This window comes from Macaca mulatta, chromosome 4, assembly GCF_049350105.2.
Source record: "Macaca mulatta isolate MMU2019108-1 chromosome 4, T2T-MMU8v2.0, whole genome shotgun sequence".
NCBI classification, from domain to species: Eukaryota; Metazoa; Chordata; class Mammalia; order Primates; family Cercopithecidae; genus Macaca; species Macaca mulatta.
Window position 1 is genome coordinate 149,936,476 of NC_133409.1, and position 142,258 is coordinate 150,078,733.

A 142,258-nucleotide genomic window follows, 5' to 3' on the forward strand; every position below is an offset into this window, starting at 1 on the left:
CCCGGCTAGTTTTTTGTATTTTTTTAGTAGAGACGGGGTTTCACCGTATTAGCCAGGATGGTCGATCTCCTGACCTCGTGATCCGCCCGTCTCAGCCTCCCAAAGTGCTGGGATTACAGGCTTGAGCCACCGTGCCCGGCCGAACAAATTTCTTTTAATGAACAGAGCATATGAGACCAATCTGACATCATCAAACATCCCAACATAAACATAATGAGATTCACAGAAGAAAAAAAACAAGAGAAGGGAGCAGAAGGAATATTTGAAAAAGTAATAGTCAAACCATTCAAAACTTGATGAAAAATATTAATGAGACATCCAACATGCTGAAAGAATTCCAAGTAGGAAAGAAAGGAGATCCACACTGAGACACATCATCATCAAACTGCTAAAATTCAAAGACAAAGAGAAAATCTTGACAGTAGCAAGAGAGAAGAGTTTCAACATGGGCAGGGGATCCTCAATAAAATTAAGAGCTTATTTATCATCAGGAACTGTGGAGGCCACAAAGCAGTCGAATGACGTATTTAAAAAGCTAAAAGCAAAAAGAGATATCATCGAATAATTCTGTACCCATCAAAATATTCCTTCAAAAATGAAAGACAAATTAAGACATATCCAAATAAACAAAAACTAAGATGCTAGAAGACTTGACCTGTAATACACGCAACCGGGTCTCTTTCAGGCTGAACTGAAAGGACACGCAACAGTAACTTACATTCATATGAAGAAATAAAAAACACTGATAAAAGTAATCACATAAGTAAATATAAGGCATACGTATGAATGTAGCTGGGCCTGGTGGCTCACGCCTGTAATCCCAGTACTTTGAGAGGCCGAGGCAGGTGGATCACACGAGGCCAGCAGTTCTAGACCAGTCTGGTCAACATGGTGAAACCCTGTCTCTACTAAAAATACAAAAATTAGCTGGGCATGGTGGCTCATGCCTGTAATCCCAGATATTCAGGAGACTGAGGCAGGAGAATTGCTTGAACCCGAGAGGCGTAGGTTACAGTGAGCCGAGATCATGCCACTGCACTCCAGCCTGGGTGACAGAGTGAGACTCTGTCTCAAAAAAAAAAAAAAAAGTATGTATGTATTCTTGTTTGTGGTTCGTTTTTTCATATCTGATTTAAAAAGCAACTACATAAAGTAATAATTACAAATCTAAGAAAGCAGAGTTATTATATACCTAATAAATACATTAATAGGCATATAATACATGAAGATATAATTTGCCATAATAACTACATAAAGGAGTACTGAGGATATATAGGAGCAAAATTGTATATATTATTGAGATTATATTGGTATTAATCCAATCTATATGATTATATATTAAGATGTTAATTGTAATCCCCAGTGAAATTAGTAAGAATGTAACTAAAAATTATATAGTAATATGAACAGAAAAGAATCAAAATGGCACACTAGGCCAGGCACGGTGGCTCATGTTTGTAATCCCAGCACTTTGGGAGGCCGAGGCGGGTGGATCACCTGAGGTCAGGAATTCAAGGCCAGCCTGGCCAACATAGTGAAACCCAGTCTCTACTAAAAAAAAATACAAAAAATTAGCTGGACGTGGTGGCAGGCACCTGTAATCCCAGCTACTCGGGAGGCTGAGGCAGGAGAATCACTTGAATCCGGGAAGCAGAGGTTGCAGTGAGCCGAGATTGTGCCATTGCACTCCAGCCTGGGCAACAAGAATGAAACTCTGTCCAAAAAAAAAAAAACACACACACACGCACATACTAGGAAATATCAGTTTTACACAATGAAGGCATAAGTGAAAGAATTGAGGGGAAAAATAAGATGAATTTTAAAAAGCAAAATGACAGAGTAAATTCTTGTTTATCGGTAATTACATTAAATGTAGAGAGAGTAAAATCTCTATTAAAAGACAGAAATTGGCAGAAAGAATTAAAAGAAAGCATGATCCAATTACGTATTTTCAATGAGACTCACTTTAGAGTCACAGACACAAAATAATATCACACAAAATATACTTTAAGACAAAAAATGTTAGTAGAGATGAGGAAGGGCATTGTATAGTGAAAAAGTTTCAATCTATCAAGAATATATAAGATTTATCTCTCTATTTATCCCCCCCAAAATACATAAAGGAGAAACTGACAGACTTGAATGGAGAAATAAACCGTTCAAGAATAATAATTGGAGATTTCAATACCTACTGTCTATATTGCATAGAACAACTAAACATAATATTGACAAAGAAATAGAAGACTTAGACAACAGGATAAACCAGTTGGACATAACAATTATCTATAGAACACTCAACAACAGCAAAATGCACATTCTTCACAAGTGCCCATGGAACACTTTGAAGAATGAGTCATATGTCAGGACACAGAATAATTCTTACTAAAACCATACACTAAAAACTAAAACCATACACATTATATTCTCCAACCATAATAAAATGAATTAGAAATCAATACCAGAAGGAAATTTGTAATAATAACATATATGTGGAAATTAGAAAACACACTCTTGAATAATCCCTGGGTCAAAGAAGGAATCACAAAGGAAATTATAAAATACTTTGAGATAAATAAAATGAAAATAGAAAATACCAAAACTTATTGGATACAGTGAAAGCAGAGCTGAGAGGGCTATTTATAGCTGTAAACATCTACATTTTAAAAGAAAAAAATGTACCATACCTTACACCTTAAGATACTGAGAATTAAAAGATCAAACATAAAATAAGCATAAAGATACAAATAGATTGGAGTAAAAATTAATAAAACTGAGAGTAGAAAAGCAATAGAGGATATCAATTAAACCAGAAGCTAGATTTCTGAAAATATCAGCAAGAATGACATTTAGCTAAAATGAGAGAGAAGGCTCAAAATACTAAAATCAGGAAAGAAAGAAGAGACATTACTAAAGACTTGATAGAAATAAAAAGGAACATGAGAAATACTAAGAACAATTATATGCTGAAAAATTAGGCAAACTCAATGAAATAGACAAATTCCTAAAAACAAACCACCAAACGGACTCAAGAAGAAATAGAAAATCTGAATATATCTATAATAAAGAGTTTGTTTTAGTGAATTAAAAAAAAAAAAACTCCAACAAAGAAAATTCTGACCCAGATGGTTCACTGGTGAATTCCACCAAACAATTACAGAAAAATTAATACCATACTTTCTAAACTCAAAAGGAGGAAACACTTCCTAATTCATTCTATGAGGCCAGTCCTACTCTGATATCAAAGCCAGAGAACGATAACTTGAGAAAGGAACTACGAAGTAATATCCTTTATGAATATGGATACAAAAATCTTTAACAAAATGCTAGAAAACTAAATCCAACAGTATGTTAAAAGGATTATACACAGTGGCCAAGTTGGATTTATCAGAAATGCAACATTGGTTCAACATATAAAAATCAATTAATGTAATACACAGATAAAATAAAATATAGGAAAAATACATACCAATTATCTCAATTGATGTGAGAAATATCTGACAAAATCCAACATTTTTTCCTGTTTTGCAAAACAATGAACACACTAGGAATGGGAGAATGCATACTCAATCTGTGAATTTAATATTGTATTTAATATTGAAAGTCTTAAATCTTTCTAAGTTCAGAAACAAAAAACATGTTAATTCTCAGCCGGGCACAGTGGCTCACGCCTATAACTTCAGCACTTTGGGAGGCTGAGGTGAGAGGATCACCTGAGGTCAGGTGTTCTAGGCCAGCCTGGCCAACATGTGAAACCCTGTCTCCACTAAAAATACAAAAATTAGCCAAATGTGTGCCTATAATCCCAGCTACTAGGGAGGCTGAGGCCAGAAAATCACTTGAACCTGGGAGGCAGAAGTTGCAGTGAGCCGAGATCTTGCCATTGCACTCCAGCCTGGGTGACAAGAGCAAGATTCCGTCTCAAAAAAAAAAAAAGTGTTAATTCTCATCACTTATAGTCAGCATTTTACTGGAGGTTATTCTCAGAAAAATTAGGCAACAAAATTAATAAAATACCTCCATCTAGGAAGTACAACTATTTTTATCTGCAGATGATATGTTAAATATAGAAAATCCTAAAGAACACACACCCACACGCATGCACACACAGACATACATGCACACACACACACTTAAAGCTAATAAGTTTAACAAAGTTGCAGAATATAAGATCAAGACACAAAAGTTAGGTACATTTCTACACACTAGCATTGAAAAATGAATGTAAAAGTGAAGTAAGGAAGATGTTCCATTTACACTACCACCAAAATAATAAAACATTTACGAATAAACATAACTGAGGGTGACTTTGGACTGTTTGTTCTTTTCTTTTTTTTTTTTTTTTTTTTTTTTTTGAGACACAGTCACACTCTGTCGCCCAGGCTGGAGTACAGTGGCACTGTGTCGGCTCACTGCAACCTCCACCTCCCAGGTTCAAGCAATTCTGCCTCAGCCTCCCAAGTAGCTGGGATTACAGGCGCACATCACCATGCCTGGCAATTTTTCTATTTTTAGTAGAAACGGAGTTTCACCATGTTGGTCAGGCTGGTCTCAAACTGCTGACCACGTGATCTGCCCGCCTCAGCCTCCCAAAGTGCTGAGATTATAGGCTTAAGTCACCACGCCTGGCCTGTTCTTCTTTTTCTAGTTCCTTGAGGTGTAATGTTAGGTTGTTTATTTCAGATCTTTCTCTTTTTTGGATGTAGGTGGCTTCTGCTATAAAATTCTCCTTTAGAGCTGCTTTTACTAAATTCCATAATTTTTGGTATGCAGTGTTTCCATTTTCATTTGGCTCAAAATGATTTTTATTTCTCTTTTAATTTCATTTTGACCCATTCATTATTCAGAGCATCTTATTTAATTTTCACATATTTGTGATTTTTCCAAAATTCCTCCTGTTATTTTCAGTTTCATTCCATTATGTTCAGAAAAATATTTGATATAATTTCAATCTTCTTAAATTTGTTAAAGATTTGTTTTGTGGCCTAACATATTATTTATCATAGAGAATGTTTCATGTGCTTTGAGAACAATGCAGCTACTGGATGAAATGCTCTGTATATGTCTAAGGTTCACTTAGTCTAATGTATGTCAAATCGAGGGTTTCCCTACTTATTTTATGTCTGGATGATCTCTACATTGTTGAAAATGAAGAATTGAAGTCCACCAATATTATCATATTGCAATCTATCTCACTTTTTTGATTAATATTTACTTCACATATTTAGGTATTCTGATGTTGGGTACATATATATTTACAATTAATATTTGCTCTTTATTAGCTGACCCCTTTATCCTTATATGATGACCTTCTTTTTCTCTTTTTATAGTCTTTAAAAATCTATTTTTTCTGACATAAATATAGCCACATTTGCTCTCTTTTAGTTATACTTTTCATGGAATCTCTTTTCCATTCCTTCACTCTCAAGCCTATGTGTGTCCTGAAGGCTCAAGTGGGTCTACTGTAGACAACATATTGTTGGATCTTGTTTTTTCTTTTTTTCAAAATCATTCAGCCACTCTGTGTCTTTTAATTGGAGAAATCTATTTATACTTAAAGTAATTATTTATATATAAGAACTTATTGACATATTGTTAAGTTTTTTACTGATTTGTAGTTCTTTTGTTCCTTTCTTATAATCTTGTGTCTTCCTTTGTAATTAGTAGTATTTGTTAGTGGTTTGCTTTCATTTCTTTCTTTATCTTTTGTGCATCTGCTGGAAATTTTTTTCTTTGTGGTTACCATGAGGCTTACAAAAATTATTTTATAGTTATAATACCCTAATTTAAGCTATAATGCCTTAACTACAATACAGTACAAAGACTCTACACTTTTGCTTTTCACACACATATACAGTTTATGATATTGATATCTTTATATGATGTATCTGCAAACCAATTACTATAGCCATAGTTATTTTAAATACATTTGTTTTTTTAACTTTTGTAAGAGTGATTATACACCACCTTTACAATATTAGAGTATTCTGAATGTGGTTATATATGTACATTTACCATTGGGTTTTATATTTTTTCTTTTTTTTTTTTTTTTTTTTTTGAGACGTAGTCTCACTCTGTCACCCACGATGGCGTGCATTGGTAAGATCTTGGCTCACTGCAAGCTCTGCCTCCCAGGTTCACATCATTCTCCTGCCTCAGCCTCCCGAGTAGCTGGGACTACAGGCCTGGCTAATTTTTTTGTATTTTTAGTAGAGACGGGGTTTCACCATGTTAGCCAGGATGGTCTCAATCTCCTGACCTCATGATCCGCTCGCCTCTGCCTCACTTATTCTATTTTTATGTTGTTACTTATTGTCCTTTTGTTTCAACTCCAAGAATTCCCTTTAGCATTTCTTGCAAAGCTGGTCTCATGGCGATGAAATCCCTCAACTTTTGTCCTCACATGTCTTTATCTCTCCTTCATTTGTCATAGATAGCTTTGTCAAGTATAGTATTCATGGTTGGTATTTCTTTTTCTTTTAGTACTTTAAATCTGTAACCCCACTCCCTCTTGACTTGCAAGGTTTTCGTTGAGAACTCTGGTATTGGAGATCTCTTATATGTGATGTTTCTTTCAGAATTCTCTTTTTGTGTTTGACCTTTGACAATCTGATTATAGTATGTCTTGGAGTATGTCTTTTTTGAATTGAACTTGCTTGGAGTGCTTTGATCATCTTCAATCTGGATGTCCATATCCCTCTCAAGATTTGGGAAATTTTCAGATAATATTCCATTGATTAAGCTTACTGCCCCTTCCTCTTTCTCTTCTTCTGGTACTTCCATAATTCATATATTTGTATGTTTGATGGTGTTCCATAAGTATGCATAAAACACTCATGGAAAAATAATCTCAAAATTTTTGAGTGGAGCAACCTAAAACTAGAAGGCATCACTTTCCTCTTCAAGTGACTGACTTCTTAACCTAGAAATCACCACCACAGGATGCATATAAGACTGAAACAAAATGTGGCTTTGTGAATATAGTGTGGGCTTTGGAGTCAGAAACTCTGCCATTTATTGGCTGGGTAACTTCTAGTGTCTCTCTCCATCTCAAAGAATTTCATTGTACAGTTTATTAGGGATTAAACAAGTTTGTACTTATAAGGTACTCACTATAGAACTCTGTAGTCAATAGATACTCAATATAAGGTGTTTATTACTCTCTTTGTTCTCCACAGTGGCTTATGACATCCCATTTACTGGCTCACTCTTCCTAGCACCACAGACCTCTGGACTGGATTTCTTCTTGCTATCTAACTCCAACAACTTGGCTTCTTTTGTTCACCTTCGTTTGTTTCAAGGCTCTTTTTTTAACTTTTAGTTCTAAGGGTACATGTAATTGCTTGTTATATGGGTAAATTGTGTGTTGTGGGGGTTTGGTGTACAGATTCTTTAGTCACCTGGGTAATAAGCATAGTACCTAAGAGATATTTTTTCTCCCTCCTCTTAGCCTCCATCCTCAAGTGGGCCCCAGTGTCTGTTCCCCTCTTAGTGCCCATGTGTTCTTGTTGTTTAGCTCCTACTTATAAGCGAGAACATATGGTATTTGATCTTCTGTTCCTGCTTTAGTTTGCTTAGAATAGTGGTCTCCAGCTCCATCCATGTTGCTGCAGAGGACATGATCTCATTCTTTTTTATGGTTGTGTAGTATTTCATGGTGTATATGTACCACTTTTTCTTTATCTGGTCTGCCTGTTTTTAAATATAGACATTCTTCTCATTTTTAATTATCAAACATTTATAAAGTGACTATTCTGTGGAAGGTTCTCTGCCTCAAGAGTTACAAAGATTAGGCCGGGGGGAGTGGCTCACACCTGTAATCCCAGCACTTTGGGAGGCTGAGGCGGGTGGATCACCTGAGGTCTGGAGTTCGGCACCGGCCTGACCAACAGGGAGAAACCCTATCTCTACTAAAAATACAAAATTAGCCAGGTGTGGTGACACATGCCTGTAATCCCAGCTACTTGGGAGGCTGAGGCAGGAGAATCTATTAAACTCGGGAGGCAGAGGTTGCAGTGAGCTGAGACGGCACCATGCACCCCAGCCTGGGCAACAAGAGTGAAGCTCTGTCTCAAAAAAAAAAAAAGTTACAAAGATTAATGATACAGAATCTCTGGCCTTAAAAATCTCTGAAAAACTAGAAATAATTCTAAAGCCCACATAGAGTGAGTTCCCTTCCAGTATTCTATACAAGTTCAAGGTCCTCCAAAGTATTCCTCAATCTTCCTAGCCTTTTGATCCTCCTCTGCCTTTTCTCCTGCCTCGCTGATGTTCTAAGTCTCTGTTATGACACAGATTCCAGAACCTTCACAGGCCATACTCCCATCATTTGCTTAGGTCTGATCAATCTGCTCCACACAATTTCTCAGTGATCCTCTGCATCTCTGCCTACAAGGGCCTCCCTGACACCCAAGTTCATATTGCTCAGAAACAGTGAACTTGAGTTTTTCGTTTTATCTTGATCTCTCTCTGACAAAGAAATCCAAATGATGCGAGACCTGCTGAAGACAATACATGGAAAATGACAGTCTTGGGTATGGACTAACTCCCTCTTTGAGGCTTTCTTGACTCTAATGGTTCAGGAGTCTCCTCTTAGGGACTTAGGGACTTTAACACGACTGCTTTATCATCCTTGCCTACTTCCTTTTCAAATTCAGTATTTTTTCTTTCAGTCTTATTGATTCCTCTGGAAGCCTGGGGGAAACAATCCACAGTTAACTAAGCTGTAGGCTGATCATGCTGGTTTCTCCTTTGGTTTCTAGAGGTTAAACTGAACAAAGAAAATAACCATCCTCCATAGCACTAGCAAAATTCCTTAGCCCATTATCTCACTTCCTGTAGTATGGTCACTCTATAATCTACCTCAACTCAGAAATAATGATTTCCTCTCATTTTCACTATTAATGGGGGGGACCATCTTCTAACTGCCCTATAGACGGGGCATTTCAGACACTAAAGGAAGAAAGGGAGTATACAGTAGTACTGAGTACACCACCTAGTTATCCTTCCCTTCCTGATGAGTTATTTAAAACTAGAAAAAAAAAGTTCACGTAATAGAGGCCATATTGAGTACTCGCTGTTCATTTTAGTGGTACATTAGAAGAAAATCTTCAAAAGTTGATTTGGCAGGAGAATTTTCTCACAGGACCAAATACCTAGAAGACTCAGTAGACAAATGCCTAATCTGCCCTGATTGGAGGTGTGTTATTACATCTTGAGATGGATTCACCTATTGTTTGTTTGAAGTAGTCTTAATGTGGGTATAATCTACTTTCTTAGTCTTTCAGAGTTCAATATTCTTCAGAGTTTTTACTTTCACAGGGAGATTTATGGTTGGTGTTTTCTTCTTTCCTTTCTCTCTCTCTCTCTCTCTCTCTTTCTCTCTCTTCTTTTTTTCTCCCCCGAGATCCTTCATAGCCACTGCCCTTTATAACCATATGATACTAAGATTTTTCTTTCCTACGACTGCAAGACTCTATCTTACATCAATTGAATGCAAATCAATGACACAAAAACAAACACAAGTTAAGCAATCCCTGCATGTTTTATCCTACCAACCACAATAACAAACCTCGCAAATATCCATCTTATCATGAGGAGGTTGGCAAGTGATGACTGAAAGGTTTTTCTGTGATAAGAAATTTCTGTCCTTTGCTGTGGCTTTCATTAATAAAACCATTTTCAGTCAGCATCCTTTAGTCAGGGTGCTGAAAGTTTTTTGATCACTCACTCATAAAAATGTTTTGTGTATACATTTCCTATGCAAGTATATTTATAAATGTTATGAATTCATAGCTATATATATATATAGCTATATATACACATATATACATATCTAGCTATATATATACACACATATCTAGCTATATATATATAAACACATATACAGCTATATATATACACACATATATAGCTATATATATACAGAAAATCTTGCAACTTTAAAGGTATGAGTTAAAATTACACAGAAAATAGAAGTTCTAATATTTTCCCCATACCGCAGTGGATAGCTTCGTAGACCACTGATTCCCTTTCACATTCTTCCTGCCTGGGGAGTAAAGGGTTCAACTGAGGAGGAAATCTGTCAGATTGTTGACTCTACACCAAGGGTACACAGCATCTGAGGTTCTTAGTATATGACCAAAGAACCAATGTAAGAGCTAAAAATGGGCAGGGGCAGGAATGTGAGGACAGCAATATGAGGCAAATAAATGAATTAAGGAGTTGAAGCAGCAGAAAGGGGAAAGAAAAAAAGTCTATCTGGTGGATAGTAAGAGGTGATCAGAAGTTGTTTCTGGTAATTTCCTGGTCTAAATAAGCATGTTTACAGGTGAGTTTTTTGTTTTCAGAAATAACTTTGGCTGTCATCCTGACTCTCCTGGGACTTGCCATCCTGGCTATTTTGTTAACAAGATGGGCACGACATAAGCAAAGTGGTGAGTAATGATGAGTCAAAATGAAGATTTCCTGTGAAAACCACAGAGGGAGGGATGCCAAGATTCAGTCTGAGTTCATCTCTACTTATCAAACAGCTAGAGACTTTGCCAATATTCTGGGAATCTGTTTCAATACTTGAGTCAAAGAATCTCTGACCTATTAGTGATTCTCCCTGCACTTTTAACTCCCAAAGTTTACATTATCAAAAATGTCAAACAAAATATCACAGATAGGCTGGGCGTGGTGGCTCAGGCCTGTAATCCCAGCACTTTGGGAGGCCGAGGTGGGTGGATCACAAGGTCAGGAGTTCGAGACCAGCCTGACCAACATGGTGATATCCCGTCACTACTAAAAATACAAAAATCAGCTGAGCATGGTGGGGGGCAACTGTAATCCCAGCTGCTTGGGAGACTGAGGCAGGAGAATTGTTTGAACCCAGGAGGTGGAGGTTGCAGTGAGCTGAGATCACACCACTGCACTCCAGCCTGGGTGACAGGGCAAGACTCCGTCTCAAAAAAAAAAAAAAAAAAAAAAAAAAATCATAGATAGAGTTTAGCAAAAGTAATAAGAATACACTAAAAGAAAATTACCTGAGCTCCAAGGGAAATTACCTGAGTTTAAAAAATAAATAAATAAAAGTGAGAAGACAGTAAGTTGGTAAACACCAATATCTAGTATTATATAATAAGAATTGGAGACTTTCAGTGACTTAATTTGGGGAGATGATAAGAAGAGACAAATACAGAGTAGTACTTGTCAATGAAACAGAGATGGAGCTCATAAAAGCTAAGACCTATTTCTATGCCACAAGGTCCCTCTTTCCTGGATTGTTCTGTTTCTCTCTCACAACTTTCTAATTAGCTATATTCCCTCCCTGTTTCCCACCCTCAATGCCTGTGAGTCCTCAAAGCATAAGTATTGTGAAAACACAGATAAAAACAGGGCTGATGGGAGATGTGGAAAATGGGTGAGAACAATAATGCATTATATCAGGAGGACCACCTTGGGAGACAAGAAGCACAGCTCAGAGTAACGAGAGTTGGATCAGAGGAAGAACACTTCTCACAAGTAACTAATAAAAACATTTTGCCTAATTCTTCCACAGAAATGTATGTCTGCAGATACAGTTCAGAACAAAGTAAGTACTTATACTCATGAGAAAAAGAAATACAGTAAGTATTTTTAGAATTTTCACAAGTCAAGAATGAAATCTGTCTTGTTTACAGTTGTGTTTCTGGAACCTTGCATAGTGCACCACTGCATGAACTGAACTGCTTCTAAGTGACTGGGAGAAATCTACCAGAGGTTTCTGAGCAGTACTGAATGCCAAACTGGAGTTGGGGAGAATTAATTAATACTGGGTAGGCCCGCATAATTCTGAGGCCCTCTTCAGATGTTTCCTGTGGTCTGAGAGCAACAACAGAGATACTAACCCATGGAAATAGCAAACTCCTCAGGCACTGAAGCAGATGGTTCAGTAAAAAGCCTAAATCTATTCGTGAAGAGGGTCTTAGTAAGGTGGCTGGACAGAAAAATCTAATGTATCCTAGAATAACGAGAGTGAACACAGTGAAGGTAATTATGATTGAGAAGAGTACCAACTTCAGGATGTGAAGAAGACTTTCCATGGAAAGGTCTGGAGAGATGCCAAAGTTGCTAAGAAAGATAGCACAGGATTGGTATAAGGCAAAAAATAGGAGACTAGCTGCTGAAGTATCAAGAGGTAAAAGAAACTTTGAAATTCCTTCTGACTATCATTTAGCTTGGCTAATATTATAAAACTAATGATTGGCACAGTCACTTAACATCATCAGTTCCTGCAACTTATGCACAATTCCTAGTTCCTGCAAAGTAAATTAATTCACATCATTATTCTCCATTAGGAGTTCATGTTTACATTAGTTCTCAGAGTCTTAAATAAAGCCTCATAAGAAGAAAAATCATGTGCTCTCCCTTTTTTCCTAGGTGCTAGACTTCTGGACTATGAGGATGGTAGAGGTAAATAGATTAGGAACTACTAGAGCGTTAATGAAGGAATACACTCTTTAGAGAGTGAATCAATTCATCTCCCTTTGAGCATGATTTGTTGAGTCAGCATATCTTTCATTGTTATAATATCCAAATGCTTATCACTCCTCTCTCTCTCTCTGTCTCAAGAAAAATTGTGCATTTTTCTCAGAAAAGGTAAATAATTCTCCTTCTTAAGACCATCAGAAGAATTCATTCCTATCTTCTGTTTACCCCCAACATATTAGAAAGGTTAAGGAACCTCTCTGAAACAATTTCCTGGATGTTTAAAATGTGGATAAAATGAATATGAAATGGAATAGTATATGTGAAAATACACTTTGAAAGGCATACAGTGTAAGAGTTAAAAAAAAAAAGCTTATTCCCATTTAAGAAGACGAAATTTATGCTCAAAAGATTGAGACTTACTCAAGTTCACCTAGCTGAGGAAGGAGCTGGATATCAAATTCAGGTTTTGAAATGTGATAGTTATGAGAAGAGAGCAATGTCTTGTCTACTTTTTTGAGGGAACACACCAGTACCACTAATTTCAATGTACCATGGCTATCCCTAACCCTCACGTCCCAACACTCAATGTTCTCTTTCAATATCCACTCTCTAGGGTTGCCTATAGATGTTCCCTCAGCTCTCTTTCTTTGTCTCTCTCTATCTCTCTTTCTCTCTCTCTTTCCTTCCCTCTTACTCTCTCTCTGACCAGTCCTATCTCCAGAACTCAACAAGTACCACTAGAGCTACCTCTCATTCTTGTTGGAAGCCACTAAAGTTGTCCACACCAGGGCCACCAGCTACACCAGAACTATAAGGTTATGAGATTGTGGGTGTGGAAATAATTACACACACACACACACACACACACACACACACACAACAAGCATATAGATCCCGGAGAGTTGAGGAAAGAAAAGAGAAAGTAACTCAGTTACTTCGCTTGCTGTCCATGCCCCACACTTGAACTCTTGGTCCATCCTTCTCCTTCTTACCTCTATGATTCATCTATCACGAACAAGAGTGAGGAGCAAAGTGCCATGGCATTCCCTGTTTATTTTCTGAAATGGAACCTAAAGAAAATGGGAATATCTGGAAAACTAGCAAATCTTTTACTAGTTGGATTGAGACTAATGTTAAACGTTTTTTGTTTGTTTGAGACGGAGTCTCACACTGTCGCCCGCGATCTCGGCTCACTGCAAGCTCCACCTCCCGGGTTCACACCATTCTCCTGCCTCAGCCTCCCCGGTAGGTGGGACTACAGGCGCCCGCCACCGTGCCCGACTAAATTTTTTGTATTTTTAGTAGAGACGGGGTTTCACCGTGTTAGCCAGGATGGTCTCCATCTCCTGACGTTGTGATCCGCCCGCCTTGGCCCCGCAAAGTGCTGGGATTACAGGCGTGAGCCACCGCGCCCGGCCAAGTCCCAATTCTTTCAAGGAGGGGAAATTTTGGAGCTGAAGAGTGCAATGACTAAACTAAAAAAAAAAGAGAATAGAGAGCTTCCAAGATAATGGATCAAGTACAAGAAAGAATAAGAGAAGTCAAAGACCAATCATTTAAAATTATCTGGTCAGAGTACAAAAAAAAAAACACAAAGAAATGAAAAAATATGTACAGGATTTATGGGACAGCATCAAGGAAGCTAACTTTTGCATTATTGGAGTCTCGGAGGAAAAGAGAAATAAAATAGAATAAATGCTTATTTAAGGCATAATTGCTAGAAACTTTCCAAATCTGTAAAGAGATATAGACATCTCGATACATGAAACTCAAAACTCTCCAATCGTATTTAACCCAAAGAAGTCTTCTCCAAGACATTATGTCAAATTGTCAATAATCAAAGTTAAAGAGAGAATCTTGAAAAAAGCATATCACATTTAAAGGTACATCAAAAGGATATTAGCACTTCTACACAGACATTTTCTAGGCCAGTACATAGTGGGATGATATATTCAATTTGCTGAAAGAAAAAAACTGCCAACCAGTAACTCTTTACCCGTAAAGCTGTTTTTCAGATATGAGAAAGAGATAGTCCTTATCAGACAAACAAAAGCTGAGGGAGTTTATCACCAATAGATCTGCCTTACAAGAAATGCTAGAGAATGTTCTTCAAGCTGAAATGAAAGGCCAATAAATTAGTAAAATGAAAACATATCCAAGTATAAAATTCACTGGTAAGGTAAATATACAGTCAATTCAGAATATTATAATACTGTAATGATAGTGTATAAATCACTTTTAATGCTAATATAAAAGTTAAAAGATAAAAATATTAAAAATATATCATTTGTTAATGGATATACAATTATTTTAAATGTAAAATTTTGACACTGAGAATGTAAAAAGTAGGGAGAATAATATGTAGAGTTTTTGTATGCAGTCTATTTTAAGTTATTATTAGCTTAAAATAGACTGTTGAAACCATGTTTTATGTAAGCCTATGGTAACCACAAACCAAAAACCTATACTAGATACACAAAACAGAAAGATATTAAAGCATACTACTACAGAAAATAAGCAAATCACAAAGAAAGGAAGAAAGGATATACAAAACAGCCAGAAAACAACCAAGCAAATAGCTATATTGAGTCCTTAACTATCAATAATTACTTGAACGTAAATGGATTAAATTTCCTAATGAAAAGACATAGAGTAGCTAAATGCATTTAAAAACAAGCTGCAACTATATATGCTGCCTATAGCAGACACACTCCAGCTCTAAGGATACACACAGAATGAAAGTAAAGGGATGAAAAAAAGATGCCCCATACAAATGGAAAACAAAAGAGGGTAGGGGTGGCTATACTTATATCAGGCAAAATAGACTTTTAGTCAAAAATTATAACAAGAGACAAGAAGGTCATTATATAATTATAAAGGGGCCAATTCATCAAGAGGATATAAAAATTTTAAGTACATATGCACATAATGTCAGAGCACCTAAATATATAAAGCAAATATTAACATAACTGAAGGGAGAAATAGACAGCAATATAATAATAGTAGTGGACTTCAGTAACCCATTATCAACAATGAATAGATCATCCACACAGAAAATTAATAAGAGAGAAAATAAAGTTACCAAGAATACACAATAGGGAAAGGATAAATGTTATTGGGAAAACTGGATATCTATATGCAAAAAAAAGAAAGAAATTGGCCCTTATCACATACTATACACAAAGATCAATTCAAAATGGAATAAAGACTCTAATGTAAGACTTGACACCGTAAAACTCCTATAATAAAACAGGGAAAAGTTCCATGACATTGGTCTTTGCAAGTTTTTTTATATGACACCAAAAACACAGTAACAAAAGCAAAACTAAGTGATATCTCATCAAACAAAATTGTTTCTGAACAACAAAGGAAACAATCAACAAAATGAAATCCAACTCACAGAATGGGAGGAAATATTTGCAAACCATATATCTGAATAAGTGGTTAATATTTGTCTTAATCTGTTTCAGTTGCTTACAGCAATATCTGAAACTGGGTAATTTATAAAGAAAAGAAATTAGGCCGGGCGCAGTGGCTCCCGCCTGTAATCCCAGCACTTTGGGAGGCCGAGACGGGCGGATCACAAGGTCAGGAGATCGAGACCATCCTGGCTAACACGATGAAACCCCGTGTCTACTAAACATTCAAAAAATTAGCCGGGCGTGGTGGTGGGCGCCTGTAGTCCCAGCTACTCGGGAAGCTGAGGCAGGAGAATGGCCTGAACCCGGGAGGCGGAGCTTGCGGTGAGCCGAGATTGCGCCACTGCACTCCAGCCTGGGCGACAGAGCAAGACTCCGTCTCAAAACAAAAAAAGAAAAGAAAAGAAATGTATGATTATTTCTTACAGTTATGGAGGATGGAAAGTCCAAGGCTGAGGGGGCGCATGTGGTGAGAGCCTTCTTGCTGGTGGGGACTGTCTGCAGATTCCTGAAGTAGTACAGGGCATAACATGGCAAGGTGGCTAACATGCTATGATTAGGTCTTTCCTCTTCTTATGAAGCCACCAGTTCCACTTGCGTGACAACTCATTAATCCATTAGTGGATTAATCCATTTATGTGGGTAGAACCCTCATGATATAATCACCTCTTTAAGGCCTCACTTCTCAATGCTGTCACATTGAGGATTAAGTTTCAACATGAGTTTTGGAGGGGACATTCAAACCACAGCAATATCCAAAATATATAGGGAACTCATACAACTCAAAAGCAAGATACAACTCAAAATACAGCTCAAACAAACTGATTTTAAAATGGACTAAGGACCTAAATACAGGTTGGTTCACTGCACAAAGGGTTAAGGGAATTGAAATCCCCAGCAGTGTCTCTGGGGTGGGGCTGCATTCACCTGGAGGAAGGAACACCTTTTCCTAATATGCACCAAAGCAACCTGTAGGCTACTGGAGGCCTTGGACAGCCAGGGAGGGAGGGATTTTGGGGGAAGGATTTTGGGGTAGTTCATTTTTGTGTGGTTGACAGAGTTGACAGCAAGCAAAGTGACTCAGTTACTTTCTCTTTTCTTTCCTCAACTCTCCGGGATCTATATACTTGGGGGGGGGGGGTGTGATTATTTCCACATCCACAATCTCATAACCTTATAGTTCTGGTGTAGCTGGTGGGCGTAGTGTGGACAACTTTAGTGGCTTCCAATAAGAATGAGAGGTAGCTCTAGTGGTACTTGTTGAGTTCTGGAGATAGGACTGGTCAGAGAGAGAGAAAGAGGGAATTACCTCAGGTAATCCACCCACTTTGGCCTCCCAAAGTGCTGGGATTACAGGCGTGAAACACCGTTTTTAAAATCCCCATAGAACCATGAGAAACAAGTAACATTATTATAAAACAGAGAATGTGTTTTGTACTTGATTCCCACCAGAATGACTACTAAGTATGGAAGGAGAGCACTCATTTTCAGAAAAGAAGCTGAAAAAAAATACCGTTGTCTTTACATTTCTAAGTAGATCTTTAACTATACTTTAGTGAAATATCAAATGATATTATGATTCAACATAATTTAAATCAATTACAAAGTATCAATATTACTATTTGCTTTTACACTTTCATGAAAACAACAGTGATAACATGACTAGTTTTTCATGTAATTTGCTTTGTCTCTAGATTTCTTAGAAAGTCTGTTTCCATGACATCACTAAGAAACAGGTCTTAGTTCATAGGATGCACATTCAATTGCAATCAATATACACATTTGTATTCATTATAATTTGCCATATTGTCGTTGAACTTGAATTCTCAATCAGCTGAGTAAATATTTTACCATTCCTTCTTTTATTTGACCTCAACTTACCTTATAACTATATTCCTTTGTTTTAATGTTTGCATGCATAGTTTGTTATTTCTTCTCACTACATGTATTTACCTTAATTAATCTTTGCCTGGTTTTTTATGTCATTAAACTTACAAATTCAGCCTTGAGGAGATTTTGTCTCCAGTTTCCTGCCTAACTGGGTATTTGAGGGTGTTGATTGGGTAATTCTCTGTAGTGATACCAAAACTACAGGAATAGAATATCCAAATTGATTTTTCTTTCTTTCGTTTGTGTTTTCAGAGGGATCCAAAAGAGACTACAGTACGTATTATATTGTTTCTCAACAAAAATGTGCTTCCCATTAGTAACATTTCCCTAGATTGTAAACGCTTTGGAGGAAAGAGAAATCCTGTCATATGTCAAGTCATGTGAATACTAAGCAATAGATAAAGTTTTCTAGTGCTGGTTTAGAGTGATCTGGCTGGGAGAAAAGGAAAACAATAGAAGAAGTGATGAGCAAGAGAAAAGGAAAGTAATAAAGATAAAAGGGAGAGAGAGAAGAAAATAGAGAGGGAAAAAAGGGAGGGAGGAATTAGGGCAGTAGGAATGGCATCTGCCTACTAAAAATTAAACCCATTTGTAGAGATGGAAAGCATATGCAGTAGCTGGTGGGAGTGGCCATCAGTACCCATCACCAGATCAGTGATGACTCCCAGGGCCTAGGCTTTAACTCCTGAGAAGGGGGTAACAGCAACTGAAGCTGATATGCAAAGATTAGGGATCCAAATTCTCATGATTCACTTCATGTTTTCTGTGTGTGTATTTTAGCACCATCAACCAACTCTCTAGGTAAGTGCTTTGTGGTTTTCTTTCAATTCTACTGTCATCTGGTTTGCAAGCCATATTGTTTCTGTATTTGTTCTCTTTTAAGAAAGATTTTAAAATTAAGTATAAAAATAATTAACACTTGTATATCCACACCTTACATGTGACAAATTGATAATATTCTTGTTATATTTCTCAACTTATTATAGACATATTCCACTCCCTTCTTCCCAAAGGCTTATTAATATACTTTAAATATTTAAGTCTATTTACATATATTTATAGTCTCTACCTATCACTGAACAAAATGTAGTATTATTTTTTAGATGTTTAATTTTACAAAAAATGGCATCTGTCTGATAGTATCATTGTGGTTTGCATTTTTCTCTCAAAATGTAATTTTGAAATCCAAGTTATACACTTTGTTGAACAATATTCCACCCTATGAATATACAATATTTTTCTATTATTTTCTCCTACCGATGCATTCTCAATGTTTCCAGTTTCTGCTATCACAAATAATGCTGCAAAGATAGTCCTTAAGTAGATGGAAAAGAGTTTATCCAGGGTACATACCCCGAAGTAGGATTAGTGATCACATTGTATATGAGCATTTATGTAATTTATGCATAGTTTAAATTTTACTAGCTATTAATGAATTAAGCCCCTTGGTAGCTACATAGAGGCATACAGAAATAAATAAAAGTTTCCAATTTCTCTGCATTAGTAACAATCCCAGATTTTGTCATATTTTTCTATTATTGGCACTTGAATACATGCACAATTTTTTAAATCTGCATTCCCTGCTCACTCCTGAAATTGAGTATCTTCTCATAGGCTTACTAGCTAGTTAGGTTTCACCCTATATAAATTGCTTGTTCATTTACTTTACTCATTTATCTATCAGTTATTGTTCTGTAGTAATTCTTTATTATTATTAAAGATCAACTTTTATATGTTACGTTAAATATTTGCAATTATCTCCTCCAATTCTATCTCTTAGCTTTAAATTTTTATGGTGTCTCTTGACTTTTAGAAGGCCTCCACTCACTCTCCCCCAACACCACACAATTTATTGTAATAAAATTTGTCAATCTCTTGTTTTCTTTTAGAGTTTCTGCTTTTTTGTTTGTTTGGCCTTACCTCGGTATCACAAAGATTTTGTCTAATACTTTCTCTTAATAGTTCTTAAATTTCCCTTTCTGCATATAGGCCTTTAATCCAAATGGGGTTTTGTTAATTGTTTTTTGGTTTTGGTGAGTGATTTCAGAAATAATACAGGTGAGATCTAATTTTCCGCTCATCTGGAAAACCAACTAGATGGATTTCTTCTCATCTTGTTCCAGCTAGATTTATTGACTGGTGTGTTCTTTCTCTGCTGATTTGTAATGCCATCTTCATCTTATATATTTGGTTTTTCCATGAATTCTACTTTCTGTTCCAGTGATCTTTTGTCTTTTACTGAACCAATACTACATTGCTTTCACTACTAAAACTGTAAAACATTTATTATTTAAAAATAGCACATTATCTTTGTTTTTTTTTCAGAAATGTGTTCAGAAATGTGTTCTTCGACCTTTTCTCTTACACAAGAATTTTATAATTTCTCAAGATCCATAAGAGTCATATTAGGATTTCACTGAAATTTCATTGAGTCGGTAGATAAATTTGTAAAATCAGTTCTTTCCATGCATTAACATGGTTGCCTACTATTCAAATTTTCTCATATACCCTTCAATAATGTAATATAATTTTCTTCAGAAAGGTTTTGCATATCTTTTGTTGGATTAATTCTTATACAAATACTTGTTTTTTGTTTCTGATGTGAATACTATCTCTCTATGTGGATTTTACAAATAATTATTGTTGGAATATAAGTTATATGCTGTATATCTGAGAGTAGATTTTGTATCTAGCCACCCTGCTGTGCTCTTAGAGTTCTAATAACTTTTAGATTCTCTTGAATTCTATATGTAAAACATCATGTCAACTGCAAAATCTGATAATCTTGAGTTTCCTTTTCCAATTCTTAAAACCATTTTCTTGTCATAGCTTGGGCTATGTACATCTATGGGTAAAATTCCTTCTCTTTACTTTTGCTTTATTTTTGTTCCTTTTTCTAGCTTGCTATATGAAACTCTTAATTAATTTCCAGACTTTCTTATCTTCTTTTTTTATTTTATTTTTATATGGGATACTTTACAAATTTGCATGCCATCCTTATACACGGGCCACACTAACCTCTGCATCATTCCAATTTTAGGATATATGCTGACAAAGCACACGCTCTTATTTTCTAATATAAATATCTAAGTAACTTCTAAATGCTGCTGAAACTCATGTCCTCATATCCACTCATATCCTCATGACTATTTTTTGACTTAAATTCTACACTGTCTGATATAAACATTGTTCTAACAACTTTGTTTTAATTAGTATTTTCCTATTATACATATTTTTCATCCTTTTATTTTGAATCTTAAGAGTTTGTTTTTGTCTTGTGTCTTTTTTAAATGGCATATTGCTTGACTTTGTTCATATTAACAATGTAAAATTTTCCATTCCCTAATAGATGAATGTAACTCACTTTATATTGTGAATTTTTATATGTTTATCTAAATGTTTCCTTTTTTTTTTTTTTTTTTTTTTGAGATGGAGTCTCGCTCTGTCACCCAGGCTGGTGTGCAGTGGTGCAATCTCAGCTCACTGCAACCTCCGCCTCCCGGGTTCAAGCAATTCTTCAAGCAAGCCTCAGTCTCCCGAGTACCTGGGACTATAGGCGCCCACCACCATGCCCAGCTAATTTTTGTATTTTTAGTAGAGACGGGGTTTCACCATATTGACCAGGCTGGTGTCGAACTCCTGACCTTGTGATCCCCCTGCCTTGGCCTCCCAAAGTGCTGGGATTACAGGTATGAGCCACCGCGCCCAGCCAATGTCTCCAATTTATATTGTGTTTTCCACTTACAGTACTATGCTTTGTTCTTTCATTTTTAAATCTTCTTTCCTACCTTCTGCTGGTATATTAGATTTCCTTTACAAATAAGCCTGGATGACTTTCATATCACTTCTAACAACATTAGATTGACTAGAACTCAATCATATAGCCACACCTAACTACAAGGGAATTTTGGGGAAATAGTCTAACCATGTTGTATTAGTTTTCTATAGCTGCTCTAACAAATTACCACAAACTTAATGGCTAAAACAACACAAATTTATTATCTATCAATTCCATAGTTTATAAATCTGTCATATATGTCTCACTGGACAACAATCAGGTTGTCAGCTAGACTGTATTCTTTCTGGATGTTCTAGGAACAAATCTGTTTCCCTGCTTTTTCAGCTTCTAGAGGCTGACCAGATTCCTTGGTTCATGGCTCCCTTCTTCTGTCTTCAAAGTGAACAAAAATAAATCAAGTCCTCACATCACATCATTCTTCCCTTCCTCCATCGTAATACCTCTTTCTCTTTCTATCTTTCTCTCTTCTGTCTCCTGCTTCCACTCTTAAAAATCTTTGTGATTATATTGGGCCCACTCAGATATACCAAGATCATCACCCTACTTTAAGGTGAGCTGATTAGCAACTTTAACTTCATCTGCAATATTAATTCCCTTTTCCCATGTAACCTAACACATTAAACAGGAAGATAATCCCAGGTTCTTACAATGCATGAGGCCTGTGGCCTTGATTTCTGCTGGTGATCAGGTGTTTAAGACTCAGTCCTCCAATAAGATATCACATGGGTGGTGAAACTTCTCATTCATTACCAAGAATATGGGTTCCTTCTTGATATATTTTTCTTGAATATATTACTTCTCTTTTTAGTTTTCAAGTTCAGTTCTACTTTATAGACTTTAAAAACTACCGTGTTCAGAGTAGTCACTTAAAGGAGAGGATGAAATATCCCCCTCTATAGCAAGCACCCTTTCAGTAAGCCCTGAGGTTCTAAATACTTTCACTACTTTGACTCTAGCTTCTAATATTATTTAAAAACTTCCTGATTTGGTCTCTTGCTATTCTTCATCTCCATAGGGCACAAGTGAATTTTGGAAAGTGGAAACCCCTGTTGAAGCAGTTAGGTGGTAATTGTTTGGTGTAACAAAAAATATTTTTGAACAAAGGTGAAAAAAAGAAAATTAAGGGAGAGAGGAAGAGGTAGAAGAAAGGTAGAGAAGGAAAGAACAAAGCAGCAGAATCACCAATGAAAGAAGACTTATAGGGACAGAAAAATGTCCATAGATTGAGAAGCTAGCAATCTCCAAAAATATTTTTATTCTGTTACTCACCAAAATTGAAAGACAGGTTGCATAGATCTTGTAGTCCCACCTTACCACAAAAGTATTGCAGTCCATATGTAGATATCCAGCTGCTCACCACATTGCATTGCAATTGATAACAGGAAATGAGTTGTGACTCATTTCTATCCTCTTTCCCACAACTTTTCTGCAATATAGTGTCTACGGCATCTAAGTTCTCCCTGGGACAAACAGAACTCATTCTTGTTTTGATGTGTTTTATTTTAGCACTGTCTCGATCAAGTATTGGTAAGTTCCTTTACTTTTCTTTAATTCTGCTGACATTTAGCCCCCTTTAATCAAGAGGATATCTTCCTAAACTTCCCAGACTTCTTCACTGAAGCACAGCAGAAGTTTGAACTTCACGTTTATCCAATTTCTTTGTTCTCCATAACCAGACACCTCAATAATCAGTCAAAAGTAAATGCAAGTTTCTAGTGGTTTATTATGATGACACGAAGAGAGCAATTTCCAAACCTGAAGTGTTGGAAAAACAGAGTAAATAAAGAAGGATGAGAGCAAGAAGTTAGTAAGAAAAATAAGGTGAGGATGAAGATAATATAGAATGAGGGATAAATGATATTAGCTGTGTCCTCAGAATTTCAAAGCTTTGCATGGCTAGCCAGAAAGAACAGCCTTCCCTGAGGCATCCCCAAGTCAGGCTGGCAGCAATGGAAGAGATGGCTAATTCCCTATCTCCCTGAGCTGCAACTGACACTAAGGGTTTGGTGCTCCCAGGTGTTCTTGGTTCCGATACTCATCCCTGCCCTGTCCCCTGCAAAAAAAAAAAAAGAAAGAAAGAAATGGATAGTTTTTGAGCCAGACAACCACATGAATTTTTTGTTTGTATTTATTTTTAGGAGAGCAAGGGGGAAATTTTCATATTTCCAAATTCTAAGTCTCTTTGGTGTGTCACAGAACTAAAGAACATTCCCTAACCCTGCTGAGCTCTTGTCCCTCACCTCCTTTTCCTTCCCCATCATTGAGCGTTTTGTCTAAAATTAATGAGACCTTCAAAGAATGAGACGTCCACTGATTAAAGAATAAAGAGAGGATTAAAATGGTTTTAGCTGGCAATCATAGTTTCAGCAAAACAGTAATAGTTTCATTAACTTAGGAATAGGAGGGAAGAAGAGAGAGGTTTGTGAAGAGACCAGGGAATGGGAGTAGGGGACAAGGAGAGGGTTGTAATTAAAGTGGGTCGTGTTCCTTGACTATTTACAGATATTACACATGAGGAAAAAATGAAGTTTAAAGATATTATTTAACTTGACCAAAGGCATAAAGCTAGTAAAAGAGTAAAACTGAGGTTCTAAACACTGGCCTTTGGACTCCAAGTCCTGAGCTTGTCCAGCTACCCCCAGGACATCATTAAATATATTTACTCTTCCAATCCAAAGTATTCTTTGGAAACAAAATGTTTGTTCCAAGGAATTTAGAAAATTATGCATATGTTAAAAATATATTACTTCAATTTTTAAAATGTAATTTGAAAATCTTAAAATGTAAATTAATATAAAATATCAGAATTAGTGTGCTAATCCAATACTGTGCCATAACCTTATCCCATGAATAAGGCTGTTTTGTTGTATATATAACTGTTAACAAGTGCCCTTAGAAAGCTATTAAGCTCAATATTTTATTACTTTTATGATTAAAACATGTTTTATCTAGTTTTGGTTTGTTTTCATCTAACATACAGAAAGGGTAAAATATTTGGGGGTTGAAACATGCTAAACAATAAACTCAAATCTTCAATTCATCCAGCAAAATCTGCAGAGGACCCATGTGAGACAGGCTTGCCATAAAAACCCTCCAAAGGGGAAATTTAGAGCATTGCAGCTGCTCTGCCTAAGACAATATAAGTACTGCCAATATAACAATATAAGTATTTCATAGACAGCATAGATTCTAGTGAGGTAAGACAGAAAATAAACACGTAAGCAAACAAATACAATAATTTCCCTTTCTAGATTAATTCCTACTATGATTATTAGACTATCACAGTACATTCTACAGAGAAAACAAATTAAGATAATATGATACAGCAAGACCAAGAAGTGAGGGCCTTTAGCTAGGAGACGGAAAGAAATTTCCCTGAGGAGATATTTGAACTGACACTGAATGGTGAAAAGGTGGCAGCCACAGGAGGATCTTAGGGAAGAGTATCTCAGGCAGAAAGAACACCAAGTTCCTGAGAGGGGAAGAAGAGTAGCTTGTATGAGAGACTGCTGAAAGCCAGTTGTGAATGATGGTGGAGGAGTCTGAAAGGCAGGGAGAGGCCAGATCACAAAAAGTCTTTTAGAAGAAAATATGGAGAACACTTCTGAGCACCACAATAAGCCATTGTTTTCATCAGGGAAGGGATAAAGCCACATTTATGCTGTAAAAAGGCAACCCTGTCTTCTGGTAGAGAATGAAATGGGAGAGAATGACCATCATATTTATTTATGATAGCAACAAGGAGAGAGGTACAGAGTAAAGTCTCATATTGCTTCAAAGACAACAGGGGTTTCTACTGGAGAAGATATTGTTTGGAAACAGCAATGGGGAGCAAAAATGACATTTACCTACATTCAGGCATGTATATGGGTATGGACTTTTTCTAAACAAACAAACAAAAAACCAGACGTCACAGCCTCAACAACAGAGTGAGACCCTGTCTCTACAATGAATAAAAAATTAGCCAACTTGATGGTCCCAGCTACTTGGAAGGTTGAAGTGGGAGGATCACTTGAGCCAAAGAGGTCAAGGCTACAGTGAGCTGTGATTGCACCACTGCACTCCAGCCTGGGTGACAGAGTGAGATCCTGTCTCAAAAAAAAAAAAAAAAAAAAAAAAAATCACTAAGAGGGCTGTAAGAGACATGGTTTTTTAAAAATGTTATCATTTTTAATTGACAAAAATGTATATATTTATGGTATACAACATAATGTGTTGATATATGTATACACTGTAGAATGACTAAATCAAGCTGTTAACATATCCATTTCCTCACACACTTTTTGTGGAGAGAACTCTTAAAATCCACACTCTTAGCAAATGTCAAGTATAACATATTATTAACTATAATCACCATGTTGTACAAAAGATCTCCTGAATGTATTGCTCCTATCTAACTGAAACTTTGTGTCCTTTGAGCAACATCTGAGATACAGTTTTTTTGTTGTTGTTGTTGTTTTTGTTTGTTTTTTTTGAGATAGAATCTCACTCTGTTGCCCAGACTGGAGTGCAGGGCACAGTCTCAGCTCCCTGCAACTCCACCTCCCTGCAACTCCACCTCCCGGGTTCAAGCAATTCTTGTGCCTTAGCCACCCAAGTAGCTGGGATTACAGGCGTGTGCCACCATGTCCGGCTAGTTTTTTTATTTTTAGTAGAGACAGGGTTTTGCCATCTTGCCCAGGCTGGTCTTGAACTCCTGGCCTCAAGTGATTTGCCCTCCCCAGCTTCCCAAATTGCTGGGGTTACAGGCATGAGACACCGCACCCAGCCTTGAGATACAGTATTTTAAAGGACAGTCAGGCATATTAAAGCAAGATGGTGAAGAAAACGTTTGGTGAAGTTCAAGATATAGGAAAATTTGCTGATACGAATTTCTGACAGCATGGTGTGTTTTAGAGAGTAAGGAGAGGTGGAAGGAATGTCCAATTAGGAATTTAAAAAAGCATTATGATAATAAGCATCCTTAAGATGAGGATTATCTTCAGATGGTGAGTAAATTAAATGAGGATGTGACCCATTTGGGGATTAATCTCAAAGGATGATGAGTAATTAGTTACATAGAGTATTTAGCTGAAAGATGCATAGGGCCACCAGGAAGCTATTCATCCCTGAAGCTCAAGATGATATGTGGTCCTAAAGAATGGATGAGGCCCTCTTGAGAGATAATTCTCATAGGCAATTCACTGGACTGTGGTAACTTGAGAAAGGGCCTCTCAAACCAGGACCTCAAAGGACTTGATCCTATTATTTCTTTGAAAATCTTGAACTAGCATAGTGCCCAAGATAGAGGAGGCTGCGGTCCATTACCCGTACATGTATAAACAGATAAGGACTGCAATCTGAAATGATGATATAATAATATGTGTTGAGCATTATGCTCCAGGCTCTGTCCTAAACACTTCTTCATAATAATCCTAGGAAGTAGATATTATTATAAATTCTATTTTTAAAATGAATAAACTTAGGCATAAAAAAAAAAAAAAACAGGCAGAGTAACACAGCTAGTAAGTAGGGGAACCAGGATTCAAATCCAAGCATTCTAGTAGTTGATGGCCCATTGTACTTAATGAGACCTAATCAAGGGTCCCCTTTCTAAAATGATTTCGGTGAGAATTATATACTTTGTAAACCAATTAACTCAGACTGATGTGGATTTTTATTATTATTCCTCAGTGCCAACTCCAGGATCATATTTCAGTTTATTTTCTATTTCTAATTTAGGAAAGAGAAATGAGAGCAAGCAGATAATAAGAAGGAAGTACATAGGGAAACTAAGGAAAGTTTAATCAAGCCTAAGGTCCTCCACCTCCTCAAAGCAAGTAGAGGAAAAAGAAAAAAAAAAAAAAACTAAGGGCCAAGCATGGTGGCTTACACCTGTAATCCCAGCATTTTGGGAGGCTGAAGTAGGAGGATCCTGGAGGCCAGGAACTCAAGACCTGCCTGGACAACACAGTGAGGCTCTGTCTCTTCAAAACAATTCAAAGAATTAGTAGGGCATGGTGGCATGCCTGTAGTCCTAGCTACACAGAGGCTGAGATGGGAAGATCACTTGAGCCCAGTAGTGAGAGGTTACAGTGAGCTATGACAGAACCACTGAACTTCAACCTGGGCAACAGAGTGAAACCCTGTCCCAGAAAAAAAAAAAAAAAAAAAAAAGACTAAGGTCTTCCAAGTTTTCTTAAGAGTTTCAACCTTTACAAAGGCTGAGAAGAAAAGGAAAAGGGAATCACCTTCTCTGCTCATCGTCAGTCCTACATGTCATTCTGGGCCTTGGCCACACCACCAAAGTACAAGATGCCTAAACAATCCATGAAAAAAATCACACTACAGCTGGCATAGAGGATCTGATACCCCCTGGGGAAGGTAGTGTGAGGGATGTTTTTTCTGATCTTCTTTTCAAAGGGGGATTAACGCTGATGCTTTTGAGGAATTGATGTGCCCTTAGAGATGTGGGTATTTAACACAGTTTACAAGGGAATTGAGCAAGTTCTTGGTTGTTTCAGTACCATAAACCCTTATTTGTCTAGGGACCTCGTCCTTCTTATTTGCCTCTTTCTAGGCAGGCCCTATTTCTAGAAAGTCAGCCTTTTTTGCTTCTCCAACCAAAACGTACCCTAAGGCTAAAAGACCCAAGAACACAGGGCTTTAGTTTGTGAATGTAGCCTTATTGAATCATAAAAGTTGAGCAGAAGAAAAATTAAACCCTGTCATAGATCAGTTAAATGCAGTTCCAAAAGATGGTGAGAATTATCAAACTTTGCATAGTCATTTAACAGTCAATATAAGACAAATAAGACTAATATCCAGACTTTCTCCACTGAATATAGTGAGGGTTCATTCTATGGTAGCTTGTACAAATTACTATCAAAGTTAATATCATTAAAACTTCTACAAGCTTTGCCCTAGAATTTAGGTTATTTTACAAGAGGAACATTTTAGAGATGAACAAAAACAACAGAAAAAAACTGTTGGGGAGGGAAGATGGTCAGTATGTTAAAGAAAAAAAATTTTAAAGGAATATTCCAGAAAGAAGAGAAAATTGTAAAGAATATGAAGGAAAACGTGCTGAACTTAAAGTGAAGAAAACTGGAGGCTAAAACTGCCTTTAATTTTTTGCATACTCAGGCACAGCCCTTCTCTTTCTCAATCTCGGTGTTCTTTTCTTATAAAACTAGAACCTTTGTAATATTGCCTTTCTTTGGTTCTTGAGGCTATCACATTAGGGAAAAAAGACTCTCCAAACTGAAAAGATGAAAGAAAAAGGGAGGGAGAAACGGAAAAGACAGGAGAAAGGTGGTGAATGAAATCAGAATATTGGAAATATAGTTAATCTGAATATTCCCCTGTAACTTTCACCCCTGCATAGTGTCTAAGGGGGAAAAGACATGGGACCACCTGCAAGTGTGACCACTTTATGAGCCTACCTACAGGGGAATGGAAAGTCTAATAACCTAAGGGAGGACCTATTTCCAGGAAGACTCTTGGGAAATTGATGGATTATTGAAACTTTAGACTGACTTGAATAATTGTTATTGTTCTTTAGCTTCAACTCAAGGATCCATGAGTAAGTTTATCTTTTTGTTTCAAAATCTAGTGTTGTTGGGCTCCTACACAAGGCAGAGGACTTTTCCCTGTCTTAACTATTTTCTGTTTCCTACTATGTCAGTGTAACAGGGCTTAAGACTCATGATTCTCCACCTTGTCCTTCATTAGCCATCTTAACTGGATCATGCCCACCTTTATCACCTTTCCCCCTCTCTAAGACAATGAGATCTCCCACTTGCTTAAGCAAATTCCTTCATTCTTGCCTTTGACCACATCCTCTCACTCCCTTATTTCTTCAGAAGTCATTGCTTCTCTCTTCTACACCTTTAAATATTTTCCTTCCTTTAACTGCCTCTCCTTAAGGTATAGAACAGGTTTGATTTTCTTCCATCTTAAACAGATCCTAACTACGTCCTTCTCTAATCGCAGCCTACCTTCAAGGGAGGAAATTATGCTGTACACTCTGACTGTGGGCTTAGAAAAAAGTTACTGCTCACTTCTTATCTGAACTATACACTATTTCTCCATGAATTGAAAGTAATATAAGACCTACTAAAAATCACTTTTAAAATAAATTTGCTTGTTAATTATTTTCAATTTACAGAGGACTATTGCCTAGAAGTTCAGCATGCAGACCCTAGAGCCAGGCTAACTAGAGTTGTATCCCGGTTCCCTACTTACTATTTGTTTGAACATAGGCAAGTTATTTAATCTCTCATTAAAATGTCAAGTCAGTTATATAACTAATTTCAACAACTAGTTGAAAATTAATCAAATAAAAGAACAGAGAAGACGCTGGGTACTGTGGCTCACGCCTGTAATCATGACACTTTAGGAGGCTGAGGCGGGTGGATCACCTGAGGTGAGGAGTTCGAGACCAGCCTGGCTAACATGGTGAAACCTCATCTCTACCAAAAATACAAAATTAGTTGGGCATGGTGGTATGTGCCTATAATCCCAGCTACTAGGGAGGCTGAGGCAGGAGAATCACTTGAACCCTGGAAGGGGAGGTTGCAGTGAGCTGGGATCGCACCACTACACTCCAGCCTGGGTGACAGAGTGAGACTCCATCTCAAAATAAAAGAACAGAGAAGTGAGGGAAGCTGAAAAAATTGAATGGAGAAGAGAGGAAAACCAAAGAGGTAAAATTTAAATAAACCTTCTGGAACTGATTTCAATTGGTTGTCAAAAAAAAAAATGAACACATTTTCTAAATGAAGGGAAGACTGTGACAGGAATGAGGAGCAGAGAAGTGAGGAAATCGGGAAAAAATCCAAAACAGATAACTCTGGCTGGACAGATTCTTTTTCTGATCTATGTGCTTTTCCTACAAAATTTTTCATATTGACTTTTACTTTTGTGGTTGCATATTAGGGTCACATTTCCTACTAGCAAAGTTGTTTCTTTGCTAGTTCAAAGACGGAATTAAATATATCATATTTCATTATTTTTTTCTAAAAGGCATCAAAACTTTCAGATGCTTCACAGTCTGAACAAGTTTATTACTCACAGGTTTTAATTAAATGTGACCCAACCAATACCTATCCTTAAAATAATGAAAAGAAAGGGATTCACTTGCCCTATCCCGACTCAGGCCACAACCCATATGATGCTGATCTCAAACTGCACTGTTGCTGAAGTATAGATGGTGCTCACTTAAATCATCTCTTCTTATCTGAAAATACAGCTCCCAAATTAGCCCACAGTAGCCCAGTGCCACCTGTAGATGTGTTTTGTTTGGCCAGCACGGCATTGTATTAAACTTTGAATTTGAATGCCTCTGAGTAGGGCGTGGACTTTTCACCATCTCTATCCCTTATAACTCTAGCAGATTCACAATCATGAGACCTGCTGGACCCCTTAATGCAAGTGAGTTTGTGATCCCCACAAAGATAATGAGGAATTCTGTCTGGTATGGAAAATGTGGTACTCTCTAAACAAACTAACTTGGATGTTCCCATTAGGAAGAATATCCACAGAGACAGTGTCCTTAATCCAAAACACATAATATTCAGTATTTTGGCAGGATATGTACATCCTAAGTTTTTTTATCTGCTTCTTTGCTCTGTAAGGCAACAAGTAAATGCCTTTTACTGTCCCACTTATTGGTCTTCAGCTGGGAAACGCCACAAAATACCCAGTTCAAGAATTTCTCTTCTTGGCCCAGTACGGAGGCTCATGCCTGTAATCCCAGCACTTTGGGAGGCCGAGGTGGGGTGATCACTTGAGGCCAGGAGTTTCAGACCAGCCTGGTCAACATGGCGAAACCTCATCTCCAATAAAAATACAAAACTTAGCTGGGCGTGGTGGCGCATGCCTGTAATTCCAGCTAATCAGGAGGCTGAGGCACAAGAATGCCTTGAACTCAGGAGGCGAAGGTTGCAGTGAGCCGAGATTGTGCCACTGCACTCCAGCCTGGGTGACAAAGACTGTCTCAAAAAAAAAAAAAAAAAAAAAGAAGAGAAAAGAAAAGAAAAGAAAAATTCCTTTCTCCTCATTATTCCATATTACTTTAGGTCAGGAATGGAATATATATGACCTGTGTTACATTTCTGCTCATGCCTTTGCCTATGGCAGACATCAATAATTGATCATGATTCTCTTACCTGCTCAGCCCACATGTATCCTAAAATTCTTCTCATCTCCAGATAGTCATTACTAATTGATCAAAATTAAATATGCATAACTCAAGTATAATTGTCACTCCTAACATAGGTTAATATCTTAAATCTTAAAAATCTTAAGTATAGAAAACTGTCCTTTTAAAATTATCCTTATTTGGTGGTGGAAGTGGCTTCACCTTCTCAAGAAACTGACAGTTCAGTGATTAATGGCCTAAAATACCACATAGAAAAACAGACATCTCTTTCCAAATGCTGAGGGTAGATCCTGTTGTTTCTGGGGAAAGCTACCATTTCCCTCCCAAAACAGCAATGTAACAAATAAGCGAAAAATAATTATACACAAAGAAGGAAACACATTATTCAATTCTTTTAAGATAAAAAATTGCAAAATTTTCAACATCTTAAAATATGATTGGTTATTTCTCAAGACAGAAACAAGAGAGATTAAAATGACATAATTAAGGTACTAAGGTACACAAGAAGATAGGGTTATTTTAAAGATTAAAATAACACAAATTAATAAATCAAAAATAAAAACACAATTAAGTGCACATTATAATGCTCTGCTGTCAGGACTCAGAACTTTTCAAATGACAGTCAGAAATAAAAGGAAAAAATAAAGCAGAAAAAAAGTAAAATAAAGTAGCTTACTACTTTGCCAAAGTATTTCATTCGTTTATAGTTACTGAATATTTCTTTCCATAACATTTCTAATACAACTTTTCAGCTTTCCTTTCTGTTATTACTCCTGATTTTTCACTGCAACTTCACAATATAAGTAAGATGGGGGACACCACTTCTGTTTTAGAGATGAGAAAATTAATGTTCAAAACATTTAGTGACTTGCCCAAAATCACAGAGCTAAAGAATAGCAAAACTGGGACTCAGGTCTTTAACCTCAAGACTGTTTGTACCACACCTGGGGAGGAGGAGGAGGGAATGGGATTATCTATCTCCATGCCTTCTGAAAGTCTAAATCTAATTTAGTCTAAAGTCTAATCTAAATCATATCTAATAATATACTTTTCAATTTTTATTATAGGTAGTATAAAATGTTTAAAAACAATTGAAGAACCTCTCTGTAAGTTTCCCATATACACAACTCAGTCCTTTTTTTACTGACTCCTAATAATTGTACAAATTTATGGGATATATGTGATATTTTGATACATGCATACCAAGTGTAATGATTTGGATGTTCTACAATGTGCCTGCTACCAGAGGAATGGGGAGGGTGGTGAGAAGGCACATAAAGGTGGAGGAAAGGAGAAAAACTTGCAATTTTACTGTTCTCTCTTTCTTTTACCAGTATGAGGAATTTGAGGCTGATTTCAAGATCCTATAAGTGACTGATTAATTTTTTCATTTAGCAAAGGGGAAATTCTTATAATAAAAACTAGATTAATTAATGAAATTGTGAAAAAGATTCTGGGGCCAGGGAAAATTATCTATAATCTTTAGAAGGATTTGACAGCAGGAAGATAATGAAAATTAAGAATAATAACTGCAGGAAGTATGATTTTCACAGTCTCCTAAGGAAAAAAGGAAAATGCTTACTTACCTTCTTGCTGCCTTTCCATGTAAATCAAATATGTAGTAAATGCTTGATCTGAAACTCCCTGAGATAAACACCCTTGAGTCATGCTGTCTCTAAACTCACCTTTTTTGTTTGTATTTTAGCCAGAACTGCAGGAGCCATTAGTAAGTTGCTTTTCTGCCCTTTAATTCTCATGTGCTTTGCTCTACTAAACTGTTAGAATATGTAAGACATTCATATTTCTAGGTGTTTTTGTTTCTTTCACAAATTGTTCATTCTTTTCCCCTTCTTTATTCTCTATTCTTATCTTAATAAACTGTGGTGCCTCTGTAAGAAAGTACTATTACCTTTAACTTTTCCAAACTCTTGAGATTCAACAGCAAAGAGAAAAGAGTGAAAAACAAAAAATGGTCAAGTGAAAAGAAGAAAGATTCCCCTGTGAGAAAACTCAGTAACACTCAGAGCAAGAGGCTTGATGGTGGCCATTCTACTTAAGACCCACCAAGAAAATTTCAGTGACATGCAGTGAGTCCCAGCTCACTGACCAAGGATCCCAGACTGTCACTGATGTTTGTGTGGGATGTATATCCCCTGCTATGAACAAAGAATAAATCTGAAAGAAGTATCCAGATAGAATTTTAAATGAAACTGTAGCATACACCTCTGGAAGAAGCATTGGTTGGGAATAGAAAATAAGGGATAAGTGAGAGGAAATTGGTTTAAAAAGGAAAAAAATAATGGTAAATGGAAACAATGACTTTTATATGATCTGAGATTTTACCCGCCCTTTATGACCTTGATGCTTAAAGTGAATCCAAGGACCTGCATCAACATCACCTTGGAGTTTTAGAGATGCAGAGTCTGAGCCTGTTGCCCACCCCTGACCTACTAAGTCAGACTTTGCATTTTAGTAAGATGCCCAGGTGATTTGCGTGCATACCAAAGTTTAAGAACCATTGCTCTACAGGATTTTAATTCTCTGCCCCGAGAGAGGAAATAAAAAGATGAATGCACTTGGTCCAAATTTAACCAGCTTTTCCAGCCCTGGCCAATTTCCCACACCAAGAGTGATCTTAAAGTCAAAGACAAGAAAGATGAAACTCATCAGGGTTTAATTCACTTTCTAACACATTTCCATCCTTCAATTTTGAGGATGTTCAGAGCTTGAGACCCTGACGCAGCACTAACTCTGAAGGAAAGAGGAAAAAAGTGATTTGAGAATTAAAGCTCATGGTATATCACATCCTGTGTCTACTCCTCTTGGAGTATTTATACAAATGAAACATTATTAAAATAATCAAGTCAAACTTTGAGAGCAAATACTGGGTAGGTATCATAAAAGCACGTATTAGGCCAAGCACAGTGGCTCATACACGTAATCCCAGCACTTTGGGAGGCCAAGGTGAGAGGATCACTTATAGCCTGCGAGGTGCATGAGGTGTAGAGAGGTGTGGTGGGGTGTGTGCGTGTGTGTGTGTGTGTGTGTGTATGTGGTCATAAATAAGAAGACTGTTACTGCATTATTAACAAGTATGTGGGTCTAGTGTCTCAATTCCTTTGCCCACTACTCATACCTATAAATGTCTTAAGTCAACCTAGCAGTTTCTATTCCCTCTTATATGGCAGGCCAAGTTACTCTGTTGAATATGGGCCAAAATCACTACAGAGACAGAAATTCCCACTGTCTCCTTCAGAAGATGAGGCTATAGATTCTAGCTAAGCAAGTTCAAATTAGCCAGCTGGAAGACAGGCAATGGCCTGTGTAATCTACTGAGCTACAAGCAGGACACCCATCGGGAAAGGGGAAGGAACGCTGCCTGACCAAATGTGCATCCCTACAGTTCCAGCTGGCAGATTCCAGCAGTAACCGGGGTCCTCCAAGATGAAGAAGGAAGCATTTGTAAACTTTATTTGTTCCTCCACGGAAGTGGAAATTTTGCTCCTGGTGTCTACATTTGTGATGTTTTCCCAGAAAGAATTTTAATGCAAACAGTATTTTCTCATTAGTTCTATTTTGTTTTTTCCATATTTTAGCTGGAACTATTAGACCTATAAGTGAGTTCCTTTTCTGTTTCCTCTAACATTCTTTGGCCTTCTGTGGGATATGGGGTCCTCTCCACATCCTAACTGTTACCATTTCTACCCCTACAGGATTTCTCACTCATACTTCTTAATTGTATTCAAATCTTCTGACACCTTCTGATGCCCAAGCCATCAGACACAATATCCTGAATTGTTACTGAATTTAGGATAAGGGAAAGCCACATAATTCATGTTTAAAATTGTATTTTATTTTAATTATTTATATTTATTATTTTTTAGTTACCTAAATTTCTCATTTAAGATGGATGTTGAATGATTTAAACTGGTAGGAAGGTTATGCGGCTTCCAGGCTAAGATTATCTGCAGTCCCACAGGAGTTGTTCTCCTCTGGTTGAATTGTTTCATAGTTTATTTAGAAACAATACCGGTAACATGAAAATTCTGTTAATGTCAAACCACACTTTCCTCCTTTTTGTATTTCAGTGCAATTCACAGCCCCTATTCGTAAGTATCAAGTTTGTTTTTCCACTGTGGTCCCTTTGATATCTGACCTACGAGGTCTTGGGGCCTGATCTGCTCTGCATTTTTCTAAACAATTTCAACTTTTATTTTAGATTCAGGTGGTGCATATGCAGGTTTGCTAATGGGTATATTGTGTGATGCTGAGGTTTAGGGGTGACATGCTTTCTTAACACTGTCTTTCTCAATTCCCCTAGCATTCCTGTTACATAGTTTGCAAAGAGGCCATCCACGAAGTGTTAAGAAATCTCACAGGCTAACATTTAAAAATATAAACCAAAACAGCCCTCTTAGTAATAGTCATAATGATCCATCAGCAACAGAAGGTACATCTTTCAAATAAACCATGTCTCTAAGGAAACTGGGGACAAGGGGCAAGAAAATGTAAGAAAAATAGAGGCATAACAGATTAATATGGAGTGAATCTTTTCCAACCCTCTGAAGATTTCCAACCATCACTGAAAGCAGGAGGAGGCCTCCATCCCTGTAGGTCCCTTATATTGTGCAACAGGGAGCCTGCCTGAGGCTCGCCATACAAGCAACTCTTGATCTTCCCGTTTCTATTTATGATACTCCCTAGGGCGAGTGTTAGGCAATGGGAATTTCCTTCACAGTGGTGAAGCATACGGATATCTTTTTCTTTCTCCCTCTCTCTCTCTCTGTCGCAGCTGGAGCTACAGGACCTATCAGTAAGTTTGCTGTCTGATTCTCCACAGTGAGCATTTTACTTTCCTGCAGTATCTTAGGGATCGCTACCTGGTTTCCATGTTGGGATTTCAAGGGTTTGGAGTTCACATTTTCTTCAACCTCTTATTTTTCTTCGACCTAGCATTTCAGTAAGTCATGATTAGCTCTGTAAACGTACACTTCACCAATAAAAACAAACTACAAAGTGGAGGATGAACCCTTGCAGATTTTCAATGGCTCCTCACCATCACACAAGGGATTTTTAGATGAGGAGGCCCTTATATGTACTAGCTTGCCATAGCAAGAAAGTCACCATTTCTACTACTCAGCTGCAGCTGAAGTTGACATTAGTGATTCAGATTCCTACTGGGAAAAGTATATAAATGAAAGTACATAAATAAAAAGTATATATAAAATATATATATAGCTACTGATTTCTTTTCTCTTTTTTCTTTAGAGCTGTCTCACAAAACCATTGGTAAGTCATCTGATTCTCAATTATAATACCTTTTGGTACTTTACTTAGAACATCAATCTATTTTTAATTCAACTATTCATGCCCAAGGACTCAAGGATCAAGTCCTTCTGCCACCTCATAATTTCACCCAGTGCTCCTTCAGGTTGGACTCATCCAGGTTTTGCAATAAAAATATATTAACTATGAAGCTGAAACGCAAAGTGAAAAATATCCCACTAGAGATGGTCCTAAGCTGTTTCCACTTCAGCATATAATCTAGCTCTGTAGAGCCAATATTTAATAAAGATTTAGAACCCAGCACCTAAACTTCCTGATTTTCTTTCCATGCAAATGATTTTTCCATTATTAGATAATCTTCACTATGTAAAATAATGCAAATTTTAAGTTTTCTTTCTTTTTTTGGTGGGGGGGGGCGGACAGAGTCTAGCTCTGTGGCCCAGGCTGGAGTGCAGTGGCGTGATCTCTGCTCGCTGCAAGCTCTGCCTCCCGTGTTCAGGTCATTCTCCTGTCTCAGCCTCCTGAGTAGCTGGGACTACCGGTGCCTGTCACCAAGCCCGGCTAATTTTTTTGTATTTTTAGCAGAGATGGGGTTTCACTGTGTTAGCCAGGATGATCTCGATCTCCTGACCTCGTGATCCGCCCGCCTTGGCCTCCGAAAGTGTTGGGATTACAGGCTTGAGCCACCGCGCCCGGCCTTTCTTTCCTTTCTAATTGCCCTGAAAAGTTCTCTCCAGAAGAGTTAGGCTCTATTTTCAGCAACTTTTAGCAACGTAGTCACATTCTTTGAGTGATCCCTATAGTGTCTTACTACTGTTTTTCTAACACTCGTGTACATTACTTTGTTGCATCTAAACAACATCAAATGGCAGTAGGTAAGGCAGTTATTATCCTCATATTTAGAAATGAGGAAACTGAGGGCCAGGAGTCATTTCTCAAAAAAATAAGAGGATGGGTTAGTTAATAAAATTAAGACTAAAGTTTTACTAACTCTTCATTCTTTCCACTATCTTTCCATTTTTGGGTGTTATAACAGGTTATTAACAGTGAATAAAATGAACTTCTAATGTTGAGATTAAAAGGTAGTAAAGGCCTAGAGGAGATAAAGTGAGAGAATGAGTAACACAAATAGTAACAGATAAAGAATGAAGATGCAGGTTAGAGAGAGATAAATAGGAGAAAATTTAAAAAGAAAAAAGTAGGAAGAAAATTGGAAGGAGAAAGAGTAAGTGAATTGGCACATAAGAGAATAAAGAAGAGAAATGAATATGTTGAGAAAGAGAATAAAAATAAAGGTACAAGAAGTCATAAATTGAAACTGGAAATGAGAAGAAAATATAGAAAAACCGAAGAAACAAAATACATTTTGAAGTGATCACCTATCCAAGGATTTAGTAACTTATGTCAAGAGGGCAGGTTTCCTAAGAGTTCTACTTCAGAATCAAAGATACATATTTGTAGATACAGACAAAGCAACTATTAGCATAATATCTAAACGTATAACTGGTCTACTGCTCATAGCCAAGGGTATCCAGATCTGGAAGCGCCACCTTCTAGGTGTTTTACACAGGAAAAAAAAAATCAGAGTTAAAAGTTCGGGGATTGTTGATCAAAACTTGAATGTTTCTCATCCTGAGTGACACTGAAGTGAAGGATTATTAACTGCTATGCCCACTGGGTCTTTAGCAGGATATGGTCTTTTCAGATTCAACTAACCTTGCAGACTTACAAGATTACCATAGCTCTCATCTGGCACCAGTCTACTCAGTAGGACCTAAGGCAGGACGCACAGCTTGCCAGCAAGGGCATTATCAGCTATCCCTCTGCTGTGGGAGCAGTACTCGCCATGATCTATGCAGCTGTCCACATAGCCACCTAGGACTTATTCTGCTTGGCCTTCTGTTAGATGAATTGGGAGCTGACCTGGCTTAGAAACCCCACAGGTCTACCAGGAACTAAAATCTCCTATAAGAACCCCATACACATTACCTGCAGGGATCCCGTAAGGAATATGACCAAATACATGGGTCACTGCACTCAGGGAAGCCCAAAGTTATAGCTTCTTAATACATATTTACAGTTCTCCCAGTTCAGATGCAGTCTGACATCAAGGATCATTCTTATGCAAGCAGTGTTGCTAAATAACATAACAGGCTTTCGGCCAGGCGCGGTAATCCCAGCACTTTGGGAGGCCAAGACCAGCGAATCACAAGGTCAGAAGTTTAAGATCAGCCTGGCCAATATAGTGAAATCCCATCTCTACTTAAAAAATACACAAAAATTAGCTGGGTGTGGTGTCGTGTGCCTACAGTCCCAGCTACCCAGGAGGCTAAGGTAGGAGAATCACTTGAACCCAGGGGGTAGAGGTTGTAGGGAGCCAAGATCATGCCACTGCACTCCAGCCTGGGCAACAGAGTGAGACTCCGTCTCAAAAAAATAAATAAATAAATATAACAGGCTTTCGATATTTATCAGGTCATCAAGTGATCAGAGCTAGAAAACCAACTGAAGGTCAAATTCTCATTAAAAACTGAAAGTTTTGGCCAGGCATGGGCTCACACCTGTAATCCCTGCACTTTGGGAGGCTAAGGCAGGAGGATCACTTGAGACCAGGAGTTCCAGACTAGCCTGAGCAACAACAGAGCAAGACCCCATCTCTACAAAAAAAATTCTTTTTAATTAGCCAGGCATAGTGGCATGCAGCTGTAGTCCTAGCTACTCAGGAGGCTGAGGTGGGAAGGTCACTTGAGCCCAGGAGGTGGAGACTATAGTGAGCTATAATAGCACCACTGCACTCCAGCCTGGGTGACAGAGTGAGACCTTGTCTCAAAAAAAAAAAAAAAAAAAAAAAAAAAAAAACCAGAAGGTTTTGTTGACTCTTTGCTCACAGACTCTAAAGCTAATCAAAGCAGCAGTCACTGCTCTATCACTCTCCAATAAGCTGGAAGCTGTGCGAAGAGGAAACTGGATTCTTACCTCCTATTCTAATGTCTACCTCTGGAACATATTAGTTGATCAGAAATAAAGATTTTAGTGAAAGAACAGTCCCTTGGGAAAGAAATATTTTCTACTCCTACTGACAGGAAGTGTTTCACCTTTCCCTCCTAGCAATAATATTAATACCTAATAACGAAGTTTCACCTTTCCCTAGTATCTCTTAGGTTGGCAAGAATCCTACAAAAACCTTCACCTTGGGCTGAAATACTGCAGTAAATGCTAAATATCCTTTTTCCTTTTTTCTATAGTTAACATAGTTGGATTAATTCTCCCTAATGATCTCATAACTGATACCACTTCTTCTCCCCTGCTCTACCTCTCAAAGCCTCACTTCCAGGATAAAATTAGTGAAAAATATACTCCCCAGTCAAATAACCATACTAATATGCCAATTTCAACTTCTTTTTAGTGCAAACTCCAAGACCTATTGGTAAGCTGCCTGTATATATCAACTTATCTCTGTTGGCTTCTTACTATGTCTGAAGGAGACTGGCCCCAACTGTTTAAGTATCTGGGTTAAAGAATCTAAAAATCGTATGTCTTAGACTTTCATTTCCCCATATCCTAACTGTTAGGTTTTGGAGGGAAGGCAAGGGTTAAAGAAAGACACAGAGAGAGTGGTGGCTCTACAGCAAATGCAGGCTTTATGTCCAGCATAAGACCTACAGAAGTGGGGAACTAGCCTAATGCCAGTGTCCACCGCTGCTTACAGGCTGGGGATACTTATAGGTATGGGTGGGAGGGGTCTGGGTAGTATGGCTTGCTGCCCAGCAGGATATTGATAAGATGTTCCCATGATGAGGGGGTTCTGGTCCTTGTTCCTGCAGAATGTGGTGTTCCTTGCACTTTCTCCCAGCAGAATATGATAGGGAGGTTTCTTTAGGTGGCCCTTTGTCCACCTTGTAGTCAGGTGGTTAGGCAGAATGTTTCTCACAGCCTGAACCCCCGTGGAATGTTTCACTTTGACCAAGGTCTTCAAAATAGCTGGAGGCTTACAAAATGGTGCAGTTTGGATTAACACTAACATCTCTCTAGGCAACCAATTATATTTTAGCAAATGGAAATTCCATTACCTTAAAATTCATAACAGACAGGCATTGTTCTAATAATGATTATAGTGGCTTGTCAATAATCATTAGAATAGCTTCCTAAGGCAAAGGTGTAATCGAATCTGGAAAAGAATATAAGAAATGAACAAGAATATAAAAGAAAGATAGCTGAGAGTGAAACAGAGTGATGTGAGGAAAAAAGACTGGGGGAATATCGGGAAAGGAATACAATTAAGGATCTCACCTCTAACACCTATAATGAAAAGCAAGAATGAAGTGGTTATGCTAACTAAAACAGGGTTAATAATCTCCTAGAAGAAGATCTGGTTCTTATGGAGAGGCTACAGTACAGCAGTAGTGCAATGAAAAATATTTAATCCTGAATAATGAGATTTAGTAATTCCTGAGAAAATCATTTTCACTGCTTGCCTTGGGAAAACAGCACTAATAGAGGTGTTTTTGGGCCAGGCGCAGTGGCTTACACCTGTAAGCCCCGCACTTCGGGAGGCCAAGGTGGGCGGATCACTTGAGGTCAAGAGTTCAAGACCAGCCTGGCCAACATGGCAAAACCCCATCTCTACTAAAAATACAAAAAATAGCCAGGCATGGTGGCGGGCACCCGTCATCCCTGCTACTCAGGAGGCTGAGGCACGAGAATCACTTGAACCCAGAAGGTGGAGGTTGTAGTGAGCCAAGATCACCCCACCGCACTCCAGCCTGGGCGACAGAGTGAGACTCTGTCTCAAAAAATATAAGTGTGTGTGTGTGTGTGTGTGTGTGTATGTGTGTTTAATTTGTTTGTTTCTATTTTTTAGTACAATATCCTGGACCCAATGGTAAGTACCTTATCTATCCTTCTCCCTCCAGGTTCCTTGATCTTCTACAGTGTCTAGAGGGCCTGTTCCCTGTCTGAAATGCCCTAGATGTGTCTTACTGCCATAAGAGCAGTTGTTTTATGCATGTTTTTATGCTTCCTGGTTGCAACCTACTGAGAATTCTCCAGGGCTATTTTTTTTTAAAGAAAAAGAGTAAGAAAATTTCCCCAGAAATAGTCATAATGTCTTCTATAACAATACAGAAGAATTTTCTAAAGTAGCAGAGAGAGAATAATAAGGGCAGCTTTCCAGTTCTGAAGTGCTTTGTAGTTTCTAAAGGGCCTACTCAAAGATAATGGAGACTATGAGGAGGAAATGAGAAAAGAAAATCAAATTTTAAGAATAAATACAAAAGGGAGAAAATACAATAAAATTTTACAGGAAATACTATTCTGGGTCTAGTCTAACCTGAGTTCTCCGGTCTTCTCTCCAAAGGCCTTTCTCTTTCCTCATGTCCTATCCTGCTCTCTATCTCCAAACACCTTTCAGCCCCACCACACGTGCGCGCATGCGCAAACACACACGACAGAGAGGAAAAGAAAGGACAGAGCACCTCGTGGAACACGAAATGACAGTAATTGGGCTGTAATTACAGGAACTGGCAGAAGCATCACATATGGAAAAGAACAAAGTGAAAGTCCATATTGTGACGAACTAGGGAGAAACAGGTGTTAAAATATAGGGAATCAAACCAACCCCAGGACATGGGAAATTCTGAGTCTAGAAATAAAGGGATAGCATTAGAAAGTTTAAGTCAAGCAGGAAGGATTATCAGAAGGCAAGTCACATATATTCAAACAAACATTCCTTCATCTAGCTGATCTCCTAGCATGTATCAGATACTAAGCTGAGCACTGAGGATAAAGTCATGAATAAGGAAGAGAGAGATTTGGTTGGTCTCTGGTGCCATGGAGTTTACAGTCCTATAAGATCACTTGGGAAAACAAACCCAAAATGTGTAGAGGGCAGGCAGCATCCCACACAATCATACTATGACCATTAAAACTGGATATTTACTGCCCTAAATTCTGGTTCTAACTATCCTTTTTGTGCATGAATAAGAGCCATTTGTTATTGACTATTCCCCTGAATCAAGACTGATTTCCTCAGTACTCACAGATATTGCCAAGACTTATAGCCTTGGAAGTTCTCATAATTATTACTCAGAGGATAAACATAAGCCAGCCCACCTCAGAGGATCTCACTGGGGCTAAAGGAAGGGTCATATGTGGTCCAAAGTTCCCTAATAGCCACCATGTGCCAGAGAATCTACATGGATACATGAATTCCCTTTCCCTTTTCTCCCCTGCCTGACTCCCTCTCTCCTATGTGTAAACACTTTAAAAATATGATAGTGTATAAATGAAAATTATATTGCTATTTTATTCCTTCCTAGCTTTTCCCTAAGTTATAAGTGATTTGGAGAAAGTGCAAAATGAATTGATTAAAATTTAAATGACTTTAACAAAAATTAGTGGTTCCCAACAGCCCTAGTAAAGAGAGTAGGAAGAAAACTTTTCAAGTCAATTGAAAGGTTATTACTGGGTAGAATATTCACTATTTGGGTAATGGGTACACTAAAAGCCCAGACTTCACCACTTTGCCATATATGCACATAAGAAATCTGTAGTTGTACCTCTTAAATATAATTAATTAATTAAAAGGTTAGGTAAAAAAGAGTGACTAAAGAAAATGAGGTCGGGGCCGGGCACAGTGGCTCATGCCTGTAATCCCAGCACTTTGGGAGCCCGAGGCAACTGTATCATGAGGTCAGGAGTTTGAGACCCGCCTGACCAACGTGGTGAAACCCTGTCTCTACTAAAAATACAAAAATTTGGCCAGGCACAGTGACTCACTCCTGTAATCCTAGCACTTTGGGAGGCCGAGGAAGGTGGATCACTTGGGGTCAGAAGTTCAAGACCAGCCTGGTCAACATGATGAAATTTCATCTCTACTAAAAACACAAAAATTGGCCGGGAGTGGTGTCGCACGCCTGTAATCCCAGCTTCTCAGGAGGCTGAGGAAGGAGAATCACTTGAACTCAGGAGGTGGAGGTTACAGTAGGCCGAGATGGTGTCACTGCACTCCAGCCTGGGCAACAGAGTAAGACTCTGTCTCAAAAAAAAAAAAAGATGCTGGGCGCAGTGGCTCACGCCTGTAATCCCAGCACTTTGGGAGGCCCCATGGGCCAGATCACTTACAAGACCAGCCTAGCCAACATGATGAAACTGTGTCTCTATTAAAAATATAAAACTTAGGCCGGGCGCAGTGGCTCACGCCTGTAATACCAGCAGTTTGGGAGGCCAAGGCGGGCAGATCACGAGGTCAGGAGATCGAGACCATCCTGGCTAACATGGTGAAACCCCATCTCTACTAAAAATACAAAAAATAAAAATAAAAACTTAGCCAGTTGTGGTGGCGGGTGCCTGTAGTCCTAGCTACTCGGGAGCCTGAGGCAGGAAAATGGCATGAACCCAGGAGGCAGAGCTTGCAGTGAGCCGAGATCATGCCACTGCACTCCAGCCTGGGTGACAGAGCAAGACTCTGTCTCAAAAAAAAAAAACAAACTACAAAAATTAGCCAGACTTGGCGGCAGGCACCTGTAATTGCTTGAACCCGGAAGGCAGAGGCTGTAATGAGGCAAGGCCATGCCACTGCACTCCAGCCTGGGTAACAGAGCAAGATTCTGCCTCAAAAAGAAAGAAAGAAAATAAACGAAAAAGAAAAGGAGACTGACAAAAGTACATAGAAGTACAAGTTTAAGACATTATGAACCTCTAGAAGTGTTTCAAGCATTTACTGTCGCTGAGTGAAATGAGAAGGAAGAATAAAGCCTCACTTTATCACTTTATAACTAATCTCCTGCCTCAGACCAGCAGAAACAGGTCTGAGGCTACAAAGCACAAAATAAGGCACGTAAGACTGGACATGCACTGAGCTGTCAGATTTTAGCGCCCCCCATATCCTCTCTGCAGTTACCCTGTTTAAGCCTATCAAGGGAGAACTGAATTCACTTGGTTCTACACATGTTGATTTCTCCACTGTGTGTTCCTTCTGTTTCTTACCACCAGCTGAAACTTCAGTAATGACTGGTTAAGTTCCATGCCTATTATAGGGCCTAGCATACTTTTCCTCTCTGTTCATTTCTGTCTTGTGTGTGTAGAAACTCATATTCCTTCATCTCTTTTGCTTATTCCACTATTTAGCTGCTGCTCCACCCCTAAAAGGAAATGAATAAAGGAGAATACCAAACCCACTGATCAACCCAAAATAGAGAGATATACTTCAGAAACTACCCTAAGTTTATAGTGACTTGTCAACAAGGGAAGGGAAGGATACTTGTATGAATAAATGAAGCTTTCACAGAATGGCAGAAATAGGGAGGAGAAAGGTAAAGGCAGCACAGTTTAAAGAAATTACCAGTCCCCTGCAGGATTTCCAGCAGTAACCACTCACTGCAAAAAGGGAAGAGATAAATCATCTCCCTTTCCTACAGCCTCCTATACTAAGCAGAAGGCAGAATCCCCACAAGGCATGATGGCAGATATATTCCCCAGCACAGAGCTCTATGCCCCTGCCCTAAGAAGGATGTTTCTTCCATTGCCATTTCTGATATTTCCTTTCAGGAAAGTAGTACAAAAACTAGCTCCTCTTTCAGCAGCCTGTACACATTGATTTATCTCTTTGTTTTTCAGCTATTGGATCTTCTTGTGAGTTTGACTATTTCCCTTCATGATTGAAACTCAATTGTCTCCAGTAGTGTCTAACATATCTTAAGCCAAAATGTATGCATTCACATTGTGATATGATAAACTTCCAATTTCCTTGGTCCCTTATTTTTCCATTACTCAAAACACAAATACATTATTTTTTTTTTCAGCATCACAATCAGACTATTGCATTTAGCAATCAACAGCATGGGTGCAAAAAAAAAATAAATCCACATCAAAACCCTTTGTTGGATTGCTTTACACTTTCCACAGAACGGAAACTAAAATAACCTGTTATACAATTAATCACAAATACAGTCCTTGAGTTTTTTGCCCACACACATGAGTATTTGTCTAAAATATATCTTCTTTGTACCAGCTAGACCCTGTCACCATTGTGCTTGGCTGAGTTCACAAATCTGTTGTAACCTATAGCTTCCCTGTCACTTCTCTGGCTCTCCTCTCCTACTAAGCTTTGTTTCCTAATTAAAATCTTCTGCCACTGCCATAGCTACTGCTGCTACTGGAACCACCATAACCACTTTGGCTTCATGGTTTTGCAAAGTATTGGCATCCACCACCATAGGGGCCAGAGCTTCTGCCTCCAAAGTTTCCTCCCTTTGCGGGTCCAAAATTTGAAGGCTGATTGTTGTAATTGCCAAAATCATTGTAGCTTCCACCACCTCCAAAATTGCTTCCATCATTACCAAATCCATTATATCCATCCCCACTGCCACCATATCCACCACCACCATGGCTGCCATCAAATCCACCACGACCACTAAAGATTCCTCCATGACCAAAGCTGTCATTCCCACCAAAACCACCTCCACAACCACCACCAAAGTTTCCAGAACCACTTCGACCTCTTTGGCTGGATGGAGCACTAGCCATCTCTTGCTTTGACAGGGCTTTTCTAACTTCACAGTTGTGGCTATTCATAGTATGGTATTTCTGAATGACAGTCTTATCCATGGAGTCATAGTCATCAAAGGTTACAAAGGCAAAGCCCCTTTTCTTGCCACCACCGCAGTCAGTCATGATTTCAATCACTTCAATTTTTCCAAACTGTTCAAAATCATCTCTTAGTTGATGCTCTTCAGTGTCTTCTTTAATGCCACCAACAAACATCTTTATCACAGTTAAGTGGGCACCTGGTCTTTGAGAATCTTCTCTTGTGACAGTTCTCTTTGGTTCCACAACTCTTCCATCCACCTTGTATGGCCTTGCATTCATGGCTGCATCTACCTCCTCCACAGTGGCATATGTGACAAACCCAAAGTCCCTGGAGCGATTGGTGTTTGGATCTCTCATGACCACACAGTCCAGGAGTATTCCTCATTGCTCAAAATGGCTCCTCAGGCTCTCATCAGTTGTTTCAAAGCTCAATCCTCCAATGAAGAGCTTCCTCAGCTGTTCTGGCTCTTTAGGAGACTCTGACTTAGACAAGACGGCTGGGAGAAGAGAGACTTTAACGATGCTTCTTCCATAGCGTCCATGGGCAGAAAGGCATAAATACATTATTAATAAGTTTCTAGAACATTCACTGACCTGCATAAAAAATAAACAGATAAAAATGTTTCTACATGACTCTAAAGAATGTTAATTAGGAATTTCCCATGCAGAAGGAAAAAAAAAATGAGAGGAAAATGATATAGATCCGTTTCTGCTTTCTAGATAAGTCATCTATACAGGCAATTAGTCAGTTATTTGTTTCTCTGTGGTGCACTTATCAAAGTCCACTGATGCCTATTGGAACTTGAGATGCAACATGGAACTTGAAGTTCTATTTTCTCAGCCTTTTGTTTTCCCATTGTCCAGAATTCAACCAGCTGATAATTAGTTTTCTGGAAATTTCTAGTGCCTTTGATTTAAAAAACAAAAACAAAAACAGTTCAAGCAAGTATATCACTAGTAAATTTGCCAATAGAAAAAAAAATGAGTAGGAAAAGAAAATAAACAAGAAGGGGGTAACAAAAAATATCTTTGCTTGTTTTTCAGTCAGATCGCATCCTCACACAATCAGTAAGTCTATGTGTTCATTTAATTCTCCCCTTTACGACTCAGTTGGTCTCTAGTGGAGCCCGAGCGTCTTTATCTGACCATATTAGGATACAAAGGGCTTGAGATACATCTTGGCCCCTTGCTGTCTCATTATCAAAACCTCTCTAGATTATTAATGATGTACTGGAAAGTTTTAAGACTACCAATTTACAATCCCCTGCAGGATTTCAAGCAGTTATCGTCACTGCAAAAAGGGAAGAGATAAGTCAGAGCAGAGAAAAAAATTTTACAAAATTTCAAAGCCCATCAACAAGAGACTATCTTACCAAACACCACATGTTCTCACTCATAGGCGGGAACTGAACAATGAGATCACTTGGACACAGGAAGGGGAACATCACACTCTGGGGCCTATTGTGGGGAGGTGGAAGAGGGGAGGGATAGCATTAGGAGATATACCTAATGTAAATGATGAGTTAATGGGTGCAGCACACCAACATGGCACATGTATACATATGTAACAAACCTGCACGTTGTGCACATGTACCCTAGAACTTAAAGTATAATAAATAAAAAAAAAAAGAGAGAGAGAGAGAGAGACTATCTTAAAAAGGGAAAAAATGGTAGGAGAGAAAGGAGTAGATAAGAAGTTTCTATAACCCTTTTTCATTTGACCCTCCTGCTGAATCTGGTCTCTTTTTCCACACTTAAATTCCAAAACATCTAAGAAAATTTTGTATCATCTTTTAGAGACTTTAGAGGATTTAAGCCTAAACTTTAAATAACAACTTTAAAAAATTATAGGGCATTTCCTCCATGTTTTGCTTTCACGTGACACATCATTCTCTCACCTTTTAAATAACTCTATGGAAAAAATCAAACTTACTATTTTATTAAAAAATAAAGAGCAGGGAAGAAAGTTTATCAGCAGGTCAAAATGTTATATTACAAGAGACTTAACAAATTGAAAGGCAATTTGAGCAAAGGGGAAAGCAAAAGGAGATAATTTTCTCTGGTCTATTTACAAGCTGGATTCATTTCACCCGCTATCAGTAAGTCCATGTTTTCAGCACTGTAGGATTCTAGAATCTCTCCTTTCCCTGGTACGGCTGAGATTTCCGGGTTTGGGGTGCATACTACTTTAACCATTTACCTTCCCATCATCAACATTCCATGAAGTTACTGATGATTTTCTGAAAGTTCACATTGTGCTGATTCATATTAAAAGTAAATGAATACCAAAGGGAAAGTTTTCCCTATTGTTATAATGACCTAGCAAGAAGAAACTCTCTACATAGAAAGGAAAATATCATGGAGAAAAAACAGTTGCTAAGATACCTCTGTTTTTCAGCTGGTCCACCTTCAGCACCCTGCGGTAAGTTCAATTTCTTTTTCTACTGTTTTCTGTTGTTGTTCTTGTTCCCTGCAAGGCTTAGAGACCTGTCTCTACCCTGCTCATTTCTAACTGTGTGTGCAGCTGCCTGACTCAAAGCTTCCAGTTTCCTCTGCCTTCTGCTCATCCAGCTTCTCCCTGAGAAGGAAGTTATATTTACATAGTTTCAAACATATATTTACTTTGTATCTCCTCTAGAACTATTTAAGTGCTTTAATTACATTATCTCATTTAATCCTCAGAATAATTCCACTAACCCCTTTGTAAGAGATAAGAAACTGAGCCAAATACTTAATCAAGAATACTTAGTCATAGAATCATAATTCGGACCCAGAACGGTGTCCAAGATTCTCCCCTACACAAATATACCTCCCTAGAGGGAATCTTGTTTCCTTCAAAGAAATCTTCACTGATATCTAATTTGGTTTTTAGGTCCGCCCGTGGCACCCATAAGTAAGTATAACATCTCTTTTTCTTCTTTGGTTCTCTATGGTCCCCTTCATTTCACTTCTGTCAAAGTGATTTGAGTTTCCCATTCTTCTCTTGCTTCCTTATTACCCTGCTTGCCCTATAATTTTTTTAAAACACTAATTAAAAGCGGGAGTAAGCTAGCATTCATCAACAATAAACTGAACAATACTATGAAATAACAAGTAGGAGGAATTTTCAGGGCGGTGGAGAGAGAAAGAGAGAAAGAGAGATGAAATCCAAAATGATGTCTAAATGGAGAGAAACCTTCAGTGTTCTTTCAAACATTATAGTGCAAGGATCCAGTGGTCTTTTCCCAACACTATGTCCAAAGCTATTCAGGTCCAATAAATGAAGAGGGCCTTTAAGGAAACTCTACCTTTGATTTCATCATTACATCATCACTGTTAAATCTTACATCTAGTTTTGCATTATAAAACTAATCTAAAACCAAATGATCTATAGGGTGGTTTGGAATACCTCCTTCATTACTCACCCAAGTCCTCCCCTCACAGACTCCAGCAAAATATATTAGATAATACTATGTGTTTTCTATTTGAGAAAAATTAAGTGGATTTTTGTTTGCTTATTTTTCAGTAATTTCGCAGAGAACCGCAAGTAGGTACCTTTACCTCGCAGCTGGTCATATGTGGAGACTTATCTTAGATGTTTCTATTTCTAAATGCCTCATATTTCTCATATTCATTTGCTTCTACATAACCCAAAGTCTTCAAGATTAGGACTGCAAGTCAGCCTTTTTGATTCGTAACTGTAGTATTTCCCATTATAAACTCAGCTTCCAAGGTAACACATATGAACAGTGACTCAATATTTAAACCAGATCAAGCACTGACAATGATGATATTTAATATAGAATTCATGAAACCACCTTTCACACTATGTCTTAGTTTTCCAAAATGCAAATCTGGTTCTCATATCTCAGTTACAAATGATTTAAGCAAACCCAACATCGCTCGGATTCCTCAACCTGAAATTATATCACATTAATATTAAAACCCAAAGTTCCTGTCAAGGTTAAACACGCAGATGCCAAAAGAGCCCAGGCAGGTCAGTAAATGAGCGAGATGAGGTGCGTCTCCTGGGAACTGTGTAAAACTGGGAGGACACATATAGTCTGAAGAGGGTAGCTGTTGCCCTGCTCCAGCCAACCTCGTCATGCAAGAATTCACATCCAGAGTTGTCAAAGCATCTCACTTAATCCAGAGAGTAGGTAAAATTTTCCAAGCTTTAAACATGACAGACATCTGGGTTACTCTAACAGATTGCAAACATACTTATATACTCCCCTCTAGTTCCATCTAAACACATTCTGGATATAGTTTTCATAATAACATTTTACTCATTTCAATAATGTTAGGACAAAGGCATTGGTATTTGAGAGAGGAGAATCAGAGCTATTCACACGGAAGTAGCCAGTGTCTCTCCAAAGTCCTCATCCACACATCTTTCTGAAGTCTGAGCAAAGAGGCTGATTGGCTAAGTATTCTCACTGCACAGATGAAAATACAGAGACAGTGGCTCCGACCCAGGGATGAGGCTGCAAAATCCATATGCCCATGTTTGGGCATAGACCCTATAATTGGGTACAGGGACCAAGGCCCACCTGAGGTCAGGAGAAGGGATTATTGGTCTCACAGCTAGAAATTACAAGCCAAAATCCAAATAGAATGCATAGTGTCCTTTTCAGAGAAGTCATCAGAGAGTATGGGCAGGAAAAAGATGTAAAAATCCAAGACCCAATAGATATATAGGGTCTTGGATCCTATATATCATCCTAGTAGAGAGGATGAAAAAAAGCATGCCAAAGTAACTAGGGATTATACCACCTGCTTTTTGGATAGCTAAGTGTTGGCTGGCCAATCCCATTACTGGGTATAGACTCAAAGGAATATAAACCATTCTATCATAAAGACACATGCATGGTTATGTTAAACACAGAACTATTCACAATAGCAAATACATGGAATCAACCTAAATGCCCATCAATGGTAGACTGAATAAAGAAAATGTGATACATATACACCATGGAATACTATGTAGCCAAAAAAAGAATGAGATCATGTCCTTTGCCGGAATATGGATGGAGCTAGAGGCCATTACCCTTAGCAAACTAATGCAGGAACAGAAAACCAGATACCGCATGTTCTTATTTATAAATGGGAGCTAAATGATGAGAACACATGGACACACAGAGGGGAAAAATAGACACGGGCCTGTCAGAGGGTGGAGGGTGGGAGCGGGAGAGGATCAGGAAAAAATAACTAGATTTAACATGTTGGTAGCAAAATAATCTGTACAACAAACCCCCACGACACAAGTTTACCTAAATAACAAACTTGCACAGGTAGTCGTGAATTTAAAATAAACATTTAAAAAGTGTTACCTGGCAATATCTTTAAATGAAAAATATACAGCCAAGCTTAAGCATAAGAAAGGTGGGTAAGAATGATTTCCAAGGAGCAGAAATTGAATATAGGAACACATTGTAAGAAGAAGCTAAAGTTAAGCTCTTGATGGGAATAGTGAGGGGATGAAAAAATAGAGGTGGCAGCTTTGCCTCAGGAGCAAAGGTAGGGTTTCAACATCTGCTCCCAAATGACAGCAAAAGCCTCAAGATCCAACATGCGGAAAACTGAAATTAGGCCCCTCTGAGTAAAGCCAGTAGCAAAAAATATACTGCCTCCCCATGCAGAGAAGCCAAAATATCTTCACCCATCTGCCCCAAGTATGAAAACAGAGCCACCCACACAGGTCCAGAGTTAGATCTGTCCAGGGTGCAGAGCCCTGCTGGAGGTGTGCTACCCATGCAGTGTGCATAATATTCCGAGTCAATACAACTGAGATCTGGTTCAGTGACAGTGTACCCAGGAAGTTAGGAAGATAGCCAGCAAGAAGAGATCCACAATCCAGGGTATTTATATCATAGAATATCCATGAAAGCTAGCCCCCAAGGAATAAGTAACCACTAAAAGTTATGAAATCTATGAGGAAATCCAGCACCATGTGAGTGATACCTCACAAGCCCCCAACAAATTGGAGAATTCCAACCCAGAGAAATAGAACTAGAGCAATCTGAAGAAGACTAAAATAAGAAACCTAACAGCATTGAACAAGTCAAACACTAAAAGAAAAAAAGGAAAAAGTCTTCAAAGATATTAATGCATTTAATAAATATATGTATTCAACAAATATATATTGGCCTATTCTAGGCCAGGCATTATCCTAAGCACTGGAAATATAGCCATGAGCAAGACAAAGTCCTTGCATTTAAGGAGTTTATATGTTGAGATAAAACAGGCAAATAACGGCAAGTAAACATACAGTAAATGTCAGGCAGATAAATTCATGGAGAAAAATAAGAAGAGTAACAGACTAAAGAAAGATGGTACAGAAGGGGGACTGTGCTTCAGGCAAAAGGAACAAGTACAACATGCACAGGCCTGCTATGGGGATGCAAAACAGCCAGCCAGGCTAGAAAGAAGGAGGCAGAGGTAGGGCCAGAGTGACAAGAGCCAGATTATGTCGGGCCCTGCAGTCCTTAATCAAAATTGCAGATTTCATTCTAGGTGTCATGACAAGCAACTGAAGGGCTGGAACAGGGTAATGATAGGGTCTACTTTATAATTTTAAAAGATCATTCTGTTATTGTGGAGGATTAACTGGGGTGAGAGTGAGGGCTCAAGAGAGCAAGCAGGAAGACCAGTTAAGAGGCCTGAAACTAAAGGTGAGAGTGGCAAGGAGAAGAGTGATCAGAGTAGAAGTGGGAAGAAGGTCTTCAGATTTTATTTATTTTGAGGGCAAAGCCAACAGGGCCTGCTATTCAACTGAATGTGATTTTAAGGGAAAAAGAAGACACCAAGGGTTACTCCTAGATTTGGGGTCTAAGTAACTTGACGAATGAGACTATTTGTTGATTTTGGTAGCGTGGAAGAAGAGCAGATTTATAGCATGCTATTGTGAGTTCAGTTTTGCATATGTTAGGTTTTAGATGCCTGGGACATTTAGGACTAATTAATTAGTCTGACCTTAGCGGGCTTCAAGCATGTTTTCTGGCAAATATCTCCTCTCTGTCCCTTAACGATGTCTTAGAACCCATAATTTTATCTTTGTTATCTTTGTAAATAACAGCTTTATTGAGATGACATTCACATATGACACAATTCACTCATTTAAAGTGTGGAATTCAGTGCTTTTTAGTATATTCACAGGGTTGTGCAACCATCACCAGAATCAATTTTAGAACATTCTCATCACCCCCCAGAAAAAACTCTGTTTAGCAATCACTTCCCACTATCCCCCAACCCAAAACCCTCTCCACACCATGGCCCCAGGCAACAACTAATCTTCTTTCTGTCTCTATAGATTCAGCTGTTCTGGACATTTCATATAAATAGAATCAAACAGTAGGAGGTCTTTTGTGACTGGCTTCTTCCATTTAGCATAAGGTTTAACAGGTTCATCCCCATGGTAACATGCAGCAGTAATTCAGTTCTTTTTGTGGCCAAATAATATTTCATTATATCTTTGGTTGGCCTTTTTTAGCTTTTCCTTTATTTACTTGTAGGAAATATTATGCTAAATAGTATCAACTTGCTTTCTTTATTTTTATTTAAGTTTTAAGTTCAGGGGTACATGTGCAGTTTTGTTATATAGGTAAACTTGTGTCATGCAGGTTTGTTGTACAGATTATTTCATCATCCAGGTATTAAGCCTAGAATGCATTAGTTATTTTTCCTGACCATCTCCCTCCTCTCACCCTTCAACCTTCAATAAGCCCCAGTGCCTGTTGTTTCCTTCTGTGTCTATGTGTTCTCATCATTTATCTCCCATTTGTAAGTGAGAACATGTGGTATTTCGTTTTCTCTTCCTGCATTAGTTTGCTAAGGATAACACCCTCCAGCTCCATCCATGTTCCTGCAAAGGACATGATCTTGTTCTTTTTTATGGCTGCATGGTATTATATTGTGTATACGTACATTTTCTTTATCCGGTCTATCGTTGATGGGCATTTTATTATTATACTTTAAGTTCTAGGGTGTATGTGCACAACGTGCAAGTTTGTTACATATGTAAACATGTGCTATGTTGGTGTGCTGCACTCATTAACTCATCATTTACATTAGGTATATCTCCTAATGCTATTCCCCCCCGCCGCAATAGGCCCTGGTGTGTGATGTTCCCCTTCCTGTGCCCAAGTGATGTCATTGTTCAATTCCCACCTATGAGTGAGAACATGTGGTGTTTGATTTTCTGTTCTTGCAATATTTGCTGAGAATGATGGTTTCCAGCTGCATCCATGTCCCTACAAAGGACACGAACTCATCCTTTTTTATGGCTGCATAGTATTCCATGGTGTATATGTGCCACATTTTCTTAATCCAGTCTGTCACTGATGGACATTTAGGTTGATTCCAAGTCTTTGCTATTGTGAATAGTGCCACAATAAACATACGTGTGCATGTGTCTTTATAACGGCATGAATTATAATCCTTTGGGTATATCCCTAGTAATGGGATGGCTGGGTCAAATGGTATTTCTAGTTCTAGATCCTTGAGGAATCACCACATTGTTTTCCGCAATGGTTGAACTAGCATTTAGGTTGATTCCATGTTGTCGTTACTGTGAATAGTGCTGCAATAAACACACGTGTGTTTCTTTATGATAGGACAATTTTTATTACTTTGGGCATATACCCAGTAATGGGATTGCTGGGTCGAATGGTAATTCTGCTCTGGGGTCTTTGAGGAATTGCCACACTGTTTCCCACAATGGTTGAACTAATTTACGTTGCCACCAACAATGTAAAATTGTTCCTTTTTCTCCACAGCCTCCCAGTATCTGCTATTTTCTGACATTTTGATAATGGCCATTCTGCCTGGTGTGAGATGGTATCTCATTGTGTTTTGACTTGCATTTCTCTAATAATCAGTGATGTTGAGCTTTTCTTCATATGTTTGTTAGCTGCATGTATGTCTTCTTTTGAAAAGTGTCTATTCCCTTTTTTTGCCAACTTTTTAATGGGGTTGTTTTTGTCTTGTAAATTTGTTTAAGTTCCTTACAAGCGCTAGATATTAGACCTTTGCCAGATGCATAGTTTGCAAAAATTTTCTCCCATTCTGTAGGTTGCCTGTTTACTCTGTTGACAGTTTCTTTTGCTGGCAGAAGCTCTTTAGTTCAATTAGATCCCATTTGTCAATTTTTGCTTTTGTTACAATTGCTTTTGTTGTCTTCATTATGAAATCTTTGCCCATTCCTATGTCCAGAATGATATTGCCTAGGTTTGTATAGCTTTGGGTTTTACACTTAAATCTTTAAACCATTGGCCGGGCGCGGTGGCTCAAGCCTGTAATCCCAGCACTTTGGGAGGCCGAGGCAGGGCGGATCACAAGGTCAGGAGATCGAGACCACAGTGAAACCCCGTCTCTACTAAAAATACAAAAAATTAGCCGGGCGCGGTGGCGGGCGCCTGTAGTCCTAGCTACTCAGGAGGCTGAGGCAGGAGAATGGCGTGAACCCAGGAGGCGGAGCTTGCAGTGAGCCGAGATCGCGCCACTGCACTCCAGCCTGGGCAACAGAGTGAGACTCCGTCTCAAAAAAAAAAAAAAAAAATCTTTAAACCATCGAGTTAATTTTCATATGTGGTATAAAGAAGGAGTCCAGCTTCAATCTTCTGTATATGGCTGGCCAGTTACCCTAGCATCATTTATTGAATAAGAAGCCCTTTCCCTGTTGCTTGTTCTTGCCAGCTTTGCCAAAGATCAGATAGTTGTAGTCATGTGGCCTTATTTCTGGGCTCTCTGTTCTGTTGCATTGATCTATGTGTCTGTTTCCTACCAGTGTCATACTATTTTGCTTAATGTAGCCTGGTAGCATACCATAATTTTCTAGTAATGATAAGTTATTAAAAACACTCAGGCCAAGCCCTCTTAAAACCCTCTCCTCTCCTAGTGGCCAGTCTCAGGCATACTGACTCAGAATAGGGAGGAGAAATGCAATGTGCTTCCCCTTCCTGCCTGCTCTCCCTGTTATAATTCCCACTGTGTTGAGGTTGAGAGAATGGATTTGGGGCATGCAATCTCCTTCCTCTGTCAGTTGCAGATTTTTTTCTCTGAGAACCTGTGACTGACTGTGCTTTGATGTTATCTAGGGCAGACACCCAAATGTCTTGCAGAGATACATATTTGAGTTCTTTGGAGGAACCTACAAAAACTTGACCAAGTTCTGAGATTCCACTGCCCAGTCCCTGATATGGTGGTACTGACTCTAGTCTTGCCTATTCCAGAGCCCCTCAGCTCCCTCCCCAGCAATATACTTCATAGCCCGTACTGCAGAGATGTCCTTACCAAGTAGGCCACCCACTTGAGTGACATACTAGCAAGAGGACTCAAGCCAGGATGTATTTTGCACTGCCCAGTGAACCCTCAGGAAGCTCAAGCATCCTTGTCACAGAACAAGGACACTCTGCACTACTGTCTCTCTCCAATTTTCCTTCTATTCAGATAGGCACAAAACAAATCAACAAATCTACTATTCAACTAGGAGATGGGTTGCCACACTTCCTTTCTCACAGATATCCCCAATCACTGTAAGCAAATCTCAAAGTGCTTCTCATTTTGCCTTCAGAAAAAGAAAGCACAATTCCTTCCTCCCCTACAACATCATTCCTTTGTTAACTACTCACAACTCCAAAGACTCTTAAATCTCCTACCCTTTACAGTTGTTTGCTTACATTGGCTTGGAAAAAGGGTGATACTTGAGATAGGAGAGCTAATTTGGCCATCATCTGTAAAGGCCGGTGAGCAGCACCTCTGCACTGCACAGCTTCAAGAATCTTTTCCCTTTGAATTATGGAGTTGGCAATGCTGCAATCCCTCCTGAGGGCTGTCTCACCTCAGTTTGCTGAGGAGAGAAATGGGAAGTTATAGCCTCCTTTTCCACAGCTTTGTGATCCTACTTGTCCATTTGGGAATAATAAGAAAAGTCCCACTTGACATTCTGCCCCTCATCCAAGCATATACTCTGTATTCAAAAGCAATTAAATGCCGGGCGCGGTGGCTCAAGCCTGTAATCCCAGCACTTTGGGAGGCCGAGACGGGCGGATCACAAGGTCAGGAGATCGAGACCATCCTGGCTAACACGGCGAAACCCCGTCTCTACTAAAAACACAAAAAATTAGCCGGGCGAGGTGGCGGCGCCTGTTGTCCCAGCTACTCGGGAGGCTGAGGCAGGAGAATGGCGGGAACCCGGGAGGCGGAGCTTGCAGTGAGCTGAGATCTGGCCACTGCACTCCAGCCTGGGCGACAGAGCGAGACTCCGTCTCAAAAAAAAAAAAAAAAAGCAATTAAATAATTGAGTCTGAAGATTTAGGGAGAGATTGGGTGGGAAATAAATTAGACAGTAATCAGCATATAGATAATATTTAAGAATACTGGACTAAATTAGATAACCAAAGATGTATGTAAAAATGAAGGGGTAAGGATTAATCAGTTTTAGAAGTTTAGAATAAGGGAAAAATCTAACTAAGCATATAGAAAAGGGGTGAACAGGGAGAAAGGAGAACTAGTAAAGGTGGGGTCTCACAGAACTCAAGAGAAGATGTATTTCAATATGGAAAGAATAAACAACAGCATCAAAAACAGCCAAGCATTAAATTTTTGGAGTAAGAATTGATAATGATTTTTGCAAAGATATCTGAGGAAAATTTCCCTGCCCATTTAAGGATTTTAGTGGCTTGAAGTTGTTATTTCCTTGATGTCTTGCTTTCACATGACCCATCATTATCTCAATTTTTAAATAATTATATGGTGTATTAGTCCATTCTTAGGCTGCTATGAAGAAATATCTGAGACTGGGTAATTTATTAAGAAAAGAGGCCTAATTGACTCACAGTTCCACATGGCTGGGGAGACCTCAGGAAACTCACAATCATGGTGGAAGGCACCTCTCCACAGGGCGGCAGGAGAGAGAATGAGTGCAAGCAGGGAAAATGCCAGACTCTTATAAAACCATCAGATTTCGTGAGACTCACTCATTATCATGGGAACAGCATGAAGGAAGCCACCCCAGTGATTCAATTACCTCCACCTGGTCCCACCCTTGACATGTGGGGTTTATGGGGATTACAATTCAAGGTGAGATTTGGGTGATGACACAGAGCCAACTCACATCATATGGAAAAAACAAAACTTTACTATTTAATTAAAAAATAAAGAGCAGAGGGGAAAGTTTCTCAGTAGTTTAAAATGCAGCATTATGAGGGAAATGACAAATTGAAAAACAATTTGAACAAGCAAGTAAAGAAAAAGATAATTTTCTCTCTTTTATTCACCAGCTGGATCCATTCCACTTGCCATCAGTAAGTCCATATTTTCACAACTGTGGGGTCCTAAAATCTCTCCTTTCCCTGTAAGTGTTAAGATTTCTGTGGTTGGGGTGCATACTTTTCTAACACTTTAACCTTTCCGTCATCAAAATTCCATGAAGTTATTAGTGATTTTTTGAAAGTTCACATTCTGCTGATTCATATTAAAAGTAAATGAATACGAAAGGGAAAGTTTTCCCTATTGTTTTAATGACCTACCAAGAAGAAACTCTCTACATAGAAAGGAAAATATCATGGAAGAAAAACTGGTTCCTAAGATACCTCTTTGTTTTTCAGCTGGTCCATCTTCAACACCAACACCCCGCCGTAAGTTCAGTTTCTTTTTCTACTGTTTTCTGTTGTTGTTCTTGTTCTATACAAAGCTTAGAGACCTGTCCCTATACTGCTCACTTCTTTTTTTTTTTTTTTTTTTTTTTTTTTTTTTTTTTTTTTTTGAGATGGAGTCTCCCCTTTTGCCCAGGCTGGAGTGCAGTGGCATGATCTTCACTCACTTGCAAGCTCCACCTCTGGGGTTCATGCCATTCTCCTGCCTCAGCCTCCCGAGTAGCTGGGACTACAGGGGCCTGCCACCACGCCTGGCTAATTTTTTTGTATTTTTAGTAGAGTATTTTCGCCGGGATGGTCTCGATCTCCTGACCTTGTGATCCGCCCGCCTCGGCCTCCCAAAGTGCTAGGATTACAGGCGTGAGCCACCGCGCCCGGCCTACCCTGCTCATTTGCCTCTGTGTGCAGCTACCTGACTCAAAGCTCCCAGTTTCCTCTGCCCTCTGCTTATCTAGTTTCTCCCTGAGAAGGAAGCTTACGTTTAGGTGATTTCAAACACATATTTACTTTGCACCTCCTATAGAATTATGTAGGTGCTTTAATTACATTACCCCATTTAATCCTTAGAATCACTCCACTAACCGCTTTGTAAGAGATAAGAAACTGACCCAAATACTTACCCAAGAATGCATGGTCATAAAGAATTGGAGCTGTTAACAGAGAATTAGCCATTGTCACCCAGAGCTGTGTGACTACCAAGATTCTCCCCTACACAAATATCTCTCCCTAGAAGGAAACTTGTTCCTTTCAAACAAATCTTCACTGATATCTCATTGTTTTAGGTCAGCTGGCAGCACCTATAAGTAAGTACTATGTGTCTTTTTCTACTTGGTTCTTTTTGGTCCTCTTCACTTCACTTCCGTCAAAGTGATTTGCGGTTCCCATTCTTCCCTTGCTTCCTTATTACCCTATATGGTCTATATTACAGAGATATGGTCTATATTACTTCTTAAATACTAATTAAAAGAGGACTAAGCTATGATTCATCAATAGTAAACTGAATAATATTATGAAATAACAGGTAGGCGGAATTATTGAGAGATGAAATCCATAATGAAGTTTAAATGGAGAGAGGCTTTCAGTGTTCTCTCAAACATTATAATGCTATTCAAAGGAAACAGAAAGATACAGCAGTCTTTACCTGAGACTAGACCCAAAGCTGTCAGGTCCAGTAAATGAAGAGGGCCTTTAAGGAAACCCTACCTTTGACTTCGTTACATCATCACTGCTTAATATTACATCTAGTTTGGCATTGTAAAACTAATCTAAAACTAATCTATAGGGTGGTTTGGAATGCTTCCTTCTTTGCCCACACAAGTCCTCCCCTCAGAGACTCCAACAAAATATGTTACATAGTACTATGTTTTTCCATTTAAGAAAAATTAAATGGATTTCTTTTTGCTTATTTTTTAGTAATCTCGCGGAGAACTGCAAGTAAGTTCTTTATTTTTCAGCCAGTCATATGTGGAGATTTATCTTAGATGTTTCTACTTCTAAGTATCTAAAAGATTGAGACTCATCTAAATATCCAAAAGATTGAGACTCATATTTCTCATATTCATTTGCTTCTACATTACCCAAAGTCCTCCAGATTAGGACTGCAAGACAACCTTTTTGATTCATAACTGTAATATTTCCCATTATTTTAGTTGTTTTGTTTTGTTTTGTTTTGAGATAGAGTCTCACCTGTCACCCAGGCTGGAGTGCAGTGGTACCATCTCGGCTCACTGCAACCTCCACCTGCTGGGTCCAAGTGATTCTCCTGCCTGAGCCTCCCAAGTGGCTGGCAACACAGGTGCAAGCCACCATGCCCAGCTAATTATTGTATTTTTAGTAGAGACAGAGTTTCCTCATTTGGCCAGGCTGTTCTCGAACTCCTGACCTCAAGTGATCCACCCACCTCAGCATCTCAAAGTGCTGGGTTTACAGGTATGAGCCACCACGCCCAGCTCCACTATTTTAGTTATAAACTCAACCTCCAAGGTAACACATACCAACAGTGACTCAATATTTAAACCAGATCAAGCACTGACAATGATGATATTTAATATAGAATTCGTGAAACCGTCTTTCACACTATGTCCTAGTCTTCCAAAATGCAAATCTGGTTCTCATATCTCAGTTACAAATTATTTAAGCAAACTCAATGCCAGCTGAGATTCCTCAGCCTCAAATTAAATCACATTAATATTAAAACCCAAAGTTCCTGTCAAGGTTAAAAACACAGATACCAAAAGAGCCCAGGCAGGTCAGTAAATGAGCGAGATGAGGTGAGTCTCCTGGGAACTGTGTAAAACTGGGAGGACATGCATAGTCTGAAGAAGGTAGCTGCTGCCCAGCTCCAGCCAACCTCTTCATGCAAGAATTCACATCTAGAGTTGTCAAAGCATCTCACTTAATCCAGAGAGTAGGTAAAATTTTCCAATTTTTAAACATGAAAGACATCTATGTTATTCTAACAGATTGCAAACATGCTTATATATCCTCCTCCAGTTCCTTCTAAACACACTCTGGATATAGTTTTCATAACAACAACATTTTACTAATTTCAATAATGTTAGGACAAAGGCATTGGTATTTGAGTGAAGAGAATTGGAACTGTCAGCAAAGAATTATTAGTGAGTGTCTCTCCAAAATCCCCATCTACACACCTTTCTGAAGCCTGAGCAAACAGGCTGATCAGCTAAGTATTGTCACTGCACAGATGAAAATACATACTCAGTGGCTGAGACCCAGGAATGAAGCTGGAAATTCCAGATGTCTATGTTTGCACATGGGCCCTATAATTGGGAACAGAGACCAAGGCCCACCAAAGTTCAGGAGAAGGGATTACTGGTCTCACAGCTAGAAATTACAAGCCAGAATCCAAACTAAACGCATAATGTCCTTTTCAGAGGAGTCATCAAAGAGGATGGGCAGGGAAATAATGTAAAAATCCAAGACCCAAGGGGTAGGGAGAAAGAAAAAAGGAATGCCAAAGTAACTAGGGGTTATAACACCTCATTTTGGGCTGGCTAAGTCTTGGCTAGAAATATTTTTAAATGAAAAATACACAGCCATACCTACGCATAAAGAAGGAGGATAAGAGTGATTTCCAAGGAGCAGAAATTGAATATAGGAACACATATAAACAAAGGAAAGCTAAAGTTAAGCTCTTGGGAGGAATGGTGAGGGGATGAGGAAACAGAGGTAGCAGCTCAGGAGCAAAGGGAGGGTTTCAACACCTGCTCCAGGATGGTGGACAAAGCCTCAAGATACAACATGTAGAAAACTGGAATTACACCACTCGGAGTAAAGCCAGGAGCAGAAAGTACACTACCTCCCCATGAAGAGAAGTCAAAATACCCCAAGCATGAAAACAGAGCCACCCACACAGGTCCAGAGTTAGATCTGTCCAGGGTGCAGAGCCCTGCTGGAGGTGTGCTACCCATGCAGTGTGCATGATATTCCGAGTCAATACAACTGAGATCTGGTTCAGTGACAGTGTACCCAGGAAGTTAGGATGATAGCCAGCAAGAAGAGATCCACAATCTAGGGTATTTATATCATAGAATATCCATGAAAGCTAGCCCCCAAGGAATAAGTAACTACTAAAAGTTATGAAATCTATGAGGAAATCCAGCACCATGTGAGTGATATCTCACAAGCCCCCAACAAATTGGAGAATTCCAACCCAGAGAAATAGAACTAGAGCAATCTGAAAAAGACTAAAATAAGAAACCTAACAGCATTGAACAAGTCAAACACTAAAAGAAAAAAAAGAAAAAGTCTTCAAAGATATTAATGCATTTAATAAATATATGTATTCAACAAATATATATTGGCCTATTCTAGGCCAGGCATTATCCTAAGCACTGGAAATATAGCCATGAGCAAGACAAAGTTCTTGCACTTAAGGAGTTTATATGTTGAGATAAAACAGGCAAATAACGGCAAGTAAACATACAGTAAATGTCAGGCAGATAAATTCATGTAGACAAATAGGAAGAGTAACAGACTAAAGAAATATGGTATAGAAGAGGGACTGTGCTTCAGGCAAAAGGAACAAGTACAACATGCACAGGCCTGCTATGGGGATGCAAAACAGCCAGCCAGGCTAGAAAGAAGGAGGCAGAGGTAGGGCCAGAGTGACAAGAGCCAGATTATGTCGGGCCCTGCAGTTCTTAATCAAAATTGCAGGTTTCATTCTAGGTGTCATGAGAAGCAACTGAAGGGCTGGAACAGGGTAATGATAGGGTCTACTTTATAATTTTAAAAGATCACTCTGTTATTGTGGAGGATTAACTGGGGTGAGAGTGAGGGCTCAAGAGAGGAAGCAGGAAGACCAGTTAAGAGGCCTGAAACTAAAGGTGAGTGTGGCAAGGAGAAGAGTGATCAGAGTGGAAGTGGGAAGAAAGTCTTCAGATTTTATTTATTTGGCAGGAAAAGGAAACAGGGCCTGCTGTTCAATTGAATGTGATTTTAAGGGAAAAAGAAGACACCAAGGGTTACTCCTAGATTTGGAGTCTAAGTAACTTGACGAATGAGACTATTTGTTGATTTCGGTAGCATGGAAGAAGAGCAGATTTATAGCGTGCTATTGTGAGTTCAGTTTTGCATATGTTAGGTTCTAGATGCCTGGGACATTTAGGACTCATTAATTAAATAATCTGACCTTAGCAGGCTTCAAGCATGTTCTCTGCTATATATCTCCTTCCTGTCACTTAGTGATGTCTTAGAACCCATAATTTTCTAGTTATGCTAAATTATTTAAAATGCTCAAGTCTCAGGCACACTGACTCACAATAGGGAGGAGAAATACAACGTTCTTCCCCTTCCTGCCCACTCTCCTTGTTGCTATAATTCCCACTGTTCTCATAATTACCACTGTTGAGGCTGAGAGGATGGATTTGGGGCATGCAATCTCCTTCCTCTGTTAGTTGTAGGTTCTTTCCTCTGAGAACCTGAGACTGGCTTTCCTTTGGTGTCATCTAGAGCAGACACCCAAATGTCTTGCAGAATGCATATTTGAGTTCTCTGGAGGAACCTACAAGAACTCGACCAGCTCTGAGGTTCCACTGCATAGTCCCTGATGTGGGAGTACTGACTCTAGTCTTGCCTATTCCAGAGCCCCTCAGCTCCCTCTCCAGCAATATACTTCATAGCCCGTACTGTAGAGATGCCCTTACCAAGTAGGTCACCCACTTGAGAGACATACTAGCAAGAGGACTCAAGCCGGGATGTATTTTGCACTGCTCAATGAACCCTCAGGAAGCTCAAGCATCCTTGCCACAGAACAAGGACACTACTGTCTCTCTCCAATTTTATTTTCCTTCTACTCAGATAGGCACAAAACAAATCAACAAATCCACTATTTCACCAGGAGATGGGTTGCCACACATCCTTTCTCACAGATACCCCCAATCACTGTAAGCAAATCTCAAAGTGCTTCCCATTTGCCTTCAGAAAAAGAAAGCACAATTCCTTCCTCCCCTACAACATCATTCCTTTGTTAACTACTCACAACTCCGAAGACTCTTAAATCTCCTACCCTTTACAGTTGTTTGCTTACGTTGGCTTGGAAAAAGGGTGACACTTGAGATAGGAGAGCTAATTTGGCCATCATCTGTCAAGGCCGGCGAGCAGCACTTCTGCAGTGCACAGCCTCAGGAATCCTTTCCCTTTGAATTATGGAGTTGACAATGCTGCAATCCCTCCTGAGGGCTTGTCTCACCCCAGTTTGCTGAGGAGGGGAATGCGAAGTTATAGCCTCTTTTTCCTCAGCTTTGTGATCCTACTTGTCAATTTGGGGGTAACAAGAAAAATCCCACTAAACATTCTGTTCCCCATCCAAGCATATTAAAAGGCAATTAAATATTTGAGTCTGAAGATTTAGGGAGAGATTGGGTGGGAAATAAATTAGACAGTAATCAGCATATAGATAACATTTAAGACCATTGGACTAAATATGATAACCAAAGGTATATGTGAAAATGAAGGGGTAAGGATTAATCAGTTTTAGAAGTTTAGAATAAGAGAAAAATCTAACTGAGCATATAGAGAAGTTGTGAGCAGGGAGATAGAAGGAGAACCAGCAAAGGAGGGGGAGTCTCACAGCACTCAAGAGAAGACAGTATTTCAATATGGAAAGAATGAACAGTATCAAAAACAGCTAAACAATAAATTTTTGGAGTAAGAACTGACAAGGAATTTTGCAAAATGAATGTCATGAGTAACCTTGATAACACAGGAGGGAAGAAAATAGAGGAGGTGAAGAAGATAGTAAAATTTTAAACGGTAAGGCAGCTGATAGGGCATATGGCAGCTAGTATAGCATGAAAAGGCCACAAAAGGCTGGAGTTCTGATAGATTGTGATTTACCTATTGGGGGATAAAAGAAAGACTATCCTTTCTAAAAAGATAAAAAAAGAAATGTATATATATTATATATATATATAAAATATATACGTATTTGAGAGATAGTTTGAAGAACAGGCAGATTTTAAAAAGAACCAAGCTGAAATCTTGAAAATAAAAAAGCTATTAAAATTGAAACAATTGTTAGATAATATATAAATGCTAATATAACTATATGTAAATAATATTTAAATATTATTAATCACAGTTTTAAAAAGTAAACTGGAAAACAGAACTAAAGAAATCTCAGTTCAAAATAGTACATGGAAGATATTGAAAATCTCAGTTCAAAATAGTACACAGAAGATATTAAAAATATGAAAAAGAAGAGGCGTAAATAGAATAAGGTAAAGTGTAATAGGAATTTGATAAGAGAGAATTAAAAGAATAAATGTCAAGTAATATTTTTAAACATAATAATTAATAATATTCCAGAAGAAAAGAGACATAAGTCCTCAGATCAAAATGGTCTACTCAAAGCTGAAATTAGATAACTTTAAAACACACAGACAGATACACACACACACACACACACACACACACACACACACTTACATGTGCCAAAACCCAATGTAGTAAACTGACAAACAGACATTAAAAAGCAAATCATAAAGACAACCAGAGAAGCAGATCACCTGCAAAAAATCATGTTAACACTAGACATCTCATTAGTAATATGTGCCAGAATACAACAGAACAAGAATGAGATCCAAACAAGAATGAGATCCTATCGTTTGCAACAACCTGGATGGAAATGAAGGTCATTATGTTAAGTGAAATAAGACAGGCATAGAAAGACAAACTTCGCATGTCCATACTCATCTGTGGGAACTAAAAATTAAAACATTGAACTCATGGAGATAGACAGTAGAATGATGGTTACCAGAGCCTAGGGAGGGTAGTCAAGAGAGAGGAAAATTGAGAATGGTTAATAGATACAAAAATAGTTAGATAGAATGGATAAGATCTAATATTTGATAGCACAACAGGGTGATTATAGTCAAAAGAAATTTATTGTACATTTTAAAACAACTAAAAGAATATAATTGCAATGTTTGTAACACAAAGAAATGATAAATGCTTAAGGCGATATTCAATTAACCCTGATGTGATTACTACAAATTATTACACATTGTATGAGTGTACCAAAATATTTCATGTGCCCACTTGCACCTACTATGTACCCATAAAAATTAAAAATAAAAAAAAATTTTAAATAATACAACAGAACAATATCATCAGAAGACCGAAGGAAAATTACTATAAACCCATATGATAACAATCAGCCAAATTATCATTTATGAGTAAGAATGAAATGAAGTCATTTTCATATATTCAAGAGCATAGAAACTCATTAAACACAGGTCCCCAGTGAAAGAATTATCAAAGGGACATACTTCAGGGAGTTTACTTTTGAGTAAAAACTCAAAAAGAAGTTAGAACCAAGAAACATATGTAAGAAAACAAATCAACAAAACCTGATAGTAAATCTAAAATGTTGACTATAAAGAAGAAAAAGAGAAGGAAGAGAAGGAGAAGGAAAAGAAGCAGAAAGAGGCTGAGCACAGTGGCTCACGCCTACAAGCCCTGCACTTTGGGAGGCCAAGGCAGGTGGATTGCTTGAGCACGGGAGTTGGAGACCAAGCTGGGCACCATGGCGAAATCCTGTCTCTACAAAAAATACAAACATCAGCTGAGTGTGGTGGTGTATGCCTGTAGTCCCAGCTACTCAGTAGGCTGAGGTGGGAGGATTGCTCGAGCCTGGGAGGTCAAAGCAGCAGTGAGCCGTGATCATGCCACTGCACTCCAGTCTAGGTGCAAGACCCTGTCTGAAAAAAAAAAAAAAATGCAGGAAGAAAAGAAGGGGAAGGAGAGAGTGAAGGAGAAATATATTAGTGTACTTTAAAATGAGTAGACCTAAAGCATTAGAAGAAAAACCTTAGAGACAAGGCTAATGATTATGAACTAAGGTTATTTGACAAAAGGTCAGATGTACTGATTAACTTTTCATCTTATTAAATATATACATTTGAATATTTAGGGCAAAAATAAAAGACAACTATTAATATAATAGAAATGTGACATACACTTTCTGAACCCATAGGGAAAATAAAAATAAGAAAGAACACTATATTAATCCACAAGAAAGCAAGAAAAAAGAAAAAGAGAAAGCAAATAAAAAGCAAATTTTTTTAAAATAAGGGTCAAAAAAGTAAATATGTCACTTAACACAATATTATACAATAGTAGATTAAACTCACAGATTAAAAGCTAGAAACGCTCACATGTAATTAAAAGAGTTAAACTTTTTAAATGTTTTTATTTTCCTGTAAAAAAAAATAAGAAAAATAACTAAACTCTATTAAGAAATATACCTAAAACAAGGTGACACACAGAAAAATTTAATGAAGGAATTTTAAAACATACCAGGCAATTGGCCGGGTGCAGTGGCTCACACCTGTAATTCCAGCACTTTGGGAGACCAATGCAGGTAGATCACTTGAGGTCAGAAGTTCAAGACCAGCCTGGCCAACATGGTGAAACCCCTCTCTACTAAAAATACAAAATTAGCCAGGCGTGATGGCACATGTCTGTCATCCCAGCTACTTGGGAGGCTGAAGCCGGAGAGTCACTTGAACCTAGGAGGCAGAGGTTGCGGTGAGCCGAGATTGCACCATTGCACTCCAGCCTGAGTGACAAGAGCGAAATTCTGTCTCAAAAAAAAAAAAAGGCAATTAACAACAAAACAAAACTTGATATAATTGTGCAAATATCAGATAAAATATAAGTGAAAGCTGTGAGCTTATAGCATAGCTTTCTAAATACATAAAACAAAAACTGACAAAATAACAAAGATATCTATAACTAAATAAAGATATTTCAATATTTCTCTCATAAAATAAATAAAACAGACAAAAATTAGTAAGGCTAGAGAGGCTTTGACATATTTTAGAAAGCTTTATCTAGTGATGTACACTGAACATTCCACCAAGCAAGCATAGATGGAAAAGTTATTAATTTGACCACCAATTCCTTCAACTAGAGCAAGCCTCAACTAATTTCAAAGTACACTTCTACATAACAGAAATCACATTTTCTGAGCGCAAGGCAACAAAAGAGAAATAACAAAAAATATTAACATATACATATTTAGAAACAAAAAAGCATACATCCAAGTAATCCACAGGTTACAAACAACATTGTGAGAGAAATTACCAAACATATAGAAATAAATGAGTATAAAATCATTACTTAAAGCACTTAGGATATAGCCAAAATATCATTTAGAGAGAAATTATTAGGGTAAATGGTTTTAATAGAAAGTATTCATTAATAAAGACAGATGAACTAAACATGAGCTCAAGATGATTTAAAAAAGGAAAAATCTCAAAAGTAGGAAATAATAATAAAAATATCCTACTTTTATTAGGCAAAAATTAATGAAATTAAAAGTATTTAAAAATAATCAACAAAACAATTTTGATTTTTTTAAACAAAATTAAATAAAGAAAAGGAAAAGCACTAACAACACAAGGAACAAATAGAAATGTAGGGAGACAGCAAAATTTCCTCAAAATCATAAGAAAAAGCACTAAAAAAATGCAAATACTACAAAATGAACACTTTGTTAGCCTAGCCAAATCATCCATTTTGCCTGAGCATTTGACACTACTCATGACAGTCAGAAAAACCTTGTATCATGAGATAAACTGAGAATGGCAGCAGGTGAAAAAAGAAGGAAAGAAAACCAGAAGGAAGCCAGAGAGAGAAGGAGGGAGGGACAGACAACAAGCCTTATATGTTCTTAAATTTAATAATAGCTTCATTTAGCACTGGAACCTAAAATAAAGGCTTAAGTTCATATGCTTTACATTGCTGGCTTCCTAATGGAAACAATTTTAGTGCCGATTTTTACAATATTGATACATATAAATCTAAGTAACCAAACCCAGTTTTGACTGCTTGCAGCTGAAAAGCCAGACATGAGAGACAAGGGTTGTTGGGATGAAAAGCAGATTGAATTGGAAAGTCAGCAAACAGAGAAGATGGAGAACCAGCATTCTAAAGTACCATCCATCTAATGTCTTTCAGGCTGGCTGGAGGGTTTCTATGGGAGGCAGGATATGGGGAAACTATGCGCAGGAGTTAGAATCAAGAGATGACTGAGGAACACAGAGATCTGGGTGCCAGCAAGAGTCAGAGGAGGCTGGGAATGTCTTTGTCCTTGGTCAGGTCACAATGCTCCCATAAATCTTTAACAAAACATAATTAGTGTTTACATAATTCCCCCTTAGTCGCACAGTTAGTTTCAAAAATTACATGACTGCTGTTTCTGCATTTTATCTCAGTGTTCTAAAATTGTCCCAGCCTACATGCAGGAATGGGTAAAGGTCCCTTAAACAAAAAAAGAGTTCATGTTAGTTATTTTGCTGTTTCACTGTCATAAAAATGTGTTGTGACCCTTGCCAATATATAATCATGATGGAGAATTATTTTTCCACCAATGAGAATAATCAGCAAACTAACTAACTTTATAGATTATGCCCCTTAAACTCCTGCTATGTCTCTGATTAAGTGAGCCAGTTCTTCTGAAGACAGGACTTGCTTGCAAGCACTGCCACTTAAAAAAGAAAAAAATGTTTCTCAGTTCCAATTTGCCTCCAGTTTTTATTGACAATACAGATCTTTAAAAAAACATATGACCTGGCCAGGCGCCGTGGCTCATGCCTGTAATTTACCCAGCGCTTTGGGAGGCCGAGGCAGGCAGATCACCTGAGGTCAGGAGTTTGAGACCAGCCTGGCCAACATGGCAAAATCCCGTCTCTACTAAAAATACAAAAATTAGCTGGATGGCACACACCTGTAATCCCAACTACTTGGGAGGCTGAGGTAGGAGAATCGGACTGCTTTTCTTCATGGCCCAATAACGAGATGCAGATGAACTGGGAAAGAAGACAGTTTTTATTTATGTAACTGGGTACAGAGAGAAGGCCTAGAAATGTTTGCCAGACCAACTCAAAATTACAAAGTTTTCTAGAGCCAATATACCTTCTAAGCTACATGTCTACATGTAAGTGTGCATTCGTCTAAAGACATAAGTGATTAACTTCTTCTAATCTATGACTAAGAAGTGAGTCCTGAAGACCTTCCTCTGGAGCTTCAGTAAATTTACTTAATCTAAATGGGTCCAGGTGCTGGGGTGATTACCCTTATCTTGTCTCCTGCTAAATCATGGAGGTTTATGGAGTTCCTTCAGACCACCAATAAACTTGTTTGTGGAGGCCTGGGGATTTTCTTCAGACCCCCCAATAAACTTGTTTTAATCCTAAACGGGTCCTGTTAAGAATTCCTTCGTAATCTTGTCATGCTTCAAGGCCCAGGAAAGGCCTAGGCAAACTCTTGGTGGGCTTGTTACATTCCAGCCTGGCTCTATCAGCTTTTAATATTTAACTTAACCCCTCAGTCAGTGCTGAAACTGTTGTTATGGAGGCCTGTGTTAGTGAGACCTGCCCTGCCACAGTAAGGCAAGGAATAAGTAAACTTAGTAATAGAAATCTAGAAGAAGAATATAATGAACCGTGAAGAATAGAACAGATATTTTGAAACTAGAGACTGAAATAGGAAAAAAAGTAAAAGAGGCAAAACTTAAAATAAGTATTACTAACTCTTGAAGAGTTTTAAATTCTCATAAAAACTGAAAAGAAAAAGAAAAGGTGCTAAACTCAACTATATTTTTCGCACTCTAAAGATATTCACCATGAAAGATGTAGGACTATAGAAGAGGATCGGATAATGTAAGCTCTTAGGATTTCTTGTTTGTCGTTATAATATCCTTGCTCTGCCCTATTCTAATACCTCTGGGAAATGTGCTAGTAAGAACCTTTGTCTCCATGTCCAAAGAAAATCACATTATTTTTTGTTGGTATTTTAGCAAAGGGTGTGTCTTAGTCCATTCAGGCTGCTATAACAGAATACAATAAACTGATAAACAACAAACATTTATTTCTCACTGTCTAGAGGCCGGGAATTCTGAGATCGAAGTGCTAGCTGATTTTGTTCCTGGTGAGGGAGGTTTTCCTGGCCTACAGACGTTGCCTTGTTGTGTCCTCACATGTCAGAAACAACCTCTCTCATGTCTCTTCTTAAAAGGGCGCTACTCCCAATCATGAGGACGCTACCTTCATAACCTAATTACCTCCCAAAGGCGCCACCTCAAATGCCATCACATTAGAGATTAGGGCTTCAACATACAGATTTAAGGGGGACATAAACATTCAGTCATAGCAAGATGTAAGCCTAACATATAAATTCCTTTTCTTTTAATTCTACTGCTCTTCAGTATCCTAAAATATCTGAAGGGTTTCTTCTAACATATGTTATTTCCCAAGCCAGCTTTAAAATTCTGATTAAATTTGAGATTATCAGAAAGAAAAAACACAGAAAAATTATCATTACAAACATTTTAAAACATAATTACAAATAAACTTTCTGTACTGTAAAAAAAAAAATACAGTGAGAGCTGGTATAATGGTAGAGATTTGAAAGGAAGATAAAATATTTTTTAAAAAAAAGACGATGAAGAGATAACGTAAATTAGTAACCTTTAACTATTAACCAGTCTCCTGAAAGAATGTGACCTAGATTAAGAATGTTTAAAAAAATATTTTATTTCATTAGGAAAAAGTGGCCTTCACTCACATAACCCATCATACGGGCCATTCAAAATGGCCTGGATATTTAAGTTATTAAAGTGGAGTTAAAATTGACTTAATAAGAGATAGCATATTCCTAGAAGATTTAATGTTTCCCAAAGGTCTATTTTCTGGTGTTCCAAGTGGATTTTCAATAGGAACTCAGTACATAATTTTTTTAAAAGTAATTTATTTTATTTTTAGCAAATGGTCCAATAGCAACCAGTAAGCTCCTACTGTCTTTCTCAGTCTCCTCTGGTCTCTGGTAGCATCTCGATTCCTTTATTTGTACTGACACTTTTTTGTTTTTGGTTTCTATTTTGGTTTAGTTTGGGTCTTTCTTTCTTTCTTTTGTTCGTTCGCTTGTTCTTTCTTCTTCCTTTCTTTCTGTCTTTCTGTCTTTTAAATAAATAAAAGGCCCACAGAAACAAGAAACCACATAGAAAGGACCGAAAACAAGTTGTTCTTCTGGTTAGAGAGTTAAGTTGCAAAAGAGAAGCAAGAAGAAATAATGCTGGCAAAATATGCTGGGAAGACCACGGGAAAAATACACTAAGAAGTTTATATCACAATCTGAAGTCACAGGGGTCACAAAACAAAACTCCAAAAGATAAAAGGTAGAAATAATAAAAATGAGAAGACGTAGCAAATGGGAGCCGAAGAAGGGACAGACTGCAAAATGCAAACAAAGAAAACACTAAAATAGAATTCAAGATAAAAAGGAAAGATTGATCTTCGTCTTTTCCTCCATAAAGTTTATTATATCTAAACTTGGACCACTACTGCTGCAGAGATTAAGCCTTTTTTGACTTCCCTTCCTTGAAAGAATTGGGACTTGCCTCTCATAACAATCAGGCAAATCACATGAATTTATTTTGTGTAGGTCTAAATACACCAATTTTTTTTAAAGATTACCAAAGTACATTAAAAACATGACCTAACTATATCCTATCTACAAGAAAGTCACTTCAAATTTAACAATAAAAGTTTTAAAAAATGAAAAATAAATGCCATGAAACATTAATTTTTTCAAAGAAAAATGGCAGAAGTGGCTACATTAATATCAGGTAAAGTGGACCTGAATGCAAAGAAATTTACCAGGGATGAAAGAGGGACATTATATCATGATAAAAATATCAATGCATCAAGAAGACATAGAAATCCTATATATGTATGCACCAAACAACAGTGCTTCGAAACACACTGGAAAAAAAAAAACACCTACTAGAACTGAAGAGAAACAGAAAACCCCACAACTACAGTTGGAAAGTTTAATGCCTCATTCTCAGCAATTGCTAGAACTACTAGATGGAACATGAAATAGGTGAGAGAATTAGCCAGGCAATATCTGAGGGGGTACTATTTCAGAGAAGACAAAAAGTAAACCACCCTAGGGTAGGAACATTTCCAGACTATATGAGGAAAAGCAAGAAAGCAAGAACCATATAGCTGGAACAGAATGAAAAGTGACATAAAAGAAGCTATAAGAGATATTTGGAGGGACAGATCTTCCAGGGCCACCTTTGAAAGCCAGTGTTGTGATTTTGACTTTTGTTAAATCAAGATGGAGAACCATTGGTGGATCTTAAGCCAGAGTCTTGCTGACACTTTAAAAGGGTCCCGCTAACTGCTCTACTAGGAATTGACTGGGAGGCAAGGGTGAAAGCAGAGAGCTCAATTAGAGAGACAACAATAAGTTGGACCACAGTGAGAGTCATAAAGGTGGTAAAAAGTGTCAGGTTCTTCTAACACACTAAGGGATCTGTTGTCTCATCATATTTGTATTCTGCTAGAAGTCGTTATGGTACTCTAGAAAAAAGAACTAGGAAATTGGGAGTGGGAAAGAACTGTATTTCTGTTCAAAAGTGTTACCATTAACCTATTTTCTTGTTTTGATTTTCAGGAATACCTCAAGTTCACACTAGTAAGTTTCTAATGTATTTTTAGTACATTAGTTTCTTGTAGGGCTGGGGTGAGCAAATCTTTTCTATAAATATTTTTAATGTTTTGTGTTTGTTTTTGTTTGTTGGGTTTTTGTGGTTTTTTGGTTTGTTTGTTGTTTTTGGCTTTGTTTTGTTTTGAGACAGGGTCTTGCTCTGTCACCTACCCTGGAGTGCGGTAGTGTGATCATAGCTCACTACAACCTCCTCTCCTGGGCTCAAGCAATTGTCCTGCCTCAGCCTCCTGAGTAGCTGGGACTACAGATGTGTACCACCATGCTTGGCTAACTTTTTTTTACTTTTTGTAGAAACTGAGTCTTGCTGTGTTCCTAGGCTGGTCTCAAAGTCCTGGCCTCAAACAATCCTCCTGCCTTAGCCTTCTAAAGTGCTGGGATTACAGGCATAAGCCACCATGCCCAGCCAAATATTTTAAATTTTATAAGCCATAAAGTCTCTGTCACAACTACTCAACTCTGCTGTTGTAGCACAAAAACAGTCATAGACAATATATAAAAGAATGAGCATGGATATGTCCCAATAAAATACTATTTTAGACACTGAGATTTGAATTTCATACAATTTTCATGTGCCACAAAATATTATTATTATTTCAACTATTTAAATATGTAAAATCCATTCTTACCTCACAGGACTTGCAAAAATAGCCAACATACTAGATTTATTCCATGGGCTATATTTTGCCAACTCCCACTCTATGGTTTAAATACCCTAACTCCACATATTTACCTCTGGTAAACAATCCTGGTATTATGCTTCTTACAATGTCATGCTTTCTTACTATTTTGTGCTTTTTTTTTTAAAGACAGAGTTTCACTCACCCAGGTTAGAGTGCCCTGGTATGATCATGGCCCACTGCAGCCTTGACTTCCTAAGCAATCCTCCCACCTCAGCTTTCTGAGCAGCTGGGACTACAGGCACATGCCACCATACCTAGCTAATTATTTTCTATTTTTTTGCAGAGACGGGGGTCTCACTATGTTGCCCAGGCTGGTCTTGAACTCCTAGGCTCAAGCCGTCCGCTTGCCTCACAGCCTTCCAAAGTGCTGGGATTACAGGCATGAGCCACTGTGCCAGCCTATTTTGTGCTTTCTATGTAGGTTTATCAAATAACATCAACAAAAAATATATACCTATATTTCAGTACTTGGTAAAACTCTACCTTAAATATTTCACACCAGGCCAGGCATGGTGGCTTACACCTGTAATCCCAGTACTTTGGGAAGCCAAGGCAGGTGGATCACTTGAGCGCAGGGTTCCAGACCAGCCTGGGCAACATGGTGAAACTCTGTCTCTACAAAAAAAATATTTAAAAATTAGCCGGGTGTGGTAGCATTCACCTGTAGTCCCAGCTACTCAGGAGGCTGAAACTGGAGGATCGCTTGAGCCCCGGAAGTGGAAGCTGCAGTGAGCCATGTTCGTGCCACTGCACTGTAGCCTGGAAGACTGAGACCCTGTCTCAAAAAAATATATTTTAAAAAAAACTAGTATCAAACAATGTCAAAAAATAATGTTAGCACACATCTTCTAAGCAAGACCATTATATGTCCTATATTTTATAAATTGTAATCTTGACATTCTAGACAAAATTGCTAATGGTCAATAATAAGTAAAGGTGATTTAAAGTAGCTTATCACAAGGTCTTTGTAAACTACACTAGGCAAAGAGAAGGGGGAGGGGAAATGAAGTTTCTTTACATTTAAATAAATGAAATTTAGTTGTTAATGACGCAGATGATCCCACTCAATGCAGAAGTTTAGGGACTGGGAAAACAGGAAAGCCCAGTACCTACTGATGTGTTTGCCTTTGTCTCTTTCAGTGGACAGTTCTGGAAAAATCAGTAAGTTTGGATCATTTCCTTGCCTTACCTATTTCTATGCCTAGGACCTTTACATTCTTTTTCCCAAATGTTCTTGTATTACAAATTCTTCTACCTTAGAGCAGTCAAAATTTCTTCAATGAGTCATTTCCTCATATTTCAGTTTTAATTCTTCTTATCTATTTTCCTTTTGTAACAAAATATAATGGCCTTGTGTTTAATTCTAGTTATTTACTACCAAAGATTTTTGGTAGCATATATTCCCAGATAATCTATCACAACAGAGCCTAGTTCCTCTGTACTATAATCTGGCAACAAATAATTTTTAATAAAAAATAAAATCCTCTAAGATTGACAAAAAGAATATGTGTCAGGATGAGAGGTGATTTTGGTAATTGACCAACAATACACATTTTTCAAACTGACCAGAACAGTGAGCAAAAAACTGTTTTGCAGAAGACATGTGAAAGACTTATGAAAGAACAAAGAAAGGAAGGAAATGCAATAGTTTGAATTTCAGTAGAATTGATATTACCTACCCAAGATTTCAAATCCCTATATTAACTAAATGGCATCCTAAAGACAATCCTCTGTGTGGAGTGGGATGTGGAGCATTGGCCAGCAACACTCCTGAGGATGAAACAGAGAGTTTTATGCTCCCTCCAAGTCCTGTTTCTAAATTCACCTAGGAAGGATACTATTGGAAGGTGGGTTCTTCTTGAGTTAGAAAATCCCCACTGATCTTTCTTTTGTGTTTTGTTTTTAGCACTGACTCCTGTGGGTAAGTTCCATATCTCTTCTCAACTCTGATATTTTACATTGCTTATTATAATTCTTTTGTGACCTGTCTGTTTCTACTCCCAAAATAGAGACCTGTGCTTCTAAGGCTAATTTGAATGTTCCTATCTTCCAGAAACTTCCAAGGTTTTTTCCCCCCACTTTCTTTTTGAGACAGGATCTCTCTGTGTTGCCCATGTTGATCTTGAACTCCTGAGCTCAAGTGATCCTCCTGCCTCGGCCTCCCAAAGTGCTGGGATTGCAGGTGTGAGCAACTGTGCCAGGCCCCAAGTTTTTAAAGAACTACTTTTTAAGAGATTGCTGTAGAAGAGATGAAGTTCATATGAAAGGGTGCCACAATTTCTGTCCATCTTCTAGGCTGTGAAAAAGAATCTCCTCCCTGATTCTCAGCAAAACATAATGAAAGGAAGATTGGTTTCTGAATTCCATTAGTTCTTTGCTGGGAATTTTGAACTCTTTTTTAGTTATAGGTGAAGTCCCTCTGAATCATATTAATAGGGGAAAAAAAACTAGTTAAAAACAAAATCCCATCTACTTTCTGTTGCCTTCTAAATAACTTTACCTTTGAAAGACAGTAGGTATTGAGTATTGACTATGTATTGTACACTGTGCTAGGCACTTACAAAAGTAGCATCTCTTATTCTTACCATATCCCTGCCTGGTAGCTATTATTATTCCCCATTTTACAGATTAGGAAACTAACTCAGATATTTACCCAAGGTTAAAGACTTGGTAAACATTGGTGTCAGGATTTAAACCCAGGATGTCCTATCTCCAAAATACACACCCTTCCCATACTAACACATTGCCTCCTACACTGAATCATAAATGCATTTTTTGTGATTAGTCAGGAAACTTGATGGAATGTTTGTAAATACAAATATACATCTACAGAAAAGCTGGATAATTAAATGTATACAAAAGGATCCTTTTAAAAATAGAAGACCACATTTAAATCAATGTTTGACTTTTTTAACTGTTTTCTGGATTCAGATTTCTCTCTATTGGGATTATTTAATATATGGCTCAGCTCTTCAAGCAAGGAAACCATACAAAACAAAGCAGAATAACAACTTTTAATTCTGTAAATATATGATCAAAAGAAGCAAATAAGACTTAAACCTAGTGAGACACGTTTCAAGCATTTCAAACATTCCAAACACTGACACGAACACAAAATACGTCCTTATATTTAATCATATTTAAGCCTCATTCTTCTTTCTCAGTTCACACTAGAAAGAGAGTGGGTTTGGAGGGAGAGGAAGGCAGAGAGATGAAGTTGAAAGGGGCAATTAATGTCTTTTTTTTTTTTTTTTTTTACAAATTTCATTCTTGTCGCCAGGCTGGAGTGCAATGGCACGATCTTGGCTCACTGCAACCTCCGCCTCATGGGTTCAAGTGATTCCACTGCCTCAGTCTCCCAAGTAGCTGGGGTTACAGGCGTGTGCCACTATGCCTGGCTAATTTTGTATTTTTAATAGAGACAGGGTTTCACCGTGTTGGTCAGGCTCGTCTCGAACTCCTGACCTCAGGTGATCCACCTGCCTCGGCCTCCCAAAGTGCTGGGATTACAGGCGCAAGCCACCGTGCCCAGCCAGGGAAATTAATTTCTTTTGACTCATGGTACAAGAAACAGTAGGCATTCAGAATAATCATAATGTGTCAACATCCCTCAAATGCTCTCCGCACATAGAAAAAGTGATAGGACTATGATCTTGTGAGTTTCTCTTACCAAAAAAAAGAAAAAAAAAAAAGGAAAAGGTGGGCTCTGACGATTGATGTTATATGTCAACTTGACTCAGAAGAACCCTGACTAATACAAGGGCTCTGAGAAGGGATCACAGGCCAAGTCTCTTCCCAGAGGTAATAAATTTTTAATGAATACTAATTTTTTAAGTTGCCAGAGAAAAATCCATTTAATCTTTTTAAAAAAATTTTTGTAAAAGATATATTCTTATTGATATAATCTTTCAAACACATGCTTCCCAATTGATTTTTTTTTTCTATTTCTTTTAAAAAATAGAGATGGGGGTCTCACTGTGTTGCCCAGGCTGGCCTCGAACTCCCGGCCTCAAGTGATCCTCCCATTTCAGCCTCCCAAAGTGCTGGGATTACAGGTGTGAGCCACTGCATCTGGCCCCAATTGATATTTTTAGAAAAAAAGAGGTTAAGGTTTAATTCAGTGTTCAAAGAAAGGTTTAAGACAGATTAAACCAACAAACATCATCATCTCAGCAAACTGAGTCTCTTATTTCTCACTTCCTCATTCAACTAATAAGTATATGATATTTTAAAATGTAATTCATAGCCTGAGAACTATAATGATTCATCCCTCTGATACTGAAGAGATCTTTTACGGTCTAGATCCAATTATGCTCTCCCTGCCAACCACTGGATTAAAAACCTAAGATCAGTTTCCTAATAAAGCCCACATTCTATTTTCTACATTAAGTATCATTTAGATAGAATTGTTAATGTGATAGCTATTTCATGATATCTTTTAGCTTTAACAAAAATTAATCCAATTTAAAAATTGTAATAATTACTTTTTAATCAGCTTGAATGTATTATGATGATCCCCAAAGTCTTGCTTAAATCTTTTGATTGTATTAAAATTTTGTAGTATGGGCTACTGCCTGCAATAAATGTACTTGCAGCCAGGGCTTCCAAGTCTTTATATCATGAAGATTTACACTGTAAGTGTAGGATGATTATGAGGTCCAAGAGAAGGAAAACATGTATGAACTATCTTGAAATCTGGGAGAAGGAAGAAAAGAACTTAGAATGTGGTGGAATAATGATTTGTGGCTTACTTTTGCAATGCAAACTTGAAATAAAAGTGAACCTCACTTTATGGGATAGCTGGATTCCTCAAAAATAAATCCTGTAAATCTAATCTATGTTAATTAAATACAAGATTTAAAAGATGACAGCAAATATATTAAAATAAGGGTATGAAGATTCTATTAGAAGTAACTAGAGATATTTTTCAGTGTAGTGGGAGAAAGAACAATTTTTTTTTAATTCTGTGAAATTAGGAAAGGTGCAGCTAGAATAAACACTGGGTGCTTCAGGAAATCCTATAATACTTAATTTTGGTTTACAAAACCTATATAATTTAGAAGGTAAATTTAGGTTAAAATGAGTCATGAAGTATTACACACAATAGCAAATAATCACCCCCAAGAGATAGTAAAACTAAAAATATTCATAACTTAAGAAAAATCAGCTTATGTGAGGATTACATTCCATGAAATTCTTAAGGTTAGAAGCTTCCCTGGAAAAGCATGATCTTACCATTCCACACCACCATACCCCTAAACAAAACAAAACAGTGTCCACTGGTAGCACTGTCGAAGATCAAAATATTCTGAACTATTTTTCTCAATTTAGCAATGCTTGAAATATATTACCACTGATTTTCATTAGGAAATTGAAAATTGATTGTCTAGAATAAAATGTCAGTACCATATTTTAATGAAGAACTGTTAAGGGGGGAAATATACAAAAAGGTTCAGAAAACATTACAGCAATTTTCCTAATGTTATTTTTATTTAGATGTCAACAGCTGAAAATAATAAAACACTGAACTACAACAACCCTTTTGATTTATAGTTTCTTACCTAATACAGGTGTGCCTCATTTTTATAATTGATAAAATTCTGAAGTTATGTGTATGCCAATTTTTCAAATGTCAAACCCTAAATGTAAAAAACAAAAAAGTCCCATAATTCATTTTTAAGCAAGAAAATTTTCCTGTAATTGGCCGGGGGTGGTGGGTCACGCCTGTAATCCCAGCACTTTGGGAGGCCAAGGCAGGTGGATCACCTGAGGTCAGGAGTTCAAGACCAGCCTGACCAACATGGAGAAACCCCATCTCTACTAAAAATACAAAATTAGCCGGGTGTGGTGGTGCATGCCTGTAATCCCAGCTACTGGGGAGGCTGAGGCAGGAGAATCGCTTGAATTCGGGAGGCGGAGGTTGCAGTGAGCCAAGATCGTGCCATTGCACTCCAGTGTGGGCAATAAGAGCGAAACTCCGTCTCAAAACAAAAAAAGAAAGAAAAAAAAAAAAAAGAAATGTTCCTGTAATACAATCAACCACTCATGTAAATTATTTGTTGGAAACTAAGAATGCCTTGTCTTGATTGAATTAGAGAGTTTTGGCCGGGCGCGGTGGCTCACGCCTGTAATCCCAGCACTTTGGGAGGCCGAGGCGGGCGGATCACAAGGTCAGGAGATCGAGACCACGGTGAAACCCCGTCTCTACTAAAAATACAAAAAATTAGCCGGGCGCGGTGGTGGGCGCCTGTAGTCCCAGCTACTCAGGAGGCTGAGGCAGGAGAATGGCGTGAACCCAGGAGGCGGAGCTTGCAGTGAGTCGAGATCGCACCACTGCACTCCAGCCTGGGCGACAGAACGAGACTCCGTCTCAAAAAACAAACAAAAAAAAAACTGAATTAGAGAGTTTTTTCCTGTACTATCTCATTGGGAAGTAGTAATGGCCAATATTTATTGACTGCTTATTATGTCCCATGCACTGTACTGAGTGCTTTTATTTAGATAACATTATTTAATCTCATAACACCTCTTTGAGGTAGCTACTACTATTGCCCCCATTTTACAGACAGAAAGTAAAGTTTGCCAAAGGTCACCCAGCTAGGCAGGTGTGGGAGGCAGGATTTGAACCAGTCTGTCTCCAAAGGCTATGTTCCTTTAACATTTGTCTATAATATTTAAAAACTCTACAAAGTGAGCAGATCAAACTAAATATAAAAAGAGTGAGTCTTTGAGGATTAACCGATTTACCTTAATAAACCCATTAAACCCAGATAGCAGAAATAGTAAACCTAGGTCTTCTTCTTTTCTTTTTTTTTTTTTTTTTTTTGAGATGGAGTCTCGCTCTGTCACCCAGACTGGAGTGCAGTGGTGCGATCCCAGCTCACTGCAATCTGCGCCTTCCGGGTTCAAGTGATTCTCCTGCCTCAGCCTCCCAAGTAGCTGGGGTTACAGGTGTGCACCACCATGCCTGGCTAATTTTTGTATTTTTAGTAGAGATAGGGTTTCACCATGTTGGCCTGGCTGGTCTCCAACTCCTGACCTCAAATGATCCACCCACTTCGGCCTTCCGAGGTACTGGGATTACAGGTGTGAGCCACCGCTCCCAGCCTAAGTCTTCTGATTCAGCTTTTATAATAAGTATTATTTCTACCATACTAAATATTAAATATTAGATTTCCTCAAAGCAAGACATACCTCTGCTCCATGGCAAGAACTCACACAACTCCTTGGTGGCTCAGATATTTCTTTTACCTAATTTAAGGAACCATATTACTTAAAAAAAAAAAAAAAAAGCAAATAAAAAATACCTAGCAGAAGCTAATAAATTCAAGTTTGTTAAATCACTCAGGAATTGAGACATAACAGCTAATTTACCCGAACACGATCAAAGGACCTGAAATTTTTGCAGAGTTTGCAGATATTGCAAGAAGCAGTCTATGGTAATGATCAAAACCGAACTCTGGAGTCTGACTACTCAGGTTCAAATCCCAGCTCCACCACCTACTGATTACATAACCTTATTCACATTCCTTTAAGCATTCTGTGCCTCAGTTTCTTCATCTGTAAAATGAGGTTAATAATACCCTACCTGGTTGTTGTGAGTATCAAATGATTTAATACATAAAGTGCTTAGAACAGTGAGTACTTGGTGTGTGATAAGCACTTAGTAATTATCAGCTAGTACTGCATAATAAGATATGCTTTTATTCAATATGGAAAGCATATTTGAGTTTCCTTTTTCTATCTTGAGAAATATAATTATTGCTTCCTCCCACAATTTTTCCTTAAAATAAATTCTATTTCTTTTCAGAATACATCCTCTGTTAGCCACTAAGCATTCATTAGCCATAATCCACTGAACAAATGTCAGTTCATTTACAATACGTTTCCTTTTCTCTCATTAGTCTTCCAAATTATTGAAAATAGTCCAGAATTTGGCTGGGCACAGTGGCTCACGCCTGTAATCCCAGCACTTTGGGAGGCCGAGGTGGGCAGATCACCAGGTCAGGAGATCGAGACCATCCTGGCAAACATGGTGAAACCCCGTCTCTACTAAAAATAGAAAAAAAAAAAATTAGCCGGGCTTGGTGGCGGGCGCCTGTAGTCCCAGCTACTCAGGAGGCTGAGGCAGGAGAATGGCGTGAACCCAGGAGGAGGAGCTTGCAGTGAGCGCAGATGCACCACTGCACTCCCGCCTGGGCAACGGAGCAAGACTCCGTCTCAAAAAAAAAAAAAAGAAAAGAAAAGAATCCAGAATTGTATAGATACTTTTATTATTTTATGTATAGAGAGCCATCATTTTAGATAACTTGAGATTCAGAAAAATTTCAGTTTGTCAGTTTTAAGACAAAAAAAGGAACCAGTATCAAGGGGGAAAAAATAGAAATAAAGAGAAAATACTTGCTATCTAAATCATGCCCTTTTGTTGTATGCTCAGTTATATTAACAGGTTACATGGATGAAGAACTTGCAAAAAAATCTTGTTCCAAAATCCAGATTCTAAAAAGTGGAGGCACTGCAAGGTCTCAGAATAGCCGAGAAGAAAACAAGGAAGCACTAAAGAATGACATCATATTTACAAATTCTGTTGAATCCTTGAAATCAACACACATAAAGGAGCCAGAAAGAGAAGGAAAAGGCACTGATTTAGAGAAAGACAAGATAGGAATGGAGATCAAGATAGACAGTGACGCTAGAATACCAAAAAGACAGGAAACCCAACTAAAAATCAGTGAGATGAGTGTACCAAAAGGACAGGGAGCCCAAATAAAGAAGAGTCTGTCAGGTGTTCCAAGAGGACAGGAGTCCCAAGTAAAGAAGAGTGAGTCAGGTGTACCAAAAGGACAAGAAGCCCAGGTAACTAAGGGTGGGTTGGTTGTACTGAAAGGACAGGAAGCCCAGGTAGAGAAGAGTGAGTTGGTTGTACTGAAAGGACAAGAAGCCCAGGTAGAGAAGAGTGAGATGGGCGTGCCAAGAAGACAGGAATCTCAAGTAAAGAGTGAGTCGAGTGTACCAAAAGGACAAGAAGCCCAGGTAACGAAGAGTGGGTTGGTTGTACTGAAAGGACAGGAAGCCCAGGTAGAGAAGAGTGGGTTGGTTGTACTGAAAGGACAGGGAGCGCAGGTAGAGAAGAATGAGATGGGTGTGCCAAGAAGACAGGAATCCCAAGTAAAGAAGAGTGAGTCGGGTGTCCCAAAGGGACAAGAAGCCCAGGTAAAGAAGAGTGAGTCAGTTGTACTGAAAGGACAGGAAGCCCAGGTAGAGAAGAGTGAGTTGAAGGTACCAAAAGGACAAGAAGGCCAAATAGAGAACAGTGAGGCAGATGTGCCAAAGGAACAGGAGGTCCAAGAAAAGAAGAGTGAGGCAGGTGTACTGAAAGGACCAGAATCCCAAGTAAAGAACACTGAAGTGAGCGTACCAGAAACACCAGAATCCCAACTAAAGAAGAGTGAGTCAGGCATACTAAAAGGACAGGAAGCCCAAGAAAAGAAGGAGAGTTCTGAGGATAAAGGAAATAATGATAAAGAAAAGGAGAGAGATGCAGAGAAAGATCCAGGTAAAGAAGAAAAAGGTGATAAAAACACAAAAGGTGACAAAGGAAAGGACAAAGTTAAAGGAAAGCGAGAATCAGAAATCAGTGGTGAAAAACCAAAAGCCTCAAAAAGGGCGAAGGCAAGTAAAGGAAAGAAGTACAACAAAAAAGCGGAAGAGTAAGGATATGTTTTTTAAAGGCCCATAAGACAAGTTATTATTATGATTCCCATCCTCCAGATACAAAACATATCCCAGCCATTGCCTAAACAGATTATAATTATAAAATCCCTTTCATCTTCATATCCCAGATTCTGCTCTTCAGAAGTGTTACCCTTTTTAATCTCTCAGTCACAAACCTCAGTTTCCAAATATTTGTTTTATAAGTTAATATGTATATGATTCCGTCAAGAAAGACTGGATACTTTCTGAAGTAAAACATTTTAATTAAAGAAATATGTAGTAATATCCTTTGACAAGTATGTCTATGATAGCCTCTCCAACCAATCAAACAGTAACTCCTCATGGCAGGCCTAATGTTTGCAAGGCGCTGGTCTAGCAATAAGGGGTGTACAGAAAAACACAAGTCAGAGCTCCTGCAATCAAGTAGCTTACAATATATATAGTGATATGTGTATACATGGCAATTTTTTAAGTAAAATCTAAGTTACAAAAAATAGTTTAGATGGACAGCATAATCCATCGTGGGATGAGAAAGTAGAGGTGATAACTTCATGGGGAAGGGAGTAGTGGTATATGATATGTCACAGCAGATGGATAAGATGTTGATATGCTGAGTGAATTACAAGTAAAAGAAAGGCAAAGGGTTAAAGGCTGTCATGCCATGCTCCAGGTGCAGTAGGCAATTTTGCTGTTACGGCAGTTTGAAAAGGAGAATATAAATGGATTTGAAAAACAAGCCAGGGGCCGGGCGCGGTGGCTCAAGCCTGTAATCCCAGCACTTTGGGAGGCTGAGACGGGCGGATCACGAGGTCAGGAGATCAAGACCATCCTGGCTAACACGGTGAAACCCCGTCTCTACTAAAAAATACAAAAAACTACCCGGGCGCAGTGGCGGGCGCCTGTAGTCCCAGCTACTCGGGAGGCTGAGGCAGGAGAATGGCGTGAACCCGGGAGGTGGAGCTTGCAGTGAGCCCAGATCCGGCCACTGCACTCCAGCCTGGGCGGCAGAGCAAGACTCCGTCTCAAAAAAAAAAAAAGAAAAAAAGAAAAAAAAAAGAAAAACAAGCCAGGAATTTATATTTTCCTCTTCAGGCAGCTGGAAGCTTTCCACAAAGTTTGAGACACAGAGTGAAATGAATAAGATGGTATCATTTTAAAAATAGTTACTCTTGTGATTGTGAAAAATAAGATTAAAAAAAGAAACATCATAGGTAGTAAATCTAATTAAGAAGTACTTGGAGTAAGTAATGGAAAGAGAATAAATAGAAGAAAATTCAAAGAATCACTACTTCTGATGCCTGCATAGGAGTAAGGAAAAGTAAAAAAAAAAAAAAAAATGATAGTTTCAAAACTTTTGAAACTAGGTAACAAACTAGGAAATAGTTTGGGGGACAGGGAGGGAATAACAAATTGTTGTTTTAAGGGGAAAAGCAATAACATTTGTCATTCAAGAGATATCTGGAATTAGATGAGTACAAGCAATAAGAGTGAGTTCTTCAAAGCAGAAAGTACAGGACTAACAAAAGCAGAAGTCCAAGGACTGAGTTTGTTATATGTAACATATTGAAGAAATTTAACTAAGGGATAGGAAGATATAAGGAAAACCTGTATAGTGGAATGTTCCAATAATTAAGGAAGATTAGAGTTTTGAGAAAAAATGAATGATTAAAGGATAGCTGAAACTTCAAGGAAAATAAGGACTGAAAGAACACTGTAGTTGGTATTTGGAGATGACTAATGAACTTCTCAAGAGTACTTTCCAAAGAAGGTAGCTAGGAGAAGGAAGGTAAGCAGGAAGAATACAGAGATACAAGTAAATAGCTGTGAGATGTGCCTTTCAAACAACCAGAAGAGTTAATTTATTTTAGTCTATTTTAAAATAATCATTTTTAGAAATTTTACTTTTTACTGTTCAATTCTGTGCTGGTTAGCCCACACCCTGAATATTACATTCAGCTCAATCATGGGATGTGGATAAACTAAATGCCTTCAGGAGAGAAAGACTCAAGTGAGCAGGAAGTTGCAGAATTCCCCTGGGAAGTCAAATATGAGGAAACAAAGAGAATTACGTTCAAATAGGTGAAAGTTCATAAGGGATTAGAATATTTTGTATAGCCCCAAAGAAATGAGATCAGTGAATTGAAGGTACGAAGTAACAAATTTTATCTCTGTAATAAGGAGAAGCAGAGGCCCAAAGAGTTTAAGCAAGAGTTTAAGGCTCATTCAGTGAGAATGCCACAGAGGAGACTCAGGAAACAGCTGAGTAATTGGAATAAATTATCTTTATGGTCCCTTCCAAATAGACTTCCTGAGAGTCTATAATTCTAGTTATCGAATTCTTTGGACTAACAAAATGTCTTCCAAGGAATCTTTCCATACTGATATGCTATTCTTTAGAGATGTTTGATGAAAAAAGGAGAGAAACCAGACATTAGTCTCTGCCCAAAGTGTAAAATGTTTCATAAATATTTCAGGCTACCCAACCACAACCTTAAAAGAGTATCTCCACAATTTCTAGCACAATCTAATCCACTGTATGGCTGTCTACTGTGTTCTCACAGCCCTGCCACAGGTATGGAAGCCTATGTTAATTTTAAAAGTCACAGAATCCTCAGGTCTTTGATGAGCTGCATAGGTTTAGCAAAACCAAGTTGCCAGAGACAGGGAGTGAGAGAGAAGAGGATGGAAGACAGATATTGAACATGGATTTTAATATTGTAAATTGCTTTTGTCATCTGCGGAAAATACACATTTAGAGATTTTACCAGTCTTAGCTGGCATATCTTTTACACACATTATGCTGTTATCAGTGAAAATTTTTGACCAGAAAGATTTTCACAGTTAAAAGTATTAGATTTTCATCATACTCATGTCATTTTCTTCAGCCTCTGTGGTCCATCTGACAGCTAACTAGTAGGTTGTTTTGTTTGTTTGTTTGTTTGTTTTTCCTCACTCTACCCAGGCTGGAGTGCAGTGCCATGATCTTGGCTCACTGCAACTTCCTCCTCCTGCGTTCAAGCGATTCTCATGCCTCAGCCTCCTGAGTACCTGGGATTACAGGGGTGCATCACCAAGTCCAGCTAATTTGTGTATTTTTAGTAGAGACGGGGTTTCACCATGTTGGCCAGGCTGGTCTCAAACTCCTGACCTCAGGTGATCCACCGCCTCAGCCTCCCAAAGTGCTGGGATTACAGGCGTGAGCCACTGTGCCCCGCCACTACTAGGTTTTAGAAGGGTATGACTAATGCGACTTCTCTCAGATTTCTGGTAAGAAGCAGGGACCCTGTCAAGGCAATTACTAAAAAACAATAGATAGGCTTCAGCAACCCAGCTCAGCTGACTCCTTATCTGTGTGTATGTCCCACTGAAGCAAGAATTCAGAAGAGATAGATCTATAGAAACCTTCCTGGCTGGGCACAGTGGCTCAAGCCTGTAATCCCAGCACTTTGGGAGGCCGAGACGGGCGGATCACGAGGTCAGGAGATCGAGACCATCCTGGCTAACCGGGTGAAACCCCGTCTCTACTAAAAAATACAAAAAATTAGCCGGGCAAGGTGGCGGGTGCCTGTAGTCCCAGCTACTCGGGAGGCTGAGGCAGGAGAATGGCATGAACCCGGGAGGCAGAGCTTGCAGTGAGCTGAGATCCGGCCACTGCACTCTAGCCTGGGCGACAGAGCAAGACTCCGTCTCAAAAAAAGAAAAGAAACCTTCCTGTATCTTCTCCATAACTTCTAACTTAGGGTCAAAACATTTGCGCTCCCACTAGGTCTTTGAAGGCAAGTAAATCATACAATAGAATACTCCAACTATAAAAATTTTGTGGCCGGGCGCAGTGGCTCAAGCCTGTAATCCCAGCACTTTGGGAGGCCGAGACGGGTGGATCACGAGGTCAGGAGATCGAGACCATCCTGGCTAACACAGTGAAACCCCGTCTCTACTAAAAAATACAAAAAAAACTAGCCGGGCAAAGTGGCGGGCGCCTGTAGTCCCAGCTACTCGGGAGGCTGAGGCAGGAGAATGGTGTAAACTCGGGAGGCGGAGCTTGCAGTGAGCCGAGATCCGGCCACTGCACTCCAGCCTGGGCGACAGAACGAGACTCCGTCTCAAAAAAAAAAAAAAATTTGTGGACCATTTTCTAAAGGCCACTGAAAAACTGACAAATTTAAAGCAATTGTTAGCCCTCCTGTAAAGATACAGATGTGCAAATCTTAAAGGACCCCAAAAAAAAGAAAGGAAAAAGGACAAGCTATCAAAATGACACCGTTTAACAAAATGATGAAAATTTTAAGAAAATACATAAATATGTACTTCTAAGATAGTGGCAATATAAAAGTAGGAATGTGAAACTTACCTTAAGAAATCAATAATAAATTTTGTTTTGCAAATAAACTAATACAAATGTCAAATGTCCTGTTCACAAGAATGGAATGGAAGTCAATTCAATTAGTCGTTTTTCATTTAGGAGCAGAACATAGGAAAGAAAAGCAGAAAGGTGAGTTTAGAGATAATGAAACTGAAAGAGAAACACAAAATATTAGGAAACAAACAATTTATATAAAATCAGTTAATGCAGCTCCTATCCCAATTAAAGACTCCCTGAGTTAGTATTGCATTAAAAATGCAATTTCCTGACCAGGTGTGGTGGCTCATGCCTGTAATCCCAGCACTTTGAGAGGCCAAAGCAGGTGGATCATGAGGTCAGGAGTTCAAGACCAGCCTGGCCAACATGGAGAAACCCTGTCTCTACTAAAAATACAAAAATTAGCCAGGCGTGGTGGCGCACACCTGTAGTCCCAGCTGCTCAGGAGGCTGAGGCAGGAGAATTGCTTGAACCCGGGAGGCGGAGGTTACAGTGAGCTGAGATCGTGCCACTGCACTCCAGCCTGGGCAACAGAGTGAGACTCCATCTCAAAAAATAAAAATAAAAAAATGCAATTTCTCATTTTCCCCTAAATATCTCTCACCCTAGGTTATAACTGACATATCAAGGAAGTGAATACAGGGAACTGGGAAAGGGGACAAGATATAAAAGGAAAAACAGGATCCAAAGGAACAAAAGAATAAGCTGAAAAATTGATCAAAATATTCAGTTTTATATTTGATGAGATTCCTTTACTTTCCTCCTTAAAAACAATCAGGAATAGAAAAAAAACAACTAGTGTTCCTACACTCTACTTGAGAAGTTCCAGTTGTGGTTTTGAAGAAATCCAAGCCTGTAATCCTAGTGTTTCAGGAATAAAGACACTCTTATCCATCGTCATCCAGAAGCTTGAGCACTTGCCAAGACAGGGAAGTCAAACTTGAGATGCCATACTACAGATTATACACATTGTAAGCTAGGTCTCAATAAATTTTCTATTTAAATCTTTATTAAGTTTCTCTCTTCAAAAATTAAAAACTCACAGTATTCACTTTCTATAAATCTCTCCACATCTTAATCCATGTTTATATAAAAATGTATGCAAATATGAGTATATGTAGGAATTTTTTTCTAAAAATGGGGTCAAACTATATACATAATTCTGCAACTTGTTTTCTTCAACTAACAATACATCATGGACAACAACACATCAATCTAACATTTTAATAGCATAGCATCCAGTAGTGTGTATGAATTGCTGCTTATTCAACGATTTCCTTAAAGATAGACATTTAGCTTGTTTCCAGCCTTTTGCCTTTGGCTAAATGATTCTGCCATTGCCAGATGATACTGCAATAAACATCTCTATATATGATCAGAATTTTATCTCTCTAGGATAGATTTCCAGAAGTAGAACTGCCAGATCAAAAGAAATGTGTATTTTAACGTTAATGGATATTACCTAATTACTTTTCCCAAAATTTGTAATAATTCACATTCCTACAGGAATATATGAGAATCCTATCTTCCCCATACTTGCACTGGTGCTGCAAGCGGTAGCTATTTTTAATCTTTGTCTATTGAGAAAAGTGATATCTAACTGTTCCTTTAATTATATTTTCCTGACTACTAGTGAGACTGAACATTTTTTCATAAGTTTAACGGTATTTTGAATTTTCTCTCCTGTGATTTAATTGCTTTTCAGACTGGTGGTTTGCCCTTTGTCTTACTCAGTTTTATGCATTTTGCATATTAAGTTGTTATCTGCCATTTGTGCTGAAAATATGTTTTCCCAATGTACTCATTCTTTCTCTACATCCAATTCATCAACCTGTACCCTAAAATTATATCTTTTTTTTTTTTTTTTTTTTTTTTGAGACGGAGTCTCGCTCTGTCGCCCAGGCTGGAGTGCAGTGGCCGGATCTTAGCTCACTGCAAGCTCCGCCTCCCGGGTTCACGCCATTCTCCTGCCTCAGCCTCCCGAGTAGCTGGGACTACAGGCACCCGCCACCTCGCCCGGCTAGTTTTTTGTAATTTTTTTAGTAGAGATGGGGTTTCACCGTGTTAGCCAGGATGGTCTCGATCTCCTGACCTCGTGATCCGCCCGTCTCGGCCTCCCAAAGTGCTGGGATTACAGGCTTGAGCCACCGCGCCCGGCCCTAAAATTATATCTTGAATCTGACTACTACTCATTTCCTTCATCAAGAAGTCCAAACCATTGTCATATCTCACCTGCATCGCTGTGCCTGCTTCCAAACTGAGCTTCTCAATCTCACTCCCCACTCCCAACAGAATCGTGCTTTCAAAATGTAAATCAGATGAGGTGACTTCTCTACTCAAAACTCTCCAAAGACCAAGCCCCATCAGTGTAAAAGTTGAAAATTGTTTTTTGTTTGTTTGTTTGAGACAGGGTCTCGAGCTGTTGCCCAGGCTCAAGTGCACTGGCAAGATCACAGCTCACTGCAACCTCAACCTCCCAGGCTCAAGCAATCCTTCCATTTGGCCTCCTGAGTAGTTGGGACTACAAATGCATGCCACCATGCCCGACTAATTTTTATTTTTTAGGTTTGGTAGAGATGAGGTCTTATGTTGCCCAGGCTGGTCTCAAACTCCTGGGCTCAAGCAACCCTCTCGCCTCAGCCTCCCAAAGTGCTGGGATTAGGCTGAGTCACCACGTCCAGCTTCATGAAAGTTCTTATCATGGCCTTCAAGGCCTTACAATATCTAGCTTCTCACTTCTCCTCTAGCCTCATCACCCACTCTCCATCTCCCTTCCATTGCTGCAGCCACACTGGCCTCCTCATTTCTCCTCATGCCTGCCAAGCATGTTCTTGCTTCAGAATCAGCCTGAACACTCCCCCTCAAACATATGCACTACTTGATTATTTTAAGAAATATGCTTAAATTTGACTACCCTAACTAAAACAGTACCACCCATTCTCTATCTCTTTGCCCTGGTGTATCTTTATTCCTAGCATTTATCACCTGACATCATATATTTATTTTTGTTTACTGACTTTCTCCCCCACACGAATGTAAACTCTAAGGGACTCTGTTCACTGCAGAATCTCCAGTGCTTAGAAAAGTACGTCACACATAGTAGATGCTCATTAAAGATTTGTTAACTGAAATGAAGTAAATTAAATGAAGGTACATTTTACTATACAAAAATGTATTTCATCTAGTCAAATGTGTCTGCCTTATCCTCGGTAACTTCTGGGCTTTCTAAAGGGTCTCTTTGGAATGCATATACACAATTAGTGAGAATGTAAGTTAGTCCAGCCACTGTGGAAAGCAGTTTGGATATTTCTCAAAGAACTAAAGGTAGAACTACCATTTGGCCCAGGAATCCCATTACCATATGCGTGTATACTCAAAAATTATTCTACCAAAAAGACACATGCATTCATATGTTCATCGCAGTGCTATTCACTATAGCAAAGACATGGAATCAACTTAGGTGCCCATCAGTAGTGGACTGGATAAAGAAATGTGGTACATATATACCATGGAATACTACTCAGCCATTAAATAGAATGAAATGTCCTTTACAGTCACACGGATGCAGCTGGAGGCCATTATCCTATGCTAATTAACACAGAAACAAAACCAAATATGGCATGTTCTCACCAGTGGGAGCTAAACATTGGGTACACATGAACATAAAGATGGGAACAATAGATACTGGAGACAAGAAGAGAGGGGAAGAAGGGAGGAGGACAAGGGCTGAAAAATCTACGTATTGGCTACTGTGCTCACTACCTGGGTGACAGGATCATTCATATTCCAAACCTCAGCATTACACAATATACACAGGTAACAAACCTGCACATGTATTTGCTGAATCTTAAAAAAAGTTGAATAAATAAATAAATAAATAGTCTTCTTGACTACTGTGGTACACATATTTATATTCATTTAATTTTTTCTATTTTACAATTTTTATTTTCTATTTCTTTTTTACAATTAAATATTTAATCCATTTTGTTATGAACAGAGGTTTCACTTTTTTTCCTCCCTGACAGATACCAAATTATATCAGCAACATTTGTAGAATCAACTATTCTTTTTCCACTAAATTGTGCATTCTCAACAGGGGCAACATTGCCCTCCAAGGGTCAAAAACGAGTTCCAGGTGGATCAAGAAATCCAATGATTTATTGTGATTTATTCTTCTCAGGTATAAATCACAGATGTTCAGTATCCTGAGACTTTGCTGAAGTTGCTTATCAGCTTATGTATAAAGTACATAAACACATATATAGACAATAAAATACACAAGTAGACACACAGTATATTGGTAATATTACAGTTTTGTAAAGTGAGGCAATTAGGATAAAAATGTCATATACTGTTTTGATTATACAGAGTATATGAAAAGTTTGAGTATCTATTAAACAGGTCTTATTCTACTCTTTTTTCATTGTTTTCTTGGCTCTTTTGGAATATGTTCTGCCATATGAACTTTAATTTTACCTGACTCCCCTCAAAAAAAAAAATAGCATTCTGACTGAAAATGAGTTATCTATTTGGAGCTATTTGACATTATTGTTATTATTGAAGTCACTCCACGCAGAAATGTTGTATGAGTCTTCATTGGTTTAGGTCTTCATATTGGTGCTTTCACAAGACTTTACAGTTGGTGCTTTCTCAAAAGTTTAGATTTCTTCATATTAGTTCTTGTTATATTTACTCCTACATACCTATAATGTTTTGTTGTCATTGTAAGTGGGATTTTTACATTTTTTAAATTACTTTTAACAAGTATAGAGAAAAGTAATTCATTTTTTATATTTTCAGACTCTCATATTATTACTAATAGTTTTCTGGCCATTTCTTGGACTTTTTAGTATACTGTGGAAAGAGATACAATTTTGCTTTATACAATTTACATTTACACATTCTTAGTATGTGTTCTGTGTATATAGAATCCAGATTTTTCCAGGAGAATAATTTTTTATCAATTTTAATGATATTCTTTCTTTTATTATTATACTTTAAGTTCTGGGATACATGTGCAGAACGTGCAGGTTTGTTACATAGGTATTCATGTGCCGTGGTGGTTTGCTGCACCTATCAATCTGTCATGTAGGTTTTAAGCCCCACATGCATTAGGTATTTGTCCTAATGCTCTCTCTCCTCTTGACAGGCTCCGGTGTGTGGTATCTCCCTTCCTGTGTCCAGGTGTTATCATTGTTCAACTCACTCTTATGAGCAAGAACATGCAGTGTTTAGTTTTCTCTTCCTGTGTTAGTTTGCTAAGAATGATGGTTTACAGCTTCAACCATGTCCCTGCAAAGAATATGAACTCATTCTTTTTTATGACTGCATAGTATTCCATGGTATATACGTGCCACATTTTCTTTATCCAGTCTATCATTGATGGGCATTTGGGCTGGTTCCAAGTCTTTTCTATTGTAAATAGTGCTGCAATAAACATACATGTGCATGTGTCTTTATGGTAAAATGATTTATAATCCTTTTGGGGATACACCCAGTAATGGGATTGTTGGTTCTAGATCCTTGAGGAATCACCACACTGTTTTCCACAATGGTTGAACTAATTTACACTCCCACCAACAGTGTAAAAGTGTTCCTGTTTCTCCACAGCCTCTCCACATCTGTTGCTTCCTGACTTTTTAATGATTGCCATTGTAACTGGCATGAGATGGAATCTCACTGTGGTTTTGATTTGCATTTCTCTAATGACCAGTGATGATGAGCTTTTTTCATATGTTTCTTGGCCACATAAATGTCTTCTTTTGAGAAGTGTCTGTCTGTTCATATCCTTCGCCCACGTTTTGATGAAGTTGTTTTGTTTTCTTATACATTTGTTTAAGTTCCTTGTAGGTTCTGGATATTAGACCTTTGTCAGATGGATAGATTGCAAAAATTTTCTCCCATTCTGTAGGTTGCCTGTTCACTCTGATGATAGCTTATTTCGCTGAGCAGAAGCTCTTTAGTTTAATTAGATCCCATTTATCAATTTTGGCTTTTGTTGCCATTGCTTTTGGTGTTTTAGTCATAAAGTCTTTTTTGCCCATGCCTATTTCCTGAATGGTATTGCCTAGGTTTTTTTCTAGGGTTTTGATGGTTTTAGATTTTCTGTTTAATTGTTTAATGAGGTAATTTTTGTATAAGGTGTAAGGAAGGGGTCTAGTTTCAGTTTTCTGCATATGGCTAGCCAGTTTTCCCAAAACCATTTATTAAATAGGAAATCCCTTCCCCATTGCTTGTTTTTGTCAGGTTTGTCAAAGATCAGATGGTTGTAGATGTGTGGTGATATTTCTGAAGCCTCTGTTCTGTTCTCTTGGTCTATATATAGTTTTTGGTACCAGTACCATGCTCTTTTAGTTACTGTAGCCTTGTAGTATAGTTTGAAGTCAGGTAGCATGATGCCTCCACCTTTGTTCTTTTTGCTTTGGATTGTCTCGGCTATACGGGCCCTTTTCTGTTCTATATGAAATCTGAAGTAGTTTTTTCTAATTCTGTGAAGAAAGTCAATGGTAGCCTGATGGGAATAACACTGAATCTACAAATTACTTTGGGCCGTATGGCCATTTTCACAGTATTGATTCTTCCGATCCATAAGCATGGAATGTTTTTCCATTTGTTTGTGTCCTGTCTTATTTCCTTGAACAGTGGTGTGTAGTTCTCCTTGAACAGGTCCTTCATGTCCCTTATAAGTTGTATTTCTAGGTATTTTATTCTCTTTGTAGCAACTGGGAGTTCATTCATGATTTGGCTCTCTGTTTGTCTATTATTGGTGTATAGAATGCTTGTGATTTTTGCACATTGATTTTGTATCCGGAGACTTTGCTGAAGTTGCCTATCAGCTTAAGAAGTTTTTGGGCTGAGACAATGGGGTTTTCTAAATATACAATCATGTCATCTGCAAACAGAGACAATTTGACTTCCTCTCTTCCTATTTGAATATGCTTTATTGCTTTCTCTTGCCTGACTGCCCTGGCCAGAATTTCCAATACTATGTTGAACAGGAGTGGTGAGAGAGAGCATCCTTGTCTTGTGCCAGTTTTCAAAGGGAATGCTTCCAGCTTTTGCCCAGTCAGTATGAAATTGGCTGTGGGTTTGTCATAAATAGCTCTTATTAGTTTGAGATATGTTTCAACAATACCTAGTTTATTGAGTGTTTTTAGCATGAAGGGGTATCAAATTGTATCAAAGGCCTTTTCTGCATCTATTGAGATAATAAATGTGGTTTTTGCCATTGGTTCTGTTCATGTGATGGATTACGTTTATTGAGTTGCATATGTTGAACCAGCCTTGCATCCCAGGGATGAAGTCGACTTGATCATGGTGGATAAGCTTTCTGATGTGCTGCTGGATTCAGTTTGCATGTATTTTACTGAGGATTTTTGCATCAATCTTCATCAGAGATATTGGCCTGAAATTTTCTTTTTTGTTGTGTCTCTGCCAGGTTTTGATATCAGGATGATGCTGGCCTCATAAAATGAGTTACGGAGGAGTCCCTCTTTTTTTATTGTTTGGAATAGTTTCAGAAGGAATGGCAGCAGCTTCTCTTTGTACCTCTGGTAGAATTCGGCTGTGAATCCATCTGGTCCTGGACTTTTTTTGGGGGGGGGATGCGGGGGTGGTAGGCTATTAATTACTGCCTCAATTTCAGAACTTGTTACTGGTCTATTCAGGGACTCAACTTCCTGATTTAGTCTTGAGAGGGTGTATGTGTCCAGGAATTTATCCATTTCTTCTATATTTTCTAGTTTATTTGCATAGAGGTGTTTATAGTATTCTCTGATGGTAGTCTGTATTTCTGTGGGATCAGTGGTGATATCCCCTATATCATTTTTTATTGCATCTATTTGATTCTTCTCTCTTTTCTTCATTAGCCTGGCTAGAGGTCTATCTATTAATCTTTTCAAAAATCCAGCTCCTGGATTCATTGATCTTTTGAAGGGTTTTTTGTGTCTGTATCTATTTCAGTTCTGCTCTGATCTTAGTTATTTTGTATTTCTGTGGGATCAGTGGTGATATCCCCTATATCATTTTTTATTGCGTCTATTTGATTCTTCTCTCTTTTCTTCATTAGCCTGACTAGAGGTCTATCTATTAATCTTTTCAAAAATCCAGCTCCTGTATTCCTTGATCTTTTGAAGAGATTTTTGTGTCTGTATCTCTTTCAGTTCTGCTCTGATCTTAGTTATTCCTCATCTTCTGCTGGCTTTTGAATGTGTTTGCTCTTGCTTGTCTAGTTCTTTTCATTGTGATGATAGGGTGTCTATTTTAGATCTTTCCCATTTTCTGATGTGGGCATTTAGTGCTATAAGTTTCCCTCTAAACACTGCTTTAGTGGTGTCTCAGAGATTCTGGTGCATTGGATCTTTGTTCCGATTGGTTTCAAAGAACTTATTTCTGCCTTAATTTCATTATTTACCCAGTAGTCATTCAGGAGCAGATTGTTCAGTTTCCATGTAGCTGTGTGGTTTTGAGGGAGTTCTTAATCCTGAGTTCTAATTTGATTGCACTGTGGTCTGAGATACTGTTTGTTATGATTTTCATTCTTTTGCATTTGCTGAGGAGTGTTTAACTTCCAATTACGTAGTTTAGAATAAGTGCTATGTGGTGCTGAGGAGAATGTATATTTTGCTGATTTGGGGTGGAGAGTTCTGTAGATGTCTGCTAGGTCTGCTTGGTCCAGAGCTGAGTTCAAGTCTTGAATATCATTGTTAATTTTCTGTCTCATTGATCTGTCTAATATTGACAGTGGGGTATTAAAATCTCCCACTAGTATTGTGTGGAGTCTAAGTCTCTTTATAGGTCTCTAAGAATTTGCTTTATGAATCTGGGTGCTCTTGTATTGGATGCACATGTATTTAGGATAGTTAGCTCTTCTTGTTGCATTGATCCCCTTACCATTATGTGATGCCCTTCTTTGTCTCTTTTGATCTTTGTTGGTTTAAAATCTGTTTTATCAGAGACTAGGATTGCAACCCATGCATTTTTTTTCTTTCCATTTGCTTGGTAAATATTCTTCCATCCCTTTATTTTGAGCCTATGCATATCTTTGCAAGTGAGATGGGCCTCCTGAATACAGCACACTGATGGGTCTTGACTCTTTATCCAATTTGCCAGTCTGTGTCTTTTAATTGGGGCATTTAGCCCATTTACATTTAAGGTTAATATTGTTATGTGTGCACTTGGACACAGGGTGGGGAACATCACACACTGGGGCCTGTCGTGGGGGGGGGGCAGGGAGGAGGGATAGCCTTAGGAGGAATACCTAAAGTAAATGATGAATTAATGGGTGCAGCACACCAACATGGCGTATGTATACATATGTAACAAACCTGCATGTTGTGCACATGTACCCAAGAACTTAAAGTATAATAAAAATAATAATAATAATATATTGTTATGTGTGAATTTGATCCTGTCCCCATGATGCTAGTTATTTTGCACATTAGTTGATGCAGTTTCTTCATAGTGTCATTGGTCTTTATATTTTGGTGTGTTTTTGCAGTGGCTGGTACTGGTTTTTCCTTTCCATATGTAGTGCTTCCTTCAGGAGCTCTTTTAAGATAGGTCTGGTGGTGACAAAATCCCTCAGCATTTGCTTGTCTGTAAAGGATTTTATTTCTTCTTCCTTTATGAAGCTTAGTGTAGCTGGATATGAAATTCTGGGTGGAAAATTCTTTTCTTTAAGAATGTTAAGTATTGGCCCCTACTCTCTTCTGGCTTGTAGGGTTTCTGCAGAGAGAGCCACTGTTAAGTCTGATGGGCTTCCCTTTGTAGGTAACCTGACCTTTCTCTCTGGTTGCCCTTAACATTTTCTCCTTCATTTCAGCCTTGGAGAATCTGATGATTATGTGTCTTGGGGTTGCACTTCTCAGGGAATATCTTTGTGGTGTTCTCTATATTTCCTGAATTTGAATGCTGGCCTGTCTTGCTAGGCTGGGGAAGTTCTCCTGGATAATATCCTGAAGCTTGTTTTCCAACTTGGTTCCATTCTTCCTGTCACTTTTAGGTACACCGATCACTCGTAGGTTTGGTCTTTTCACATAGTCCCATACTTCTTGGAGGCTTTGTTCAATCCTTTTCATTCTTTTTTCTCTAATCTTGTCTTCACACTTTATTTCATTAAATTGATCTTCAATTTCTGATACCCTTTCTTCTGCTTGATTGATCTTGCTATTGATACTTGTGTACGCTTCACAAAGTTCTTGTGCTGTGTTTTTCAGCTCCATCAGGTCATTTATATTCTTCTCTGAACTGGTTATTCTAGTTAGCAGTTCCTGTAACCTTTTATCAAAAGTTCTTAGTTTCCTTGCATTAGCTCAGAGCAGTTTGCTATTACCCACTTTCTGAAGTCTACTTCTGTCAATTCATCAAACTCATTCTCTGTCCAGTTTTGTGCCCTTGCTGGAGAGGAGTTGCAATCATTTGGAGGAGCAGAGGCATTCTGGTTTTTGGAATTTTCCGCATTTTTATGTTGGTTTTTCCTCATCTTTGTAAATTTATCTACCTTTGATCTTTGATGTTGATGACCTTGGATGTGGTTTTTGTGTGGGCGTCCTTTTTGTTGATGTTGATGTTATTGTTTTCTTTTTTTTTTTTTTTTTTTTTTTGAGACAGTCTTGCTCTGTTGCCCAGGCTGGAGTGCAGTGGCACATGATCTCAGCTCACTGCAACCTCCACCTTCCAGGTTCAAGTGATTTTCCCACCTCAGCCTCCCAAGTAGCTGGGACTACAGGTGCACACCACCATGTCCAGCTACTTTTCATATTTTTAGTAGAAACGGGGTTTCACCATATTAGCCAGGCTGGTCTCAAACTCCTGACCTTGTGATTTGCCCGCCTCAGCCTCCCAAAATTCTGGGATTACAGGCATGAACCACCATGCCCAGCCAATGTTATTGCTTTCTGTTTGTTGGTTTTCCTTCTAACAGTTGGGCCCCTCTTCTGCAGATCTGCTGGAGTTTGCTGGAGGTCCACTACACACCCTATTTGCCAGGATATCACTAGTGGAGGCTGCAGAACAGCAAAGATTGCTGCCTGCTCCTTCCTCTGGAAGCTTCATCCCAGAGGGCACCAGTCTAATGCCAGCCAAAGCTCTCCTGTATGAGGTGTCTGTTGACCACTGCTGGGAGGTGTCTCTAAGTCAGGTGGCATGGGAGTTAGGGACCCACCTGAGGAGGCAGTCTATCCCTTAGCAGAGCTTGAGAACTGTGCTAGGAGATCTGCTGCTCTCTTCAGAGCTGGCAGACAGGAATATTTAAGTCTGCTGAAGCTGCTCCCACAGTTGCCCCTTCCCCCAGGTGTTCTGTCCCAGGAAGATGGGAGTTTTATCTACAAGCCCCTGACTGGGGCTGCCTTTCTTTCAGAGATGCCCTGCCCAGTGAGGAGGAATCTAGAGAGGCAGTCTGGCCACAGCTGCTTTGCCGCACCACAGTGAATTCCACACAGTCTGAACTTCCCAGTGGCTTCCTTAACACCGTGAGGGGAAAACTGCCTACACAAGCCTCAGTAATGGTGGGTGCCCCTCCCCCCACCAAGCTGGATCGTCCCAGGTCAACTTCAGACTGCTGTGCTGGCAGCGAGAATTTCAAGTCAGTGGTTATTAGCTTGCTGGGTGCCATGGGAGTGGGACCCGCTGAGAGAGACCACTTGGCTCCCTAGCTTCAGCCCCCTTTCCAGGAGAGTGAATTGTTCTTGCTGGGGTTCCAGGTGCCACTGGCGTATGAAAAAACAAAATGAACAAACAAAAACTCCTGCAGCTAGCTCGGTGTCTGCCCAAACAGCTGCCCAGTTTTGTGCTTGAAACCCAGTGCCCTGGTGGCGTAGGCACACAAGGGAATCTCCTGGTCTGTAGGTTGCAAAAACCACAGGAAAAGCATAGTATCTGGTCGAGATAGCATAGTTCCTGGTCCGGATAGCACAGTCCCTCACAGCTTCCCTTGCCTAGGCAAGGGAAGTCCCCGGTCCCTCGCACTTCCCAGGTGAAGCAACACCCCACCCTGCTTCTGCTCACCCTCCATGAGCTGCACCTACTTTCTTTATTTTTTTTTTTTTTTTTTTTTTGAGACGGAGTCTCGCTCTGTCACCCAGGCTGGAGTGCAGTGGCCAGATCTCAGCTCACTGCAAGCTCCGCCTCCCAGGTTCATGCCATTCTCCTGCCTCAGCCTCCCGAGTAGCTGGGACTACAGGCGCCCGCCACCTCGCCCGGCTAGTTTTTTGTATTTTTTAGTACAGACGGGGTTTCACCGTGTTAGCCAGGATGGTCTCGATCTCCTGACCTCGTGATCCGTCTGTCTTGGCCTCCCAAAGTGCTGGGATTACAGGCTTGAGCCACCGCGCCCGGCCTAGCTGCACCTACTTTCTAACCAGTCGCAATGAGATGAACCCAGTACCTCAGTTGGAAATGCAGAAATCACCCGCCTTCTGCGTTGGTCTCACTGGGAGCTGCAGACCAGAGCTGTTCCTATTCAGCCATATTTCCCAGGAACCTCTGATATTCTTTATTTCAAATAATAATTTCTGATTTAAATTCTATTTTAAATAATAGCTTTCATTGGTTAATAGTTTCCTCTGCTTTGTCTTTCTCTATTGTTTTACTTTTCAGATTCCAATATGTCTTGTGAATAGAAAATAACTGGATCCTTTTTCCCTGTCTTAGAGTATAGGTCTTTTAAGTGGCACGTTTAAACCATTTATATTTATGACGATTACTGATTTATTCAGTTTTGTTCATGACACCTTACCTAGTGCTTTCCATAGTGCATAATTTTTACAGTACTATTCCACTGTCTTTGCTATTGTTGTCTGATATTTTCATTCTGCTACATTTATGCACCCCAAAATTAGTCATGATAAAATTATTTTTACAGTCTGTGATTTTCAGATATATTCATATATTTACCAATATTGCTTGCTATTTCTCTTTGTGTCTTAATCCTTGCTTTGTGGTTTGATTTTTGTTTTTTGTTTTTTAGTTTTTTTGTGTGAGATAGGGTCTCATTCTGTCACCCAAGATAAGAGTGCAGTAGTGCGATCTCGACTTACTGCAACCTCCACCTCCCGAGTTCAAGCAATTCTCCTACCTCAGCCTCCCAAGTATCTGGCACTACAGATATGTGCCACCACGCCCAGCTAATTTTTGTATTTTTAATAGAAACAGCGTTTCACTGTGTTGGCCAGGCTGGTCTCAAATTCCTGACCTCAAGTGATCTGCCTGCCTTGGCCTCCCAAAGTGCTGAGATTACCAGCACGAGCCACCGCACCCCACCTGTGGTTTCATTTTTAAATGAGGATCTGTGAATAATAAACTCTTGGACTTTTGCCAGAAAAATTAGCTTCACCTTAATTATAAAATAATAGTTTTGCTGAATAAGGAACTCAATGTATTTTCTCAGCTAATTAAAGATGTTATCCATTGCCTTTTGGCCTTTGTTTTTGCTCTTAAGAAGTCTGCTTAATACCTAGTTTGCAGGTTATTTTGTCTTTTTCTGTCTGGTAACATTGAGAATTTTGTTTTGTCATAGTGTTGCACAGTTTCACTACTACGTGTCCAGTACATTTTCATTATTCCTGCTTTAGGAATGTGCATCTTAAATCTTTAGAGTAATGTCTTTCATTAATTTTGAAAAATTCTTAAGCATTCTTTCTTTGAACTTTACTTTTCCTCCATGCTTTCTATATTCTCTTTCTGGAATTCAAATGCATTTTGGATCTTCTCATTCTAGTCTCTATTTCTGTTAACCTTGTTTTTATGTATTTTTAAGTCTCTCTGCAATGCAGTATAGACAACTTCCTCAGGTCTACCTTCCAATTCACTGATTTTCTCTTCAGTGTCTAATGTCCTGATTAGCCTATTGAGTTTTAGTCAATTACTAATATTTATTCTTTCTAAAAGTTCGATTTTCTTCTCCTAATATTTGTTCATAGTCTCATCTATGTGTATGTGTTATTATCACCCAAAGTTCATAGTTTAAGATTTACATTATAGGAACTTTTTTCTTCATTTTTCCATACCCCAGTGGTGCCTGGAATGCCAGCGCGACAGAACTGTTCACTCCCTTGGAAAGTGGGGCTGAAGCCAGGGAGCCAAGTGTTCTGGCTTGGCCTGTCCCACCCCCACGGAGCCCAGGAAACTAAGATCCACTGACTTGAGATTCTCGCTGCCGGCACAGCAGCAATCTGAGATCCGCCTGGGATGGTTGAGCTTGGTGGTGGAAGAGGCGTCTGCCATTGCTGAGGCTTGAGTAGGCGGTTTTATGGCCACAGTATAAATAAATTTGCTGGGAAGTTCAAACTGGGAAGAACCCACTGCAGCTCAGCAAGGCTGCTGTGGCCAGACTGCCAGATTGCTCCTCTCTGGACAGGGCATCTCTGCAAAAAAAACAGCAGCCCCAGTCAGGGGCTTATAGCAGACTTAAACGTCCCTGCCTGACAGCTCTGAAGAGAGCAGTGGACCTCCCAGCACAGCATTCGAGCCCTGATAAGGATCAGTCTGCCTCCTCAAATGGGTCCCTGGCTCCTGTGTATACTGACTGGGAGACACCTCCTAGTAGGGACTGACAGACACCTGATACAGGAGAGCTCCGGCTGGCATCTGGCAGGTGCTCCACTGGGTCAAGCTTCCAGAGGAAAGAACAGGCAGCAATCTTTGCTGCTCTGCAGCCTCCCCTGGTGATACCCAGGCAAATAGGGTTGGTAGTGGACCTCCAGCAAACTCCAGCAGACTAGCACCAAAGGAACCTGTTAGAAGGAAAAGAAACAAACAGAAAGGATTAGCACATCCATTCAAAGACCCCATCCGAAGGTCACCAACATCAAAGACCAAAGGTAAATAAATTCACAAAGATGGGGGAAAAACTAGTACGAAAAGGCTGAAAATTCCAAAAACCAGAACGTCTCTCCTCCTCCAAAGGTTCACAACTCCTTGCCAGCAAGGGAACAAAACTGGACAGAGAATGAGTTTGACAAACTGACAGAAGTAGGCTTCAGAAGGTGGGTAATAACAAACAACTCCAAGCTCAAGAAGCATGTTCTAACCCAATGCAAGGAAGCTAAAAACCTTTAAAAAAGGTGAGTTTGTGTCCTTTGTAGGGACATGGATGCAGCTGGAAACCATCATTCTTAGCAAACTATCACAAGAACAGAAAACCAAACACCGCATGTTCTCACTCATAGGTGGGAACTGAACAATGAGATCACTTGGACTCGGGAAGGGGGACATCACACACCGGGGCCTATCATGGGGAGGGGGGTGGGGGGAGGGATTGCATTGGGAGTTATACCTGATGTAAATGACAAGTTGATGGGTGCTGACGAGTTGATGGGTGCAGCACAGCAACATGGCACAAGTATACATATGTAACAAACCTGCACGTTATGCACATGTACCCTAGAACTTAAAGTATAATAATAATAATAATAAATAAATAAAATTAAATTAAAAAAAAAAGGTTGGCCGGGCGCGGTGGCTCAAGCCTGTAATCCCAGTACTTTGGGAGGCCGAGGCGGGTGGATCACGAAGTCAGGAGATCGAGACCATCCTGGCTAACATGGTGAAACCCCGTCTCTACTAAAAATACAAAAAACTAGCCGGGCGTGGTGGCGGGCGCCTGTAGTCCCAGCTACTCGGAGGCTGAGGCAGGAGAATGGCGTAAACCCGGGAGGCGGAGCTTGCAGTGAGCCGAGATCGCGCCACTGCACTCCAGCCTGGGTGACACAGCAAGACTCCGTCTCAAAAAAAAAAAAAAAAAAAAAAAAGGTTAGTCAAATTGTTAACTAGAATAACCAATGTAGAGAAGAACACAAATGACCTGATGGAGCTGAAAAACACAGCACGAGAACTTCATGAAGAATACACAAGTATCAATAGCCAAATTGATGAAGCAGAAGAAAGGATATCAATTATTGAAGATCAGCTTAATGAAATAAAGAGAGAAGACAAGATTAGAGAAAAAAGAATAAAAAGAAACAAACAAAGCCTCCAAGAACTATGGGACTATGTGAAAAGACCAAATCTACGTTTGATTGGTGTACCTGAAACCAGTGATGGGGAGAATGGAACCAAGTTGGAAAACACTCTTCAGGATATTATCCAGGAAAACTTCTCTAACCTAGCAACACAGGCCAACATTCAAATTCAGGAAATACAGAGAATGCCACAAAGATAATCCTCAAGAAGAGCAACCCCAAGACACATAATTGTCAGATTCACCAAGGTTGAAATGAAGGAGAAAATGTTAAGGGCAGCCAGAGAGAAAGGTCGAGTTACTCACAAAGGGAAGCCCATCAGACTAACAAGGGATCTCTGCAGAAACCCTACAAGCCAGAAGAGAGTGGGGGCCAATATTCAACGTTCTGAAATAAAAGAATTTTAAACCCAGAATTTCATATCCAGCCACACTAAGCTTCATAAGGGAAGAAGAAATAAAATCCTTTACAGACAAGCAAATGCTGAGGGATTTTTTCACCACCAGACCTGCCTTACAAGAGCTCCTGATGGAAGCACTAAATCTGGAAAGGAACAACTAGTACCAGCCACTGCAAAAACATATGAAATTGTAAAGAACCTTGACACTATGAAGAAACTGCATTAACTAATGGGCAAAACAACCAGCTAGCATCATAATGACAAGATCAAATTCACACATAACAATATTAACCTTAAATGTAAACAGGCTAAATGCCCCAATTAAAAGACACAGACTGGCAAATTGGATAAAGAATCAAGACCCATCAGTGTGCTGTATTCAGGAGAGCCATCTCATGTGCAAAGACACACATAGGCTCAAAATAAAGGGATGGAGGAATATTTAGCAAAAAAAAAAAAAAAGCAGGAGTTGCAATCCTAATTTCTGATAAAACAGACTTTAAATCAATAAAGATCAAAAGAGACAAAGAAGGGCTTTACATAATGGTAAAGGGAACAATGCAGCAGGAAGAGCTAACTATCCTAAATATATATGCACCCAATACAGGAGCACCCAGATTCATAAAGCAAGTTCTTAGAGACCTAGACTCCCAAACAATAATAGTGGGAGACTTCAACACCCCACTGTCAATGTTAGACAGATCAATGAGACAGAAAATAAACAAAGATATTCAGGACTTGAACTCAGCTCTGGACCAGGCAGACCTAATAGACATCTACAGAACTCTCCACCCCAAATCAACAGAATATACATTCTTCTCAGCACCTCATTGCACTTATTCTAAAATTGATCACATAATTGGAAGTAAAACACTTCTCAGCAAATGCAAAAGAATGGAAATCATAACAAACAGTCTCTCAGAACATAGTGCAACCAAATTAGAATTCAGGATTAACAAACTCACTCAAAACCACACAAATAAATGGAAACTGAACAACCTGCTTGTGACTACTAGGTAAATAATGAAATGAAGGCAGAAATAAAGATGTTCTTTGAAATCAATGAGAATGAAGACACAACGTACCAGAATCTCTGGGACACATTTAAAGCAGTGTTTAGAGGGAAATTTATAGCATTAAATGCCCACAAGAGAAAGCAGGAAAGTTCTAAAATTGACACCTTAACATCAAAATTAAAAGAACTAGAGAAGCAACAGCAAACAAATTCAAAAGCTAGCAGAAGACATGAAATAACTAAAGAGAAGAACTGGAGGAGATAGAGACACAAAAAACTCTTCAAAAAATCAATGAATCCAGGAGCTAGTTTTTTGAAAAAAATCAACAAAATAGATAGACCACTAGCCAGACTAATAAAGAAGAAAAGAGAGAAGAATCAAATAGATGCAATAAAAAATAATACAGGGGATATCACCACTGATCCCCAGAAATACAAACCACCATCAGAGAATACTATAAACACCTCTACACAAATAAAAGAGAAAATCTTGAAGAAATGGATAAATTTGTGGACACATACACCCTCCCAAGTCTAAGCCAGGAAGAAGTTGAATCCCTGAATAGACCAATAACAATTTCTGAAATTGAGGCAGGAATTAATAGCCTACCAACCAAAAAAGTTCAGGACCAGACGGATTCACAGCCGAATTCTACCAGAAGTACAAAGAGGAGCTGGTACCATTCCTTCTAAAATTATTCCAAACAATAGAAAAATAGGGACTCCTCCCTAACTCATTTTATGAGGCAAGCATCATCCTGATACCAAAATCTGGCAGAGACATACACAAAAAAATTTCAGGCCAATATCCCTGATGAATATCAATGCGAAAATCCTCAATAAAATACTGGCAAACCGAATCCAGCAGCACATAAAAAAGCTTAACCACCATGATCAAGTTGGCTTCATCCTTGGGATGCAAGGCTGAATCAATATATGCAAATTAATAAACATAATCCATCCCATAAACAGAACCAATGACAAAAACCATATGATTATCTCAATAGATACAGAAAAGGCCTTTGATAAAATTCAACACCCCTAAAAACTCTCAATAAACTAGGTATTGATGGAATGTATCTCAAAACAATAAGAGCTATTTATGGCAAAACCACAGCCAGTATCATAATGAATGGGCAAAAAAACTGGAAGCATTCCCTTTGAAAACCAGCACAAGACAAAGACACCCTCTATCACCACTCCTATTCAACATAGTATTGGAAGTTTTGGCCAGGGCAATCAGGCAAGAGAAAGCAATAAAGAGTATTCGAATAGGAAGAGAGAAAATCAAATTGTCTGTTTGCAGATGACATGATTGTATATTTAGAAAACCCCATCATCTCAACCCAAAACCTCCTTAAGCTGGTAAGCAACTTCAGCAAAGTCTCAGGATACAAAATCAATGTGCAAAAATCACAAGCATTCCTATACACCAATAATAGAGAGCCAAATCATGAGTGAACTCCCATTCACAATTGCTACTAAGATAATAAAATACCTAGGAATACAACTTACAAGGGATGTGAAGGACCTGCTCAAGGAGAACTACAAACCACTGCTCAAGGAAATCAGAGAGGACACAAACAAATAGAAAAACATTCCATGCTCATGGATAGGAAGAATCAATATCATGAAAATGGCCATAGGGCCCAAAGTAATTTATACATACAATGCTATTCCCATGAAACTACCACTGACTTTCTTCACAGAATTAGAAAAAAACTACTTTAAACTTCATATGGAACCAAAAAAGAGCCTGCATAGCCAAGACAATCCTGGGCAAGAAGAACAAAGCTGGAGGTATCATGCTACCTGATTTCAAACTATACTACAAGGCTACAGTACCCAAAACAGCATGGTACTGGTACCAAAAAAGATATATAGACCAATGGAACAGAACAGAGGCATCAGAAATAACACCACACAGCTACAACCATCTGATCTTTGACAAACATGACACACAGAAGCAATGGGGAAAAGATTCCAGATTTAGTAAATGGTGTTGGGAAAACTAGCTAGCCACATGCAGAAAACTGAAACTGGACCCCTTCCTTACACCTTTTACAAAAAATCAACTCCTAATGGATCAAAAACTTAAACGTAAGACTTCAGACCATAAAACTCCTAGAAGAAAACCTGGGCAAGACCATTCAGGACAGAGGCATGGGCAAAGACTTCATGTCGAAAACACCAAAAGGAATGGCAACAAAAGCCAAAATTGACAAACGGAATCTAATTAAAGAGCTTCTGCATAGCAAAAGAAACTATCATCAGAGTTAACAGGCAACCTACAGAATGGGAGAAAATTTTTGCAATCTATCCATCTGACAAAGGGCTAATATCCAGAATCTACAAAGAACTTAAACAAATTTACAAGAAGAAAACAACTCCATCAAAAAGTGGGCAAAGGATATGAACAGATACTTCTCAAAAGAAGACATTTATGCAGCCAACAGACATATGAAAAAATGCTCATCATCACTGGTGATTAGAGAAATGCAAATCAAAACCACAATGAAATTCCATCTCACACCAGTTACAATGGCAATCATTAAAAAGTCAGGAAACAACAGATGCTGGAGAGGTTGTGGGAAAATAGGAATGCTTTTACACTGTTGGTGGGAGTGTAAATTAGTTCAACCATTGTGGAAGACAGTGTGGTGATTCCTCAAGGATCTAGAACTGGAAATACCATTTGGCCCAGGAATCCCATTACTGGGCATATACCCAAAGGATTATAAATCATGCTATGATAAAGACACAGGCACACATATGTTTATTGCAGCACTATTTACAGTAGCAAAGTCTTGGAACCAACCCAAATGTCCATCAATGATAGACTGGATTAAGAAAATGTGGCACATATATATCATGGAATACTATGCAGCCATAAAAAAGGATGAGTTCATGTCCTTCACAGGGACATGGATAAACCTGGAAACCATCATTCTCAGCAAACTATCACAAGTTCAGAAAACCAAACACCGCATGTTCTTGCTCATAAGTGAGAGTTGAACAATAAGAACACATGGACACAGGGAGGGGAACATGGGGCCTGTCAGAGGGTGGGGGGTTAGGGGAGGGATAACATTAGGAGAAATACCTAATATAGGTGACAGGTTGATAACCACCAGGGCACATGTATACCTATGTAACAAAACTGCACGTTCAGCACATGTAACCCAGAACTTAAAGTATACTTAAAAAAAAAAAAGAAAGAAAGAAAGAAAGAAAAGAAAAAATGAACAGAGCAACAAATATCTGTGGGACAATAACAAAGTCTCTAACATTCCTATGACTGGAATTACAGAAGGAGAGGGCATAGGATGCTAAAAAAACAAAAAAAAAGAGACAGACTCTCACTCTGTTACACAGGCTGGAGTGTGGTGGAATGATCACAGCTCACTGCAGCCTCAAACTCCCAGGCTTAGGCGATCCTCCTGCCTTAGCCTCCCGAGTAGCTGGGACCACTGACACGTGCCACCATATCCAGCTAACTTTTTTAATTTTTTTATAGAGGCAGTGTTTTGTCATGTTGCCCAGGCTAGTCTGAAAAAACTTCTTAACAAAATAATGATTGAAGACTTCTCAAACTTAATGAAAGACATAAATGTGTAATTCAAAAAGCTAAAACAACTTCTAATATAATAAACCCAAAGAAATCCATGCTCAGATACATCATAATCAAATTTCTGAAAACTTAAAAAAATCTTGGAAACATTCAGAAAGAAAAAGCATTATTTATAGGAGAACAACAATTAGAATTACAGTGGATTTCTCACCAAAAAACACAAAACGGGAAGAAAGTAGCACAACATTTTTCAAGTGCTAAAAGATAAGACCTATCAGCCCAGAAGCTTATATCCAGAGCTAATAATCGAAGGAATCTTCAAAAACATTTTTAGCAATATTACAGAATAGTAATCAATTGTATTCCTCTATGCTAGAAATAAAAAATAGGAAGCCAAAATTGAAGCACAATACTATTTACAACCACTCCAAAGAAAATTAAATACTTAAGTATAAATCTAACAAAATATGTACAGAATCAGCAGGCTGAAAACTACAAAATGCTGATGAAAAAATAAAAATAGATCTAAACAGACGGAGAGACATGCAGTGTCAGTTAACTGGAAGACAACAAAGATGTCAATTCTCTTCAAATCGGTCTATAGGTTTAACATATTTCCTATCAAAAGCTTCCTTTTGTAGATATAGACAAGCTGGTCCTAAAATCTATATGGAAAGTCAAAAGAACAAACATTGCTAAAACAATATTAAAAAAGAATAGTAAAGTAGGAAGAATCACACTACCCAATGATAAGATTTACTACTGTAGATTGCCAGGCCAAGATGGCTGATTAGAAACAGCTGTAGTCCACAGCGCTCGCAGAAAAGAGGCAAGTGAATACAGCACCTTCAACTGAAATATCCAAGTACTTGCATTGGGACTGATCAGGAAAACAACTCGACCCACAGAGAACAAAGAAAAGCAGGATGGGGCGATAGCCCCGCAGGAGCGACACAGAGTTCCAGCCAAGGGAAGCAGTGAGTGACTGTGCGACTTCAGGACACCATGCTTCTCCCATGGATCTTGGCGACTGGTGGATCAGGAGATTCCCTCATGAGCCCATGCCACTAAGGCCTTGGGTCCGACACACAGACCCAAGCAGAGCAGCTGCTCCGGCACACACAGAGACCCACGAGCTTTCCATACTCTGGCCCAGGGAGGAGCACAGGAAGGGCCTCAAAACAGATTATATCACACCTGTTGCTCTGGGAGAAAGTAAAGTCAAAACAGCATTGCATTTAGTTCAGGTTTCAGCCAAACTGCGAGATACCACGTTATTTAAGACGCGGGCGGAGAAAGGAAACCTACCTTTTTGGAAGAGGCGGAGGAAATCGCTTTCTTCCTTGTGACTCAGCCCTGGAGGAATTTAATTTCCCTTTTGAAATCTTTTTGGCCGGGCGCGGTGGCTCAAGCCTGTAATCCCAGCACTTTGGGAGGCCGAGGCGGGTGGATCACGAGGTCAGGAGATCGAGACTATCCTGGCTAACATGGTGAAACCCCGTCTCTACTAAAAATACAAAAAACTAGCCGGGCGTGGTGGCGGGCGCCTGTAGTCTCAGCTACTTGGGAGGCTGAGGCGGGAGAATGGCGTGAACCCGGGAGGCGGAGCTTGCAGTGAGCCGAGATCACGCCACTGCACTCCAGCCTGGGAGACACAGCGAGACTTCGTCTCAAAAAAAAAAAAAAAAAATCTTTCGGTGGCGAGTAGGACCGCCAGGCCGGCAACCGGGAGGCGGCCTCCTTGTAACCGCCAGGCGGCGACACCGAGGGCAGCGCGGCCGGGAGGCGGGACCTCTTCTCTCCTCGCGGTTCCCCCTCGCGCCACTTCTCCCCTCGTCGTTCCCCCTCGCGCCCCTTCTCCTCTCACACTTCCCTCTCACACGCCTTCTACCCTCCTCGTTCCCCCTCAAGCGCCTTCTCCCCTCAGATCTGCCCCAGGTTCCTTCTCTCCCTCCCATTTCTCTCTCCATTCTTCTACCTCTCCTAGTCCCGCCTTCCCCAGCACGATGGCACCTCTCTCACCCTAAATCCTCCCCACTCCCCTCAACCCACTGACCGCCCCGCGCCCCGACCCCTCATCCCCTCTTCCCGCACGCACCGTCTACCTTTCTGCCCCTCTGCACTCCCCGACTTCTCAAGCACGTACAACCCAGCCTCATCTCACCCATCCCGGCCTATTCACTCCCTGAACCACCCCACCCCATCGTCCTCTTCCTCCCCCATCTTCCACCTCCCCAGTAGCTCTTCCCCCTCTTCTTCCTGACTTCCCCACCCCGTCACACCCCCCCCCCCTCCCTGCCCTCGGTCTCCTCCCTTTCACTGTGCTCTGGGAGAAGAGTGGTTATACCCGAGGAATAAAAGGTATAACCCCCGCCCCAAACACTGCTAAAATGACTCTAAAAAGAAATAATCAGCCAGACAAGGGGAACAGGGAACAGCAATAGACTGTAATGCTTTTCTGGCAAATTGGTGAAAAGCAGAGCTGATGAAAGTGGAACCTATTGTGCACCCAGAGAAGGAAAACCACTGTTGAGACAGAGCCCTAAATCTCTAGAAACGGAAAGCTAAAAACTAAGAAAGTCTAGGGTAAGAGGTTAAACCTGAAAAAGGTGGACCTATTGAAAATCTGTATAAGAAGGAGTTAGGTGGCCAGGCGCGGTGGCTCACGCCTGTAATCCCAGCACTTTGGGAGGCCGAAACAGGCAGATCACCTGAGGGGGGAGTTCGAGACTAGCCTGACCAACATGGAGAAATCCTGTCTCTACTAAAAAATACAACATTAGCCGGGCATAGTGGCGCATGCCTGTAATCCCAGCTACTCAGGAGGCTGAGGCAGGAGAACGGCTTGAACCCAGGAGGCAGAGGTTGTGGTGAGCAGAGATCGCGCCATTGCACTCCAGCCTGGGCAACAAGAGCAAAACTCCATCTTAAAAAAAAAAAAGAAAGAAAGAAGGAGTTAGGGCTGAGATCTTTCCCTTATTCTTGGTCTGCACATCAATGAACCTAACTTCCCCCCAATACCATTCTTGAATTAAAACAAGAATCAGTCGTTATGCACATGTACCCTAGAACTTAAAGTATAATAATAATAATAATAAAAAAGAAAACAAAGAATCCATAAAAAAAAAAAAAGAATCAGTAAACTTTTTCTATAAAGGGCCAAATATTTACTTTGACTTTGTAGGTCCCTATGGGCTCCATCACAACTACTCAGCTCTGCCTTTATAGCACAAAAGCAGTCAGAGACAACACATAAAGGAATGAAGAACATGGCTATGTCCCAATAAAGCTTGATTTATGGACACTTAAATTTGAATTTCATATAATTTTCACATGTCACAAAATATTGTGTGACGTTTTACATGAAATGTAAAAATCATTCTTAGATCATGAGCCATAGAAAAAAAAAAAGTGGCAGACTGGATTTGGCTCATTGGGTGGTAGTTTGCCCATCCCTGGCTTAAAGAAAAAAACAATTAATAAACCAGGAATAAGGCTGGGCGTGGTGGCTCACACCTGCAATCCCAGCACTTGGAGAGGCTGGGGTGGGCAGATCACCTGAGGTCAGGAGTTCCAGATTAGCCTGACATGGTGAAACCCCATCTCTACTAAAAATACAAAATTAGCTGGGTGTGGTGATGCCCACCTGTAATCCCAGCTATTTGCGACGCCAGGTTCTCTTGAACCTGGGAGGCGGAGGTTGCAGTGAGCCGAGATCGTGCCATTGCACTCCAGCCTGGGCAAAAACTCCATCTCAAAAAATAAATAAATAAATAAACAAACAAACAAACCAGGAATAGAATGGAACTTCTTTAACCTGATAAAGGGTATCTACTTTTTTTTATTCGAAAACACATCTTCCAAAAAGAGAAAGTTGGGATGCATTCTCATTAAAATTATGAAGACAAGGAGACTACTGTCATCACTTTTGTTCAACATTGTATTTTGGTCATTACCAGCATAATGAGATAAGAAGAAGAAACCAAAAGATTGGAAAGGAAGACATAAAACTGTCAACATTTACAGAGGACATGATTACACCATAGAATCTAAAGACAAATGAATCTAAAGACAAATTACTATAAATAATACGACAGTTTAATGAAGTAACTGATATAAACTCAGTCCTCTATTTTCACATCTTTTCTTTTCCTATTGCCTATGTTTTTATCTTTTTGTTATACTTGCTGGGATGTTTCTTCTCCTTTACCTTCCCAAACCTTTATTAAGTATTTATTCTGAGTTCTCATATTTTAAGTTTTCAGGAGCTGTTTACTTATTTTTTAATCCTTCCCTTATTTAAGTATCTTGTTCTTTCATAGATGTGATACCTGCTTTTATTTCTTTGAAGACATTGATTATAGTTGTATTTTAAAGTCTTTTCTGAATTGTCTCTGTTCTTCCAAGTTCTTCCTTGTTTTGAACTCTGCCTTTGTTATTGGATACTTTCTTTGTGTTTTAATCAGACTCAGAGGTCCCTTCTGAAACCTTACACACCAGCATCTCACTCTCCAACCAAAACCCAACATCTTTGCAGCTGTAGTGCTCTAGAGTTCCCACTGCCTTTCTTCTTTGACCTCCCTAGTACCTTCGGGCACTTCACCCTTTTGTTTCCAGTCAGTCAGCTTCCTTCCCTTACTGACTTCATTACCTGAAACTTTCTGGCCTAAACCATGATCAGTCAATTCAGTTGTACCCACAAGTCAAACATCCCCTTACTGGATCAAATTAACTCTGCCCTCTCAGTTGTCAGAAGATTAAAATGTCTTCATGTTGGACTCCCAATTCTTCGTCTCCATGTTCCTCTGAGCCTCTAACATGCTTACTTAAGCATGTCCTTCTTCTGTTGACCAAGGCAGCTTTTGCAGACCTTCAGCAGAGGATCATGCCTTACATCCTTATCTCATATCTCAGTGTAAGTGGCAGTCCTGCTTCCATACAAATTTTCCATACAAATTTTCTCTCTTCACCTGTGCTGTAGCCAAGCGATTCTAAACTTGAGCATGCATCAAAATCACCCGGTACATTCCTAAAGCCCCACTCTCACAGATACTGATTCACTGTCTCTGGGATAAAGTCTAACAATTTTGTATTATGACTCAAGTGCTAAACCCAGCAAACAAGGTGCTTATTTTTCTTGATGCTGTTGGCCTTAATTCTTTCCCTAGTTCTAGAAGACACTACATGTCTTATGACCTGCTGAAATTAGGGCCATCCCCCCACCTCTTGAAAAGACATTATTATTTTGAATATTTCTCACACGCACACAGAAAATTAAACTAATCAACTCACAACTCTATTAGTTGCCCCAGAGATCTATCCTCACATCCTTCTCTCATATCTCAGTGGAAGTGGCATTCCTGCTTCCATACAAAGTTTCTCCCTTCACCTGTGCTCTGGCCAAGTTTTTTTCAAACTTGAGCATGCATGCAAATCACCTGGTGATTGCTAAAGCCCCACTCCCACAGATTTTCATTCACTGTATCTGGGATGAAGTCTAACAATTTTGTATTACTGACAAGCTTTCAGGTAATGACAGTGCCATCCATTTGTGGACCATCCTTTGAGTATCCTGCTCTAGATTCCATCGTCTCCTGTCTCCCAGAAGCCCTTGCTTCATCTTCAACCTCTTTCCTATCTCCCATGCCCATACCTTACTCCTCAAACACATATGAACGCAGTCAAGACTCTCCAATCTTAAAAAAAGAAAAAGAAAAAAAAACCCCTTCCAGAATATATTATTCCCACCTTTTTTTTGTTTGAGACAGTCTCACTCTGTCACCCAGGCTAGAGTGCAGTGGCACGATCTCAGCTCAGCTCACTGCAACCTCCACCTCTTGGATTCAAGCAATTCTCCTGCCTCAGCCTACTGAGTAGCTGGGATTATAGGCACACGCTACCACGCCTGGCTAATTTTTTGTATTTTTAGTAGATACAGGATTTCGCCATGTTGGTCAGGCTGGTCTCGAACTCCTGACCTCATTAATCCATCCGCCTCAGCCTCCCAAAGTGCTGGGATTACAGACGTGAGCCACCACACCCAGCCTGTACCTTTTCTTTATAACCAAGCTTTTCAGAGGAATCATGTCCATACTCTTTACTTCCTCACCATCCATTGCATTTTGCAATTTGATTTCTATTCCAACTAAAACATCAAAATGACTTGGGTACTAAACCCAGTAAACAAGGTGCTTATTTTTCTTGATTCTGGTTGGCCTTAATTCTTTCCCTGGTTCTAGAAGACGCTACATGTCTTATGGCCTGCCAAAATTAGGACTATCCCCCCACTTCTTGAAAAGACATTTTTATTTTAATCTTTCTAACCACAACACAGATGATACAGGACTAACAAGATACAATTTTGTATCTTTTCCATTACATGGAAAATAAAGGAAAATAAAGATTCCTTTATTTTCCATTAAATGCAGTGCAAAGTAAATCTAAATATTAACTACACTGCTCTTGCCTTTTCCCAGAGGTAAGAAGCCTTTTATGATTCAAACTATTGTGTGTCTTGAAGCCTCCTGCCTCTCTGTGTAGTGGTCCTCATTGTCCCTGGGAACCTCCTCTTCCTTAAGTGATGACGTCCCCAAGGTTCTGACCCATCGTCTTTCCACTCTCACCCTCTACCTGGGCCATATATTTCACCCCATGGCTTAGGCCCAATAATATAACTGCATCCTTGATGTCTAGCCTTGCAAAACCTTTGACTAATTTAGACCAAATGCATACATTTTGAAGATGTTATGTGATTTTATTAATAATCTTTAAAACCATCTTTATTTACCAAAGATCACTGAAGTCACATGAACTAAAAGGCCTTAAAATTTCAATTTATCAGCCTGGCACAGTGCCTTACACCTATAATCCCAGCACTTTGGGAGGCCGAGGTAGGCGGATCACAAGGTCAAGAGATCAAGACCATCCTGGCCAACGTGGTGAAACCCCGGCTCTACTAAAAATACAAAAATTAGCTGGGCATGGTGGTGTGCCTCCGTAGTCTCAGCTACTCAGGAGGCTGAGGCAGGAGAATCGTTTGAACCCAGGAGGTGGAAGTTGCGGTGAGTTGAGATCATGCCACTGCACTCCAGCCTGATGACAGAGCGAGACTCTGTATTTAAAAAAAAAACAAAACTATTTCTCTGATAAAATGTTTAAGTGCTTATTTTTCTAAAAGTCATTAATTACAGCTTTTTCATATATTTTGGAAGTAAAATATCACAAACACATGACACCTAGTATAAACACACAGACATACACACACACAGAAGCAGATATTCTAGATTTGTAAGAGTCTTCATGTGCCAGTTTTTAAAGTTTCTCATCCTCATTTTGGACATTCTCTTGACTACCTGTTCCCTGCCCTAAATAACTGTCAGCTATGCCATTCCAAATCTGTATTTCTGAAGGAACAATTTTTAGGTGAAATGAAATAGAAAGTTCATACTTTACTTAAACCAAGGAAAAATGTTATGAGTAAAAGTTCAGTTAAGATGGCCAGGAAGCTGTGCATGGTGGCTCATGCCTGTAATCCCAGCACTTAGAGAGGTCAAGGCAGGAGGATTACTTGAGCCCGAGAGCTCAAGACCAGCCTGGGCAACATGGCAAGACCCTATCTCTACAAAAACATACAAAAATTAGCTGGACATAGTGGCATAGCCTGTGGTCTCAGCTGCTTGGGAGGCTGAGATGGGAGGATCGCTTGAGCCCAGGAGGTCAAGGCTGCAGTAAGCTATGTTCTTGCCACTGCATTCCAGCCTGGGTGACAGAGCAAGACCCTATCTCAAAAAAAGAAAAAGAAAAAAGATGGTTAGGAAAACAGACACACTTGCCCACTGAAATTTTTTAAAGATGTTAGTTTCTTAATTGAATTACTAGCTTTAGGGTGGAGCCCTTTAAGGAACAGGGCCAGGAAAGTATGCAGTTTCTAGGGCCTAATAAGCAGGCACAGCTGGAAGGCAAAACAGATCTCCGAAGTTAAGGATCCAACTTTTACACTGAATCCTGGGTCCTGAAAAGAGGAGAACACCACAGAACAAGACAGTGCAATGCTTTTACAGTGTACTTCACCGTAAGGACATCCCCCTGAGGCTGGTGGGCAACCCAATAGCAATCAACCTATTCTGTAATCACCTAATGCTCCATGGGAGTCTTAGGCCTCATTCCATACCTTCTAGGTGCCCCAAAGCATGCTTTTCTTATCTAAATGTGCAAAAAAAAGCAGTACCACCCTGTAGTAATAACTACTCACTGTAAACAACTGCCAATAGCCATCTCTAAAAATATATTTCTTTCCTAGCTTTTACATACCAAGGTTAAAATTTAAGCAGACAGAATTCAGTTGATTAAGAAGTTTTTACAGAGAGAGAGCAGAGGCTTTAAAACAATGTATGTACACATCCATCCTAAATCAATTTTAATTAAGTTGACTTTTAACTATAGAGCTCTTGAAGAAAATTCTTTCAGATCTCTTATTACCAGTTTTTAGCTGGGAGAAACAGCCAATATTTCTGGCTTTTGAACTCTACCAAGCATAACCTCCCACCTGAAACCAATGAGCCTTCACTAGGGTTATGACTTAACCACGGATGCACAAGGTATCTCCAAAGAGGTGCCAAGCAGTTTTTACAAGATCTAGAATCACCCCAAAGTATCTCAGAGAAAGGAAAATTCAAGACAGGAAACCAGAAGCTGTCCATCAATTAATGGCAAAAAAAAGTCCCACAAATACAGAACCAGAAAGGACTCATTCCCTAAGCTGGGAAGTGATCCCAGGCCACCACGGTAAAAGGGCAGAGACTTAGCTACTGAGCTACAGCATAGGGTGGTTGCCAGTGCTCTTCCCAGAAAGAATCTAGAGCAGTCATTTCCAAGCTTGCAAATAATTTTAACTGCTCAAGAGAATTTTTAAGGCTACCCATGACACTATTATTTAACCTTCCTTCAATTGTTTTAGATAAGAGATCTCTAAAATCCTTTTTCTTTCAATGGTGTACTTAGTTCCAGTAGAGACTCAAACACCTTTGTTAAATTGCAGATGGTAATTTTCCAGGTTTTTGCCGTATAAGCAAGAGGTATTCCTAGAGGAGGCATTCCCCAAGTATTCCTTCTCAGCAATGGGTTTAAGATAGCAAAATACAACAAAAGTCCTGTAGAGATAGGACTATTTTTTTGTCCTAATAAATCCAACCAGCAGAGATGGGACCTTTTAAGACAAAACTCACCTAAGGGCTGGACACATTCAGGACGAAGAGTGTACTAATGTGTCTGAGACTCCCAGGCCTCTCAGACCAGCCACCTGACTTGAACCCAAGAATTCCCACCCTCTAGATGGCAGAGATCAAGAGAGAGAAGTACCCCTACATGGTTACAAAGTCAAGCTCTCAACCACATAAAACATGAGGGAAATCTCATCCAGTTGTTTCAAGGACCTGTAGCAAAGTTTGTAACCGACCAGTCTGCAGGGCTGGCTTGAACAGCAGGCTTACAGGGATCCTAGACCTGTGTTCTATCCTATGGATCCTTCTCCATGACAGAACGACACAAAAAGGCAAAGACAAAGGAAGATGGCAAAAAAGGTGATTTCTGAGAAGGGGCCAACAATACGAATATTTATAGTTCAAAGTACCAAAAGTACACAAGACTCACTACAACCTAAGACTAGTCACACAAATCTTCTTCCCTATTAATCAAAACTTTGCAGAGGAGACAAACCGTGAGTTTTATTATTTACTCAACTTATTTGCACAGAGAGAGAAAGGCCAGAGGCTAACTGGTAAGAAATTAGATTTTTACCAGCTTGTCAGGTTTCTGGCTTCCCTTTCTCAGCTGCTTCCAGAAGAGCAGAGCGGCTTTTGATGACCCTGCTTGCTGCACCACAGCTGTGGGGGCCAAGCCACATTACAAAAGAAAAATCATTCCTTTTCTTTTCATGGAACCACAGGCAAAAGGCTCCCAGTTTTGCAAGAGGCAGCCCAACAGGTTGTATGGGGGAGCTAAATTAACATTCCCCATTCCAACCGGAGTTATACACACATGTCAAAACACAGACACTAGTCACTGCTCAGTGCCCAAGTATCAACCTGGCAAGGCTCAAACTTGCCCCCATTGGCCCCTATCTGAGTCTCCTCTCGAATATAAGATTCATGGTGGTAGGGCATATTAAGAAAGCCTGGCAGGCCATGTGCAGTGGCTCACGCCTGTAATCCTAGCACTTCGGGAGGCTGAGGTGGGCAGATCACCTGAGGTCAGGAGTTCAAAACCAGCCTGGCCAACATGGTGAAACTCTGTCTCTACTAAAAATACAAAATTAGCCAGATGTGGTGGCATGCGCCTGTAATCCCAGCTACTCAGGGGGCTGAGGCAGGAGAATCGTTTGAACCTGGGAGGCAGAGGTTGCAGTGAGCCGAGATCGCGCCACTACACTCCAGCCTGGGTGATAGAGTGAGACTCCATTCCCCCGCAAAAAAAGTGCCAGAACTAGAATGAAGCTGTTTTCTCTGCTATGTCTTACCGTGTTCCTTCCAGTGTAATTTACTGTCAAAGTCTAACATTGTGCCCAATGGCAAAGAAGAAATGTTTATAGGGTCCAGCTCCAGAACCACAAGGCAGGAGAAAGATGGAGTGCATTTGGAACAAAGATGCAATACAATAATATTGGGTACCATTCACACCTTTGGCTGCACAGTTTTCATATTACACATATTTGAAATTTTTTTTTTTTTTTTCAGACAGAGTCTTGCCCTGTCACTCAGGTCAGAGTGGCAGGATCTCGGCTCACTGCAACCTCTGCCTCCCAGGTTCAAGCGATTCTCCTGCCTCAGCCTCCCAAGTAGCTGGGATTACAGGCGCCCACCATCACCCCAGCTAATTTTTTGTATTTTTAGTAGAAATGGGGTTTTGCCATGTTGGCCAGGCTGGTCTGGAACTCCTGACCTCAGGTGATCTGCCCGCCTCGGCCTCCCAAGGTTCTGGGATTACAGGCATAAGCCACCATGCCCAGCCTGAACTTTCATACAACAATGAAATAATTCTCTATTTTCACCAATCAAGACAAAGCTACCTTATAAGTGAAGAAGTTCTCACTCTGTCCCCAAAATAATGACAGAGCCCTAGTCATTATATAGTTCAATATAGAACTATATTATTTACTCTTCAAATTCAGTCACAGTATCCTTGACTATATATACTCTTACCAAAAGGACTATATTACAACATAACTTCCAACAATTTGTATATAAAATCTTAAGTGTAAGGAGAAGAGAAAGAAAATTGTTAATACATACAAATAAACACATACACACGAGAAGCAAAGAGAAAATATGGAAAGCTATTACATCCTTTTTTCTGCAGTTGGTCACAAGACTAGAATTGATATTTATGCCTTCCTTCTTGCAGTTCCCATTCCATCCCTTCTCACCTTCAGTTCAGCCAGAACCACAGCTGGTCAGAGTTCCTTACCTGTTAGAGTGAACACTCCTTCATTTCTGAAGGGTCCAGGTCCTCAATAGTCCTGCCTCTTTTCGTTTGCTGTGGTTTCCATTAACCCTTACCATTGGACTTGGAAGTACTAGTACATTGATTAACAGAAAGCATGCTTGTGGTCAAAGCTTTCTGCAATTCACCTGTTTATGAAAAGTCTCTACTTCATTTATGTCTTACTCTGGCAGCAGTTCTCTTCTTTTCACGGTTGTAGTGATGACATAAAAAGGGAACTCAGTCCCTTATCCTTAATTCCCTGAGTTAACGCACCTTAGCTTTATCACAGGTAGCAGAAACTTACTGAGGCTTGGAAAGAAGATGTGTTTACTTCGTCCCAGAAGAAGAAACGTATAAAGTACAATATTAGGCTGGGCACGGTGGCTCACACCCGTAATCCCAGGACTGTGGGAAGCCAAGATGGGAGGATCACATGAGCCCAGGGGTTCAAGACCAGCCAGGGCAACATAGTGATACCTTCTCTCTACTAAAAATTTTTTTTAAAAAATAGCCAGGCATGGTGACATGTGCCTGTAGTCCCAGCTAGTTGGGAAGTTGAGGCAGGAGGATTGTTTGAGCCCTGCATTCCACCACTGCACTCTGGCCTAAGTGACAAAGTGAGACCTTGTCTCCAAAACAAAGAAAAAGCAAAAAAAAAAAAAAGTGCAATATTAGATTTAGATTCCTCTCATCTTACAAGTCCATAAGCCACCATTTCCCCAGATATTTTTGGATGACCAACTTTTCTGGTCAGATAGTCCAGACCCCACAGAATAGAGCTGGAGACCATCCTCAATCTCTGGATCCCCCTGAGCAAACTCAAATTGGATAAAGCAAACTCCTCTTTGTTCTGAAGAATAATTCAGCCCTCAGGCCCTTTTCCTATCCAAACACTATAAAAATCTCATGAAATTTTTTTTGAGACAGTGTCTCTGTCGCCAAGGGTGGTGTGCAGTGAGGCAATCTCGGCAGAATGTGCAGCACCATATCTGGCTAATTTTTTTTTTTAATTTTAGTAGAGATGGGGTTTCACCATGTTGGCCAGGCTGGTCTCAAACTCCTGGCCTCAAGTGATCCACCCACCTTGGCCTCCCAAAGTGCTGGGATTATAGGCACCAGCCACCACACCCAGCCCTATTAAATATTTTTTAATACCAAAAGAAAAATGAGTTTCGTAGTTAACTTCAGCCTACCCCAGATCAATTCGAACAACATTCAACTTTTGTCTTCTGCTTTCTGAACACAAGGCATGAGCTGACTATTCTCATAACCACACACCCCGGGAGTCTGTATCCTGAACAGGAGGACAAGGCTCCTACGGCCAGCTAAGACTTACCTCAGAGGCTTTTGCCACAAGAAGTCTGTAGCTCCTAGAAGAGCCACAGTGAAGAGTCGGGGCAGTGATAAGGCCCTGTGGGGGCACAGCCTCAGGTTTCCAGAGGAGTAATGGACATTTGACCCCTGGGGGAGCACCATCAACACCTGAGCTTGAGCTGATCCCCTCCCCTGGGGACCTCTCTGGCTCCTCCAAAGAAGAATTGTTAGGGGGCACAGGGAGCCCCTCAGGCCCACTTACCACAGAGCAGATGGTCAGGGATACATTTCCTGACCTTAACATGAAGTATGGAAAGAGGGTTTCAGAGAAGGAAGTCGGAGAGAAGGAGAAAATGTGGGACCCATCAATCATGTTATGGAAGGAGACATCCCCTTCACTGGAACCCAGGAAAACTCCCACCTTATAGGAAATCTGCCTACGGTATAGCAAAGTATCAGGTTCAGTTCTGGCACAATATCCATTGTCATATCACCCCACAACCCAGAACCCCTTATCTGGGGACTCTTTGTACCAATCTGTCCTTTTCACATCTTCCCTACAGATCCCCAGAGTCCACTCACTGCTGTCTCCATGCTTGACCTCCACCTCCTAGTAACATCACCCTGATGTGATGCCCTCAAGGCCCAACATGCTATAGGTGCCATCTGAGCCCCTATGGGTGTCCTTCCAGGTCACACTCTTCTTTTCATGAGAGGTGGCAAGGCTGGGATGGGCAGAGCCTGGATCCAGAGTGACAGACCCTGCAGAGAGTTACCAATCACACGAGGCCCTCCCCTGCCCCATAACAAGGGTGCGCAACACCTCCCCCCTCACCCCCCACCACCCCACTGCCAAGCCACTTAGCTGCCTGGGGGAGGTATAACCCCCTGAGATAAGAGCTTTGTGACTCAAGCCCATGCTTTCCACGCAGAAGAAGCAACCAAAAGGCTGATTTGGGGATTAGATATGTCACAGGCTCCTTGAAGACCAGCCCCAGTTTTATGACTGTCACCTCCACCACCCACCCAATCATTACTGATAGTGCCAGCATCTGCGTCATCACAGAGAACTGAAGGAGGAGCCGGAAGCCAAGGGGGCAGCAGGAGGAGCACCCAGAAAGAACACAAAGTCACTCACAGGCCTGGAACTGTTCTTTCCGCCAGTCTACAAGAGAACCACGCATTTCATATCAGGGATTTGCAGAGACCGTACACACTACAGTCAACACCTAATCTTTTGAAGCAGTGATGCAGGAGTTATAGGGGAAAATGTGTTTGAAAATATTCCAGTGATGTATTTTTTTCTTTCTCACACACACTTGCACACACACACACACACACACAAATCGATTGTGCTGCGGCCTTCCCATGATGGCTAAGCCATAAAGCTTAACACTCAGTGATTAAGAGTCTGGATACCGACCTGGACAGAAAATTCACTGTCCAGAGTCAACTGTAAAATTATGCTTTTCAAATCCCTAGCCATGCAATCATCCTGAAAGCTAAGTTGTTTGGGTTTTGTTTTATTTTTTTTTTTTTTTTTGAAAGAAGTGGGGAGATTGAAATTTCTAAGACCTTCATTTACTTATGAAGAAGTGACTGAGGTGAACTTGAACTTGTAGGTGGCCTCTAAGCCATGGGCAGAGAGAGAATTACATCTGGCTGAGCTGAACTTGGAGCATGACTGTAAACCATGAATGGAGAGAACACAGGATACAGAATAAGAGAAATCTTGCCCGATTAGAAAGCAATGGAGAGGTTTCTATGATGGGAGAGAGAGAAGTTCAAAGCAGAGAACTCATCCAGTGAGAGGTCATATGGTAGTGATATTTCTCTCCCTTTTCACAGACTGGTGGGAGCAAAAACATTCCTACAGATACAGGAGAACTCAAAAACATTAGATATAGTCACCTCCCCCTCCAAGAATTGCTCAAAGAGGTAGAAAGCTTCCAGAAGAAATCTCACTGTGATAGGCCTCCAAAAATGTCCAGGTCCCAGCCCCAGAATGTGTGAATATGTTACATACATGGCAATGGGAACTTCATAAATGTGATAAAGGTTATGAACCCTGAGATGGAGAGATTATCCTGGATTATCCAGGTGGGTCCAGCCTAATCACATGAACCCTAGAAAGTAAAGACTTTTCTAGGCTGTGGTCGGAGAAATAGATGTATTCACAGAAGCAGGGCTGCAGACATGCTGTGTTGCCAGTTTTGAAAGAGACCCACAAATCAAAGAAAGCAGATGGCCTCTGGAAGCTGGGAAAGACCCGAGGCTCCCGAAAGGAACTCAGCCTTGTCTACATCTTATCGGACTTCTGACCTACAGAGCTGTAAGATAATAAATCTGATGGTTTAAGCCACTAAGTTTGTGGTAATTTGTCATGGCAGCAAATAGAAAACAAATAAACCCACATAGGGCAGGTGCCATCTCCAACAAGGAACAAGGCACCGACAGAGGAAGGTGTCAGGAGAGAGGAGGAAGTTCCCCATCATCTGCACATGGAAAGCTGAGGACCCAGAAAATCTCACATGTTCTGCTGGAAAGTGGAGAGGCAGAGGGGTGCCCCGAGAGCCGGTGGACCAGGGAAGGCCTGGGGTCGGTGGAAGAAGCCATATCAATTCTGCATCCAGGGAAAAGTTGCTCAGACCAGGAACTTTGGGTCAAGGGAGGAAGAACTAACAATATCCCCAAACAGCCAGATGGGACCTGCCCATTCTCAGCAGACACCAAACCAAGGACCTTAAGGATCAGATCATACCAGCCTCCCCAGGGTGAAGATCTACAATGACTAAGAGGGAAGCACAGGGTCGCTTCTCCGTGACTGTCCTAAGCACATATAATCTCCTCCAACCTCTATACTCCCTTTTGGAAAGAAGAAAGGAAGATCACTGACCAAAGCAAAGCCTATGTATGTCACAAGACCCCAAAATGTCTTTAGTTGGAGAGTTTTTGCCTCCAACAGGGTGAAGCCTCAGGAACAAGATTAGAACAATTAAAGAAATAAGTAAACAACATTTATCTTGCACATTTGGGTGTGTTTGTGACTACCATTGCCACTTACACAGGTTCAGTCAGATCAATCGGCATTTATATCTTCGCTTATTTGCTTGTTGGAAACAGAATCACATAAAATGGTTGCATGACCCAGGTGACCCTTTGAGAAAAGTGAACTTTAATTTACTTGTTTCTCACCAAGACATAAGTTGATACTGAACTGTAAATTTATATAGCATAACTTTAGAGATTACCAAAGAAGAAGAAGAAGGAGGAGGAGAAGGAGGTAGAAGACGAAAAAGAGAAGGAGGAGAGGAGAAAAGAGAACTGGGATTTAATTTTGAGACTCCAGTGTATAAAGTGCTATGCTGCACACTCTAATGCATTCTTCTCCTAATTTCCACAGCACATCTTTAGGCTACAAATTATTTTTCTAATTTAATGAATAAGGTGAGATCAGACATTTATCTACCTCACACTGTGAATCTGTCAGTACGAAAATGTTGACTCCAGTGTAATGGTAAACATAGTAAAATTAAAACATATGCATGCACTCCAGCCTGGGCGACAGGGCAAGACTCGATCTCAAAAAAATATATATATATGTGTATATATATATACACACACACACACACACACACGTATATACATATATATATGCAATCTAGATGGTGATGCAATCTACAGGCTATGGCTCACGCCTGTAATCCAAGCACTTTGAGAGGCAGAGGCGGGTGGATTGCCTGCGCTCAGGAGTTTGAGATCAGGCTGGCCAACATGGCGAAACCCCATTTCTATTAAAAACAAAAAACTAGCCAGGTGTAGTGGTGGGCACCTGTAATTCCAGCTACTTGGGAGGCTGAGGCAGGAGAATTGTTTGAACCCAGGAGGTGCAGGTTGCAGTGAGCTGAGACCGCACTACTGCACTCCAGCCTGGGTGACAGAGTGAGACTCTGTCTCAAAAAAAATAAGATATAATAATAAACATATGCAATATATACATTAAAACACATAGACTTTTATTCAGCATGAAGGGGAGATGGTAAAAGGAAACTATCTGATCCTCATTTTTTTATGAGAGAACCAGTCAAACTCCTTAGGTGTGTTCCTCGTGCATCTGGGCCCCAGCCTCCTTCATCCCATGGCTCACCCCTCTCTGTCTCTCAGTCTCTGTCCCTGACCATAGGCAGAATCATCCAGGGCAGGGGAAGGTCATGTCACACAGGCTCCCAGGCACAGATCCTAAACTCACCCTGTGTTAAAGAGTCCTCCAGGTAACCCTTCATTGCATTAGGACCCCTCCTCCAATACCCCTGCTCTGACCGCTGCTGGAAGGGTGAGATGGTCTCATTATCAAGACAAACTCAATTAAATGTTTACTTCAAAATTACTTAAAAATACATATGTCTTTACTGAAATCTCTTAAAGAGGTATCATGGAGGTAGTTACATTTCATGCACCCAGATAACCTGCAAATTCTCTTCACACTTCCCAGCTCAAAGCACCTTGGCTATGATTTTCAGCCACTCTTCCCCCACCCCAGGCCATCCAGAATCTCTACAGGTGTCCTGCATGTCTCCTCTCTCTTCCCCACCTAATCTTCTCCTCCCTGATTTGCTCCCCACCCTTTCTCAGGTAAATAGTTTTTAACCACTCTAGGTTTCTCCTTTTACAGTCTTCACACATTACTACTAAAAATCCCAACCAAGCACCAAGCCTACTGGGCGAAACAGAATTCTCTTATAAGCAGAGACAATGGTTGTGAATAATTTTTTTTTCTTTTTTTTCTTTTTTTTTTTTTTTTTGCGACGGAGTCTCACTCTGTCACCCAGGCTGGAGTGCTATGGCTCCATCTCAGCTCACTGCAAAGTCCACCACCCGGGTTCAAGTGATTCTCCTGCCTCAGCCTCCCAAGTAGCTGGGATTACAGGTGCGTGCCACCATGCCCAGCTAATCTTTGAATTTTTGGTAGAGACAGGATTTTGCCATGTTGACCAGGCTGGTCTTGAACTTCTGACCTCAAGTGATCTGCCTGCCTCAGCCTCCCACAGTGCTGGGATTACAGGCATGAGCACTGCGCCCAAACAGTTGTTAATAATTATAAGTTGCATTTTTATTTCTATAATACAAACATATACACAGAATTTCGCATGTAATGTCAGGTGGTTCACAGACCCCACCCCAGGACCGTAAACATCCTTTAGGTTCTAGACCCCAGATTCAGAACATTTGTTCTAAAGCAACTAATTTGTCAGCAACCAAGGAAGTTTAGAGGAAGAAACCCAGCTTGGACCGTGAGTTAGAGCATGAGGAAGCAGAGAGAAAACCAGTATCCTAGAGGCAGAAGACAGGGGAAAACAGGAAACCAAAACTGGACCAGAAAGTGTCGCAACTCTGGGGCAAGAGAGGTAAAGAATCAAGGACTCCCAAAGGAAAATCTGATCCCTGAAAGTGCAAGCATAATTTCTAAAATCTTGAGACCATTAATTCCTGATCTACCCAGTCATTACACTGCTCCTGATTTCCTCACAGCTGAACTCTCCATTGTCACTACACCAGCGAGAAGCATCAGCAGAACAGGTGTTTTCAGAGGGTTTCGGTAACCGTAAGTGACCTGCAGTAGAGGAAGGGCCAAAAATTGTGGCTGACCTGTGTTCCCAAGGAGGAGTCCCTGCAGTCTTCCAACAGAGGCTACAAGACTGACAAAGAGAGCAGGGACACCAACCCCATTCTAGGGTGGGGATCACTGACAGAGAAGAGGACAGGACAGAGGCTGGGGGACGTAAGACCAAAGGAAACATCAGTCACTTACCCACGTACAGCTGGGCCTTCCTCCAGGCTGAAAGGGAACACGGCCTGGTGAGACCTCAGCCAGAGCGAGCCTGCTGAGCGTGGTTCTACCGGCCCTTGCCTCCTCTCTGTTTGAATGGTGAGACTGTCCGTAGGAGGAGAGGGCTGGGCAGCAGGCCGCTGTGGGAAATTCCCTGACACAGGGCAGGAAGCCTGCATTAGGGGCTGAGTTCCACCACTGTCCGGCTACTCAATGACCTTTGACTGTCGAATGGCTGTCTGTGCCTCAGAAACCTCAAAACTTCATAATCTATCTTCATTCAGTTTTGCTTCTAAGAATTAAACTTATACTATATGTGAAAATATTTTAGGGAATAAAATTATAATTATTCCACAATTGTAAGAAAGCATTATTATGGCTTTTTCTAGCAAAGATATATTTGGGAAATTCCTGGAAAGGAGGAGTGATTTAAGGACATGGATGCGAGGTGAGTTCTGGGGTGAACATGGCCAGCCTTTAGCAGATAAAACTTTTTTTTTTTCTTTTTCTTTTTTTTTGAGATAGAGTCTCACTCGTCGCCCAGGCTGGAGTGCGGTGGCACCGTATCGGCTCACTGCAAGCTCCGTCTCCTGGGTTCAAGCAATTCTCCCGCCTCAGCCTCCCGAGTAGCTGGGATTACAGGCGCCCACCACCACACCTGGCTAATTTTTTTATATTTTTAGTAGAGACAGGGTTTCACCATGTTGGCCAGGCTGGTCTTGAACTCCTGACCTCAGGTGAGCTGCCCATCTGGGCCTCCCAAAGTCCTGGGATTACAGGCGTGGGCCACTGCACCCGGCCCAGATGAAACCTTTCTAAAGATAAGCACCGCTATCCTGGGGAGCATCAGCTCATCCCACCGCATTCCCATGTGAGGTCAGCAGTCCAGTCCTTTCCCCATCACTTTCTGTTCAGCACCTTCAGGAGCGGGAGAAAAAAGACTCCCTGGATAGCGTTGTGGGGTCGGGAGGGGAGGTCACACTCCAGAACTTATGTGTTTATATAACTCATTTATTTATATATAGCTCAATTTATTTATTTATATGGCTCATTTAATAAAACATCAGAGCATCTGGCTTATAGCTACCAGAAGCAGACCAAGAATCAGATGCATTGAAAGCTAAAAAATGAACAATATGGTGGGCAGGCCAGGGTTGGACCAAGACCCATGATGCATAACAGGCTGCAGGGGTCACCGTCACACCCAGGTCCCAGGCACTGGGTGGGAAACAGCTGCCCAGATGTGGGAAAGCCCACGGAGCAGGGTCTACCTCCCACCAGCTTCCATTTCTGTCCCCAGAGAAGGGGGTCCACATGTCTGAACCTAGACAGACATCTGGGCATAGGTGGGACAAGAGACCAAGGGACATCTGGAGAGTTACTCACTAGCCAGGTGAGCTGCCTTCCTCCAGTCTGAAAGGCAACACACAGGAAACAGGTGAGCTAAGAACCGGAACATCTCCTACAAAGGGGACACGGAGAGCCCAACAGGGAAAGCAGAACTTACAAGATCTGCCTTGAGTTCATCTGAAAGAGAGTGAAAAAGGCATGAACTCCCATCCCTAAGAAAAGGAAAGACTGTGCCTAGAAAATCCACAAAAAAGTACTTTTCTGTATCTAAGAGGAATTTCTAATCCCAGACCCAGCAGAGCCTCCACGGCTCCAGCAGTCCTCTCCGGATCCCCTCAGTCACCTGCTCTGGGCCCCGGGCCCTGGGTCTCCCCAGCCAGCTGGCCCCACAGACTCTCAGTCCCAGCTGCTGTACTTGCCAGCCTTGGCCCTGCCTTGCCGCCAGCCTTCAGAGCCCCCTCCTTTGTCCATCGCTCCTCCTCCTTAGTCCGGTGCAGAGTCTCCTGTTCCTGCTGCTCCTTTGTGGAACGTTCTCTCATGATAAAATAGCCAGCCCCAAAGAGGAGGAGCCCCAGTATGATCAGATTCGCAGTGAAAGCTGGCTTCCAGGGAGAGGCCTGAGGGCAGCACAGCTCTGTGGCCCAGGCAGACACCCAGTCAGCGGGGAGGGGAACACCCCAGGACAGCCAGCCCAGCACCCCCAGGGATACCAGCCCCTCCCTCTGGCCCTGCTGGGAGGGAGGAGCAGTGCTGACCTGGGACGAAAATGGCCATTTCCTTCTCCTGGCCCAGGATAGGGTTGAGGATGGAGCAGGTGACTTTCCTCACAGAGCTGTCTCTCACCAACAGAGCGGCCGCCACACTGAACAGCCCTTCAGCATCTTGGGCCTGGGCCTCAGAGAATGCCAGGAACTTCCCTCCCCTGCTGTGTCTCCACTGACATTGCTCCACCGCACCTGGGGCTCCGGGAACCACCTCAAGGCCGTACACACCACATGGATCCCATTCTCTGGCCCTTCAATGCGCACTTGAGACACAGAGCCCATCTCTGCAGGAGGGAAGCTGTGGAGCCCAGGAAGGCCCCCTTGGGCCCTGGGACCCCAGCAGTGCCTGCGTGTTGCGCAACTCCCAGGGGAGCCATTCACATGCATTCTGGGGGTCCTATGGGAAGGCCGGCCCCTGGAGGGGGCAAGGTAGTAGCCCTGCCACGGGCACAGAATAAAGAAGCACAGGGACCCATAGAGGGGCACAGAGGTCGGGGCTCTTCTCCCCAACCACTAACACGAAAATCTGAGGCCCAGAAGAAACAGGAGGAATTTTGTCCCAGCCTTCCACCTAGCACCTCCACCCTTCTTGCCTCACACACCCTCCTGGGCATCTTTTCTCATGCCCTCTGCCTGTCTTAGTAAACCACTTCCAAAATTATATTGATTGACATCCCTGTCTCCCAAACTTCCCTTCCTTACAACCACGTCTCTGTGAGCTATCTCTCCACCACGATTTCTCACATACGCTTCCAACCCAAAATAGACCTGAAGTCATAATTTTTCTCCAGCTGTGGTAAATTGATTATAATAATATCCCCAGTTCTTCACTATTCTTTATGTCTAGCTCACCCTTTGCTGCATATGTTTTTGTGACTTCACACTCTGCCTCCAGGCTCAGTCATGTGACTTGATTTGGCAGATGAAAGTGAATGTGACTGAGCAGAGGTTTGAAAGGCACGTGCGGCATTGCTTTTACCCTCTGTCGAGTCCACGGGAAGCCTGTTCCTGGGCGAGCCACTGGAGCGTGAAGCCCAAGAAGCATCACTGGTCACCCCAGCCTTTCCAGCTGAAGCTGTCCTAGGTCAGCCAACAGCCAGTTGATCACCAGAAGTGTGAATAAACCCAGCCAAAGTCCACGTGGGATCTTTTCAGCTGACCGAAGATGTATAAGTGAACCCAGTTGAAATTAGCCAAGTCGGCTGAGCGCAGTGGCTCATACCTGTAATCCCAGCACTTTGGGAGGCCAAGGCGGGTAGATCACCTGAGGTCAGGAGTTTGAGACCAGCCTGGCCAACATGGTGAAACCCTGCCTCTACTAAAAATACAAAAATTAGGCAAATGTGGTGGTACACACCTGTAATCCCAGTTACTCGGGAGGCTGAGGCATGAGTATGGCTTGAACCTGGGAGGCGGAGGTTGCAGTGAGCCAAGATTGCCCCACTGCACTCCAGCCTGGGTGACAGAGCAAGACTCTGTCTCAAAAAAAAAAAGAAAGAAAGAAAGAAAGAAAGAAAGAAAGAAAGAAAGAAAGAAAGAAAGAAAGAAAGAAAGAAATTAGCCAAATCTAGTCCAGATTAGTTGAACTCCCTTAAATGCCCAAATTAAATACATATTTATTGCCATATGCCACTGAGATTTTATGACTGTTCATTACACAGCATCATTACAGCAACAGGTAATGGATGCACAATTAGCAATCCTCCTACACTAAACAAGAAGCCAAAGCAAACCCCTAGGAGTCTCTGCAATCCCCTCTTGCTCCTCCAAGCTCTCTGTGTCCCTAGATCTATTTACTAGGTTAAGTCTAGTTTGTAACCTCTCTGATATCTGACCCTCCTCTCCCAGCCCACTGCCCCTAGCCGCTGCCTGAGGTCAGGCAGTTATCCTCTCCACCTCAGAACTGCACCCCATGCTTCCAGTCTCATTGGCCTTGCATTCATCTTTCTCATAGCTGCCAAGAGAGTGTTCCCAGCACTGCTCTCTTTGCAAGTTCCTCAGCCCTGCATCCAAACTCCATTCCACAGTACATAAAGCCTCCACTGATCCAGAGACCGCCCTCCTCTCCAACCCGTCTCTCTCTACCTGCCCCACCCCACCAACTCCACCATCTGTGCCCTTCAGGGCCCACACTTCCACCCCAAGGACTATCTGGGTAACTGCTAACAGCCCCAATCACCAGGCTGTGTGCTCTCCCTGCCCTTTCGTGTTCTAGTCCATCCAGCTAAAGGACTCTCAGAACCTCATCTGGTGAGCTCATGTGCCGGCTCAGGTGTCCAGTCAGATGGCCTCCGCAGCCTGATGAGTTGAGCAGTAACAACTCTGAATCTGGGTGAGATCTTCTGACCACATGATGTGACCCAGAAATGATGTCAAAGAGACTCCCTCACTGGCCTGTGTTCCTGGCCCCAGGCCCTTCTATGAAAGACTCTCCACTTCTGTGATTCTCAGTCTCCAGCATGCGCCTGAGACACCAGGAGGGCTTGTAAAACAAATTGCTGGGCCCCACCCCAGAGCTTCTGGCTCAGCAACTTCTAAGGTGCTCCCAAGGATGCTGATGCTGTTGGCCCAGGGACCACACATTGAGAACCACAGCTCTAACCTGGCCTGTCTCGGGACAAGCCTGAAAACTGACCAAAGAGAAAACCAATATGTGGCCTGAATCAGAACTCTAATCATTCAACCACTTCCAGGAAATCTCCCACTCCCACTCCTAAGTTTATTAGTTTTTATACCATATTTTTCTCCTCCACTGAATTACATGTGCACTTAAAACCTAGAGCCAAATGCTTCTTCATTTAAAAAACCTGCCCTCATCACTCATAGGAGCCCCCAGTCATGGCAGGGTTGTTGGTTTTTTGTTTGTTTGTTTTCAGTCTCCACAGATACCAGCAAAAATTGTCAATGCAACTATATTTCAAGTCTTGATGGTAGATATTGGGAAAAATTTTCAATTAGCAATAATTGTACCTCAGATCAACCTCGTTGGCTATGACACTGCCACTGCACAAAGCTGGTCCAATCACAACACATTAAAGAGGAAAGTTTGGCCAGGCGCGGTGGCTCATGCCTGCAATCCCAGCACTTTGGGAGGCCAAGGCGGGCGGATCACGAGGTCGGGAGATCGAGACTATCCTGGCCAACATGGTGAAACCCCGTCTCTACTAAAATACAAAAAATTAGCTGGGCGTGGTGGCGCCCGCCTGTAGTCCCAGCTACTCGGGAGGCTGAGGCAGGGGAATCGCTTGAAGCTGGGAGGCGGAGGTTGCAGTGAGCCGAGATCACGCCTCTGTGCTCCAGCCTGGCGACAGAGCAAGACTCCATCTCAAAAAAAAGGAGGAAAGTTCACCTCACCCTTTACCCACTCCACGCCCTGGCCCTCTGAGGTGAGGCCTGGCAGATGGACCACAACGTGACTCTTCTGCAGGATGGCGGCAGCAGTGGGCCTCCGAAGGGCAAATTCTCACCTCCTGTGCTGCTCAACCCTGGCCCAAGCTACCGTCTCTACCTTTTAGGACAGTGGGGGGCTAGCCTCTCCTGTCTGCCCTCTCCCCACGCCCATGTCTTGATCCTGTTACCTCGTGAGCTAAACCATATCCCCACTCTGCTCAAAGCCCTTCCATGGCTCCCCTTAGTCCCCAGTGATCCACAAGCCTGACAGGGTTGACCCCACCAGTAACTCTCTGACCCCAACTCCCGCTTCTCTCCCCCTGACTTGCTCTGCTCCAGCCGATGCTTGCCTCCGCTGTTCCCAAACACCCCAGACACAGAGCCAGCTTTGCACCGGCTGCTCCCGCTAAACCATCTTTCTCGAGATCCTCACAGCTCAGCCCCACTCCTCCAAGTCTTTGTTGCCATCTTACCATCTAAACTGACCACCTCACTGCGCACTCTGCCTGCCCTCACCCCACCTCCCGCACCCCTGACTGCTGTGCCCCACCCGACTTCACTGTCCCATCACACTCATCACCTATGACAGACACAGCCTTACTAGTTTATCACATTTGTTGCTCACTGTCTCCTGCTAGAACGTAAGCTCTGTGAAGACAGGGAGTCTCTGTCTGTTTTGTTATTAGAACAGCACCTAACATGTAGTTGCCACCCCATAATTGTTGGGGGAATAAAATGAGTAAATGAATGATTGCTTAGGATACCAGTAAAGCAAAAAAACTAAGACTGAAAGGAAAGGGTATTTTCAAAGTTTTGACATTTGACTTTAAAACATCAAAAAAAGTCGGCCAGGCATGGTGGCTTGTGTATGTAATCTCAGCACTTTGGGAGGCCAAAGCGGGCAGATCACCAGAGGTCAGAAGTTTGGGACCAGCCTGGCCAAATGGCAAAACCTGTCTCTACTAAAAATACAAAAATTAGCCGGGCGTGGTGGCGGGTGCCTATAATCCCAGTTACTCAGGAGGTTGAAGCAGAAGAATCACTTGAACCCAGGAGGTGGAGGTTGCAGTGAGCCAAGATTGCACCACCACACTCCAGCCTGGGTGACAGAGTGAGACTCCACCTCAAAAAAAAAAAAAAAAAAAATCAAAAAAGTCATCATTGTGGAATTGTCAAGATTCCTTATTTTCCCTCTCTATCTGAGCTTTCAAGAAAAAGAAATTAAAATTTTTTTAAATGTATTTTATGGTTTAGTGATGCTTCTTGAATTTTAAATTACAATTAGTGGTCGGGGAACCACCAGAATCTTTCTAGAGTTGGGGCCTCCAAAAATCCCCATCCAGTCCAGACAGAGAATGAGCAGAGCGCATGGTGAGTCCCGTGCACGCGGTGGGAACACAGGATGGGGAGTGAGGGTGGGACACACTCACCCACAGACACCCAGGTGTGCAGCTGGACAAGGAGAAGCAGGGAGGTGAGACGGCAGAGCCAAGGGTGGTCAAAGCAAGTATCCATTTCTTCAGAGCCGGGGAGACAGACAGGGAGACCTGTTCTTTCTAGGACCAGAGACAGGGAGAACTATCTATCTCAGAGAGTCAGGGAGACAGACCAACAGGGAGCCCTGCAGCTTCACGGGGGGGAAAGTGGCTCAGAGCTGGTGTCCTGAGAGCAAAGCATCTCCTCCTGGTTCATCATACCAAGGGCGTGGTGGGTCCCACACATCTCTGATACCAACAAACAGCTGACCCGGGCTCCTCCCAGCCTTTCTTGGGAGACTCTGAGGTGTCAGGGAACCAGTAGGTCTGCCTAAGAAGAACCACTTCTTCCCTTCCCGCCCCAGCTGCAACCACGGCAAAGCCTGCTCTTAGAAAACCAGGCCCTTCTCTCTCAGCACCTGGGGCTCCATGGTGGAAACCATTCCTTCATCTCTTTATCATTCACACACCCGGTGGTCACTTCCCCCACACCCCTCCCAACAGCGCCCAGACTCAGGGCCCCAAGCCATGAAGGACGCGCCAGCTCCTGCTTGTGGTTCTGCTGCCCCCTCCTCGTGACCAGGGCATCACCCAAGACAAAGCAGAGATAGGCTCCATCCTCAAAGAGGCCGCAGTGCCCATCCCAGGGGTCCAGCACCCTGTCCTGCTTTTTTTGCTTATTTATTTCACCTAAATTTGAATCCTACCCTAGCCGCCTCCTGCTGTGGGCCCAGGACACGGGCTTGCATTCAGCAGGTGCCCAGACAACTCCACACTGACAGTTTAATCTTCGCCTTCTCTATCTTCGAGGAAGATTCTACCCGAGAGGTAAAGGATCAGTGAGAGACAGAGCAGCAGAGGAGACGAAGTGAGCCCCGGTCAGAGTGAAGATGCCAGAACCACCTCCTGTTTGGGAGAAGTGGGAGGAGGCAGCCTGTGGTCCTGGAAAGGACAGACCCCCAGGGCTGCCTGCCGGGGTCCCCTCCAGGCGTGGCCACTCTGTGGCCACCATGGGCAAGTTTCTTGACCTTCTCTGCCTCAGTTTCATCACCTACAAAATGGGGATAGGAATGGCATCTCCCTCCCAAAGTTGTAATGAATAGAGTTAGAACAGGACTTAGTCCTAGTAAATCCTACAGAAATATCATTAAAATCAATGAATAAAGGTGTAGCCCTCACTAAGGTTGTCTGAGTCTTCTTAGAACAAGACTGCCATCCAGCTGCTGCCTTCCCCTCACTCCAAACCCCACCTTCTCAGCCTCCTCGTATAGCCAGCTGCTCCCTGGCTTTCTCTTCTTGGCCCACAGGTGTCTTCAAAGGCAACTTACTTGCTTTGCTTTGTTCCCAGGTTGAATGGCCGTGACTTCCTGAAGTGTCTCTAAACTCAGCACTTGAGAAAGTTCAGAGCCACAAGGCTTCAGCAGACCCCGAATCTTCCCTCAGAGTCTGCACAGGCTCCTAGCTGCTCTCAGAGCCCCAAGCCTTGCTTCTGGGTCCAATGCTGGGGACCCAGGATTCCTGATCTCTGAGGGGCAGAGCGTTCCCAGGAAAGCAGAGAAGAAGTCGAGTGCAGCACAGGTCACATAGACCCCAGCCCTGGGGCCGCCACTAAGCACTCCCAGCCCAGAAGAATCAATGACTCCTTCCACCGTCTGAAAGTGAAAGATTGCACAAAGCAGCCTGGCAGGGTCTGCCCTGCCCTCTGGATCCCTGTTATCAGAAAGGAAACAAAAAGAGCAGCCAAAAGAGGGTATCCCCAGTCACTCCAAAACACCCTGTGGAGAAACCCCACTGACAGCTGAGCGGCCCACACCGCCCCACTGCCACCGCCAACCGCTGCCCCACGGGGAGCCTTCCCAAGGCCTAGAGTCATTCAGGAAATGTTATGAAGGGGCAGAAAGAAGAAAATAAAATATTATTGAACATGTATTAAGTGTAAGGAACTGGACTACGCAGATTATATGTGTGCCAGTTCGTTGTCACGACTGCAAACAGATAGAGCTGTGAGTCCTGCTGTTTAGTAATACTAATCCGGTAACCTCCTAGGTGAGGGAGCAGCTACAGCTGCCTGGAGAGGAGACTGTCCCCCCAACACACACACATGCCCCCAGCCCTCAAACCGGCCTGGCGCCCAGCTCCAGAAGACTCAAAGTGAGAAAGGAGCGAGAAGGGACCTTGGATTCTCAGATGCTCCGACGATGACATGGCCAGGACGCTTCTCCCACCCTGAATCCCAGCCCCCTATCGGGAGGTCGGATTTTCTTCAAGAACAGGGGCAGAGCACTTGGTGAGCACGGCAGAAGGAGCTCAAAGAGCACACCTCACTCCCTCCCCAGCTCCTCAAGATCACATTCCAGCTGCTTTAACCATAAACACCATTCACTAGGCTAAGAATGATCTTTCATGCTCAAAATATAAATTATCCTGTGCTAAAGTTAATACTTTCCTTTTTAACAGACATGTAATAACTCTTATCTTTTAGTTTTTTCAAGTGCTTTCAAAATAGTTTCAGATAAATGCCGCAGTCATAAAAGAGCAGTGAATGTAAACTACATTAAATATATTGTGAATTGAAAATATGACAGTAAAAAGGATTCAACCCCTTTTCTTCTGGGTACAATCTGGTAAACTTCATTTGCCTTCACACTCTTAAGATGAGCAGTTTACTGGGTTATCTTCTATTGCAGAAAAAAGTTTAAAGAAGAATATTCTGACTTCTCTGGAAAAGAAAAAGAAACACACACACACACACACACACACACACACACACACACACACAGAGTGGTGTTTTTGTTTCAACTTTAAAATCTTTCCCTCCAATCACTAATCACCATAACGTGACTGGTGGGCTGAACTCTTAGCTGATTGCCTGTTGAGCAGGGCTCCGGTGGCCTGGCTGTGCCATCCCCTTCCCCTGGGCCTGCCCATCTGCCCCTCTGGCAGGGAGAGCCCATCCCAGGAGAGGATGTCTCTCCATAATAGAAATATCCACCCAAAGATGGCTCCGAGATGTCCTTCTGCCGCCCGCCCTCTCTGAAGAGTCAGGGTCTGCCCCAGCCTTCCCAGCCTACAGCACCATTCCTACCACCCTCTGAATGGGCAACCCACCCTGCTTCCAAACCCGAGATTCCTGGGGAGGGGAGGGAGCATCCCTGCCACCCATCCCCTGAGATATACAAAGATAAAGGAGTGAGGCCAGAGGGAAAAAAAGACGTTATGATAAAAATTTTAATAAATTTTATTAGACTAATAAATAAGCAAAAATAAATTAAAAGGAACAAAAGCATAGGAGAGAAAGATGTCATAAGAAAGGAAAGAGCAAAAAGGAAGGAAAGAGAGAGGCAGAGAGACAGGGAGGAAGGAAGGGAGGAGGAGTATAGGGGAGGGAGAGAGAAGGAAAAAAATAACTGATCAGGTCCCCCTGATCTAGCTGGGTGTGGGCCGCCGGAGTGGACATGTCTCCCAGGGTGTCTCAAGCACATTCCCCAGCACTGCAGTGTCAGTGGCTGAGTTGCCGAGAGCAGCACATGTACTGCCCAGGTAGGTGACCCGGTCAGTGGTGGGGACGAATTTACTGACCCTCTCAATCCCATGCAGGTCAGGTCCATCCATGGTTAAGGCTGAAACACGCAAGTCCTAGTGGGAGGAATTTGGGAACCAAGTTATGGAAAAAGGCCTAGAGGTCTCCAACCTTGGCCTCTGTCCCTGACAGAATCAGAGGAGAGAGGCCTGGGGTGCTGGAGGCAGAAGAGGCCCTGCCCTGTCCAGCCCTGAGAGGCAGATTCTCAGTCCCCAGGATGCCGGACACTTTCTTCTCTCTTGTCACTGAGTCTCCTCTCCACAGGCAGAGCTGTGGGCTTAACCCTGAGGCCGGCGCCTCTGCTCTCTAATGACCACCGCCAAATACTCAGGCCGACTGTTCAGTAGGCGGCATCTTACTCCGAACATTACATGTTTATTTCCGTGAATGTTTTAGCGTAATACCGTGATATGGTCCTTACTGTCCTCACTTCACAGCTGAGAGGCAGAGGCTCGACGATCGAGGAAACCTGCCCAGGGTCACAGGTCGTGTGGCCAAACCCTGACTGGGACTAGGTCTACATCAAAGCTCAGTCGAGCTCTAAACAGGCGGCCACCAGATTACGTGCACCAGCCCTAAGGGCCCTCCAGGGATGTGGGGAGATAGGAAAGAAGGTAGAGAACATATTACAACTATTATAAAATCTTTAATCTCATCCCCTTTTAATGTGATTTGCGTTTGTTCTTTCAACCTGCATAATGTTTGCACATGTTTGTTAGCTGCACGTTCAAAATATATTACTGAATGGAGCGTGTGATCAAAAGAGTTTGGAGATCCTTGCTCCAAATCTCTGTTCCAGAAATCTTCTCGAAAGCAGCGGGTCTCAGAGAAAGAAGCAGGACCGAGAAGCAGCAGCTGCATGGGAGGCGCCCAGACAGAGGGTGCTCCGTGGGCAGGGGGAGTAACTCGTGGGCCCGGGAAAAGACCCCCAAGCTGATCTCACCAGATTTTCCTCAGCCTCTGCTGCCCCCTTGTGGCCACGAGGTGGCAGACAGAAAGAGCAGTTCCCAGCAGGAAGATGCCGAGGGAGGGGTACGGAGGATGCAGAAAACAATCTTAGAACGGTGGAAGGGAGCGAAGGAAACCAGACACGAAAGACCTCACGCTGTAGCATTCCAAACATGCGAAGTTGAAGAATAGCAAAACGAGGCCTGGCGCGGTGCCTCACGCCTGTGATCCTAGCACTTTGGGGGGCTGAAGCGGGTGGATCACTTGAGATCACGAGTTCGAGACCAGCCTGGCCAACATGATGAAACCCCGTCTCTACTAAAAATACAAAAATTAGCTGGAAATCGCTTGAACCTAGGAGGCGGAGGTTGCAGTGAGCCGAGATCATGCCACTGCACTCCAGCCTGGGCAACAGAGCAAGACTCTGTCTAAAAAAAAAAGAAGAAGAAAAGAAAAAAGAAAAGAAATTTCTTTTCTCACAGTTCTAGAGGCCAAGAAACCTGAGATCAAGGCACTGCTGTCTGGTGAGGGCTGTTCTCTGCTTCCAAGATGGCATCTGTTGCTTCATCCTCTGGAGGGGAGGAACACGGTGTCCTCACATAGCAGGGGGTGGAAGGGCAAAAGGGATGAACTCTTTCCATCAAGTCCTTTTATGACATTAATCCATTCATGCAGGCTCTGCCAAAAGGCCCCACCTCCCAACAGTTGCATGGGAATTAAATTTCCAACACATGAATTTTGGCAGACACATTCACACCATAGTCCAGCCTAAGCAATGCATTGTGCCAGGATTGCGGGGAGGGAGGGAGTAGCTGCAGAAGCAGGGAATAAAGAATTTGGACTGAGACACGTTTCAGTTGACATCCTGGTGGGGAGTGGAGGAGGTGGCTGATGTGAAGAAAACAGTGATTCCGCTGAAAACACATCAGACAGTCCTCTGTCCTTACCAGGTGCTCCATATAGTTTGGCGTGAGAGGCAGAAAGGTCTGAGTTCCAAGGAGAGGTCAAGGCTGGAGACATCCATTGTGTGGCCACAGCTTCTTCCCAGAGCTTCCAGGAGACATGTTCACACCACTTCCCACCACCCTCATGGTGCTGTTTGTTCTGTATGTCTCTCCCACCTAGACTGGGAGCTTTGGAGGGCAGGGCACTGGGGGCCAGAGAGCCTTGCGGGCAGACAGACTCTTCTAATGCCAGGCTCAGAAGCCCCGTGAGGAAGGTAGGTGAGGAACAGGCAGCCCCTGACCCATGACTGTGCCAGGTTGGGGACCTGGGACCCAGGGAAGCCTTCTCCCGCCTCACCGTCAGCACAGGCCAGGGATTGGAGATTTCACCTCCTTTGGTGTTTACCAGACACACAGGGAAGACCAGTTGTGAGTAGACCAGGGCAGCCCAGCCGGGTGATCAGCAAGTCTCACCACCTCAGGCTACCCTCGTCACACACCGCAGCCTGTCCCCTGCCCACACTGCACGTCTTGAGTGCTCTGACCCCTTCACTACCCCTTCATCCACCCCCCTGGACAGCAGCCCCTAGAAGGTCCTGAAGCCCCAGCCAAGTACCTGCTGCCCGCCCCCAGTGCCACACCCAGCCTTACTAGCTGTCACCCACCCTCCCATCCTAAACCTCAGCCCTCCCAACCCCATGCCCACCTGAGCCCCCGCTTTCAGCTGCCTAAGAACGTCCCCCTGATGTGAAGAAAACAGCGATTCCACTGAAAACACATCCGACAGTCCTCTGTCCTTAGACGGGGCTCCATATAGTTTGGCAAGAAAGGCAGAGAAACAACAACAAAAAAAATACACACACACACAGACACACACACATCCACAGATTCACAAACACTTTGGATCCCTGGGGCTTGGAGATATTTTCTAAAGGGCAAGCAGTTGTTTTGCTTATTTAATTTTATTGACAATCATCTTGTCATTCACTCTTGTAATTATAAATTTTTGGATTTACCTTTTTAAATATATTTTAATAGATTTCTTCCGCATACTAGACCCCAGCACACAACTGCTTTCCTTGTCAGGAAAAAAAGAAAATAAAAAACTCATTTGTTGTGTATCTTTAACTTTCGCCTGTAGTTTCTAAATTTAAAATGGAAGATTGTCAATCCATGATTATATGTGTCCAGTAAAAATTTTAAAGACTGCTTCCAGGGTTAATTGTCAATCTC

At 40.5% G+C, this 142,258-nt stretch overlaps 1 protein-coding gene, 1 non-coding gene and 2 pseudogenes across 3 annotated transcripts; 1 reads left to right on the plus strand and 3 right to left on the minus strand.

Annotated features, from left to right (window-relative positions):
- Positions 1–8,518: 8,518 nt before the first annotated feature.
- On the plus strand, positions 8,519–85,987 carry TSBP1 (testis expressed basic protein 1). Its single transcript, XM_078001053.1, has 23 exons — positions 8,519–8,531; positions 10,347–10,433; positions 11,540–11,572; positions 12,400–12,432; positions 18,012–18,032; positions 18,540–18,560; positions 22,996–23,085; positions 32,770–32,808; positions 33,408–33,428; positions 35,791–35,811; positions 36,495–36,515; positions 36,971–36,991; positions 40,395–40,415; positions 41,850–41,870; positions 48,975–48,998; positions 49,449–49,469; positions 50,082–50,102; positions 74,203–74,223; positions 76,077–76,097; positions 76,843–76,857; positions 83,374–83,837; positions 84,060–85,393; positions 85,721–85,987. The coding sequence occupies exons 1-22, from the start codon at positions 8,519–8,521 to the stop codon at positions 84,648–84,650; spliced, it is 1,641 nt and encodes a 546-aa protein (XP_077857179.1). The 3' UTR covers positions 84,651–85,393; positions 85,721–85,987.
- LOC114677847 (U6 spliceosomal RNA) lies at positions 20,720–20,819 on the minus strand (annotated as a pseudogene).
- LOC716368 (heterogeneous nuclear ribonucleoprotein A1-like) lies at positions 45,779–47,226 on the minus strand (annotated as a pseudogene). The gene has a single exon (XR_013416588.1). The product of XR_013416588.1 is annotated as a heterogeneous nuclear ribonucleoprotein A1-like (transcript).
- Positions 85,988–133,564: 47,577 nt separating the features above from the next.
- LOC114677767 (U4 spliceosomal RNA) lies at positions 133,565–133,703 on the minus strand. The gene has a single exon (XR_003729214.2). It is a non-coding gene; the product is annotated as a U4 spliceosomal RNA (small nuclear RNA).
- Between the last annotated feature and the right edge of the window lie 8,555 nt (positions 133,704–142,258).

What these genes read in the sequence shown, in the direction of transcription:
- TSBP1 (XM_078001053.1), top strand. An exon ending in ACTGTCTCGATCAAGTATTG is followed by an intron (nt 23,086 to 32,769) that starts GTAAGTTCCTTT and finishes TTTTTATTATAG; the next exon opens with GTAGTATAAAATGTTTAAAA. An exon ending in GCAAACTCCAAGACCTATTG is followed by an intron (nt 40,416 to 41,849) that starts GTAAGCTGCCTG and finishes TCTATTTTTTAG; the next exon opens with TACAATATCCTGGACCCAAT.